We start from the raw sequence: 142757 nt of genomic DNA, 5'->3' as shown, positions 1-142757 counted from the left end.
GATTTCCAACACAAACCCCTTCCTCATCCATCCGTGGTCTCACCCATCCAAGAAAAAGGAAGACGAACGACAGTATTTTTGTCATCAAGGACAGACAGAAAGAGAAATAAATAATACATGAGATAATACATGTTAAAATGTGATGAAAAGAGAAAAAGAAAGCAACAAAAAAGCAATAAAACTAAACAAAGAAATAATGAACAAAGAAAGAACGAGAGAGAGAGAGGGAGAGAGACAAAGAGGAACCGTGTTTCTCAAAACGAGGGCAGTCGGCTAAATACATAATCTCTTCAATAAGTGGAGGTCAGACAAACAGCACCTGTTTGTGTAAAGGCCGACAACGACACAACGAATGGCAAAGAACAGCATGGCATGGCATGGCACAGAATGAGAAAGGGAAAAGAAGAGAGGAACGTGGCTGCTGGAAGGCGATCAGTGGCTGAGCTTTAACCTTGGGGCTCTTCATGTTGGAAAAGCAGAGGGCCCTCAGCCTCCTCTGCTGCGTGAACACACAAAGAGCCAAAGAGTGTCTGAGCCCCCCCCCCCCTCCCTCACACACAGAGACTCCACTCGGCGTCTGTGAGACAAGGAAGGTTCAGTGATGTTCATGTCGACAGAGCCCTGTGAAAGCCTTTTGATGTCCCTCTTCTTTTTGAGGGGACCGCAGAAAGGCTGGAGGACTTTTGGATGTTGTGCCAAGAACAACAAGCGAGGAGGCAGCTGTGTGCACGAGGAGGCGGACCGACCCACAAATCAAAGATGGCCGGCCAAGAAAGGAAAATAGCATATCAACGGATAGGGCCTACGTAATTGGCGTTAGTCGGTGTCTTTAAATAAATTGACTTGGGCGGAGGCCACTAAAGAAAATACACATGAGCAAAACGTGAGCAGAAGTGGTGTCAAACACTTTCACTTATTTAATGACATTCATGTGAGCTTCACTGCTGTAAACAGAACAAATTGGACTTTAGCCTCCCATAAATTAAAAGTTTAGCAGTCATTACAGTCGCTTTATCAAGAATTTTTTGCCCCTAACATTTGATTCAATCACTGTTTGAAACAGGAAAGAGTTGGACGTGATGCCAAATGAAGCAGTTTTTCCCTTTTTTTACATTTCAGACCCACGGATCCATCTCATCAAAAGAAAGAAGAAGAAATAAACAGGAAATCAATAAAAGGATGTAATCACTACAGGTCCTGATTCTTCTTTATTTTTTATTTTTTATTTTTTTTAAATACAAAGACACATTTGCACGAGTGTTTCCAGAAACAGGAGGTCTGTTGAGCCTCCAACGCCCCCTGCAGGAACAGACGGCTGACGTCACTCAGACTTCATCCGTTAATATTTACAGTCTATGATATTACTGTAATTCAAAGTTTGTCAGCATGATATGAACGCCTACCACACAGTGGTTTTTACTTCTTGTTTTTCTTGACCATAATAGCTGCTTTTCCTTCACTTCTTCTCTTATCCTCTTTATCTCTTTGCTCATCTTACGCTGATGGAAAAAGGCGTGCTTTTAAGTGATGGTGGTAAAGTGATGGGAAAATGTGATTTCCAGGCATTAGCAGTACATGTGTACAGTCGGAGTAGCCGCAGGGAAAGAAGAAGCTGTTGCTTGAGCGGCTGATTTTTTTTTTTTTCCTTCTATACGGGCGAAGAGAGGGGAGGCCCTAGGGGCACAAAGCCTCGGGAAACGTCTGGATATCTCTTAAGAGGCTGTTTCCCCCCAGCTGTAATGGAGTGTGGAACATATAAAACTGTGTGTTTGTAGCATAAAGTTCACTTCATGATCACTTAACTGTGCGTGCGGATCAGGAGAGAGAGAGAGAGATACTGGCTTTACACACCATGTAGCTCTTTAGGCTTTTTATGGCATCAGATAGGAAATAAAAGAAGCTTGTAATTATCACAACTGTAATATTTGTATACATTGATTCATTTAATTTAATCATCTTCATAATTATTAGCCTTCCTTATTGTGCTGTGCAGGATATATTATACACATCATCTGTAAATAAATACAGTAAGATGCCAAGTTGGAGCACAGATGGCGTGACGGTTATCTTGTGTTATCTTGTGAACAGAGGCTGTAGTCTTTGTTGTAGCGGTCGTGGGTTCAAATCCGACCTCTGCCCTTTGCTGCACGTCATCCCCCCAGCTCTTTCCTGTCTCTACAGCTGTCCTATCGAATGAAGGCAAAAAGGTCCAAAACGTATATTTGTTGAATGTGCAGTGTGAGCAACCTTAAACGCTAATATCTTAGACTGTAAATATTAACAGATGAAGCCTGAGTGACGTCAGCCGTTTGTTCCTGCAGGGGGCGCTGGAGGCTCAATGCTGTCTCAGCCTCACTTTCAGTCAACCTAGCGACAGGCTGAGCTGGAGCTGAGGCGGGGTTTAAACTTATTGTCACCTGTCAATCACGTCAGCTACTTGCCTGACTGACACACTTCAAAACAGAGCTGTTTTTGAAAAATCCCTCCCTGTACATTGTGTGTGCATGATGACAATAACCAATCACACCTGTTTTTTCTAGCAGGCTGTAAACATGTAAGATATTTTTACTTGTATAGGCGACCCTTTTGAATCGTTTCATAAGGGGGCGCTGGTGGCCTTTAGCGGATGGGTGAGTCCCCATGTGAGGAGGACGTAGTTTTCAAGGTGGGCGATCCTGTTCCAGATTGCTATCTCTCTTTTCCAGATAGATGACTCTATCCACTGTCCTGTCTGTCCAATACGGGAACAAACTGTAATACACGGTTTAAAATGATCCCACAGTATAAATGTTGTTACAGGCCACAGACTCAGTGTATCCTTTCATTTTGTTCACATGTGACACGTGCAAGTTTGTTGTTCTTATTACTGGAGGTGTAGAAAATCTTTCTCTGACAGGCTGATTGAGTGAGAGAGAGAGGAGGTGGTGACAGGTCTGCTGTAGTAAGACGAGTGTGACTGACGGTGCTGTATTATCATGTTTATCTTTAGATTTTATTCTAAACATCACCATTAAGAAAACAAGACAAAATCTGCTCTAACGTTTGAACTTTATAATTACCAATACAACCAAATACATGCAGAACACCATGAAACACAGACATGTCTGTTTGACTACAGCTGTATGGTTTGTTCTGTGCAAGAAATAAGCAGAAATAATTGGCTATTTTAAATTACTAAAAACATTTAAAAAAGAAAAAAAAAAAGTAAAATTCACAACAACCAGAAAATACTCTTCCTCATGTGTTCTTTGCATTGAAAAAGCCTGGCTGTATCTCTGCGTTTAAATCATTAGATCATGCCTTACTATTTGCATTTTCATCTAAAATTACAATAGATTTGCTGGTGTATTTATTTTAAGGATTGTATATTGCTTTTGTTAAATAAGTATTGGAATTTTCAAATTAAGAGTCCTAAAATGTGTAAAAATGTGGCAGTGAGAATAAAATGAACGTGGCCCTCTTGGCAGCGAAAGTCGACAATCCCTGTTCTCCGGTTCTGGATGGAAGTTAGACGCATCTCTTACGGCTACTTTGTACTAAAGACTAAAGTTGCAGACTCGTCTAAATGTCATCATACAGTTGCGATGGTGTGGTGAAAGTGTTGAGAGGTTGAAGGTGCCCATGTGTGAAATACGAATCTGAATAAGCTAAATCAGATTCGGAGACAGAAAGAGGTGTGGAGAGAGGATGCAGATGACTCTTTGAGGGGGGAGAAGATGAAGGAGGACTTGTTGAAGAAGGGATAAAAAGGCAGAAGATGAACAGGACAACACTTGTGCCCTGCAGCCGGCTGTTGTGATCAGCTGTCAACCACTCACCTCGACTGATCTGAGCCGCCTTCTGTTTCAGGTGTTGTCTGTTTTCTTCGCCTTTCTTTCATGTTTACTCTCACCTCCTCTGCTCCTGTTACACCGCTTCCACCCGCTCGTCTCCCCGCCTGAGATCAGCTCATCCACATCATTCACAAATAAAACCCTCCAGTTGGAGTGCCTAATGCTGTTTCTGGTGTCTCATTTGGGAGGATTTTTCTTTCTGATTCACTAAGTGGTTGATGAGCGAAAAAGTATTTAACCACAGAGTGAAAGTTGGTGTGTGTTGTGTGTCTGGCACAACAACAATGTGATCTATTTTTGCTCAGATGCAAAAAACAGAGTTATCACAATCCCAACATGTTGTGGTGTTAAGACATTTGCTTTCAGCAGTTTCGCCACTCGCTCATCACATAAGTAGCTCCTGACTGATTTACAAGTGAGGAGAAACGGGCAACAAAAAAAAAAACAGGAAAAAACTGCTTTAGCACTTTTTGTGCTTACAAAGCCAGATGAAGAATGGAAACGGAGAGAGTATACAAAAGTGATAATGAGTCCCCTTTTCAGTGATGAGAAACTCATTTGAAACTGCCCAGATTTCTCCTACAAAGAGACACCAAGGCTGCGTGTTCGCACTGTCTCCTCTGAATGTGCTTTCACAGCCTCAAAATCATCCACACAGAAAAAAATGAAGTGATTTTCTCCTCTGTGTCTCTCTCTCTCTCTTTGGGTAATTCTTGCTGCCGTGTCCATCCATCAGCGTACGACTCCAACTGAATCGTCTTCAATCGTCTCCTGGATGGCTTCTTGGAGGATCTCTCGGAATTACAAACGCACAGATACAGATGTATGTCTGTTCGTGCAACAGTCAGCAGAGTCGGGGTGTCGGTCTGATGGATTTTCATAAAGAAATCATATTTGAAATGGAATCTGTCGAGGGCTGCTTGTGGTAAACACTGTCATGTCAGTGAGACAGCTAAGCCCTACAAGGCTTTTCCGCCTAAAGGCTCCACTTAAAGCAAATTATCATTTACCTTTCGACGCGTGCCAGATCATTAGGCAGGGACATTAAAACCAGCCACCACAGCACCAGAGGGGGGCCGAGTGAACCGCTGCCCGGTACATAGCTGCATAGGAGCGCGTGTGTGTGTGTGTGTGTCTGAGTAGAAGGGTGAATGCAGAAGTGCTTGTGTGAGGGTTTTTTTTTCAAGAAAGTGTGTGTTTTTTCGAGCATGCTCATTGACATCAAAGGGGCCAGCAGCCCCGGGTTTCGCCATGTGCCCAGAATCATTTGACACAAGCAGATGCATCATTAAAACACTGCCACACTCGCTGGCCAGGCGAGAGAGCAGACAAGTCTCTCATATTCACGCACATTAGCATTGTTTGTTTTTCGCCTCCTTTTCTTTCATGAAAGGATCCCAAATTCCACAAAGACACGAAAATTTAGAAGAGGTTGAGGCCTTTTTTTTCCAATTTTCATATTTTCCCTGCGACTTTCCAGGAGAGCCGTGTGAGTTTCGACAGGCATGTGTGATTTTTGAGTGACGTGGCGGTGAGTAATAAGCTGGGCATGACGAGCTGTGTGTGTGAGTGTGTGTTAAAAGAGACAGAAAGACAGCGCCGACCCAAGCCGTGGCAACCCAGCCCCTCTCATTAAATCAGCCGGAGCAGCTCGTGTCTGGGGTCGACACTGGCCACATAATGCACAAACACACACACACACACACGCACGCACACAGACAGAGGGGCCGACACCGGGCCAACAGCAGGCCTGTGATCTGCGGCCAGAGGAGCGATGTGGACAGACCTCACCTTCTTCTGCTGCTGCTGGGGAACACACAACAGATGGCTGAAGCACAACCGCCTTTCTGCTTACACCCCTTCCTCACTTTCTTCTCTTTTTTTTTTTTCTTCTCAGATGTATCCATCCTGGCATTTTCATTCAGTCTTCTGCTCTCAATCGTCTGTCCTTCATGACACAAAGTGCAGGAAAGGAAATTCTCAACTTCAAAAAAAATATATCAAACATTAAACTGATGATAGGAAGAAAAAAAAGTGCCAGAGCCAACTTGTCAATAAGTACTTTTTTTTTTTTTTTTTTTTTTTAATTTTTACAATTACATAATGTCCCATGTATGTTTCAGTTACTTTTTTTATTTTTTTTTTATTTCATCTAACTTCAATGATTTAGGTTTCAAATTCTCAATCACACATACTCTCAATCACACATACTTCAATCACACAAGATTCAGTAGAAAAACAGCTAGCAGACATAGACACTATGTCAGAGCCTTTTTGATTTTGAAATGGGCTCGGTAAAAATGGTTCATGGACTTGAGCTTGAATAGCTGACGACTCAAAGCGCTTGCACCGCATGTCACACCTACACATTAACACCTCTTTCACACACTGATGTCAGAGGCTGCTATGTAAAGTGGCCATCAGAAGTAACTGTAACATGCACATGCATGCGCCGACGACGAAGCTGCAGGAGCAAACTGGTGTCTTGCCCAAGGACACATCGGACATGTAGCTGTAGGAGCTGGGGATTGAACCCCTGATATTCCAGGTGAGAGCCGACTGACCCACAGCCATCCCTTTACAATGAACTTATTCAGTAAAGAAGAAATTCTTGTGTGAAAAACAACAACGAATGTGTGGACTTCCACCAACTCTGGCTCTACTTTATAATGACTAAACTCAAAACGTGTTTCAACACAACTCCTGTTGAGCTGCACATGTGAACCCGGGGCCGACTGTGCATACGTCCAATCATTCAACACAGGCAAAAGACTGTTACAGAGTCGGACCCATGTCCCCCTTGTGCCGTCTTTGGTTTCTGCAGCAATTTTTTAACATGCTGTGAGTTACACACAGTCTGAGAATATCAGGTTCCTCTGATATGTTCTAGAAACTTTCAGGATTGCACGTGTGAAAACAGCTTTATCAGGAGCATTTCTGCAACCTCCAAGTCAACCAGAGCATACGCTTCACACCTTTTTTTTTTCTTCTTTTTTCCATCTGCGCACCGACTTCTCAGAGACGTCATAACATATCCATCTTAAGATGGCTTCTTCAGCTTTTCCTTCCAAACAGTGAATACAGGCCTGGTGACTCTGTTTCTTATAACCCTTGATTAATGAAAATGCCACGCCATCCAGTGGTATTTTTTATATGTGCTTTAAACTTGATGTCACTTGATTCATTGTGTTAATCAACTGCAGACATTTGTTGATACCGTTTCACAACCCCATCTGATTTTTCAGTTTTCTTCAAATTTCAAACCTGTAGCTACACTTCAAAAGAAACAGCCCATCTTGAAAATTGCAGCTGAAAAGGAAAAATTGGTTTCTCTAATGGCCCTGACAGAGTGGATCACATTTGAGTCTGGCTGATACCTGATCTGCGTAATAAGATCAGTAATCAGCCTCCATTAGTCCCATTTGCTGGATCCAACTGGTGCATGCTTCCCATCAACACAGACGCGTGTAGTTTATTGGTGGGCGGAGTCTGAAATGTATCTGTGATATCTACAATCACTACTTATCAATAAAGACAACAGAAAAAGATTACTGGTAAATCATTTTCCATGGGGGCGGCACAATGTCTCAGAGATGTCTTGGGATGTACAGCTAAGTTTGTTAGCTTGATGCTAACACATAATAGAAATTGTCATTGACAGGCTTCGTAAAATATATATTTTTTTAAGTATAGAAATGAGTGAAGTGACAGTCGGTCAAATGTCAGTGGCCTTTGGTTTGAACGGTCCGCATTGTGCCAAACATTTCGTCCGGCAACGAGCCGATGGCAGCATTAACAGACACCAGAAGCTGCTTTATTAAAACAATCAACCAACCAACAAAATCAACCAACCAACAAAATCATATAGGATTCTTCTGAAATCTTTAACGTCACCATGCACAAACTCCTCAGAGATACCTATAATCTTGTGTCCGAGAAGCTTGAACCAGGAAATGTCCTGAACGATGCTGACATGGACGGCTGCAAAGAACGCTAAATCTTTATGTCAGAAAACGCTTCATTGTGGCTTTCAGCGTCTCCAACATGTAATGTTCAAGTACAGGAACTTATATTGTATCATTTAAAGCAAAATCTGTGTAGGCCTTTAGAAATGCTTCAGTGAACTTAACACCAGAAATGAAGGCCTTTCTGGTTTACTTTCAGTTAAAAATTAATGAAAGGTAACACAAAATATGTTCTGCTAAAAGGAAGCTAGTGGTCGGATAAAAACCAAACGAGAATCACACCAAGCAAAAAGCTGTTTTAAGGAGAGACACGAAACATGTGAGAGTCAACATTTTTCTGTTCCAGTCTCTGCGATTTCCAGAGAGGAAGAGGATGTTTGGTCTTGGGTCTCATGTCTGCTGTCTAAGGAACTATAAATACACACCTAGACACTTCCAGGTGAAAGGACGGGGCAATGCAAACACACAAACACAGCCAGCCAGAGAGAAAGAGTATGGGAGAGTGAGGGAGGGAGGGACGGGTGAAGCAGCCAAATAAAAATCTATTGAGCTTAACAATGGTGTTATAAAAACGTACAGAGGTAGTGTTTAACAATGTGGTAGGAAGAGACGGGGTAAATACCTCTGGGAACGGTGGGGCTTGGCTCAGCTTCAAAGCTCTGGCAAGCACACAGCATTGTCTTTAAATTCACACCATTGTCTGCTTTAAACACAAGCACACACACCTATACATCTAAAATGATGATGTAGAGGGATATTTTGAGGGGGCTAAAATCCTTTTTTGCAGTGAGTTTTAGATCCTGCTGTAAAGCAGATGATAAGCTGGAGAGCCGGGGTTGGATTTATCTAAATTATCAGAGGAAAGTCGGAAGCTTTATATAACCAGATGTTGTCCTTTCATGTAAAGAAAACCACTCTATATACTCACTAGACTTCCAAGAGATGGATGAGATTGATGCCACTTTAATGGCTCAATAAAACATTCCTCTCAAGACAAAAGCAACAAGGGAAACAGCCAGAAAGACATAAACCTTTCAAAACTCACCACCGTGTTTACGCTTTTTTTAGTTTACTCTTCAGTGGCGATTCTACAGTCTCTCTCCAACCAGCGTTTACCTGCAAATTTTCTAATGACACCACCAGCGCTGTCAGTTGAAAATGTGCACATTTTGAACCACTGCTGTGGTGTAAAGTTTGTCAGCCCTTGAGGCCCCCCTGCTGGCCTGGGGTCCCCAAGCAGTTGCCTGCCTTGCCCGTTGACAATAATAATAATAATAATAATAATAATAATAATAATAGTAATAATAATGATAATAATAATCACCTCTGCTACCCCTGCTGTCCTTTTTACCATAAAAGAAACCAGGTGTTTTGTGTTGTTAGCGCTCTCTCACCTCATTAGCCGCTAGCTTAGCCAAACTTTACCTTAAAGTGAAATAAGTGTAAATGATTGTTTCCAAACAAAAGTTGAATAATATTTTTATATTTTGAAACTCTACCTGGGCTTTGCTAATTTATGATTTCTAACTTGTCTCCTTTATTTTAAATGTCTGATAGAAGCTTTCACATCTGTTATCGCTAACTTGAGCAGGAGACTATAGGAGAAACTTTTACACTGCATATTGGGGGTTTTTTCTGACCTGAAGTTTGAGTCGTGTTACTTATATTTTTAGTCGGGTTGATGTTCAGCATGATCGCCATTTCTACATGCGTTCAGGCACGAGGGCCAGTCATCGTCCTCCCACCGGTCCTCTCATCTAAATACAGTCACTTATGGAGCAAGAAAATCAAGATGGTTTAAACCAAAATGAAAATGTAGTGGCAAAAAAATTCTGCAGTAGTCTAAATTACAATGAGTATAACAACACAGTGAACAAGTCCTGAACGCCTCAGAAGGAGCTAAGCTAGCTGTTTAGTTGAAGCTGTAACCTTCTGATGGTTCTTCACACGACGACACACAAATATGATAGTTTCAATCTTTCCATCGTTCTCCAAGCACAAAGTTACACATTCTACAAGATTCATTTAGGAACCACCCTCTGCTGTTTAATGTGACATGCAGGTGATCACATGCAAGAATGCATTCAGTTCAGTCAGTCAGTCAGTCGTCCCCAAGAACACAGGACACGATCCCTTACTGAAAGAGGATTATAGACTAACATCCCGTCTGTGATCCTGCAGCTGACTTACCACCATCACAGTCTGCAGAGATGAGCTTCAAGCTTAAATAGAATTGATAAGTGCACAAATATCCCCTGCATGAAAAGACATTTGGCTGTAAATAAGACACATGAATATTTTCTCTCTGCCTTTCTGCAAACCATACAGAAAATGCTCACAACATACTTACAGAGACTGACGAGGTGTTGCTGCGAATCCTTCAATAGTTCCAGCAATAAAGTGCAGATTTATGGCGAATGTTTTCATCGTTTCGCCTCTATCAGTGCTCCTGCTTCAAAATTAATTATTGATTAATCACTTTGCATTTAAAGCAAAAATGCAGACCAGCAATATCAAACTATCACAAAAAAATGATTATGCCCCCAAATCCTGTTTATCTGGCCCATTCATTACGGCTGTATTGACAAGGAGCAAGTTGCTAATCGGCAAAGCAAAAGAAATAAGAGCTGTCAGCACTTCTGTTGACCGTGCTGGATGCAGATATATACAACAGGATGTAAGTTAATGGATTGATCAGAGCAGGAGGCAGCATGGCCAGGCTAACTATGCAGTGGAAGGTGCATATGCATAATCATCAGTTTGCTTTTGTCTTAAGTCTACAGCAAAACAGCACTGAGACATGATGACACAGATACTGAGTGTGTGTGTGTGTGTGTGTGTGTGGGTGTGTGTGTGCCGACATACTGAAACTGCTGCTCAATTGCCAGTGCAGGCGGCCAGCAGTAAAAGGTCAAGGCAAAGTTTAGATGGCATGTACCAGGGGCCTTAAGATATTCATAGCCAGCATTTTAGCCCAGAACATAATGAGATGGAACTGGTAAATATTTGCTGATGGCCTGAAAAATTCCAACCATGCTGGGAACCTATTTTGAATACAAAAGATGTCGGGGGAGGATGATAAGTGAGGATTGGGGGGTGTGTGAGGGGGGCACCTGATAGCTAATTAGTACATTTGCCCAAATAATTAGAATGAGCGCTCATGGCTGATATCACACAGGAGAGTGGTGTGTGTAGCATTCTGAATGGGGGAATCTGCATTTCATAGGCTGCTGGCTGCGTATAATCCCACCCCTGGGGTCCTTTAATGGACATTTTTACCTTTGCTGCATTTTGGTTATATGTGATTAAGATTGGCAGGTTGATGCACCAATGAGTGTGCACTTTACAGCCCTTCCTATGCTTCCCTTAGTAAGAGAGATCTCCAACAAAACCTGCCAGAGATCTGTTAGAAAGTTATCCTGCGCCCCACTTTTCCTCCAGCCTGAGAGAGAGAGAGAGAGAGAGAAAGAGAGAGAGAGAGAGAGAGAGGTCCACGTGTCTTTAAACGGTGTCTGGACACACACACATTACACTATGCAAATAGATACTCCGTCTCATTATCCTGTCCTTTAAGGAAAAGCTGTCTGTTTGTGGCGCTCCTATTATCATTAGCCCTTCACTGCTGTTGGGAAATAGAGGAAGATGGAGATGTGAGGGTGGAGAGAAGGGGACAGATGAATGAGAAAGAAGAAAAAGGAATCAAAGGGCACTTCATTTGCCAACCACATGGAAAGAAAATGTGACAGGGTTTGTCTTGTTATATAAACACAGATATATGGCGGCCTTCAAATTTTACAGCGCACACAGTCAAATATTTATTATGGAGTGGAAAAGGTTTTCTATTGACCGGTCCATGGAAAGGACAGAGGTCAGAGGTCAAGGCAGTCAGTCAGTGTCTGACTCTGAGACGATGTTGATGGTTGGTAACATCAAGATATATGAGAGGAAATGTTTGAATAAGTGTAAATACTGAGAAAGCAATATCAGAATCAATTTAATCGGCCTTGTATTATCAAGGGATTTGACTGTTTTTAAATGACTCTGAGTGAACGGAGAAACTGATGCATACTCTCCACTTGAAACAAAAGACAGGTTGACAATGGCACAAATGCTGAAAAGACTAAAATATTATTTAGAACTGACTTTTGTTTCTACCCTTTCAGACTTATTAATTCATGTTTCTTTCAGGATGTCCTGTTTTGTGAAAATTAATTGTTAGACTGCAAAGAAACACTTTTACACTTTTAGAAAGGAGACAGTAGAGCCGTGGAGACAGACGCATATTATAATGGTCAGGCAGCTACAGCTGGCGTAGTATCTACAGTATTTACAGGAGATGAAGATTGTCCTCAGAGTGAGATCATCATCAATCATACGTGAAACAGACGGTCAACTTAAACTATTATAAGATATTTCACTTGCACAGCTGATTTCTTGAACCTCTCGTGCACAATGTATTTGTAATTATGCATCAACTTTACCTGACACTCTATTAAGAGGTCACCTGTCACTCTGTTCTGTTGTTTTGGCTTGAAGTGATCAGTTTAAATAGTTTGGTGTCCGGTGTGCGAGGGGTCTGAGCCGTCACATATTTGTTTCTGAAGGTGTGTTTTCAAGCCGTATCAGTCGCCATGTTGGAAATGCTGTCTCAAACTAGCTTTCAGTCCACCTTGGAAAAGGGGTAGAGAGACGTCCTGGTGTATGGAGCTGTGGTTCACACTGTGGTCTGTCAACGCCATGGTTGTGCTCCGTCGAACGGTAACAGGTCCATTTCTGGGACGTTAGCACAACGCCACGAGAGAAGTACAAGATCACGCTGTATCAAGAGAAAAACAACATGCTGCTTCGTCTTTCTGAGGTAGTTTAGTTTTTTTAGTTTGGTGCCTGTTTTCACCTAAAGTGATGGATTATATGTTCATATATTATGGTGTTTTATTTTGAAACTTACCAGATCCTGATTCCTGTCCGGGTTGTTCTATTGTTTGGCATTTGATGCATAACTGCAGCGAGCTCCGTTGAAAAATAGATTCACAGCGTTTTTAAAATGGAGCAGAGCATAGTGGCGCTCGCTGTGGAAACATATAATCATATAGAGTGGCAGAAAAAGGTGGCATATAGGTATCTTGCAAACAGTTACCACTACCTGCCTGCCTGTCAGTCACATCAGTCACACATAATTATACATAACTCTTGGCTTTAATTCATAGCTGACATCACACTTATGGAACTGCCCGTCTGACAGGCAAGAAACACCTTCTGCTTCATGAGATGGAAAAATTATCTCAAGTCTCATTTTCCGACCTGTTTTTATTTATTTATGAACAACAGTCGGAAGCACTAACATACGAGGAGAACGCCGGATCAGGACTAAAAGGAAAAGCCACAAAATAAAACACTTACATGTACGATCTCTAACCAAATTTTACATCTGATGTTTTACTATGAACAGGCATCAATCACTGAATCCCTTATATGCAGGATTCCTGGGATCTTTCTACAAGAAGTTAATCAAGCGATCACATTTTTGAGACCAGGATTACAAATTTAAAGGAAGCTAGTTTTGATATTTATGAACCCAAAGAAAAGAACCAATCAAAGTGCTCAGTACATCCTGATGTTTTGACTGAGCTCTTTGACCTCTCATCACTCACTTTATAAAAAGCTGCTGGTTCAGGGGCCTCATGACCTCTCGGGGCCCCTGAGCCTCTTCCGTCTTAACCCTTTTGAGTAGTTCAGAAGCTTTATGAGTTATATCAGTTAACCTTTAAAAAACAGTCAAGGATTAATAAGCATGAGGACTTGAAGGGACAGAAGCTGCTCTGTGTGTAAAGCTCGGTCATTGTTTCCAAGCTAATCATATTTGATGTTTGAAGGGCCACCAACAGGAATTCTGGGACCCATAAACGAGATGTAACATTTGGTCTGACCACCACAGCGCACACCGACCCTTCACAAGTGCTATAACCACAACTTCTATCTGCAAATGACAAATTATAAGCTTCAAAGTAAGAATGTAATGAATGAGTGGTAATAGAATAATTGAGTGCAGAGTTTATACTTTTAGTTTAACTTATCTCTAACGAGCTCCTGACATGTAGGTAAGTTAACAGGCCTGAAAATACTAATTTAAAGTTGACAAAACACCTTAAAAATGTGTAAAACAATTTATAAACTATACTGCTATTGAAATGAAACGATTAAGATGAATGAAATTATATATTTAAGTATGCACGCACCTTTTTGCAAGTGCAATTGTTTTTTAGAGATTCATTTTACTTTTTTGAAAGATTTTTGAGTTAGAAAGATTTCAGAATCAAATTAATTTTATTTGTCAATTCTAACTTTTCAATGACAGTTATAACTATAATTACTTTTTAATTTCAGGCCCATCAGGAGCCCCGTGCTCCATGGGGGCCCTCGGCGTGCAGCCTGTGATTATTTGGTGCTAAATGCATTTTTGCTTATTCGTTCATCACACAGAGGATCAGAGGGCCGGCATAGCAGAAAAAGACGAAAGATGAATGATGACCTGAATTGTCATTGAGGAGAAGAGCATCATTGAAAGAAATGTCAGTAAAGGAAGGATAAGAGAAGGAGATGAAAGTGGGTAGCAGGAGGAAGAGGAGGCAGCGTTTAGAGTGCTACATAAAAGGGTTCTTATTGGGTTACTGTAACTTAGACCTGAAAGTTTCTCAAGGTTCACTGCAAAGCTAACCTCAGAAGTCTTCAGCACTTTGCACACATCTTTTCTCTGCTTCCTCTCATCTGACCGAGCAAAAGAGGAGAACATGAGGCGGCTACGTAACTGAAATAGAAATCTGAATTGGACGCGAGGATACAGATCAAAATGTAATCCTGCTTATGGCTCGGTCAAGCTCAGGAGAAAGAGAAGGAGGAGAGAGAGAGGAAAAGAGATTATGTGATACTCTGATACCTTCCTCATATCTTTACAATTAGGCTCCTACAGGTGCAGCGCACACTCCAAAATCACATTGAGCAACTTCTGTAACAGGGTCAAGGAAAAGATGATTTAAGCCTCTACTATATTTACGTGCAGGGCTACAACAGCATGCCGCAATTTGTCTCTGTCTCGCTGAGTTTTAGCAACATCTGGCGCCCAGAGATTTAGGTTAGACAGGTAATTAGTGGCACATATTTGTCCTAAAGACAGGTGTATTTTCATTTAAGAAACACTCCATCACTTCTTGCGGAAAGGAGCCTGTTCATTACGCTCCATCTGAAGGATGCGCATACAGTCTGCAGCGGACACAAGAACACATGCACCCTCGCAGCTCTTTGCCACATTTCTATTGAGATGTTTGCATTATTTGTAGTGAGTCTAATGAAGGCAGAGACACTCTGAATGCAATGATGAAATCATGACATGCACACTTGCTCTGGTGAAGCCCTACTTTCATTACACAACCCTTGCATGATTGCAACGTTTGGCACAGGCTGTCCCAAAATGTTTTCCTGCTTAAGTATGAGGCATTACTCTATGTTAACAACTTAACGTAGGATTAAATATCTAATAAACATATTTTTCTCAATATTTAAGTCTTTCACTTTATCTCTTTCTCTCTCTGCGTCACAGCCCTAGCAACACTCTAAAAACTCTTGCCCACCTTTGCCTCCAATATGTTGAATGTGTGTGTTTCTGCTCAAATTAAAAATGACTTTCCTCTTATGCTCATTTCTGTCTCAGTCGTTTGCTTCGCTCTCCTCATCAGCCACTTCCTCTTTAACTCTTTTTCTCCCCTTCAGTCCAGATGAAGCTGTATAGTCTTTGAAAATGGAAATGCACTTCATCATGGTCACTTGGCACATGGTTCTAATAAATCAAGGTCCGTCCACCGTCGCTGCTCCTCTCTGGAAAACAAACTGCCCCTCACACCCCATAACCCCCCCCCCCCCCCCCTCTTCTGGATGGATCTCCTCAGCTGCTCCTAATGGAGGTCACATTCACAGAGACGCATTTACCAACACGCCCATAAAAAAAAATCAAAAAGGATTCAGTCATGTGCCATCCTGACTGAAAGCAATGTCTTTGAGAAAATCTGCTCACATGACGCACGACACAAAAAAAAGCACAGCAACAAGTCTTTCTGCTGTGGACATGATGTGACCCCGAGGTCAGCAAATGCACTGTAAACACAGTATACCACTCATGTTTAACATTGTATCATGAGACCTTGAGTGTACCATCATTATAAGTCAGTCCAAAGAACTGCAGGTGAGACCACAGCCATTCATCCAATCAACAATCTTCAGCTTCTGTCTTCAGGACAAAGATACAGAGAGTCCCCAGTGCAAAGAAAACATTTCATAAAAACAGTAAAAAAACAAAAAAGTCTGAATCCTGACACTTGAAAGTTAGCCTGCTGCCTGAAACTGTACACAGCACTTTAGATGATCATTAATAATAATGAACCTGGTGCTGTGCTTTGACGTAGCTACAATTTAATTCTACAACTCTACAAATCATTTAGCGGGCGCTTTCATCCAAAGCGACGACCATCAGGGAGTAAGAACGACACGGGCAAGGAATCGAGAGAGGAGGAGACAACGTCAGGAAGTGCAAACAAACAGCTTTACGTCTGATTGGACGCACAGTCGCTGACAGGAAGTGACCAGGGGCAGAGGACAACATCGGCAGCTGATCTTCATTTCTGATCAGCATCAGAACCGTCAAAAAAAATCCTCATTAAGAAACAAAACCCTCGTCTTCACTGCTATCATCAGTATCATGAAGTGTATTCATCGCTCTGTCTGCTTTTATTCCCTTTTCATTACAAACATGTGATCATGTGTTTCATGGATGTTAATGTGCCACCTTGTTTGATGTGTATCTTTATTTTCACATTTCAAGTAAAGGACACAAATACATCCACACACTTGTACTCCATGTTGGTCACATGCTGTGTGTGTGTGTGTGTGTGTGTCTGCAGCATCGCACAGGTGAAAGGCTTTGTTTATTGATTTAATGACTGGTTGTGTGAAAAGGCATTTTCATATTTGCAATCTGCATCGTTACCCTGTGTGTAAATGTCTCCACTGTGAGATGAATGAATGTTTTTTTAACACTATACCTGTATACCTGCAAAGGTAGAAATGTCTTCTTTGTCATATGAAAGGGAAACATGTGCATAGATTTACTAACACATTCATACTTTTGCATTTATTTCTTTAGATGCATTTTTATTTTATAGTTGTTGCTTTCCTTAAAAAAAGACCTGAAGCTTGAAAAAACATCATTTTTATGAGATTCTCCATGATTGAGTCACACAGAACATGAATAACACAACGAGATATTAACAACCTGTTGTCCACTCATGAAATGTTCTGATCTTAATAAAGTCAAATCTGATCAGTTTTAGCAAACTGGACTCAAACTTCAACAGTAAAAAATATGAACATAGAACTGACATGTTCCTCAAGTAGAACCAATCAATGATAAACAATTTAAAAAGAAGCTTAGCAGATTTATGATCTGCTTACTGTTCCACCTCTGCCACGTTTTAAAACATGTCTTTATGTTTGTCTTTTTGCCTCAGCTCTTGATCGTCACATTTGGATTGCTGCGACCCTTTTTTGCAAGCGATATGTCAAATGTTTTAATTGTCTAAATGTGGAAAAGCGTCGGATGCCTTCGTTGCAGGTGAACCTTAACTTGAAGCTCACGTGTAGAGCAGCTCAGCACGTGCAACAGTGACAGATCACAATATAAAAGAGCTTATTGCATGGAATTAATTAGAAAGTGCTCCATCACAGTTCTCACCTCCGTGCTGATAAAGGTCATTATGAGGAATTAAAGGTCATTACGGTGATCCCTATGATTCCTTATGGTCCTTATATATCGTGATACAGACGTAGCCGTCGTCACCACAGAGAGCCTTTCTGTCTGAAATCTCAAATCTAAGAAAGTTGGTCCGTCAATATTTAATCAGGAACATTTAATTACACTTCTTTAGAGCCACCTTCACCTGACAGGTCCATTTTAAGGTTTAACTCACATAAAATAAGGCCTGCTGCAGAAGTTGTAATGATTAAAAACCTCCGTCAAGCAGGTAAGGACATTTGACTGAAGTGTCTATTTGATGTGCTCACTAATAAAGGAGATAGAACATCTTACTTCAAGACACACGACATGTCACACACTTGCTCTACTGGCAGATGAAAGCCACGCAGGCCTAAGTTGATGTGATTTAAATCTGGCTTCAGTAAAGTTGAATTTTATATTTTTTAGCAGAAACTGGACGAGTAAGTGTTCTTAGATTGTTTGTTTGGGTTTGGGGTTTTTTTTTGCAGCGTGGTGCAGAAGAGAAAATGTGCCGTCCTGCACAAACCGATCCCGTCTGTGAGCCACTTTCTCCGCAGAAAAATATTCCTCCACATTTAATTGTAAGTGTGTGTGTGTGGGGGGGGGGGGGGGGGGGGGGGAGAAAACACAAGATCAATTGTGATTCAACTCATTCCTCTGAATGGAATTATCTGCACACAAAAAAGAAATTCAAAATGTCTCTGCTGTACAGGCTCAATCAAAATATTCTGATCCTAGTTACAGAAACTGAATATGTATGAACAGCTCAAATATGCTGAATTTATTTTGAATATTTAATGAGATATAAAATATAAGTCTATTTCAGCAACTAATAAAATCAGTCTTGTATGAATGTGCCATAGATTGAAAATGAATGGGGAGAGAGGGCGAGACAGGAGGGAGCGAGCAGGAGGAGGAGGAGGAGGAGGGTGGAGAGACGAGGGAGAAAAACAAAGGGTGTCAGAGCTTCATCAACATGCTATAACTGAGTGGCACGGCCATATTTTCCAGCATCAAGCTCAGTCAAAATACCAATGTGCAAATGGGAGCACCTCCTCCCCTCCATCTCTCCATCTCTCCATATTCTTCCATTCTTTCTGCCTCCCCTCCTCTTCCGCTCCCTCTATCTCTCTGTGTGTCCAATCACACGGCAGTCCTTCTCAATAAAACAAATTAACTGATTAGACATTTTAATCTCAGTTGTCTTTGACCTTGTAGAATATATTACTGATGTCTACATCGCTGAGAGCAGATAATGCGGCAGGCAGCTGCTTTTCTTAAAGACAAAACTGCCCTTTTTAAAGAGGAGCCAGACACACAAGCTAACAGGTTGGGGGCAGAAATCACCCCACTCCTCCTCCTCCTCTTCCTCCTCTGCCTCTCCCCCCCTCCCTTACCCAATGCACACCCCCCTACTTCACCAACACACACACACACACACACACTCACTCTTCCCCTCCCTGCAGGCAGCCAGCGGGGAAGGGGTTAAGGCGGAATGCATTAACAAAAGAAAATTATAGCGTAAACAGTTCATAAAATCTCACAGCCCCTGATGTCGGGGCTAGATCATTAAATTTCTGCAACAATTAGACCTTTTCTCACGGCGGCAAATTGGAGCCGTTGCCATGGCAAATCCGAGCCCTTAAGTCATATATCTTTGATTGCGGAAAGGTCAGGCGCAGACAGCCTAATAACTCAGGGAGCTGTTTGACAGATTTCATCCAAGCATGATCACATAACAGAGCCAAACTATGTCGGCAGTTGTTAAAAGCAAAGGAGGGGTCAGCGGGAAGGTTGGGGTTATGGAATGTTTCTGCTCGGCTGGGCTCGGCCTGATAATGTTCCTGACTGACTTTAAATCCACTGGAATAAAAAAAAAGAGAGAGAGAGAGAGAGAGAGAGAAAGAAAAAAAGCTCATTTCTTTAACTGTGGATCAGTGGGAGTTTTTCACTTGACCAGAGCCGGATTAGGCTGTAAAGAGGGTGATGTTAGGGATGGCTGATTTAATGCCTACATGATGTGAGAAATGTCTTTTTTTTTTTTTTTTTTTTAAAGTAACACAGCAGAGGAGAAGTCAAAAGCAGAGACAAGCAGAGCAGGAGGAAAGAGGGAAACAGTGATGAGCCGGAGTGAGTGACAGCGTTTAGAGACACCGATGATGAACCATGATTTATTTCCCGTTCAAACACATATGTTGAGGGAATTGAGATGGATGTGAGCTGCGGGTTCGGTGTGGGATCGAGCGGCAGGCTGCAGTTGAAATCCCTGCCATCGACTCGCTTAACGACCCTGACACACAGAACTTTGAATAACAATCAGCTTCTCCTGACTCCGTTAAGACTACATGTCTGATACTGTTGCCTTGTTTAGACCCCCCCTCTCTCTCTCTGGCCCCCCCTCGTCTTTCCCTCTGTCTCTGCAGGCAGTGCTGGCATTTCAGCTGTCGATCCCATAAGGCCGCGGCTGACAAACAAGTGCTAATACCACCCCCTGCTGGTTGAAAGGGGCTACTGGCTGAAAGACGATGGGTACAGGAAGTGGACAGCATCTTTGAACAGCCATTATTATATTTCTATTTTGCTTTGTTGTTCTTCTGTTTTGTCTTTTCTTTAGATGTTGAACACATTGAAAATATTTTGAAGTTACAAAATGTCCCCCTCTTCGATCTGCTCGTGACTTATTATCTTTACTTCAGTCCAAAATGTGGTTCTCAGTGTAAGTCTGACACTGTGCTATATTTCTCAGTGAAAAATATTAGGCTAAAACAAAATACTAAACACGCAACAAGAGAAAAAAAAACAATATATTCTCACTGCAGCTCAGCTGTAGACTGCTGCATAAGATGCTTTGGCTTCAAGTTACAAAAAATGTTGCAACCTGCATGTACTTCATACGTGCAGAATCAAATCAAAAACAAAAAGTAGGTGGACCTTTAACCAAATATACCAGCTTCAAATCACAGAGAACTCATCTTGTGTAGACTGCCAAGTAAATCATGGGTGTTAAAAAGAAAAAACACTCCGAACACTTCTACGAGCAGTCTGTTCTTAGACAGGCTCAGAAAATAACGTCTGATCCGTCCCACATTCTTCACTCCGAGTTTTAACTTGTCCCCTCCGGGAGAAGACGCTGGCTCCCTCAGACCAGGCTGAACCGCTGCAAACATTCAGGGTCTGAATAACAGGTAAATGTAGGCTGTGCAGTAACTCAATATGATGCCGCTGTTAGAAGGTCAACAGTTGCAGGAACAAACCATAAAAATGCTGTACTGGGCGAAGCTGAAGAAGCTACAGGCGAAACATGTTGTTCACTCAAAATAAAATCCAGTGAAGATTTCTGTGTGCTACCGAGTTCTGATTTATTTTGCTGTTTGAAGGTGGAAGGAATATTTTAAAACGTGTATATGGAATTGCTGCTGTTATGGGATGAATCAGGATGTGTTTTGTATGGATGATTTTTATTCTCTGTGTGAATGCAGGGCAGAAGCTGGGGCCATAGTCCCGATGTGGACATTATATCTTTTGGTGTCCTGGAGCAAAAAGGAGTTCAATGACCCCCCCATTGACACCTCACTTCTAACACGCTGTATGATATAGTGCTGCATATTTTGCTGCATTCAGGTGCTGCTCTGGGAGGGGGGGGTCCAATTCAATTCAATTCAAAAAACGTTATTATTTCCCCGAGAAGTCGTTTTTCCAACTTCAGTTTGTTCACAGGATTGCAGTTCACAAAGTACATATAATGTGCAGGTAGGTGTTGTTGTTTCTTTAAAAGTCTGATTTTGTGTCTAATTCGTTGGGCCAAGAGCTGGAGGAGGTGTCTGGGGTGAGGGAAGTCTGGGTGTCTCTGCTTAGACTGCTGCCCCCGCAACCCGGCCCCGGATAAGCGGCAGAAAATGGATGGATGGATGGATCGTTGGGCAGCAGTGGTTCAGAAGTGAAATTATATATTTATATATATATATATATATATATATACACACACACCATTATCTAATTTAATTACTTAATGACTGACTCTTCTCGACACCATAAAACTATTTACCATCTCCAATAGCATGAAAAACAAAACCCACAAACTCAATCATTACAAACCGACGACCCCTCCTCATCCCTGAACCTCATAAAAAAAAGTGTGTGACCACAGTTCCTCACCAAACAAACTGTGTCGTGTGGCCACTACATGTTCTGAAGTTTAAGATTCAAACCCCCACCCCCCCATCTCAAAACATTTGCGAGGCAGCAGATGATTCCTGGCTTTAAACAGTATCTGTGTAGTCTGATGTGACACAGGCCTTTCTCAGTACAGTCACATCTATCATCTATCAGGTTCTATACTGATAATCATCACGGCCCTGTGTCAGAGTTTTAGACTCAGAGCAGGAGATGGGGCAACAATGCTAAAATGCCTAAACTGGTAATAAAGCTCCTCTAATTGTTTAATTTCATAAGCTGTGTTTAGGAGGTCAGTGTCCAAATGACAGATAAAGATCCAATCCCTTTCAGATATCATTGATAAAGCCGATTAATACTAAATTAAAATCATGCATTTCTCTTTCTAAACGTCGGTGGACACCCTCCTCGATAAGAGTCAGAGACCTGCGTCAGTGTCACTGAAGGCTTCCTGTCTGTCAGCTCAAACCCTCCCCTTCCCTCTCCCCTCCCTCAGCGGGGACTGGAACAGCAAAGGCCGCTGGGACTTGTAGGACAAAGGGGAGGGGATATGCTGGAGGCTAATGGGAGGAGGGCTCAGCTGCGCCACAGATGTCTCTCTGGCGATGGAGTCTTTAATATCCTCTCCCAGAGTCCCACCATGAGGCAAAGATCTCCTGGAGCGCCTCATAGCTTCTCTCCTCTCTGGATTTCTGCTCCCACTGAGGATACCCAAGACCCCGACCCCTCCCCCGCCTCCCCTGAACAGACCGTAGTGCGCCACATTTACACACAGTGTGAGGCACTTTATCAGACAGTCAAGTTGTAGAATATTATTTTAATTAGTCGACCATTTCTTTGTGTCAATTTTATCTGCAGGTGTCATAAAAAAAAGCAATCTTCCCCTCTATGACCCCCCCCACTCGCAGAGCCTCCTGAGACCCAGATAAAATGTAGTTTTAGAATTTTAGTAATTAAAAGACTTCACACAAATGGGACTTATAGACATGCATTAATGGAGAGACGTGGGACTGCTGCGAAATGCTAACACGTGTGCCGAAGCTGTTGGAGGTTCGGTGCCTTGCTCAAGGTGCACCTTGGCAGTTCTCGGGAAGTGACCTGGCACCTCTATTGCAAGGGTGCAGCAAGACAGACTTTGGTACTTCAGTGTTTGTCCGTACTGGGACTTGAACAGAACGACTAGTCTGCATCAGACCAAAACCAAGCAGTAACATCAGCACCAATAAAAACGATTTCACTCACTTTCATTAGAAATTAAACATTTGCTTCAATGAGTGCTCGTGTCAGTCCCGGACGTTTGAAGCTGGAGTTTCAGTAATTCTATAAAGGACAAAATGAGTTGCTGGGTCTTGTGGGGATCGCTTGTTCTTGATTTTTGGTTGCTTTCCAAAAGATAAATACAAATTTGAGCAAAACTTCTTTCAAGGTCTTAAATACAAATGATCAAACAATACCGACTTTAGAAAAGCAGTTTCTGTTGCGGAGGCAGGAAAAAAAAAAAGGAGTTTTTTTGGCCAAGATATACGCTTCCATTTTCTGGTTGTTGTTTACATTTGAGCAGCAACTCAGATGATGTGACAAACGATTTTGAGTTTTCTCTAAGAATGAATTAGGGCCGCTAAAGCCTTAAAAATGCTGCTTCATAAACTTCTGCTCTGTGCTGTTTAAGTTTCTGCATCCAACCAAACTACGTTCAAAACATCTGTTCGGCCATGTGAATGTTTTCCTCCTCTATCTGACCTGATGTTCAATCATCAAAGATGTGCGTGGTTCTCGATCCGGCATTCGTAAGGTCACACGAGGTGGTAGGTAAATGTTTTCTCCTGAGAAGCCCGTTTAAGTTGGCTGTCACTGAAGTAGGTCAACTTCCTGTCTGCACCCACCGTTTGTGTTTGCTCGTTTTGATATTTTGTATGTCTAAAAAATGGACACTTGCAGTGTGTGCAAAACAACACCCAGTGATTGTCAAAGGAAAAGTGACTGGCTCTCTTGGAGCTCTTTTCCATGGAAAGCACTCGCTTCCTTTTTCTGCACGTCAGCTATTTTACCTGTCGTTATACAGCAGGTCCTGCTCGTGTGATGAGCTAGCGACAAACTCGAGATTGATTGACACATGTACAGACAAATTAAACTTCGACTCGTGATCCATTAGTGATGTTTTTCTTTTGGTAAATACAACAACAGCTTCTGCAACAACACTGACTGACACAAATAGAATTAAATCAGTGATGCAAACATGGTGTATTGATCTGGTAAAACAGGACCATGAACTGTTCATCTTCTTTTCTTACGGCTTTCTTCTTCACATTTATACATTTATACTGTTCCAAGTGCCTTTGTGCAACTTTGAGAAGTTTCACTGAGTAAGATATGTTGGACTAACATGTTAACATGTATTTAAATAGTCCAGTTTGACTAAAACTTAAAATAAATCGACTTTTGTGGCACATATGGCACATCCAAGAAGTCACATCGTTGGCTCTCGAGGAGACGGAGCTCCCACAACCTTCAGCGGGGTGATTCCCTCCTGACGTATCTGGCGGCCAACCACCACAACATCCGCCTGTGTCCTCTCCACCACCACGACATCCTGCTGTGTCCTCTGCACCACCACCACAACATCCGGCTGTGTCCTCTCCACCACCACTACGACATCCGGCTGTGTCCTCTCCACCACCACCACCACAACATCCTGCTGTGTCCTCTGCACCACCACGACATCCTGCTGTGTCCTCTCCACCACCACTACGACATCCGGCTGTGTCCTCTCCACCACCACCACCACGACATCCGGCTGTGTCCTCTCCACCACCACCACCACGACATCCTGCTGTGTCCTCTCCACCACCACGACATCCAGCTGTGTCCTCTCCACCACCACCACGACATCCTGCTGTGTCCTCTGCACCACCACGACATCCAGCTGTGTCCTCTCCACCACCACCACGACATCCTGCTGTGTCCTCTCCACCACCACCACCACGACATCCGGCTGTGTCCTCTCCACCACCACCACCACGACATCCAGCTGTGTCCTCTCCACCACCACCACGACATCCTGCTGTGTCCTCTCCACCACCACGACATCCTGCTGTGTCCTCTCCACCACCACGACATCCTGCTGTGTCCTCTCCACCACCACCACGACATCCTGCTGTGTCCTCTCCACCACCACGACATCCTGCTGTGTCCTCTCCACCACCACGACATCCTGCTGTGTCCTCTCCACCACCACGACATCCGGCTGTGTCCTCTCCACCACCACTACGACATCCGGCTGTGTCCTCTCCACCACCACCATTACGACATCCAGCTGTGTCCTCTCCACCACCACCACGACATCCAGCTGTGTCCTCTCCACCACCACCACGACATCCGGCTGTGTCCTCTCCACCACCACCACGACATCCGGCTGTGTCCTCTCCACCACCACGACATCCTGCTGTGTCCTCTCCACCACCACCACCACGACATCCGGCTGTGTCCTCTCCACCACCACCACCATGACATCCTGCTGTGTCCTCTCCACCACCACCACCACGACATCCGGCTGTGTCCTCTCCACCACCACCACGACATCCTGCTGTGTCCTCTCCACCACCACCACGACATCCTGCTGTGTCCTCTCCACCACCACCACGACATCCTGCTGTGTCCTCTCCACCACCACCACCACGACATCCGGCTGTGTCCTCTCCACCACCACCACCATGACATCCTGCTGTGTCCTCTCCACCACCACCATGACATCCAGCTGTGTCCTCTCCACCACCACGACATCCAGCTGTGTCCTCTCCACCACCACGGCATCCAGCTGTGTCCTCTCCACCACCACCATGACATCAAGCTGTGTCCTCTCCACCACCACCATGACATCCGGCTGTGTCCTCTCCACCACCGTCCTTGTTCATGCACGGCCTGCTGCGACCTCCACCTCAGCAGCGAGGAAGTGTGGACAACAGGATTTCAAGAAATACAAAGGAGAAATCCTTCCTGCATATTATCCCATGGTGCTATACAAATGGTGATTGATTGATTGATTGATTGAACTATTTAGGCACAAGAGATGATCATGAGCCCAGGAGCAGGTGAGAACAGGACTGAGGATGGTGCTCCTGACTCCAGATCATCACTCTGAAAAGAAATACTCACCTTTCATGTTGATCAAAACCAAAAGTGATAAAGATGAAACACGAGACTGACTGCTCTTACGAGGAGGAAGAAACTCATGCTGGAGAAGTGGGTAGTGTGTGTGTGTGTGTGTGTGTGTGTGTGTGGGGGGGGGGGGGGGGTGTCTTGTAATTAATAAGAGAATTTAAAAGCGACTTCATATCACCTCCATGCACTCTAAAACAGCAGGAATCCAAGACAAGCAGCTCATCACACACTTCAGGAGGAGAGGAATGTGTGTGCGTGGGTTTGTGTGAGTGTGTAAGTGAGGAAAAAGAAGGAGAGAGAGGAACGGTCCAGGAGTGTGTTCAGTGTGTGTGTGACTGTGAAAAAGTGTAAAGCAGGATCATGTCGTATGAGAGTAAGAGAAGGAGCAGAAAACGTTTGTGTGTGCGTGTCTGATCTGTGTGTGTGCGTGTGCGTGTCTGATCTGTGTGTGTGCGTGTCTGATCTGTGTGTGTGTGTGCGTGTGTGTGTGCGTGTCTGATCTGTGTGTGTGTGCGTGTCTGATCTGTGTGTGTGTGTGCGTGTCTGATCTCTGTGTGTGTGTGCGTGTTTGTGTGGAAGCAGCTCTCTTCGATGAATGTTGCCTCAGGTTTGCCGGGCCTCCCGCTGCTCCCCGGCACTCCAGGCGACTCTGAGCGGGGAGGTAATTCGCTGACACCGTGTCACTTGTGATAATTGGGGAACGTCAGAGCGCTCGCTCACCTGACTCCGAGCAGGTGCTGGGATGTCATCGCCTGCCGAAGAGGAGCCGCTCCTCTTCCTCCTCCTCCTCCTCCTCCTTCACTTCTTTCACTTGCTGCTGTTTGTGTCACAGAGAGGATCAGGATGGAGAAAAGCTCACTTAAAGTTGCATTAAGTCTCGTGGGAGCTGTGAGGGAGCTGCACGCACCTCTATAAATCTACAATTAGCTGCCAAGGCTTTGACTTCCACGGAGACTTTTCACCTGACGTTTATGTTGTGGGGTAACACTTTGTCTCAGTGCGTTTTCGTCAGCTTTGTCTCTTCCTGGAGGAGATTACGATCATCCACCTATTACACTCCTGTGTTAAACACTGGATTGTGATTGGCCAATTACTCGTCCCTTCAGTCTGCTGTTCCTCTATAGCACAACTGAAGGACTAATGTGATCATATCAATCAGAGCAGAGACGGGTTAATTTGACATCAATTTGTTTACAGTGGGAAGAAGAGAAAGAAGACAAACACAGCGCTGAAAAACCTGTGCACTAAGACGGCTGTTTTAAAGATGTTTACTGACTCCGACAGTGACGAGGCAGACAAAAATCATTTCGGTGACTCTTGAGGAGCTGCTTCTTTAACTTCACCATGAATAGAAATGTTGAGTAAAAACTTAACCAGCGGAGCAGAGAGCAGCCGAGCACGCGTGGTGGAACTTAGAAATCGCAGCAGAGCACACAGCCATCAGAAGATCACATGGGAACTAAAAGATCCCACGTGAATAAAGAAGGCCCCATGCAAACAACACGTCACGTTTCCTTGTTGTTCAATTGGTGTTTTTACGTAATGTCGATCAATGTTGAGCGTCGTTTGTTGTTTTTTTGTTTTTTTTTAATTGACCCGATGCTTTTTACGTTCCCTTGTCTGACTTCCTTTTCCTGGTCCATGTGCTCTGTTCAGCCTCACGCTAACGTGAGCTCAGTCAGAAACAGACTCTGTGTGTGTATGACTCAGCCCTGCAGTGTGTGGCGCACAAATCCAGAGGAATCTGCTCATAATCAAAGCACGAGCCCTTTACAGCGTTATAACAGGTTTGTTAGGTTTGTACTTTATTCTGGTCTCACACAACACTCTCCTGGGACTTCTTTACATTTCATGTGTAGGTTTATTGCCCCTGATGAAATCTCCAACTGAATTTGAAACAGATTCTTTAAACCTCTTAGAAGTTGCCAGTTTTATTAAGTATTTTTTCCAAAGATCTGTGAAGACGTAGGACCACTAAAAATCCTTCAGGAACATCAAACAGAAAGACGAGATGGACTTCATCAGGGTTGGATAAATGATTGCATTGCCATGAATTGATGGCTTTTTTTTGCACTTAGTGTCGAGGGCTGCAGGGTTATTTTGATTTGTCAGGAAAAGAAAAAAATTGGGGGGGGGGGAGCAAAATGTCAGATAAGGCGAGAAGTGAAACAGGAGGTGAGGGGGGCACCTGCAGAACGAGGCAGGAAGGAGCAATAGCCAAACCACTTGGGAGTAATGGTCTGTGAGGCTAATATTTCCTCTGTCTCTGGTGAACCCTGAAGGAGAGGGGGGGGGGGATTACTTGTTGTTGGTGTGATGCTCGGGGGAGGAGAGGGGCAGGAGTGGGTCACCTGTAATGGCGGAGTGCTACATTGTGGCCATTTCACACTCATTACACCATTTACAATTACTGCTACCTATCAACCCCCCCGCACCCACATCCAAACACCCCAAGAGGCCAGTCTCAACCATTAGCGCCATGACTCAAATGAAGTGGATAATTGTGTCTCTCTGTGGCGTATCATGAGACAAGAGAGTCGGGCAAGAGAGGAGGAGGGAGAAGGAGAGAGAGAGAGGAGGAAGCTGCTGAGACAAAGAGATGGATACACTTTAAAAAAGAGACATGTGTTATAGTCACATAAATAAAGCTCTTCTAACTTTAATCTGTGTTTTCTTACTTTGTGTTAAATCGTACTGAAATGTGTAAATCCAGCACAGGCTTTCCCAGGTTTGGGACCCAGGCCCCATACGGGGTCACATGGTATTCAAATGGGGTCTCCTGACATTTCTAATTGTTGATCAATAATAAAAAATATATCGTAGCATTCTTCCTGAATTAAGCTTTACATTGTCACCAGTTTGGCATGGGCTCCTGTGAGCGTGCTAAAGCCTTGTTAATTCAGGCTAACCTGGCAAAAATAAAATCCTCACTAAGTGAGGGCTTTTCTGCCTCTGCCCACAGTCTTCTGTAAATGTATGAATTAAATGTTGCTCTTACAGTTAACGATGTAGCACGTCCTGTGTCTGAACTCGACCAGAACCCAAACACTATTCATCTATCAATCAATCATTATTTGTATAGCGCCAATGCAGAACAAGTGTTGCCTCGAGATGCGTTACAAATGAGCAGATGGGATAACATGCAGGAAGGATTTCTCCTTCGTATTTCTGGCGTTCCTGTTGTCCACGCTTCCTCGCTGCTGAGGTGGAGGTCGGAGCAGGGCGTGCATGTTTGAGGACGGCGGTGGTTTGGAGGATGCTATCAAACCTTCCCTGACGCCTCAGGTCTGATGGGAACAGACAGCTCAGGTATGCACACTCGACCTAAACCTACATATGTCCTGCATGCATTGGAATGCTTCTTGTGAGTACAATGAAATGTAATCCTGGTGACACCACTGCGTACCACCAGTTAACCTGAATGCAGGCGGCAGATCTTCATAGTGCCACTGAGGGAAGGTGTCACATACGTCTCTGAAAACCTCCAGGTCTCTGCAGGGTGTAAGTGTTTAGGACTGATGCGGATCATCATAAGAGCAGCTTCCAGATTCTGACGGGCTAATGACAGTTTCCATCTCCAAAGGGAAAACATACCACAGTGCATTCAAAATAGAACACTTCTTAAATCTCACACTAAGGGTGGGAAAGAAGAATTCATGAATAGGAAAGTGAACAAAAATAGAGATTCATCTCAAGGCGTCTCTTGAATACTAAATATAAGATGAAGGCCAATGATTTTAGAGCAAGCCCAGACAGACTTGTCAAACTTTGTGCCATTACTATCCTTTGTCTTAGCACAGTTGTCATGTACAGCCTGTACCCATATGAAATATTAATTCTGCATAATAACTTTCAAAGGGGAATAAAGCACATGGTTAATTATTAATAGCATGTGTATACAAGGCATCTCTCTTTTTCACACACACCAAAATATTCCCTGACAGTTGCCACTCTAAGGAAGAGAATCCCCACAATGCCGCGCTAAAGCAGAAATGACAACCACTAAACACTGATGCAAGTTCCACGAAACATCTAACCTACATTTCACAGGTAGTGTTTGAAAAAAAAAAAAGAAATCATTTGCACTCTGTATGATCTTTTCCTGAGCTAAGACTCTAAATCTGACCTGCTGTTCACGTTCACAGAGAGCGTGCAGGAACGGAGAAAACATCTTATACTGGTCCTAAAAACATTCAGGATTAACTGCTTCATATGTGAGACAATGATTCACTGAAAGTGCAGAAAAGCTGAAAAGGTTCTTTGAGTTCTTTGGATATTACTATAACTATTTAACGTCTTTTTTTTTCCATCTCCATGACTTCACTGAAAAGCCGCTTTAACATCTGCATTCCTGAAAATATCTAGATCATTTGAGGAGGACTGCTCCAGATGTTCTCCTGACCTGGCTGTTCACAGCAGGAGGGACGGGGGTCTCCGGAGGTAATACATGCAGGAGTAGTGGACACAGCAACAGAGTCCTCTATACTGCATATTAATGCAATGTGAATTTCAACAGAGCCACAACATTAAAAAAGAAAAAAGGAGCTGAGAGCAACATACAGAAACAGAAAATGTAATGCAGCTGTTTTAATTATGTGCACGGAGATGGTCGTGGATGTTGCGTGCAGACACTCGATGCACGTGCAGCAGTCACAGGATGCGTGGAAGTTATTTTTAACAGTGAAAATCTTTTGTTCCTTTTTGGACCTATGAGCCTATTTAGAATACATTTATAATCTATACATTTAAATGTTTAAAAATAAATAAATAGATTAAGATTCACCAAGTTATTGTCTTACACTCTTCAGTGAACACAGCCAGGGCCACACACACACACACACACACACACACACACACACACACACACTATTACTTAAACTTCACAATAACACTTTAACATTGCAATAGGTTTGATCAGCTGGCATCAACCTGAGTCACTGCACCTACATTTATGTCACACACAACTCCAAAAAATCCAAAATCCTTTTAAAGAAATAATCTCAGACTACTTAAGCACATTATTAAATAGCTCTCCACATCCATGACGCAAACATACGCACAAAATAACACTTTCGTTCTCCATCTCCAACCTTTTTACACAAACCACAAGGAAACTATTTACACGTTATTAAACAGTTCTCCAATACTATAGTGTGATGTTAAACTGCATAGATGTGAAAGTGCGCAGCGGCACCATGATCTTACTTTGAGCTGCAGACAGGGTGTCCTGGTTACAGGTGTCCAAATGTCCAGGTGCGCTCTGGGGTCGTGGAAATAAAGTCTTTAATGAGGGGACGAATGTCCAGGGAGTTCATGATGTGTGTGTGGGCATGCATCAGTTAAAGGTCTGTGAGTCTTTTCCGGGTCATGCTGCTGTATAACCATGTCTTCAAAAGACGTAAGGCTGAGAAAGTGCGCTCACATGAGGCCACAGAGATGTGAAGGCACAGACGTAACTCAATCAGTGTTTCTGTCTCTGAAAACATGGCTCTTGTTTGTTACTGGAGCTTATTCCAACATGATGCTACATCTTGGACTGTGACACTGGTAGACCGAGCATGGAGCGAGCAGGGAACCTTTTCACTTCATTCGGCGTCTGCAGCCACGAGCCTACCTGACGTCGACAACGTAACTTCCGTTAACTTGTGTTGATTATGCCTAAAAATAATTAAATCAAAACCAAAAATACATGTAATAGCCGATGTGTGTCAAAATCTTTTCACAAAATATTCATAAGGAATTTTAATTCTGCAAAAATATGTTTAATACATTTTTTTTAAATCTCCCCCTCACCACTTCCCATGACAGGATATGAAAATTATCCTGATTATATTCTGCTGTGATCTCACATCAGTTTACTTTGACTTGCAGGGAGAAAATACGAGGGCTGGAGAAACTCTGGGTGAAGTCTGAGCGAAAAATTCTGCTTTTTGCATTCACACATACAGTTCCTCCTGGAAATATCAGTTTTCTGTAAGTGTGAAAGCTTTATTAGGTGTGGAACAACAAAGACAAAAGAATACTGAGACATCCACTGTATATAGACTTCACAGAAAAAGACAAAAAAAATATGAGATGATAATAGCAAAAAGAATACAAGAAAGAGTCAAGAGTACTTTTGCATGATGGACTTGGGAGGCAAGAGAGAACTGAAGGGTGTTAGTAAAAAACGTGTCACATGTCACAGTGTAAATAGACCAGCCAATAAGACTGTTCGTCATCTCACACCTTTCTGTCATATGCAGAAATAAGGTGTCACAGCCAGGTTAAATGTGATTCCAGGTAGTCACTGTCATTGCATATTAGCAAGCAGCTGTCGAGTTACAAATTCAACAAACGTGGAGCAACTTTAGCGACTTTTTGCAGACGTGAAGTTGGACCCCTGATGGATGGAAGTGCAAAGTTGACTCTATTTTTACTTCTTCTTCTTTCTGGTCTCTAAAAACTGTTCGTCATTCAATGTTACAGAGAAACTAATTGCCAGATTGTGCAGAGCGTAGATATTTACTATGATACCGTGAGTCCGTCTGTGTGTGTACGTGTAGACAGAAAGGCCAAGGTCAGTTAGCTTGGAGAGGCTACGTCATAAACCCATCAGGCGTCGGTAGGGAAGCAAATCAAGCAAGCCGCTCTGATGAGTGGAAATGCTATCTGCCAGACAATGGATATCTCATTTACTGCATTTCTGTCCCATTTCAACACACTTTGTCCAGAGCCTGTTAATATGCACGTTATCCGCCTGCTCAGAGGGGGGCGTATGGAGTCGGGGATGGGGGGGGGGGGGGGGTGAGATGCAGGGCAGCTGAGGCAAGGCGGACCATTTCAGTGTCAATTTACAGCAATTCCCGCCGTCAAAAAATGAGAGGGAAAAAGTGAGAGTACTTCCCATTTTCTTCCCAGATCTTTTAGTTTAATTCAATTGGACCTTTCAATACCTTACTTATGACACACAGGAAGCATTCGCCCTATTGCATTATGGGGAGTGGGGGAGAGATAAAGATGCTGATTCTTTAAAGCTTTTCTGCACAAAGGGAGATATAAGTAGATAAAACGCGGAGTGTGTTTTTTTTCATTGTGTTCTGTTCTGTAAGAAAGGAGAGGATTAAGTCTCTTTATGATGCTGCCTGTCTGTGTTCAGGAGACAAAACACGAGCTAACACATTTAACTTAAGTCCGAGCAGAGCTATATTTGACTCCTCTTCCCCCAGAAGTTATCAGCTCCATCCATCAGGAGATAAAGAGAGATTTAACCCTTTAGCTGAAGAAATACAAAAGCTCCTCCGTACTCATTTTTTTTGTAATCTCAGAGAGTGTGTGGTTTTGATTATCAGGGTGATCATGTCAGTATACGCTGATGACAGGAGAAAGAACAATGTATGTGTAAGGCAAATTAAACCAAGAACTCAAGCCATCCACACATGAATAATAGGTCAGATGTGATCGAACAGCTCCGTCTCCAGCGATGGCGAGCCGGCATATCTCTTCTTTTCCTGGAATCTCGATCAATAAGCAGTCACTAATGTGTTTGACAGAGTGAGACGCCTGAATCCCTATTTAAATAACACGGGGGGAGGGGGGGTCAGTGTTGCACACAAAATCTCCCTCAAGTTACATGTGATTACGTTCACATCTGAACATAGTTTACATTAATTATTCACTTTTATGTCCGTGATTGCTCGAACCTTTAAATCCTCTTTTTTTTTTCTTTCTTATTTCAGGATGGCAGCTTGTGAGCGCAAGAGGCCTTTCACTCAGCAGAGCTCAGAGGGAGGCTGCCAGATAAAACATAATAAAATGACACATCCCCTTACCGAGTAACACCGCCATGATGGCTCCAGGCGCCACCTTTGTCTCCATCACAGCGATGACTAAAATCAAGCATTGTAACGCTACACCCCTGATTTCATGCAGTGTGGTGGATTATGGATATGAATTGAACGCTCAGCTCTTTTTTTTGTGTTCCAATTTCCAAATTAGGATTTTCTGCCTTCATAATGACACAAAGCATTCTCTTAGTCAAATCAATGGCAGCTATTTATATGAGCGGTAATCCCTCACCAAGCACTGAACTGCCAGAAAAGAGAGATGGCTTTTAAAGTAATGCTGCAAAACAAAAGGAGTCACTAAATGAATGCAAATTGGCTTCTCTGTCTTCCTGAATGTCCGTCTCTGAGAACATGGTTCAGCTGGCCAAGAAGAGCAGGCAAACAGCTGTTTAAGAGAGCTGATTTAGTAAGTAACCCATAACGCCGTGTTCACTATCAGTAAAGCTCAGAATAAAATGCTCTAATAACCCCCTCTCCCTCTATGAGCAGAAGCAGCAGCTCATTTCTCTCTGTCTTGCATTTCAACAGAGCAGGGCATGAATGCCTGACAAGTAGGCTATCATCCAAGAGATCATTAAGCACAAGGGTTGAAGTGCCATCTTCAGTGCCATGGCAACAGGGTTGAGAGATGAGATAAAAACAATGCGATGCAGGAGGCAGGAGGCGGGGCGGGCGCTCAACGATCGCCACTGATCGATGGATCTCTCACTCTCTCTCTCTCTCTTTAGAGGCCGGGCACAGGAAGGGGAGGCTGGGACGGGGAGGGCAACGAGGAGGAGGAGGGCGGAGGAGAAAGGCCAAGCGGCTTTAGGGCTTCATAGGTGCACTAACAATAGGAACTGTCTGTCTTCAAAGTGTCGATCGTTTTCTTCACAAGGGTCTAATTGAACGTGTCAAACAGAGCATTTGCATGGAAATGATTATTTTTTTGACTTTGTAGTGAGGCTGAGCCAGAGGCCTCTCGTCTGTACCAAAGAGCAGCCGTGTGGATGTGTGTGAACGCTCCTCAATGAAGTCACAGGCTGAATCAAACCAATTTGGATGATTATTTTACAGCTGTTTCTAAAAATGGCGCGCCAGCTCCTGAATCTGGGTGTATCACGCCGCCTCGGAGTTACAATCCAAACAGATCAGGCACACAGTACTTAAGGTTTGTGAAGCTAAAGCACTTTTTCTCTCGGAGTGAGAGTATGAACACAGTATCTATTTACCGCTTCTCTTCCTACATAACAGCCGTTTGGAGTGTGATAGAGGTGAGCTGAGAGGAGCGAGTGTATTATCTTTTGCAGCTGTCAGCACTGTTCGCCGTTTTGTGCCAAGCTCTGCGGGGCTCCCACTAAATGCCATCAGGTTACGACTGTGGATGTTTGCTTTTTTAATTATGGCAGGAATGCTTTTCGAAGCGTGCGATAAGCACTCCACATCCCACCCTTACTCTCAGGCTGCGTGCACCCACAACCGCAGCACCGCGCACCCACAGACACACATTCGAAATGTACACGAACCCGGTTTGGGTAGCCGTCTGTCTCACAACATGCATTAATCAATCTGTTGAGAGCAATCTGTCAGGAAATCTTTAGCCTTAAACAACCCACGGTGAAAAAGGATGAGGCCTTTCCATGGGGCAGGGCACTGCAGGGACTTAGCAATAGCTGTCTTTACGCATCCCAGAGTGTCAATAAGGATTATGAGAGCGAGCTTTTATCTCTTCAAACACGCCGACCAGTCACTCATTTAAATGGATGAACAATTCAGGTCTGCTCAATAAATAAAAAAAGAATATACTCCCATAAATACATTCAAATCCCAACACCATTCAAATTCCTGCTCCATATGCTTAATTTAAGATCTAATCTCTGTATTTCTATTTCCACCAATTCACGGAAGGCAAATCTTTGTACACATAGTTGTTTAAGACCTCAAAGGATAAACACAGACTACCTATTGTTGACGGCAATGCACCTTTATCCTCAACTTAAGACCCACAGTTCCTTTGAGAGAGCTTCTGGCAGATGCCGTATGCAAAGCAGGTGCACTGAGGGAAACACGCCCGACAAAAGAGACGTTATTGCATTTCACAACCTCCCAAAAAGACGAGCGGAATATTAAAGGTGACACAACTGTATTTACACATCATTTCAATAGGCCCTAAAATAACCTCATTTCTATCTTGCTCTATCAAATAAAAGGAGGCAATACAATCTGCAAAGAGAAGAACAAATAAAAGCAAATTTTGACATTTTGCTGTTTGACGCTTTCCATTTATAGGTCAGAGGAAACACCAGCCGACCTGTCATTGTTTTTAAATGCCATTTTGTAAGGCTGGGAAGCAGGAATTAATTAATGCGTGGGTAGCTGCCACTGTCAAGAGGCAGCACATTAAAATCAATGATTAATAAATTCAAAACACACAACAAACTCAGCTGGGAGATGAAAATAGTATTGTGTGCTCCATAGGAAGCAGCCCCTGTGCGGGTCCTCCCACTGAACGAGGCGTCCACTCAGATGGCTAATGGAAAGTAGCCGGTGCCAGCTGTGTGCCTGTGAATAAAATCACTTTAATTAAAGGAATTACAATGGAAAGGAACCGGGGATGTGTGGAGTATCGACAGGAAACGGCCTCTCATGTGTGTGACACACACACACACACACACACACACACACACACCCACACACATATACACTTACATTCAAATCCATGCACGGCATGCACGCAAACACACTTTATGAAATCCCAGAAAGACTTACAAGAACTGAGTGCTTTTGTGCTGCCGTTATTAAATAGGACTAATCCACACATGCTCCATTGTAGCAGACAGCTCTAAGATCGACTCTAAATATGTCACTCTCAGTCTGAATGATGAGGGGAGATACAGATACTTTATCAGACATAAAACAACCTCCGGGTCTGTCAGAGATCTACTCCAACATCTAAAAGAAACTCACACATGAAGAATTGCTAGAACATTTGATGTACCTGTAACAAACAAGGGAAGGATCCAACTTAAAATGATCTCGTTATAGTCGTAGTTATGTTTGAAATGCCGCTCATTATTGGAATCATTTTAATTTTCTTGAACATATTTTAGGCGGACTCGGGGCTTAGAATAATTTGCACTGTGATGCATTAAAACAAATAAAAGAAAACAGCTTTCAAAAAAAATCTAGAAACTTATACGCGCCTCCTGTTAACACAATCTATATGTTCAAGAAACCCAAAGTTTTTACTTTGTTGTGGCCCGGTGGGAAAAGTCGGTCGTCTCTCGACTAAAAGGTCTGGGGTTCAATTCCCGGCTCCTACAGTCACATGTTGATGAGTGTCCTTTGAGACACTAAAGTCTAATAGCTCGTGCTGCTGCGTCACTTGTGATTTGTTTAGCTTTAGCATGGCTGCTAGCATCTTACATGTTAATTTACTAACTATTCAACCATGTTTCAGCCTTTTCACAACTTTCATGCAGAGCCAGTGTGTGAATGAAGCAGATAACATCCCGGTACATTCCCTGAGAAGTGAACATCCTGTGACTACTACGTGACTTATTCCATCTTTACGCGAGTAATGAAGCCGCTTCAATCTCTCTCTTTTTGCACGCACGTTATCTTCACCCATTTGTCTATAAATTTTTTAAAAAAAGGCCTTTTAAAAGAAGAATTGTTGGAAAGGCTCCTGTGATAGCGTGGCCTCTGTGGCTTCCTCGGATATCGTGGATTTTGTTTTTACATCATGTCTTTCCTCCTGAGACACTCGACTTGTCCAACGTGGAAACTCTCGTCCTCGTTTGAAAGAGAAACTCAGTAATTCAACAACACATGAAATGTTTTCAAAATGTGTCGGGACAACATTGCCGTACTTTTCTTACATGCAACACATGCACAGCCACACGCTCTGCCTGTAAACTACTTCTAGCAGACCCATGTACGGCCTTCTGAAAGTGTGATACTTCCTGTTACGTCTCGTGTGCAGTGTGTAATGCACAGAGACAGAAAGTTGATCTGTCATCGGAGATAGTGACAGAGGTGAGATGAGGGAAATGAGCTCGCCAAACGTCACGTTGGAACAGCGATGTTCTGGCTGAATATTTCACCCTCACTTTTACCCAGAATGATTCCTTCCATGATCCTCATAGGAAATGTTCCAGGTGAATTCGAACGCAGCTTATTGGGAATTTTTAAAACACAAATTTATTTTCTCACGACTTAAAAATCTAAGACCCTCTGTAATAGACAGAACGGACACTCAGGACATTAAATGTACTCGGCCTTTGAGGAAATAGAGATCTTGAGTTGTATAGTGTGGAAAGCTCAGGTGTTGTACCTATAATCAATTTCAGTGTCTGGTTTCAGTTTAGTAAAGGACACTGGTGCATGGCTCACTGTGAAAATAGAACAACACCATCAATAATTTTATTAGCCACACATCTGCTTTTTTGCTATGCCGAGTCTAAATATCCCTAATGATGTGAGTCCCATCTTTTAATCCCGATTAGTAAAATAAAGACACCTCAGAACGCGACGCCACAAATGATCAAAGCCTAACAGCTCAGTCAGGGTCAGATGAAAACGTCCTCCGTGGTATGATTTGAGGACAAACAGACCAGGAGCAGATACTTGAAGAGGTGTGTGTGTGTGTGTGTGTGTGTGTGTGTGTGTGTGTGTGGAACAGTGGCAGAGTCTGTTAAACTGGAAGGTGGGAGGTTCGATCCCCAGCCCCCTCGACCTTGGACAAGAGACACCCCTCGTTGCTCCTCCTGTTTCCTGGGTGGCGTGTGAATGTGTGAGAATGGGATTAGTTAATATTGATGGTGACTTTACCCAGCAGCCTTGGCCCTCAGTGTGTGAATGTGTAGGTGTGACCTGCAGTGTTAAAAGAGCTTTAAATAAAAGGCCAGAACAGCACACCACAAACTCAAGTCCGTTTATCATTTACTATTTGGCATCCCAACAGAAGATGAAGCATGGAGAAAACACAGAAACACATGTTTTAAAACAGCAAGACTTCCTCAAGCTTGTGAAAGAAAACTTGGGAATCAGTCGGCTGTCGGCGCCAACAGGTCCGGTGTGTCCTTTGACAGCTCGTCACGTGTCTGGGGTTACAACAATGCTCCACATTTATTCCAAACAACAAATGAACTTTACAAAGCCTGGCTGTACGGATCCTTCTTCGTCACATATGAACAACATAGTTTCTATGAACGCTCTCGATGAGTTGAGAGGCAAAAAGGAAAGGTCAGGAGCTCAGGTATCCATCCATGGCAGAAGCGCTGCTCAAGCTAACGTCAAGGCTAGAAACAAGACAGAACGTCTTAGATCAAATCTCTATGTGAAGCAACATGAGCTGCACAGCATCTAAACGGGACTTTCTCTGCTTCAGCTTTTCAGCCAATCGACACCTAAAGATAAACAATATTTCATTAGTTCTCAGACCATTTCATTTTTCTGATTGCGATTGGGTTTTGCAACTCCTTCAGTGATTAAAAAGAGTATCCAAACTGAATGGCCCACCGTGTCTTTAAGTGTGTGTGTTGAAAAGATTTGCACGTTTTTCAGACTTTCAAACGGCTGCTTTTCGTCACCCGGGGTGATGTCAGGCGAGGGACCGTGCGGCCGCTGTGAGTGAATCTGTTGCTCATCAGGCGCTGCTGCATTTAATTGAAGTAGCCACAAGAGGGAGGCAGACACACATTTAAAACAGCACAAATGTACATCGAGTGTCCCTGAGCATTTAACTTTAACACACACGTGTATAAATTTCAGTGGAAGGGCACTTCAGGGTTTCTAGTGGCCCCAAAACAATCACCAAACCTTCGTAAACATCAAGAGATGGACTGGAAATTACAAACTTTTTAATGTACCGTTGAACTTGTACAGTTGAGTGTGTGTGTGTGTGTGTGTGTGTGTGTGTGTGTCTGTGTGTGTGTGTGTGTGTGTGTGTGTGTGTGTCTTTGGGCATGCAAGAGTCAATATTACACTTCACAAATAAGTCAATAAAATATTAATGAGTAAGAGAGGAGAAACTAAGTCAGACTGTGACATTCAAGTGTCTGCTGATATACACTGGAGCAGCTTGTTTACATGTGATTGTGGCACGGCCCTGAGGGAGCTCTGGCCTGGTTCTGACTGCGCTCTGCTCGAGCAAACAACCCCACTGGCAGCGTCAACATACACACAAGAGACCAACCTCCAGAGGCAAACAAGTCCAGATCTAGGACTGCTGGTTAACAAGAACTCCATCACAGAGCCGGTTTCATCCTGATTTAGTTTGAAAAAAAAGACCAAATGAATGTTTCATAAAAGTGTCTCAAAGAGCAGGGATTATTGTGAAAAGCCTGTCTTAGATTAACAAAACAAAGTAAACCATGATTGATCTGTTTGATAAAGTAAACTCTAATGAGCTGATGTGACTTAATGTGAGCAGACAAAGCCGAGTCTGATTTATCTGATAGCTTAAAAACAAATCAGTCAAACTGGTTTTTTTTTTTGTTGGTTTTTTTTGCATTCTGCTCAATCAGTACACAGGTCGTCACAGGACACTTAAAGACAGCGTGTGTGTAGAGAGATCATCCATTCAGCAGCCGAAAAGAAAGGTAGAACCGGACGCATGGTGAACAGACATCTGTCACAACTTGAGCCAAAGAGAGTGTGATTATGAGAGGAAGAGGCAGAGCGAGGGAAGCATCGAGTCAAAAATAACAGAGAGAGAGAGAGAGAGAAGACCTTCAGCGAGTATCACGTTCATTTTACAGAGAAGGAAACTGACACGGACAGACAAACCTGGAGTCCGCCTCAATCAAAGCAAGCATGGTATTTGGTTATGGGCTGGTGTTTTAATATCTGTGTTTGGAGAGGCCTAATAATGTGCGTAGCTGTGCTCACTTTCAAATGTTCCCATCAACAGGGACGATGGGGGTCTCCAGTCTGTAGCACCCTATACTGAGGCTATATCCTCTCCAGTCTGTAGCACCCTATACTGAGGCTATATCCTCTCCAGTCTGTAGCACCTTATACTGAGGCTATATCCTCTCCAGTCTGTAGCACCCTATACTGAGGCTATATCCTCTCCAGTCTGTAGCACCCTATACTGAGGCTATATCCTCTCCAGTCTGTAGCACCCTATACTGAGGCTATATCCTCCCCAGTCTGTAGCACCCTATACTGAGGCTATATCCTCCCCAGTCTGTAGCACCCTATACTGAGGCTATATCCTCCCCAGTCTGTAGCACCCTATACTGAGGCTATATCCTCTCCAGTCTGTAGCACCCTATACTGAGGCTATATCCTCTCCAGTCTGTAGCACCCTATACTGAGGCTATATCCTCTCCAGTCTGTAGCACCCTATACTGAGGCTATATCCTCCCCAGTCTGTAGCACCCTATACTGAGGCTATATCCTCCCCAGTCTGTAGCACCCTATACTGAGGCTATATCCTCTCCAGTCTGTAGCACCCTATACTGAGGCTATATCCTCTCCAGTCTGTAGCACCCTATACTGAGGCTATATCCTCTCCAGTCTGTAGCACCTTATACTGAGGCTATATCCTCTCCAGTCTGTAGCACCCTATACTGAGGCTATATCCTCTCCAGTCTGTAGCACCCTATACTGAGGCTATATCCTCTCCAGTCTGTAGCACCCTATACTGAGGCTATATCCTCCCCAGTCTGTAGCACCCTATACTGAGGCTATATCCTCCCCAGTCTGTAGCACCCTATACTGAGGCTATATCCTCCCCAGTCTGTAGCACCCTATACTGAGGCTATATCCTCTCCAGTCTGTAGCACCCTATACTGAGGCTATATCCTCTCCAGTCTGTAGCACCCTATACTGAGGCTATATCCTCTCCAGTCTGTAGCACCCTATACTGAGGCTATATCCTCTCCAGTCTGTAGCACCCTATACTGAGGCTATATCCTCTCCAGTCTGTAGCACCCTATACTGAGGCTATATCCTCTCCAGTCTGTAGCACCCTATACTGAGGCTATATCCTCCCCAGTCTGTAGCACCCTATACTGAGGCTATATCCTCTCCAGTCTGTAGCACCCTATACTGAGGCTATATCCTCCCCAGTCTGTAGCACCCTATACTGAGGCTATATCCTCTCCAGTCTGTAGCACCCTATACTGAGGCTATATCCGTCCAAGCAGGCGACGGGTTCAAGTCCGACCTGCGACCCTATTCCTGCTCATCACTCCCGAGTTCCTTCTCTATCCAATGTCCTTTCAAATGATTGTTTCCGATGGAAGGACCAGGAGCATTCTTCTGTTTCTGTTGAAGTCATAATAATCCAGAAAGATTAACAGGATTTGTCTGGATTGAGTTTAGAATACTCAAACAGACGTCTGCACATCTTCATCCGCAGTCTCAACCTGACAGTCCAAATCGAGGATACTACAACACATTTGCTGTCATTTTTTTTTTTACATTTGAATGTCTTATCTTCTCTGAGTCAAACGTCTTTGAATGCTGTCATGACTGTTTGGTGCTCTTTGCATTGCGTCATGTATGAACGGTGCTGTGTACAGAAACTTGCTAAACGTACCCGTTAGGTCACTTTGAGGCTTGAAGTCGTATTTAATGAAGAACAATATTCTTACTCTACTCTCATCGAACATCTTTACACTTTGAACTCACAATGATTTTCTCCCATTTAGTTTGTGAAAGGAGATCTTCATGTGCTGTGTTCGGGTGTTTTGCGGTGCAGATAAAAAAAACAGTTATCATTTTGATTAATAGTCTAGATAAATAATATGGATGGTTTTTGCCGCTTTGAGTTTTAGTCAAAGTTTTAATTTGGGAAAACAATTTGATAGGCGTGGAGAGCTTTTAAAGTTGAAGCATGCGTTCCTTACATCTCTTTAGATGTAGTCACTTACAGAACTCTCTTAATTCATAGTGACAGCATCACACTGACATCTAGTGGACAAAAGCCAGAATGCAGCAGTGATTTCCTGAAACTGTGAGAAGTCACACTCCTGCAATACATTTAAACACTAACAGGACAATTAAAGTAGGTCAGCTGTAAAATCTGTAACACACACACACACACACACACGCCTCACACATTTGACTTCAGGAGTAACCGGCTCGATCACTGAGCCACAGCCTCACACACACAAAGCTAAAATAAGATCGTGCACATTTTAAAGAAAGTTCTCGGAGTCGTCTTTAATTGAAAATATGTAGCAGCATTTTATTTTTAAAAGTCCATAAATTTCATACATTTTGGCGAAGGAGAAAAAAAAAAAAACGGGGGATAAAAATCAAAGTTAAATACAATCCACATGTTAGCTTCAGAAGCCTGGCTGGTTCACTCGTCCATTCAGGTAGCAAAGCTACTGGTCCCTAAGCGAAACAAAGCCATGCTTTCTCTAACACAATGCTAAGAGTAGAACGAGCATCAACACACACACACACGCACACACACACGTGTCCCCCCTCCATCATCATACAAAGCCCACTTTATAGCAGCACATAGAGTCACATTTGACCCTAGGAATAGTTTTTGGGCAAAGAAGGCCACTCAAAGGTAAATCAGCAACCCTCCCTGTTTCATCACACGCACACACTTTAAAAAAATTAAATACAGAGACTCACGCCTGTTTGGCCTCTGCATAGAAAACAACTAAATCAAAAACAACCACTTGAAGAAGGTCTGGTTGGTAATTCATGCACGCGTTTCAAACCGCGATGCCATTCAGAAACAAAAAATCTCCACGAGCCGTCCAATCCCAAACGACGTGTTTCATCCACATGAAGGTTAAATAGGAGACATTCCTGCAGAGACATTTCCTCACTGTGTGGAAGCTTTAAAAAGGAGCCAGAGTCATTGTTTGCTTCCACCTCAGCGACTTTTAAAAGCACCTGGATCCTCGTAATCAGAGCAACTTTAAAAGAAGAACATAGAGTTTCCGTGGAGCAGGCGTCCCGGCACTGTGCTCCGTCAGCTGAGATGAAGATGTGTCGTCTTCTTGTTCCTGCCAAGTGGGCGTCTCTACTGTGGAACCAAACGCTGCGGTGATGGCGTGCGCATCCTGGGCTTTATTTTCAGCGCCGCAGCGTCCACTCTGAGCGACTCGTCCGTTTTCTCGCTGCTGAGGGGCGGAGTCAGGACTCCTGACGGGACAGGGCAGCTGCTGTGCCGCTCCAGCTCCTCATCCTGATAAGAGTTGGCCTTTTCCTGTGAGCAGCAGAAAGAAACGCGCTGGTTACACATGTTCAATCAACAACAGTCAGTCAGTGCTGCTCGCCCTGAGTTAGAGACCAAAGCCCCGTTTCCACCGAGCGGCTCGTCACGGCGCTCATTTTGCAGCGTTTCCATAGACTAATCCCGGGAAAGATTCCCAAATAACCAACCGTCTGTATTTGTCCTCGCCGCACACAGCCTTCTCTGAAAAAAAGCTTGATTGAGTTCTTGTAATAAAGAGTCACATGTCAGTGACAGAGTGGATGACGCGCTGGATGTCTCCGTGTTTCCGTCACGTTTTTCTCCTTTGTTGAATTTATTAGTTAGCGGTTAGCTGTTAGCTGCTATCATGTGATGCTATTACTTAGCGGCTATCGTCATCCGGCTTACATGCGTGTCTGTGGAAACACAAACGGGATCAGACTTTATCAAACCAAACTGCTGTGTGGAAACAGGGCTGAAGATCTCTGAGGATTTTTCAGCAGCTTATTAAACACTTAACGCCGTCCGCTTTACAGGTGGTCAAAATGTTCCACACCTTCTGTTTCCAGATGTTTAAAGACGTTATATTCACCGTTATTTTCATGACCTTTGGTTTTGCAAAGTCATATCTGTAACCAAAAGCTGCTGCGATGTTTAACAAAAACGTATGAAATGTGTCAAGTAGAAATCGATTTGTCGCCGAGGTATCGAAACAGCCGAGGTATATGAAAACTGACATCTTTCCATGTTTTAGTACATCAAACGTTCACGGTATCGTTGACAACCCTCCTCCACATGAAGCTCAACAATTTGAACTTTCAGTAGAGAACCTGACTGACCCAACCTGACTGTCGATTGGTTGCACTTTGGTGTTTTTAGCAGCGTCGTCGTGAACAGAGGCTGGAAACTAAATCCTCCCAAACACACGGACCAAGAAGGATCAGTGAATGAATCCCTGTCAGGGTGCAGATGGCCTAACGGTGAGGTCACTCCACATGGACGAAGGCTAAAGTCCCAAACACCGGACACCGTTTCCTAGGTGAAGTTGTCTCACCAGCCATGTCATGTAGGAGGCGTGGATCTGGATGTTGTGCAAGCTGTCTGCGGCGATTCCCGGGAACGTTTTCATCGTCGACCCACCGACCTCCCGCAGAGCTTTGGCAAACGGCACCATCCACCGGACGCATTCTTCCAACTCCGCCCTCTTCAGAGCTGCACGAGCACAACGATGCATGATGAGATCAGTTTGATAGAACTTATGACACCGAGAGCGTTATTTATTTTGATCTTGTTTTTACCCGAGACGTTCTCCACCACCTCCAGGGAGGAGAAGTGAAACAAGGCGGACGCAGCGAGCACGCCGTTAGAGAACTCAAGGCAACGCACGTCGAGCATACACAGGTCCAACAACTGCAAAAAAACACAAAACTTTATTAATCATCAGAACAGGTAAAATCAACCACTCAACCGATATAATACTTAAACCTGAGACCTTGAAAGGTGCAATAAAATCGCTCAAGATCTCACAGAACGTCTCCGACATTAGAAAATGATGTGACTTTTCTCAGCTCTGATGGATGAATGCACCTTCTGAGTCTGATTATCTGATTATAACAGGTTGTAATGCACCTTTACCGTATAATCCAGAGTATCACACACAACTAAAGAAAATTCAGAATGACAGAAAATGTTGTGCGATGAAAATCTGATTTTTATCCACCATTACACGTATACATCTATTTTTTATGCTTTACCATCAAAACATTCGTCTTCTTTCCTTCTCTCTACATTTTTACGCCCACCCTGAAACCAGCCGCTCTGTACCGTACTGTAGCTGGTAGGAGTGCAAACACAGACAGTACTGAAAGAACTACAAATCTGCACGTTGCTGAGCGCAGGGGAAGTCATGGAGCAGGAAGACGTATTGTCTGCTGGTGTGTAATGACTCAGTCTTACTGACTGCATTTCTCCGTTTAAACGTTCAGAATCCTCCCATTTCGTCGTCTTTCTTTGAGGTTAGGAAACGTTCCAGACGAAAGACAGGAAGTGATGACAAACCTCTGCGATCTGGACGAAGGTCTTCTGAGGGTACCTGGGGATGAGCAGCTCGTCGCTCTCTTTCAGGTAGGCCACCTGCATGTAAACGTTGAGCCAGGAGATGGGAGTCTGAGGGCTGAGACTCCACTTCAGCTCCTGAGGAGACAAGGAGACAGACGAGGGACGGTCAGGACACACCAAACAGCAAGAAGAGCTTTTATCGAATCAACTCTCTCCACACTTTCTGACACCGTGTGTTCAGAGACGACATGAAAAAGAAGCAAAGCAGATCTTTGGTCATGTTTCTAATCTGAGGTCGCCTCCAGGAAGAGTAATGATGGACTGTCGGTAAAAACTCAAACACTGATAATTCTCGTGTGCCTCTCGACTCGACTAAACATGAAAAAGACCAGAGAAGTGATGAGACCGTCGGCAACATCTCTGTACCAGACCACTGCCCATGTGTTGTGCAGTTTGGACAGTGCGCATGAGCTCGTCTCCATTTCTGGTGATTAAAAAAACAACATAAAACTACCCGACATCGAGTGTCTCAGCCTTCTGGTATTGTTGCCGTGGTAACTAAAAAGGCGTAAATGTTGGATGGTCTCATTTTATTAGAAACATGTCGACGTTTAAAATGTGGGTATACTGTGAACTCTATTATGTCACGGATAAACAAGCTGTGTGTGTGCGTGTGTGTGTGATCTTCACCTTCATGATTATGACTTCCATACTGATGATCTCGTCTTCAGTGCAGGCTTCGTCTGTGACGTAAGCAAACTGGTAGATCTTAGGTGGATACATCTCCTGTGAGAGGTGAAAAGCCGACACGATCATTCACGTTGCACGAAGACGCGGCGCTTAGCATGGCGTGTACGCAGCTTCGATTCCACGCTTACCTCGACTTTAGCAGCGATGAAGAGGCAGGTGATGCCGATGAGCTGCAGCGTGGATTTGAAGACGTTTCTCTGCGTGGCCATGAAGCGGTCGAAGTAGTCCTGAGCCAGGTGGTACGTCTCTCTGTGCAGTTTGTACACCTCGCTGACCTACAGCATGCGCACAGACGGGACATCACTGCATCAATGTGACGGCAAACAAGAGGGAGCAAATCAAAGCGGAAACAGAAGCAAATCAGGGAGGAGGAGCTTCACGGCTCGAGATCGGAACAAAAGCAGCGGCTGCTAACACGTGAAGGAGTCATAAACCTCCAACAGACGAACACGCTCTCCTCTCACCTGGGAGTCGGACTTATAAAGCCGAGTCATATGTCAAGTTTCAGAGACTGAGCAGCTGGCCAACACTGTTCTGAGAATTTATTTCTCTGTCCACTGGTGTACCGCTGCACCCGGCTTTGATCAGCGTCCTCGGGAGACTGAGCCCGTTTTCAAAAGAAGTTACTTTTTAAGAACTGATATCACAGGTGGCGCCGATAGCGCAGCGGCAGCGCGCGCACCATGTTGCGAGGCTTTGCTCCTCGCGCGGGCGGCCCGGGTTCGCGTCCGGCCTGTGGCCACTTTCCCGCATGTCTCTCCCTACTCTCTCCCTGTTTCCGACTCTATCCACTGTCCTATCAATAAAGGCAAAAGGCCAAAAATAAAAAACCTTATAAAAAAAAAAGAACTGATATCACACAGAAGGCTAAACGTCACAGGGGGCGGAGCTATCACGGAGTCCACCTTAAAAGAAGCGCTGGAGAGACTAACACTGATTTCCTGACGGCGTCTGTTTTTGGCTCATGTGTTAAAGCAATGACACATCACGTTTGACTTCTCTCTACAATCTGAAGCTTTCTGTTGCCTGAAACTCACAGCTACACGAGTCGAGCAATGTCACTGCGTGCTTTGTGATTTTGATGAAAAAATAAATAAATGACAGTTTGAAAGTGAGACACACCTCCATGAGCCAGTCCAGGAGGATGGCCCTCATCTTTGGTTGCAGATGAGGATGTTTGTCCATCATGTGGACGTCCCTGCTGTACGTCTTGTCCTTCTCCAACATGTTGCTCCACACCACGTCTTTACTGGCCCAGCTGATAAAACACACAAGACACAGAGGTGACTCCTCTCATCGCACAAACAGAGGAAAGACTTTCAACACTGGGTGGAGAGAAGGAAGACTGAGGACAACAGAGTCATTACCGTACGTAGTAAGAAACCAGAGTTTCACATCATTAAAATATAATATAGGATAATAGGTCTAAAAGTGTGTTTCCAGCGTTTAAGCTCAGCTGTCATGGCGTCAGGACTCACCACAGCGCAGGAAGCGGGGCACAGTGCACGGGGGTTTGAAAGATGTTGTTGAAGTTGTAGTGAGGGAATCCAGCGTTGATCAGGACGACTGGCTGGTCTTTCTCCTGATCAGGTGTGGGGATCCACCTGTGTGGACTCGTGTGTCCGGCCTCAGGACTCCAGTCCACCTTCACGGGTCAGAGAGAGGACACTTAAGTCTTGAGGGAAATTCGTGTAAAAATGCAACAACAGTGGTATCTGTTTCGATCCCATGCCAACCAAAATAAAAGTCCTACACAGCTGATGTGGGTCTATTTCATGTTTTAAAGAACCAAAGACAAAAAGGAACTCCGGCCCATGTTTTGGATCTGATTCAGAGACGGTGTTTTCCATCTTCTGCTCGCAGCAGAGTTATAACATGTGTGACGATCTGATAAATGTTCCGTGTCTTTCATTTATGTGACGGACCATCTAAAGTCAGACTATTGCAAACTTCTAACACGATCAGAGTGTTCAGGCACACACCAGGACTGCTCAGATTTACTTTGCGGTTTACGCACACTGAAGTGTTTTGCACTTCACATTTTTGAGCTTTTTACGCCTTCGCTAGAGAGACAGGACAGAATTTAGTAAAGAGGGATGATGGGGAATGAGCCTCAGGTCGGACCCGAACCCAGGCCACCCGCCTAGAGGACCTCAGCCCCGAGTCATGGGGGTGCGTACAGCGACCACCGGCGCCCTATCCCTTAAACTTTGAAGTCATTTTATCCTCGAGCGTGCTGGATCACTCCAGCTGCACCCATCTGTTCGAAAACAATATTCTTAAATTAAGCTCTAAGCTCTGATTCGAGAGACGTGTAACCTTTTCACCGTTACATTTTTGCTTCAGTGATTTCTTTAACTTGTGTGAAGGTTTTGTGAACACTCGAGCCGTCAGTCTTAATAACTGAAGTTCAGTTTTCATGGTATAAACCGGGTGACGTCAAACAAAACCTACCTCACAGTCCCGCTGCTTCTTCTTGGTCATCTCTGCTACCTCCTCGTCCACATCTTGTAGGTACTGATAGAAAGAAGAAGGTGTGTCAGGATTATTGCATGAGAGTCACTTCACTGAAGGTGCAGACGACCTGATAAAACCCGTCTCCTTACAGGCTTCACAAGAGAGAGTTCAAAAACCTTAAAACATACAAGTCAATGTGCGCAATGTCACGATATCATTTAATGAACGCACACAATGAAAAAAGTATTTTAGTAAGGAAGGGCTTCATTGCTCTTACTGTCATCTGTGAAGGTTCAACATTTGTGATCGTTTTCAAACTAAATATTCTCAAAGTGCTGCTGATGAAGGTGTGCGATGTAGAACGTGTGCAGGAGTTAGCACGCCGCTGTTTGTGCTAATCAAAACCAAGAAACCCGCCTCACGCTGGGTCCCTGGGACTTCTCCTCCACTCGCTCTGGTATCAAAGGTGATTGATTTTCTCTGCCAGTTTAAGTTCTGCTATCATGTTGATAATCGTATTATCAATGACTCACTCCCCCGATCTGAATACTTATTTGAAGTTTCATTTTCTCTTCTGTTACTTTGACTATGAATACACCGGATTACATGCTGTGATCTGATTTATACGTTTTATACCAAAATCCACAGTCAATAAACCTGTTCCACATGTTGCTGACTACAGCATGTTAGTTTCCTTAGTTTCACTCTCAACTCATTCAGTGATTCCTTGCGTCCTACAGATGGAGCTGTTTGTCGCCATGTCTGTGAGAAGACAAGTTTTTAGATTTATTTTTGGGCTGCTTTGTGCCTTTATTGTAGAGACAGGACAGTGGATAGAATCAGAAATCAGGAAGAGAGAGAGGAATGACATGCAGGAAAGGAGCCACAGACCGGTTTTGAATCTGGGCTGCCCGGTCAGAGGACTTTAGCCTCCGTACATGGGCCGCACACACTGACCACTAGGCTACCTGCGCCCCAGAATAGATGTTTTATTAAAATATATATTTACATGAGCGTGACTCTGTCCTTTATGTGTACCCAAAACCACGCAGACAAAAATCCCTCCCCACAAACACATGCTCCTCCAGTCCAGTTTTTAAAGCAGGTGTTTTCTTTAAACTTGACAGTCCACCCAGGAACACAGACCTTATCGTTTGCTTAATCATCCAGGCATACATTAGAAACTTCACATGAACATGAGGTCAGTTTCAGGCTGGTGTGTGTGTGTGTGTGAGAGCCTTTCACACTACTTACAATAGCAACATCTGCCTTCCTCTTCCTCGGTCTTACTGGATTTTCTTTGGTCGCTTCGGGAGCTACAGACTTTGCTTCTGTTTCTTCCCTGGAGCAACAAACACAGAATAAAAGGCATGCCTGTGAGTCTCAATTAGACACCATATGAAAGCGTGTAGAGAAGAGTAAATGTGGTCAAAATAAGGTTATGTAGCAACGAGCTAACTCGTTTGGCTACGGCTCCATCAGCTCAACTTTGGCACACTTTGACGCGCAGTGAGGAGCCAGAACTTTCACTTTTAACCAAAGCTCCAGCTTACCTTTTTCCTGGCATTATACTCAGGGGTTAGACGTGTGATTCAGAGTAAACCTGCGAATAAAAAACACTTTATTTAAGGGTTGAAAGAAAAAGACATCCACACAGTCCCAACCCCCACTCTGAACTCCCTCCTTCTGACAAAGCCCAGCTCGATCTGGCGCGGGGAAATGGAAACAGTACGCGATGTTACAAGTCGCCAACAAGTAGCTAATCCTGCAAATACATTCACGAAACTAAAGGACGACACTCTGAACACCACACATTACTCACCGCCGGCTGCTACTTGTTACATTTAAAGCGGCATCGGTCTCATTTTCATTATAAACCCGGGACAGCTGGCTTGCCACATAATGGCCGAACAACAGGCGAAACTAGGACACCCATTTCCTCTCTCAACTCATCATTAAACACTTTCAAAATACAAAAACACAACCTGACCAACAGAAGCGACATTTAATCAAGACCATCTCTGCAAAAAAATAAAAAATAAATAAATTCATTATCCGATTTGAAAGTAGTTTGCAGTCAGCCTTTAGCTGCACAAGTTGCAGCTTTAAAGTGAAATAACTCAAAAAGGATCCTCTTTGGTCGCGTGCACTCACCTCAAGGTTGTTCGCTTGAAGTTTACTCACAGGTAATTTAATAAATGGATACTGTGGAGCTTCTCCCGCCTGTTGTTCCGACCTGTAGCTGCTCTTTATAAAGTGTGAGTGTGTTTCCAGGCCGGGCTAGCTGGTTCCTCTGAGCTGGCGCCTTGCAGAGAACAGATGACTGCAGGCATCAACGTCAGGGAGGAGTGCGTCTCATTTGGCGCTAACTCGCTCCGCTTTGACTCGTCTTTCCGGTCTAATATCACTTTTTATCACCACATTATCGCACGTTGAATGTTAACTCAACCACAGTTTGCCATGCGCTATGTTTAATTTGAGTAAAAGTAAAGGAAAAATGAAGTTTATAAACTTGGAGGCGTGCCCGCGCGTGGTGACAGCTGCTGGGGGCGGGGCTTCGGAACAGGAAGCGTCCCGGCACCGCGTGGCTAGTCTGTCAGATGTAAACAAAGCAGTATTGCCGTGAAATAAGGCTGAAATTAAACACGTAACAAGGGAATTATTGGGAGGAAACGGAGCCAAGTTGTTCTTTTAATCACACATGAAGTCATCACTCACTGCCACCTTAGGCGCGTCCATTATTTAGCAATAAATAATAAAAAATGTTAGCTGCGGTGGCTTCTGCCCGGCGCCCATTTCTCACGCGGGTTGCCAGGTCTAACCTTATCCCTCTATTACAAACACCAAACCTTGGCATGCATAGGCAAAGCAAGCTGTAAGCTCGTCTGTTTACGTGGATGTTTTAGGCTTATAAATGACAAAAAAAAAATAGCATACAACTAATTTGAAACATACTTGAAGGACAGATGTGTGTGTGTGTGTGTGTGTGTGTGTGTGTGTGTGTGTGTGTGTGTGTGTGTGTGTGTGTGTGTGTGTGTGTGTGTGTTGTTTAACAGGGTTGAACTTTGGCCATCCATGTGATCCATACAATTTGGAGGACAAAAAGCTACATTTTGCTCACTGCTTCTTGGTTCCTGCACTCCACAGAAACGACATCATGAAATTTGTGGACCTTTTTGGGCGTCTTAAATCTGTGGTTATTGGAATGATTCATGTGAAAGCCTTACCAGGTAAAGTAAACCTGCACCTACTGTACCTGAGTCTTTTACCAAACTAACAGTAAGTGATAACACTGCCAGGACTTCATTAAACCGTCCCATTTATTGAAAATGTTACCTCGAGGAAAATATAGAAAACCATTTATTCCAAAGATAAAATGTAGAAGTAGGCCGATTTAAAGCCCCTGTGAGTGTGCCCCTTAAGAGCAGGCTTTAAAATCAGCCTGAACTTACTCTATAACCTAAAGAAAGAGACAGAAAATAAAGACAATATTGATTAATTGTTGTAATTTTAAGGACTGTAACCTTTACTGCAGGATGAGGCAATTACCATCACATTAAAGAAACATTTTTACTCTGTAAAAACATGGACGTATAGTCTCAGTGGGGTTAACCACTGGTTTTTGAAGCTGAATTTTGAAACCATCCATGGCAGTTGCCATTTTGGAAATGTTATCTCAAACTAACTTTTGGTCAACCTAACAACAGGTAGATGGTTGGAGTTTAGGCGGGCCTTAAGCCACCTGACAAACAACATGCCAGGCTATCAGTCAACATGTTTATTTCTGCTGTAAAAATGAACTTTTTGGAATGAGTGTGTGACCTGCTTCAGCTCCAGCTCTTAACCTGTCATTAGCTAAATTGAAAGTTAAAGCCCTGACACACAATGCAGACGACAAAGAACTAGTAGTGATGGATGCCGACTGGTGCATTGCCTCATGACGCCTCACGCCACCTCACACCGCCTCATGACGCCTCACGCCGCCTCACGACGCCTCACGCCACTTCACGACGCCTCACGCCACCTCACGACACCTCACAATGTCTTTCTTTGCCAAAAAGTTGCATGAACACACCGCAAAGACTTCAGCTGACGGCCAATCACAACTTACGCTCTGTACATGCGTGAGAGGAAATAACTCTCTATGCCAGCAGGTGGCAATAGTTGTTATGCTACGAGAAGTCCATTTTCACACCGCTGTCGGTCACTATTCGTAATATAGGTACTTCTATTGGAGAGTGATGTTTGATAAAAAGTTGGAAAAGGCACTGGCGTTATCAGCCCATGGTCTTATAGTGGAAAAAAAAGAGGCGACGAATAAGGGGAAAGCACACTAAATGAAAAACGAACTTGTGTTGGGAGCTGGAGATCAATGAAACCTCCCAACAGCCAATCAGAGTGATTCTTCTCACCATCCAGGCCAACGGCAATTCAACACGTCGAATCAGCCTGAGTAAGGCAGACGGGTGTCGCCGGGTAGAACAGAGCAGGACACATTGTAAAAACTAGGGGATCGCACCGATGGCCGACGAGCTCCTTGGTTTTAGCTGAGACAGCATTTCCACCATTGATGGGACTCCAGCGCCCCCTACAGTTATAGACAGCTCAGCACATATTCATGGTGAGGGATACTGTTGACTTTTAAAACACTGCAGAATGAGATTTTCTGTTAGAAAAAAAACATGACTTAGACATGCAGGACAAGATCAGCAAAAATGTAAGAGGTAGGTGTTTGTCCATAGGGGGCGCCAAATAGCACACAACAAATGTTCTTCACAGGAGACGTAATGCAGGAAATAGGCCTCTATAAATGTAGGACTGTTATATACAACTTTATTAGATATTTTTTCACCTGGATTTAAGTGGAAATAGACATTTGCTGACGCAGCAGGTCTAGGTAAACGCATTGTTAACTATGTTACTACCGGGTGGCGTAATTGCACAAATGGTAAGGATATTACAAATGTTGTCTGAATGCAGTTCTCTGTTATTGTTATGTAACATACTATTGCATAATGTTAAATATTCATTCTAAACTGGAGAAGAGTCGAGGTGTAAGTGGAATTAAACGTTAAATAAAGATGCACAGGAAAGGATTTTAGTTCCATGGCACCTCTACAAACGTAGGAGCCATAATTGTGATGCATTATTGTCTATTCTAATGTGTTGTGATGACGTTCCTCGTCCCACTCAGGCACTCCCCTGGGTTGTATGAGAATGTCCCAAATCACAGAGGAAGCGTGCAGGGAGGCAGAAATCTACCGTGACGCGGGGATTGTAAGTCATCCAACGTTTTCTGAACCTCTGTCATATTCGACGTCTTGTCCAGGCAAACCAGTAAGACCATCTTTAAACCTGCTCTTTCAGGATGGTTTGATCATTGAGAACATGCACGACATCCCATACTCTTTCTGTGTGGGGCCCGAGGTGTGTGCCTGCATGACTGCAGTGTGCTCTGCTGTGAGGAGGATCGTTCCATCGCTGCCGATCGGAGTCCAGATACTGTCCTCTGCTAACCAGCCGGCCCTGGCTGTAGCTCTGGCTTCAGGTACGCATGTGCGCTGTAATCTAAGCTTTAAGGACAGAACCACATAGGCCTTCAATCAGGTTTCATCCAAAGCAGGTCTTACTACCAAACAGCAAAGCAGCTGGTCAGAAGTACTTATCAGTGAAACAAGCAGCTGTGTTTTTCTGCAGTAACCCACACACCGTTGTTCAAAGGTCACAGGTTCACTTGTGTGTGACACAGAGTCACACAGGTCAGTCCACCTTGGTGTTACAGTGTTTCTGTTTGGTCACAGGTCTGGATTTCATCAGAGCTGAGGGTTTCATTTTTTCCCACGTGGCCGACGAGGGCCTCCTGAACGCCTGCGCCGGAGACTTACTGAGATATCGAAAGCAGATCGGAGCGGAGCATGTGCAGATCTTCACCGACATCAAAAAGAAACACAGGTGAACCTGACGAGCCACTGCTAATCCTTGACTATGCTTCACACAGAAGAACTCCTATTAAACTCAGATTATGACAAGTGACGGGCGTACTGCTAATGCATCAGTAATCATTTAGGGAAACAAGAGCTCTTTTAATATGTCAGTTGCCTCAAAATTAATTACCTTGAGCTTGTTTTCCAACTCAGCTTTTCCAAGTTTGGGAATTTTGAATGGTATAAGTTTAGCAAATCAAAATCGTGGCGTCACAGCGTGTATTCAACATACTGCTAAAAGTGAAATCATCCTGGTTGAGTCCTTTCAGTACACAGCCCGTCTCGACTGTATTACTGAGGCTGGCTGCTGCGTTTCACTGCAGTGTGCAATCAATAAACAACCAGCAGCAGGACCAGACTGCATTTACAAACAGATCACTTGGGGGCTCTGATACCACCCCTCATAACATCGCAGTCAAAAACTGTTCGCACTTGACCGACACAATGATGTTCCTGTCTTTAAAATCTGGACCGAAGCAGAACAGGGAGACCCACAATATACTCAACACACAACACAAAAACACAAACGTTGTTTGGCTCTCAACTTTTGAACAGTTAGCTGAGTTTCATGGTGCCAGTTTACTCACTGTTTCAACTTTACAGCCCACAAGATGTGCTCTCTGTTCTGTCCCACTCGTTATTATACTCAGCCTTTGCATGCTCCGAGTATGTCATTGTGTGTGTGTGTGTGTGTGTGTGTGTGTGTGTGTGTATGTCTTCTCAGCTCCCATGCGCTGACGTCTGACGTGAGTATTGAAGAAACGGCGCGGGCCGCAGAGTTCTTCCTCTCAGATGGACTCATCATCACCGGGACGGCGACAGGAGTGCAGGCTGACCCGAGGGAGCTCCGAGGTAACGCCACAAAGACGACACACACACACACACACGTGATACTATCCACTGTCACATGGTGCTGCAGTGATGGCTGGCTCTGATCACGCATTGGGCACCTCAGAAGCTGTCTTTAAAATCTTTCACGCCTTGAAGTACTTCATTTACAATAAACAAAAGAAATGAGAACATGAAGTCACTCCCCAGATTTTTAGAAGTATCTCAGAGTTTTGCTCCTTTTTGTCCACTGGAGGGCGCCTTCACCAGTGGAGGTATCGATTGTTTATATAAATATGGACAATGTCTTTCCATCTTCTTTCATTATCCACAAAAAATGAAGCCAAACTACTCACATGACACGTATTGACACCTTGTATTGGAGGGTAGGTAACTAAATCAGTAGCCAGATGTTCTACTGTTGTTTCGGTCACTGATTTCGCGTCCTGCTTGATCTTTTCTGTGGTTAATTGATGCGCCGTGCTCCAGAGCTGAGCCCACACATTCACTATATTAAAAACGGATCAGCTCTGCTGCTGTAACGGAGACGAACCGAACACGGGTCTGTTGGAATTCAGACTTTAGACAGTACTCCTTCTTTTCGCTCATTACAGACTTTGATTGAAAACATGAATATTTAAATCTTTCTTGTTGAAGACTGTGAACACACTGTTCCTCTTTGTGTGTGCGGTTGCAGAGGTTTCCCAGTCTGTGAAAATCCCAGTTCTTATCGGCTCCGGAGTGACATATGAAAACATCGAACATTACATGGGATCAAACGGCATGATCGTCGGCTCTCATTTCAAGGAGGGGGGCCGATGGGCCAATGCAGTCGACCCGGAGAAAGTGAAGAGGTTCATGGGAAAGATACGAGAGCTCCGAAAATGAGAGCGAGGTTTTCTGCCATCACAGATTTGAACGACCGCTTCATGTGTGTCGTTCCTCAACCACCGCCGTCCTCATTCATGCACGCCATGCTCCGACCTCCACTTCAGCGGCGAGGAAGTCTGGACAGCAGGAACGCCAGGAACACGACGGAGAAATCCTTTCTTATAATGATTGATGGATTGAGTTTGGACACCTTAAATAAACACTATCAACCACAATATTAGAAAAGAAGATTTATTTACCTTTTTTTTTTTTACATTTGATAAATAAACAATAAAAAAAAAAAACATTGCATTAAACTTTATTTACACTTTGGTTCTATGATGAACAATTTGTGTAACATGGTGAGCACCACAGAAACAAACATAGAAAATGTTAACAGTGCTTTTGTCATCATTCCTCTAAAGCCATTTAGGAGAAAAAAAACACATTTATCTTTAGGAAATTCACATTCAGTTTTTATGTTTTCACTCATAAATCAAATCATCATAAATGTACAGTAATACAGGTCAACGTGGTGTGAGAGTAACTCGAGACAAAAAAAATGTGAAAAGCAATCAAACACATCCTGAAGAAAACTAAAGAAACTCAAAATGTGCCAAAGAACAACAATCGACACCAAAAACAAAAACAAATCTTTACACAACCCCAACTGCTGAAGAGCTTAACCCAAAAACAATCCAACAAATCAAACAAGTTCTGGTTAATGTACACAGGCTTGAGTATGGATGGAACTGTGTCTGTCCTGATGCTGTAAACCCAGAGGGAACAAACATCAGTGGTGAAGGTAGCAGTGCACGGTGCTTCATTTAAAAATAGAAGAATCACTTGTGTGGCTTTGATTCATTTCGTCAGATTTTTGATCACATGACACTCAAACGTTTGTGGATGTGCAGAAGTGACTGAGACACTGATGGTGGAGGAAGACCTGAGTGACTGAAGGCACTGTGCTGCACACTCATCCATCAGATCTGCTCAGTAGTTGTAGAGGCGCTGGCCGGGCTGCTTGAAGTGGCCGTAGCGTTTTTCCGCAGGAGAGAATCGTGTTTTAACCAGGTTCTGTCTGTGGATGGCGCTGCGACTCAGCTTCCTGCCCTCGTGCTGGGCTCTGGCTCTCTGGACGGCCAGCAGCTGGATGTTGCAGGGCAGAGGGATCCCCCAGGCGGCCAGACGCCAGGAAACGTGCCGCCTCACTGCCACGGGCCTGGACAGACACAGGGGACGGGTTATCGCGTGTCATGGTTGGTTAAATGCTAAATAAACACATGAAAAGTTCCTGAACGATGGATGTCAAAACCAAATCTGATACTTTTTAAAACCACGTTTAAAACAATATGTTCTCACGTTCTGTTTTTGAAACCGCCTCCTGTACTCGTAGAATGACTGAGGGTCAAGTTACTGTTAACACGCAGGTTTATCATAGGTGAATAACAAATAATCCCTTTCTGGTGAGCAATTAATGCAGCACCCAAAACACGTAAGTACCATTTCCCATAATTCACAGCGACAGGTCAGAGATCAAAACGTGGGTTTTGAAATACGTTTTTTCACTAACATAATTTCCTCTCAGCTTTTCTCTGTTGACTGTTTTTCAAGTTTCTGCTCCGTGAAGTTTAAGTATTAATCGTTTCTCTGATACTCTGAATAGATCAACAATTAAATCCTGGAGCACACAGGGATGGCATGATAACAACGGATGAGCTTCCCATCCTGAGCAGGACGTCAAAGGGAAATGGCTGCTGTGTAAAAACAGCCAATAGAAAAAGTGGAGAACAGTGCGAGGCAGAGTAAGGTGACTTGAATCTGTTCCCTGCTTTAGTTGGATCCTACACCCGTAGAGCTCTTCAGTCTGTAATGTGCCGTGAGTCTTATCCTTAGTCTTGATAAAATGAGCTCTTCTCACCTGCCTCCACCTCTGCACCGTGAGCGGCCTGTTTTATTTTGAAAGTCTCTGCGGGGGTGCTGTCAGTGCAGGAGCTTTTAGAGATCTATTTTGGGGCTTTTTGGGCCGATATTGTAAAGACAGGATGGTGGATAGAGTCAAGAACATGGATATCTGCACTTATTTCACAAATATCCGATTATGATGGGGTTTTTTTAAAGTGTTAATTGAGGTCAAGATCCAAGACTCCTGTGATGAGCTGGAGGTGTAAATGGAAAGCTACCTCGGAGAATCGTCTTCGTCTCCATCAGAGCCGTCCTCCTCTGCTCCACTCATGCTCCGCCTCATCTGGTAGACAGACATGCTGGGATGCTCGATCAGCAGGTTCTCCAGGGGGTCCACCTCAGGGGCCGACAGCAGCCTGGTCTCTGTGTGACAAAACACCCCGGGTCAAACAGATCTGTTTTAGAACCTCTTAAATTCGACTGATGAGAAAAACACTGACGTTATGAAGTTCCTCTGGTCAAGAGCGAGCTCTTACCTGGGAGATTCACAATGACCCATTCCCCCTCCTCAAACTCCATCAGCTCGTCAAAAGTGTCATCTGCGAACCCGAAGTCCTCGTCAGAGTTCCCGAGCAGGTGAGAGAGAATCTTTCCAATCATGGTTAAACCTCTGTGGAGATCTGTATCACAGACAGGGTGGAGGGAAGTTTAAGGCCATGACTTTAAATAAATATCCCTATTTTTAGATAAAACCTTATCTAACCTCATCCACTTGAACCTTCTCCCTGCTTGTGTTATTTGCAAATAGATGTTGGCAATTGCTCCCTCTAGTGGCTGTTCCTAAAAATATAACACGCCTAAGACCTGTCCCATATCAACAACTGCTTCATTACCCCTCCTCAGAAACCTGATCTGAGGACTCACTGGGTTATTACGTGGCTGGGACGGAAAGATCTGGGGTCAATGTAGAAGTGAAATGGGTGATCACAAGAGGATGAAATTACAGATTTCAGAGACACTGGTAAAGATTCCTTCCATGAGGGAGAGAAATAACTTTCATTAGTGACATCAGCCCGCAGCTGACTGACCTTTGGTGTCAGTCTGACTCATCCTCATGTCTGCCACCCGTATTCTTTGCATTTTGTCATTTTCTTATTAACTTACATGACATTCAATTCTCTTCCTGTTTGTGACATACATTTGTAATGCAGCGTTGTCTAAGTGACACTAAAACTGACCAGACAAGTCGTCGAAGTAGTCTTCATAAGATACTGAGCCCTTCCTGTCTATGTCACACAAAAACTGAAGGTCAAACGAAAATAAAAGGTCAGAAGTCAAAAACTTTTGTCTGATTGTAGTTTGCATAGGACTATTTTTCAATCAATTATTGGAAATACACTTGGCAAATACATGTATTATATTGTTTGATAAAAGTGCAAATAGGCTCTATTACATCTGTTATTACACACATGATGATATCAGGAGGCTCCTCCACTAGAGCTGAGCTTTAACAGACAAACACAGACCCATAAATAGATCCGTGTTTTCCCCGAGTGTCTGCATGTCTTCATGCCTGCTTGTTGAATCTACAGTAACCAGAACCCTCCCAGTGAAACCTACAGTACTGCAGGACACTGTCCCGTCAATCAGAGCAAAGCAACACATTCCCCGTCTGTGACATAACATCAGCTGGGCTGTTGCAACATGTTCACAGATACATGTAAAAAAGAGGGGACGTTGTTTCCTTTTTTCTAATGGTCTTTGTTTACATATGGTCATTGACTACTTCCACGGAGATTGTTAGTGTTTCAATAAATCACAATATACACGCAAAGGCTGCAGAAGCTTCACAAAGCCAAACAGTTTCTGCAGCTGAAGAACAAAAGAAGTTAAATCCACACTCATAAAATATCAGTGTTTCCTATAATCACACACACACACATACACACACACAAGCAAACTGTACTAATAGTTCTCACCTGAGTGGATCAAGGTGTGTTTTCTTCGGATGTGGTCGTGCTTCAGTTCTGGCTCTTCGCTGCTCTTCTTTACAGATTGTTTTGATCGCAGTTGTTTATCACTCACCGTTTTAAACTGCGTCCTGAAACGTCACTGAACTCCGCCCAAAGAGGCGGGGCATATGCACGTCTCTGCGACGTCACAATGTAAACAAACATGCAGCAAAACCCCACTGTCACGAGATCTATGAGCACCTTTTTGTGTTTACGTAGAGATTAAACTCCAAAACACATTTTGACTGTATCATGTCAATTCGATTATTTCTCTCAGATAAAACACGAAAACATACCACTGAATAAGAACAAATGAAGACAGATAAAACCTGTATTTTTTCTTTTTATTGTGCAATTGTGAAGTCAGTACAAGTGCTAGAGGGGAAAAGGTAGTAGGAGGACACCAAAGACAAATAATAATAGTAATAACAATAATATTGTTATTATTATTATTATTACAAATGTAAATACTAAGGCATAAACTGACTAAAACCAGCAAAGACATACAAAGGGATACAAAATGGTACAAGAAGGGAAAGAAGTGACAGAAAGAGAGAGAGAGAAAAGGAGGGAAGCAGAGGAAACTTATTTCACGAAAAGTGTAATAAAATCTGCCAACTTGTTGGAAAGATTTCATTGTAAATAAAGGGACAGACAGTGAAACATGTTTTAAGAAACTTATGTAAAACTTATTTTTACAGTCTAAGCTCCAAATACAGACTTTGCTTGATGTGGTGCGCCTGCGCAGAAAGCATTGTTTGGCATTATAAGTCATGTTTTACTTTTTATGAGACTTGCACATCCTTGATATTCATATAGTTGGAAACATGATTTAGAGTAAATCTGAGCTTTTACTAATGAAGTACAGAAATGTCAGCAGACTTTGTTTTTCTTGTGTACGTGTTGAACTTTGTCCTCACGAAGACAGGAAGTGTCTTGGATTTAAATAAGTGTCCTTGTGTCATAAAAGACTGTCAACTTTAACTCTCAACGATTTATGTCTCCGTCTCGATCTTATTTTTACAGTTTGTTGAAATGAATTATCTTGTCCCAACATAAACTCTTTGTTGCTCTCTGACGTATGATGAAACCCGGAAGTAGTGCGAGAAGCATTAATGTTACAGTCCATGGTGGAGAAACGAGCAGAGAAGACGTATTAAATAAGAGTGAAGGTAAGACTGAAACACTCAATAAATTATTATTTTCATATCTTAAATAGACACATTAAAGTGAACTCCACGTGTTTGAAGTCAATTAGAAGTTCGTTAAGAAGTTTTTATTCCATTAAATAAATAATCAAAACAACATTACGTTAATTACTTTTAACCAACTCGGTTTTTTGTTCTTTACAAACTTTCTGTATTTATTTACATTAATTTATTTTGTGTTGTATTGAAAACAGACATGGCCTTAGAAAAATGTGTTTTTATAACTCGTGCAAAACATAAAAACATAGGACATATACGTACTTTAAAAAACTAGGACATATTTATGTGTACTTTAAAAACTAGGACATGTTTATGTAAAACTAGGACATATTTATGTAAAACTAGGACATATTTATGTAAAACTAGGACACTTCTTCTCATTTGATCTGGTGAATAAAAACGTGTGTTCATTGCACACAGTGAGAACACGTTTCTTACATTTTGCTGATTCTGATCATGTTTTGTCAGGTGAAAGTGAAACTGATTAAATCAGTTACGTGATGCACTTTTTGTTTCACCTGCAAACTAAACACTTTTTAAATAACACTCAGTGTGTGATGATCAATCATAAATAGGTGAAATGAATCTGAAGTACAGTTAGTTTGCTGTTTGACCTGTCAAGTCAACTTGAGTCATTTTCACATTTATCATGCTTCACACTCTTTCTTGTTATTCTGATGAAGTGTGCAGAATCTGCAATTTCTGATATGAACTCAAACTATTGATCGATCTAACACTAACCGTATTTATCATCTTTTTCAATTCTCAACACAGGGAAATAATTTTGTGCCCAACATGCAGAAAAAATATGGTGGCTTTTTTTAAATAGGGCTTAAAAATGTGTTTTTGTTAAGCGTAACATCAGAAACCTCAGGAGATTTCACTAAGTATTTTAACTAATAAACATTTTCAAGGTTCAAGTTCAAGGTTCAAGGTTCTTTATTTGTCAAATATGCCACATGTTAAACATACAGCACAGATGAAATTGCATTCCCCCCCCCAGTGCAAACCTGCAGTGCATAAAAGAGCACTAAAGAAAAAAACTAGCAATACTGTACAACAAATAACTTAACTGAAGACATTTGGACAACAAATAACGAACAACAGACAACAAATAACTTAACTAAAGACATTTGGACAACAAATAACGAACAACAGACAATCGACAGACAAGGCACTTGTGAGTGTTTCGCTTTGAGGTCGAATGTGGATAAGTTACTATGAGGTAGATAAATTACAGTATTAACAATATAAACAGAGTGCAGATTAAAATACGAAGTTAAAAGTGAGGTAGTGTGCAATAGTGCAAATAGCAAATTACTATGAGGTAGATAAATTACAGTATTAACAATATAGACAGAGTGCAGATTAAAAATACAAAGTTAAAGTGAGGTAGTGTGCAATAGTGCAAGTAGCAAATTAGCAAGTAGCAAAATTACTATGAGCTGTTGAACACCACGTTTATTTTACATTTTTTTACGATCCAATCGATATCTTGTTAAGGATGCATCATATTGGAAAGTAGCCGACCAAACCTTTAAAAAAAATCCTTTATTTTATTTTTTTTAGCTAAAAGCTTCTGTCAGTGAAAGGTAGAGTCGGGTTCATGTTCACATGTCAGCATGTCAAGTTTCAGTTCCTTTAATGTCTCCTAAACCGGGACCAGAGGAGAAGACTCGGTCTAAGTCAGGGCTGGAAACGAGTACTCGAATACTGGACCGCAATCTCCACAGAGTCCTGGTACCATCACTTGTCATTTCATTCAGACATCCCACAGACACACAGTAGGCCACTAAGTATCGACACAGGCGGTCCGGCTGATGGAGACTGTAAATGTCCATCCCTGGTGTTTTTGGCTGTTTGTGATCCATGGATTGAACACGGCGTCAAAACAAATCCATCGTGCTGAAATGTTGCCAACCCTCGACTTACTGTCCCGACTTTCCCGTCCATGTCAGGGTCTCGATGCAGGAATGGCTCCTCGAGTGGACGACATCATGCGTCTGTGCTGTAAAATATCAGCCGATGAGCAGATCAAGGTGGCGGTGAAAAACTCTGTCAAAGGAGCAGCGGTGGCAGGAGGAGCTGCGTTTGTATGCGGGATGCTGGCCGGACCTCCGGGGATCGCTGTGGGTAAGAAAAACAAAGTGATTGTATCATCTGTGTGTCTGAAGTTTACTTTCAAACTTTCTGATGAAACCTCCAGGACAGGCACCACCACAGCTTCCAGTGGGTGTTCGTGCTGGGACCACCGTGGTCCAAGTCTCACGCTCATGTGACATCGACATGACAGGGAAGATTTTAAAGGGCTGTGAAATCCTGCCCTGAATAGGAGATATAAATTGAGCTTCTGTCAACAGCAAGAAGATTCTGTAAACTCTAAAGCCCTGCTTCCACCAAGCGCTCCGGCTCAGTTTGGTTCGGTTCCCTTTTATTGGTGATTCCACCATCAAAAGTTGGGAATGGATTCGTACCATCCTACTTTTTTAGGACCCTCCTGTTGGGGTAAGGATCCAGCCCTAAAGGGTTCCTCCTGTTCTTCTTCGTTGACCTTAAATTAGTAGCGTGCCACACTGTATTGGGCTGTTGTGATGTCACACTATTTCTCGGCTATCTCCATCTGTCTTACGCTCCTCTTATCAAATAAAGTTACAGTCGGCTGTGGAAACACAAGCAAGATCAGAGTTTAGAGCAGGGGTGTCCAAAGTGCGGCCCGGGGGCCATTTGTGGCCCTTGAGTGGATTTTTTGTGGCCCTTGACTTCAAATCAAAGAATCAGAAGATTTTGGCCCCAGGCCTCATCAGATGGCATCTTTCGTTCTTTTTTTCTTTTTCATGTTAGCGAGGGAGACCTATAAAAGCCTGACTATTCTTTCCAAAAAATTAGAACACAACAGTTTCCCACTGCAATTAGTTATTGTGTATTTACATAATTTTTTGAAGAGGTCAAAATACAAAAAGTTCCTTCCAATATTTAAAAAAAACAAACAAAAAAACCCTGTGGCCCGTGAGCGATTCTAACACGACAATTTTGGCCCGCAAGAAAAAAAGTTTGGACACCACTGGTTTAGAGGATCAAGCCGGACTGCTTGGAGGGAGCGTCGCTTTAACATCCTGAGGAGTGTGAATCAGCTCTGTGATCGACTGGTTTCTCCTCCAGGTCTACAGAAAGATTTCAGACTCCACTCGACCTCTTTTAGTCCGGTGCTCAGAAGCGTTTTCAGGGTTCGGACTGAACCTGACCTCGTCCTCTGTCTCCTCCAGGTGGAGCTGTCGGCGGTCTGCTGGGCAGCTGGCTCACCAGCGGGCAGTTCAGACCTCTACCTCAGATCCTGATGGAGCTGCCTCCCAACCAGCAGCAGAAGCTCTACGACGACGTCGTAGCCGTGATAGGAAGCCTGAACTGGACCGATGCAGCGCAGCTCATCGCCCTGGTGACGGGCAACGCAACGCTCCAGCAGCAGGTCGTCGCTGCCTTACTAAACTACGTCACCAAGGAGCTCAGGGCGGAGGTGCGCTATCAAGACTGAGGCACCGACGCTCATAGACTTTACTGCCAAACATAAGCACAGTGCTTCAGACACATTTTTATAATCAATCCGAAGAAAGACTGTGAATCATGAATGTTTATTTGAGGGCTGAGCCAATCAGAGCGTCTGAAGTCACACAAAGAAGGGAATCACCTCCTCTCTCCTTTTTTTAAAACAAGTACCAAAAAAAGTGCCTGGGAAATAATTTCTTCTACATCTCTTTTTCCCACGCTCTGAATCAGGGTGTCTTTATTGTACCTCCATTATATATTTTCTGAATCATTAAATTAAATGGTGAATCTTATGTGCTTTTGAGTCTTTATTTGCTCGTGTAAAGTTGTTAAGGTCAAATTCAGAAAACACATCTTGTGAAAGTGAAAATAAATAAGTGCAGCCACATTTTGGAGCTTTGAGTCTTTTGCATTTTCACACTTCAGACTTTTTAGGGAGATTGATTGTGATGAACTGAAACTTATTGTGGTATTTCAGTGAGTGTTTTTGCACGGCCCCTGCACCAAAGTGAACGTTTAACTATCTCCTTTTTCTTGTGGTTTCTACCGTGAAAGCGCTGTATCAAAATGATTCAAGTTGAAGACATTTCCCATGAGCCTCGATGTTTCACAACCTCCCTGAGAGGTTGTGGCAGAGCGTCTCAATACAAACCAAACAAGACATCAATAGTTCTGACAAACTTTTTATAAAACAGAAAATACAACATGTAGTAAGATCAGACACAGTTTGGCAGTGTTGTGAAGGAAAGAGTTGTGGGGAGGGTTAGTGTCAGAGTGCGGATTCCTCTCAACCTTTCTGTTTCTGGCAGAGTAGTGAAGTGTCACAGGCACGAGTGTGTTTGCTATGAACATGAACAAAAAGTCAATACAGGAAACCACCTGTTGAGCTTTTTGAACAAAATGGCTCTCAAATGTAGACTGGACACAAACAGTGGACAAAGCCAGGTAACCTCGAGCTTTGACCGTGGGAGCCAAAAATGTGCGTTCTTGGATGAAACATATCTTTAAACCTTTTCATCTTCTCAAGTCTGGATGCAGCTGAAAGAGTGACACAGACGCTCCATCAACCATCAGTGAGGTGATCTGACATTTCTACAAGCCGGCGTCCCCGACGCTCAGCCTCCACCATCAGACTGTGTCGTCCCCACAACCACCGTCCTGATCGATGCACGGCCTGCTCCGACCTCCGGTCTTTATCAAAGCGTCTGGAGATAGTGCGTCTCGCTTTCTTAACCAGCACTGTGCAGGTGAAGCTGAGGGCGAGATATGATGCCTCATATTGTTTGTCTTTGATTTAGTAGTTGGGACATCTGGTGAAGACTCATCGACTGTCTTACATTAACCTTGACATCCTGTCAAAATGAACCTGTCATACCCCACACGTCCAAACGTTCAAACCCCCTCTGTACTAGTAGAACGGTATGTACCGACATGGCAGCAAACAAATGAAAGATCTACAGAACGCCAAAAGTACCAGGATGTTGTACTGTTTCAAAAGAAAATGACAGTAAGCATCAAACCAGTTTAGCTCGCGTACCGTTTCCAACAGTTCAAAGCGGCAGGTTAGAGATCAAAATGATGGCTGTGACGGGCCGGGCAGTCGAACATATCAGCAATCAATACATCTTCATTTGTAAAGCACCTATTCATCTCGATAGTAGTATGTAGTGAGGCACTTTCAGAGTGTACTCTTTGTAGACTTTAAAAACCCAATCGTGTGGTATTGAAGACTTGAGGAGAGCGGTGCTCGTCTGCTCACATCACTCACAGTGAGTTTGAACTTTCACCATCAGGTGGTCGTTTAAAAACGGTAAGACTCCGGCTCGCATTTGTTCCTGTTGCAATAAATAAATGAAACAGCAGTTAGCCCTTTGGTTGCTGCACTTTCACGGCACACCTCGACTTTTCACTTTAATAACTTGGTAAGAATTCCCATTTAGGTACGAGCTCTCCGGTGTTTTATATTTTGTTGTCCGATTTTTTAATTGAGATTTTGCGGTGATCTTTGTTCCTGTGTGCTCCAAATCAAATTCCCCCTCGTGGGACAATAAAGAATCTGAATCTACTTTGTCATCTGTTTCCATACAGAAGGACTTTTGCTTCACGCCCCCTGCTGGTCATTAAAAAGAATGCAGCTCGCGGTCGTTCTTTATTTGCTTGGCTTTGGAAACCTAGAGGCTAACCCACTCTTTATGTACAGTCTTTGTAACTCTCCCAACAGAGGCACATTTGAAGCATAAAAAGTGGAGTTCATGAAATACCACAGTGCAAAACTGTGCTCTTCCTCCTGAGGTCACAAGAGTCTCAATCTGTTGAAATAAGTAAAAAAAATACTTGCGTGACAATCGACATGTTCTTACTAAATCTATTTGATCTCCGTTTGTGATTAAATTTATTACCTAAAGTGCAAAATGAACGAGAGATCAGGAAAGCTGAAATCCTCCGTTCTGTGCAAGAGTTTTGTGAAACACTACGAGAAGAAATGTTTGGATAAAAAAACTCGATGGCCTGTGGAGATCATTGGTAAGCTTGATTTTTAACTGACTCAATCTCATTAATGCCTCCTGACAGTTTCATTAAAAATGTTTGCATAAATCCTGAGGCTGTGGAAAACAGCTCTCAGCTGTTCAGGACAGGAGCAGCGTTCAGCGTCCCCTGTCTGCAGAGGACAAGGCCGCTTCAAAGCAGTAACATACGAGTAAAGCTCTTTTACATGTAGAGTCAAGACAAATTAAAAAAACAAACAAATTTACACTGTACAAACTCATTTCAATCTACAGTGAGGCTAGGTGACAACAGGGGTATAAAATGCTGGTGCTGAGCGTTCAGTCTAAAACTGTTCAAAGACGAGATCACACAGTCTCTGAGACACCGACTCCCTGCTGGTCCGAAGCGTCAGACGGTACATCTGAAAGGAAAACACACAGTTACACATACATGTGATTAAAGACAGGGCTCCGTCAGCATGTGTGTGTGTGTGTGTGTATTTACCCCTGCCTGTGTGTTGGGCTCCAGTCGGAGCAGGCAGCCCACCTGAGTGCTTTTAGTGTGAATGACTCCCGCTCCGACAAAGTTTGTAGGGTTGGGATCCACATTCTCCAGCAGAGCCACACCGAAACCAATAATCTGTAAAAAAGGGTTTAGGGTTAGAAAGAGGCGAAGTTGAGGCCTGAAGCCTCCTGATTATACTCCAATCATTATTTATAACTCAATACTTTGTTGGATCCAAACAGATATGGTTTATAATATGTAAGCTGTTGCTGTGACATTTGTCAAACATGGTTTTTTTTTACCTTGGCCTTGGTGACCTCTGTGTCCATGGGGTGCTGGGCTTTGAAGATTTTCTGGACCTCTTGCTCAGGACTGAGAACACAGAGGATGACAGGATATCAAACTGAAATGATTGCACTCATGAAGAACCGTCTTTGCTGCTGTGAAGTCGACTCCTGATGAGGCCGTGGTGCAGAGAGAGACTTACGCTCCCAGCTGTTTCCAGCGTTGGAAGAAGTCCTGGGACGTCATCTCTGTGGGCTGGAAGAATTTGTTGAGCATCACAGGAAGTTTCACTCCGATGTTCTGAAGAGTTCCACCATATCTGTTCACACACACAAACACATCAGCATGCACACAAAGGCTCCACACATTAAAAGCTCCACGCGCATTCAGACCCCGACCTGAAGGTGATGTCCAGCACTGGTGCGTGTGTGAAATCTGACAGGCACTCGATGTTGATGATCTGCTGGACCTGAGCCCCTCCTTCTATTACAGGGTCCACGGCCTTCGAGTGCACGTTCAGCTGTGGAGGCTTACGTCAAGGATGGTGGCGTTCATCGTAACACATGAGGCTTCACGTGCAGGCACAAAGGAAGCTGCAGCGCTGACATGAAAGCTATCTTGGTGACACTGTGGACGCCCCCAAAACACTTGGAAGCATGCAAGTAAAGAAGGTTCCGGTAACAGAAAGGTAAACAGGTGAGGATTAAGTATCTGTTACTTTGCAGACGATCTGCAGCAGAGGTGAAAGACAGAAGCTGACACTCAAAGAGCAGAAGAATGAGACATCATGTTAGACTAAAGATCGACCCCAACGTTTAAATCTGTGATAAAAACATAAATCTCTATCGTCTCTGTTCGCCGAGTGTTTTTTACCTCAGACTCGTCGAGTCGTTTGAATTTAAATTAAAGTTAGAAGTGAACCTTGGATCATGCTAAAGCAGAAGGTCTACTTAAAGATTATCAAACTGCTTCTCTTTAGGTTCACAGTTTGGTCAGCTCAGAGACAACCGAGCGATAACGTCATCACTGTATGTTTCGCAGGACGTAAAGGTGATCATGGTGAAGTGTGGAGGAAAGGATATGAGCTGGGAGCGGTTCCTGACTGGTCACAGAGGAGGAGAAGCTGACGAACTGAGTGGACGTCTTGTTGCCGTAGAACACATATATGCGACCTGTTAGGACGACAAGCAGTGAAGTCATCAGATCACCCATCGTCTCCCACTCGCTGCACACGAGTGCATCACATCATTAGAAACAGACGTAAAGACGCTGCTCACCCAGGTTCTGTCTGTACTCAGACTTGAGTCCAATCTGCAAGAGCTGGTTCTCGTAGATCACACCATTGTTCTTACAAACAAACCTGGAAATTGCAAACACAATTACAAATTCAGCCAACAAAGAACTTCCTCTTTCAAATTAAAGATGATCTCAAAACATGACGCCAAATCTGAGCATTTTAGTGACTTCATTCAAACACAGGGCTCAATATACATAACTCCATATTTAAACATTGTGTACACATTAAAAGGACGAGTGCATCAGAAATGTTCGATCAGGAGTTTTGATTATTTTTTTTTCCATCTGTGTCACATTTAGACGGGTGGAGAAACTTTATTGGAATCAATGAGCAGTTCAACCATTACGGACACCGAGTCGTCTGTGACTTTACAACTATTCACCGACGGCTTTAAACTCTATTTCTCAGCTCATTTCATCCTCCAAGCTTCCACCTTTATCCCACCTGGAGAAGTTTTCCTCACACACTTCCACCGCTGCAGGTGTGGAGAAGTCAGAAAACACATCGACGAGCAGGCTGTTTGTCACCGGAGGGGCGGAGCTTACATTCAGCAGGTCCGTGAAGGGATGACTGGAACCCTTGGGAGAAAAAACATAATTAACACCAAGGATCTCAATAAAACACAAACATATGAAGATTTAAATATTTTAAAATGTACCATGACTTGTCTGTGAACAATAAAACATTTTAACTATGGACCTTAAAGGGAGAGTTTCATATTTCTGACGTATGAGCTTCTTCATCTGTTTAAGCCCCAGTAGGAAGCTGCAGACTGGGCTCTTTGTACGTAATTTGGATCCATTTAAGAAAAACCCACCAAAAAAATGAGGATGGATGTAAGTGAACTCTATATTTAGATTTTACAGTTTGAGGGAGCACTGTATCTCAGGAACTATATCATCTACAGACATGTTCATTTCAGAGATGGACCTGAGATGTCAGGTGAGGCAGATTTCTTAACTCAGACCACTTGGTATGGAATGACCCTCGTGTTAACGTCACTGCTGTTTTGCAGCTGCATTAATACAACATGAGCGAGTCATCAGCAGCTCCAGGTGTGTTTGCACCTCTGTTTGAAGAGGTGAGTATCGAGCTAATGTTAGCTGCCCAGCTTTCAAGGTAGCAGAATCAGGAAGGGAGAAAGACTGGACACGGCGTCTCTAACAGGCTCTCACTCTGCTTTGTAAAAACACTCAGCTTGTTATTGATATCTGAACAGAACAGTGACAACCAGAACAGACTTCATACATTCAATGATATTAAAAAAAAAGGACTGCATGAAATAATGCAGTCATTAAAAGAAGCAGCAGTGGCAGAAGTAAAGAATAATTAAAGATGATGTCTCATGCTACTTTATACCATGGTCACAGCAGAGAGCATGATGGGACTAGCTGAGGCAGGGCGGGGTCTGTTGGTAGGGAGAAGGTCTGCCATCAGTGAAGGAGAAGACTGATGGAGAGAAAGAGAAGAAGGACGGAGGGGTGAAGACAAAGACAGGAGGAGACAAGGCAAGTGGAGAGAAGGGTTAGGAAAGGTTAGGAGAAAATAAAGACCACGAGGCTGAAACCTTCAAAGAACAACAACAACGAGACTTTCAGAACAAGAGCTGAATCTGACATTGACTTCTTTAAAACATTTTCCTTCACAGAGTTTCATAAACTAAAGTTGAAAAGAAAAACGTCATCGTTTACCTTCTTTGAGGCTTCAGCGTTCTCGCTGTTCTCCGTGCTGCCGTTGACGTTCCTGCGGGCGTCGTCGATGTCAGGCAGATGTCCGGGGCCCTTCTTCTTCTTCAGCTTGGCCAGGATTGAAGACTCTCTCTCTGGGAATGGAGGCATCTCTTCTAACACTGTGGCCTGTGAAGGGAGAAAGAGGCTTTAAGGTGCAGTCCACACGTCGGCGGGTCGTCTTTCTAAACTGACGTTTTTCCTTCCGTTTAAAAAAAATAAATCACACTCAGTTCTGAAACATCGTCGTCCACATGAAAATGCAAAAATGGACTCTTAGGTCTGTCATGTTAATGACAGGCAGATATTTTATCCACATGTGTCTGCCAGGACCAAAGTTCTCCCACCAAGCAGAAACCTGACCGGGTCTCGTCCACAAGCGGCAGCATTGGTGGAGGGTTCAGGCGTCTCTGCTCGTCAACACACTGCATGTGTGTGTAAGCATGTTAAAAGTCCAGACAGCAGCGTTACCACCAGCACGAGTTCAGTTACGTCTGCTAAGTAAAATACTGTTTCCTTGCAGCTCAGTCCCTGCGTGCATCACTCACCAGTATGTCAGTGCTGGCGATGCAGCTCAGCCTCAGGTACTCCACGGCTCTCTGTTGGAGCTCCACGTCAGCGTTGCGTAGCTGACTGTCGGAGCGCAGGACGTCTTGGATCGTGGTCTTTATTTCTGGAAACAAGTTGATGAACTTGATGTAGGCCGACAGCAGCAGAGCCCGAGTTGGCACCGAGCACAGGTGGAACTTCGAGTGGAGAAGGTTAAACTGGACCAGGGGGCTGATGGGAAAGAAAAACAGAAAACCAGCACACGTATGAAGCAATAATAGGTTTCAGCAGTGAGCCACTTCCTCGTCTTTAACTTTTAGACATCAGCCTGGTGAATGAGTCCATAACCACAAACATCAACATGACGAATTTAAAACGAGGCGTTTATCAGAAGACAGCTGAAACCTCTGCTCATGTCAGACTCAGTTAAACATTGAAGAATTCACAGCAGAGCAGAGTTTATGGAAGCTGTTCGTACCTGGAGCGTGAATCCCCAGCAATGAGGTTTCCAAACTCTCCCAGGATGTACCCCCCCACCTTAACCAGGTTCTCATGGCAGGCCGGGGCCTGGAGCGCCTGCCAGAGTGTGACAGAGCGAGGTCAGGGACAACACAGAGGAAACCCTTCACAAACATCTACTCGAAAGATTGAAAACATGCTTTAGGCTGTATCAACTTCTTCCCCACCTCAAAGACTGTCTTGGCAGCATAGCCTTGGACTTCATCGCGGTTGATGACGATCTGGATGACACGATACCACACCTCCTCACTGACGTAGTCCCCCGCCATGCGGATGAGGTTTAGGATGGTATCCACGTACCAGGTGTAGTCCACGGCGTATTTCTCTGCCAGGATAGCCACTTTGAGCACCTGAGGGAGACAATGAAGGGGCTGAATGGGAGAGCAGCCCACATGGGAACGAAATGTGCTCCACCTATGAACTGCAAACGCACTATCTCCTCCCTGATGGAGTAGTCGGCCGTCTCCAGGTAGCTCAGCATCTCTGCCACAATCTGCTTGGCGTTGCTGCGGTCACACATGGCGTAGAGCAGATCCACGGCTCGCTGGCGAACGCTTACATCTCGCTCCGTCTGCGTGAGAAAACGTAAGATGATTTATGTAAAAACTAATTCCTCTGCTAATGTGTGCTGAACAAACACGAGTGGAAGTGACTGACCTTTAGAGCATTAATCACAGTGTCTATGTGCGTCTTCACCGCCTCGTGAGAAAACTCAGAGCTGGCCAGTGTGCACATGCTCTCTAAAGCCAAATAACGGAGATTGGTTTCTCTGTGCTGCAGAAACTGGCCCAGCTGGTTGCAGGCTCGTACTAACAGAGTGGGTTCACTGGAAGAGACAATACAACAGCCGTGTCAGATGGGTTCACTTTCTCAGACTCAAACACACGTTATGGCATCAACAAACACAGAGGAGAAGGTTTGACATTATTAACCTAAACACAGCACGGTAAGGTGGATTTCCCAGCAGCTTTGATGTTAATCAAAAATAAATAAAGCAAACATATCTGACTTTAGCATTGTGTTCTTATCGTTTTTCAGCCTCTGCAATATCATGATAAAATCCCCCAAACCAAACGTGTATTTCTGTTACTCCACACATCCACTGCAAGCAGGACTGTGGGAGTGAACCTGACCCACCTGTCGTGGAGGATGATGAGGGAGATGGCTTCAAACAGAATAGCGTTCTTTGCATTCGAGTGCTGGACCTTCTTGGACTTGGGCGGCTCCTGGGATTTATTGAGGATGGTCTCTAGACACTCAGTGAGACGACTGCGCAGCGCTGCATCTTCTGCAACAACAGAGGACATGTTGTGAGCACCTCGCCGCCGTTTCTTAAACCCTCGTCGACATCGTTTTAATCACTACTTTGTATTTAGAATATGTGGAGGGAAACTCTGCTGCCATCAAGTGTTCAAAAACTCTTCATTTGGGTAGTGTAATAATGCTGTCAAACTGTCGATACTGTTGACATTAAGTTGATTAATGACTTTACACAAGGAAGATTCTAGAGTCTCAGATGGCTTAAAGGGATACTTCAGCCATTTGCATGAAGCTTTGCATCATTAGAAACATGGTAGTAGTGTTCAATGGTCGTGAATCCAGCCCTCACTTTGCCCTTAGACGAGAAAAATATGTTTTTCTTTGCCTGGAAGTGCAAAAAGCGTCATATTGCATCACATGAAGAAAACTTTCAAACAAAGAAAAACATATTTTTCTCGTCTCAGGGCAAAATGAGGGTTGCATTCACGACCATTCAACACTACTACCATGTTTCTAATGATGCAAAGCTTCATGCAAATGGGTGAAGTATCCCTTTAAGTTAAAACAACACCATCTCTGTTCAATTAATGATTAATATCTATCCAAAGTACTGAAGCTGGGAAAACTTTTTAAGTTGTACTTTTTACCAACAGCTCATGAAAGACAGAGAGAGAGAGCGACAACTACAATGGCAAAGTTTGTTCAATGAAATGTTGTCCACTGAGATCTTATGCAGGCAAGTCAATATAAACATGTCTGTCTCTCCCTGTAGCAACTTATTACAACAGATTTCAAACATTTGACTGAGTTTTTTTTTCTTATGAATGATGTTAATTAAAAAATGAACTATGTTAAGATATAATGAAAGGAAAAAAATCAATGAACATGATGTGACTCAATGCGGTAAAAAACGAGCCTGGAAGTCCATCTGTGTCATCTCATATTTAAATTCAAAAGCCACTGAATTTCCAGCACTGAATACCAAACTGAAATCATGTATTAGAATCTGTTGCCTCTGAATTAAACTCAACAATGTTCACAAGTTCAGAATGAAAAATGTAATGGTTAAAAATCCAACAGACCAAATTGTGATGAAAAATAGGAAGTTTCAAATGTCAGATTAAACATCCGGGGATGTGAGAGATAGTGATGGATTCTAGTTCCAGTCAAACCGACATCCAGCCAATCACCTTACACTTCATTGATCACATGACACCTGCTTTCTCGTTCCAAACGCTTAATGCTAAGCTAGGCTGCACACCATCTTGAATTAAAAAACAAACATCTCGATGGAAGCCGTCACGGAGGACACGTGAACGCTGCGCTCCTCTGGAGACATGCACAGAAGGGTGTTATGGGTAATTGTAGAGATGGAGAGAGCTGCAGACGGAGCAATGAGTTGAACTCCTGTCATGATGCGGGTCCTAACAGAGACTAAAAGAACAAACTACAGGCTACAAACACAACCTAAGTGCTACCCTAGAGGGATGGTAATGGACTGACAAGGTCAATAATTTCATCTGATGATGGAGCGATCATTTATTACCTTGTGCAGAAAGCTGATTATTTGACCTGGCAATAGAAGAAAGGGCAATTACAAGAATCAAAATAATAATATTAATACTGGGAATGCTATTCTGGAGACCACAAAAATAGTAATAAATGCTGATGTCGTTAATATGCTGTTCACTTAGATGAGGCAGACTCTTTGCTCTTGAATGAAAATCAATGAAATCAGTCCTGGACACATGCAGTATCTGAAGTTAAAGTGGGTTTTACACACCAAGACAAATTCCTTGTATGTGTAAATGCACTTGGCAATACAACCCGATTCTGATCCTGATCAAACAATGCATGCATTCATGGTGGTTATCATTTTTAGTAATGGACTAACAAGCTTGCAGCATGATCCAGACTTCACAGATCAGTATTAGACATGTCATCTCTTTCATTATTATGTTAGCATACCAGGGGGAGGGTAGCACTGTAGCAGGCGCAGCAGCTTCACAGAGAGCCAGGGTGCAGCGACAAAATAGTAGGTGTAGTCCTGGAGGTCGATGGACGCTGAAGTCACGATCTGTACAAAATAAAAACATGCATTGAGAAGTGATCCTTGGATTTAATGAGGGACATGTTTGGTGAAACCTTTCAGGAGGACACGCACCCTGCTGAGCCGGGCCACAGACAGTGAGACGGCTGTTTTAAAGTCGTCAGGACTCTTCTGGGCCAGATTGGTGATGAGGCTGGTGGCTGCTGTCACGACGCCCTGAAAACACATGGACGAAAACAGAAAAACATCTGAACACAACGTAACGCCATCCTGGTTCAGCTTCAGGAGCGCAGATCCGATACACTGATGTGACAGGCAGTAGTGTGCACTGAATAGTAATCATCATGGTGAACTGCTTTAGCTGCTGATATTCTCCTAAATCAACAGGCTTCAATCTCACTTTGGACATCTCATGCATGTTAAATATTTTAACTGGTGGGGATCGAACCCTCAATCTGGGAGGGGGAGAGATGTCCGACTACCGCTGAGCCACAGCCGCCTTACATTTGTACTTTCATCTTTGTAATGTTAGTATCTTCAAATGCTTCACTTCTCAACACAGTCTAAATGTTATGTTGGTGTTTAAAGTCATGCTGCAGCTTTTCTTATTTTAGACACATTTAAAAATAATTATCCAATGAATGATCCGTCACGAGGTTAATCTTGACAAAGATGCCATGAATGCCTGTCCTTAGATTTGTTTTCAAACGATGGTACACCGCCGACAGGTTTGAATCTACTTTGAAGTGAAAAGAAGGGGAAACAATGAAAGCTTCATCACAGCTGGTTGAACATCCTTATAAACCGTTCTGTGGCACATCTCTCTACTCAAACCTCACTCTCTGTTTCAGTGCACAGCACAAACCTGGGACACAGCATCTTCTTACCAGGTGTTGATCATTTAGTAGGTGGACTACTCGTGCTGTCCATTCCCCCATGGGAACCAGGTCAGGACACATCCTGTTGAGTCTCAGCAGACACAGAGCTGCACTCTGCTTCACACTGTCCATGGTGTCCCTGATGGAGGCAGAACGACTTCTTTAAACCCCATAAAAGAGACTTCCAAAAAGAAATCTTACGAAGTCAAATGTCATAAAAAAAATACTTCAGATTTCAGTTTTGTGCTTGTTGAGATTTCTGACTGAACACGGGAAAAACAACCCTGAGAGCAGCTACTCTGTCAGCTATTTAACTTTTAAAAAACACAACAAAGAAACTTCATGTTCTCTCTACGAATCATAGACAGACAACATATTTTGTGCGTCTCCTTGTAACAAATATAAAAACAATGATGACCAGTAAAACAAATCTATCTCCACGTTATGAGCCAGTGTGTTACGTTACTTTGACGCTTGTAAGCTAACATGCAGTGAGGCCTAAAGAACCAACCCTGCAACCAGGATGCTGGGAATCTGAGACGCAAAGGCCTCGGCCATCTCTCTGCTGCCCACGTTAGCGATGCAGTGCAGAGCCAGGTTCATGAAGGTGGGGTTACGACTGGCCAGGTCGTTCTTGATGCCATTGTTGATGAGACGGATCAGGTCACTGTTGGAGTTCACCAGCACTGAGATGAACAGGTAACCCTGACGGGGGGGGGGGGGGGAACGACACACACGTCATCAGGACAGCTCTATTTTATAGCACACATGATTTCTACACTCTTCACACAGACATCTCTGCCAGCTGACAACGAGCACACACTCACGATCTGCTTCTCTGTGTACTTGTTGGAGCTGAGCAGGTTAACAGCCTCCATGTGTCCAAAGTCGATGTCATGGCCGAGCAGGAAGATGAAGAGCAGCTTGCAGACGTACTTCTTTTTACTGTAGCCATCTAGAGCCTTGTCTCCTGTCCAAACACACAAACACAACACACGGACAAAGAAGGATTTCAATGTCAATACAGAAATACAACACTGAGTACAGCAGGGACTTCAGAAGTCGGGTGTTTAATAACCAACAGTGACGAGAAAAAGGCAGACTGGAGTTCAGAATAAATCTGTTTAGCCTCATAAGAATGAATGAGTGGGGTGGCTGCAGCTCTTTAGGGACTTAGGTTGGGAACCAAAGAGTCACCACTTCAGGGAGCAAGTCTGGAAACTGGTCTGGTAGCTGTTCAGCACCAACCCCAACCCCCCCCCCCCCCCCTTATTTCTTTGTTAGTGCATAGGATCCCGTTTGTGTGTGTGTGTGGGGAGAACGTCAACACCAGAGTATGAAGTCAAATTTCTCCTTGCAGGAGTAAAAAGTACGATAAGCTGTTCTATAGAGTAATGGTGATCACAGCTAAAGATAATTAAAAATATAAATCATCTCACAGAAACCCTCTCTTGTTTCAGTCGCTGTACTTTTCTGGACTAATCTTTTGTGTCAAAAGCAAAGCGAATGGAATAACAGAGGTTTCATCTCATTTCTGTGAGATGATTTAACTTTTAAAATATCAAGTGGGAGCAGAAACTGTTCAAACAACTTCAGTTATTATAAACACGGTTCAACAAGAGGAGGAAGCTGTTCAGGAGTCTCCTTTGTTACGAGAGCTCCTGTTTATGTCGACTCCAGCCCCCCGTGTCTGTGCAGCCAGTTAGAAAGGAAGTCGAGCGTCCTCCATGTCTCCCCCTTCATGCTGAGGTCGACAGTTTTGGGAAAATAATCACGAGTAAGCTCGACTTCTCAACATAACACCAGAGAAATGCTTAAAAACATGCACATATTTCATCAAAACTTAAATGCATCCTTCAAACTACAATGTAAACCAATGTTCACTGCAGTTGACATTTTATTGACGATTACTTTGTGACACCAAAAAATCCTTAAAAAGGATCTCCAACACAAAGTAAAGACTAAATACAGATGCCAGCCTGCTGCTGGGCAGTGCAGAGAGGCCACTTGTTCAGGCTCACTAATAATAGTCAGTGAGTGAAGAACAGGTGGCTGCGAGGAGAAACCACATCAACAGCAGGGTGAGACGGAGACTTTCACAGAGAGGTGTGGAGCAGTCCCTGAGAGAGCACAAAGCCAGTCCAGGAATAACCAACACACCAGGTGTTACAGATCAGGTCTTGGATTTAAGTGGTCCATCTTTACTCAGCCCGGTTTGTCTGAGTTGATCACTTACCTTTAAACTTTGAGCGGATATTGGCCAGTTCTTTGTTTATCCTCTTGATCTCTGCCTCTTTACTTTTACCTGCAAAATAATTTGATATATTACACGTTAATGATGAATCATTAATCACTCTTATCGTTGACACTGCTGTTTCCTCTTAAGATGTATTAGCTACAGATAAGGGTCAAGTCTGAGGCAGATTTGTATTAAATAGATCAATTAGCTGAACAGATAACATTATCTGATCTGTTCAGAAGGAATATTTAAGGGAGTCTAATAGCCTAGCGCTTATATTGCGCTCCCCATGTACGGAGGCTGGAGACGTCATGACAGCGGCTGTGGATTCCAACCCGACCCGGGCCCTTTGCTGCAGCTCACCCTCTGTCTTTTTACAGCTTTCTTATCTATCGATGGCAAAGAAGGCCAGAAAATCGTGTTCTTAAATACTGTATGAACACACTCTGTCAGAGATCAAGTGTAGCTCATGATGTTTGTCCCATACTTTTGATAAATATCCTCGTACATCCTTGTATTTATTCCACACCATGTAAAGTGACCATCAGAAGTAACTGATCACATTCATACACCGCCGACAAAGCAGCAGGAGCATTTCAGGGTTAAGTGTCTTGCCCAAGGACACATCGAACATACAGCTGCAGGAGCTGGGGATCGAACCCTTGACCCGCTGGTTGAGAGATGACCGACTCTACCGCCTGGGCCGCAGCCGCTCAGCCTGCTTTGTCCTGAGGTTTAACAATTAGAGCGATGCACATAAAGAAAAACATCACAGAACCACTTCTTAAACGTAGACCCGCTTGTTCGGAAAAAAAAAAAAAAGTTGCATTGCTTTCAGCAGGAACTGTTCAAGCCCATCTCATCTGACGTCTCCCAATACAAAAGTATCTTTTCTGCTGCATCTCTGCCTCCGTGGTTGTTTCTCTGCACGTGCTCACAGCTGCTCACGTCAGACTCGAAACATAAAAGTAGCTCAAAACTGTTAAATTGACTGCAGGAACAGGAGTAAGTGGACTGAAAAGAAAACATGAAGATCAGTGTGAGATGTGTGTGTGGTTGTGTCAGGACTTTACAAACTAACTACAGTGTTTGAGTGATGTTGACATTGCTGTGTCATCACATTAGTCCATGAAATCAGTGTATTACAAAAGCTCACACCAAACAAAAAAATAGTTATGAGTCACTGCCTTTGTCCATTTTTCAATAGATGAGAATTGTCACCATTCGCGCTAAAACTCACAACATGTAATCATTGTCACAGGTTGTAGATGAGCTTAAACCCTAATCTGTAAATACATAATGTTTGTATCATAAAGACGATAAACGTTTGTCCTGATAGTTGAGGATTAAAAATCAGCCAGTTCTCAGAAACAGTATAATTGTCAATGAAAAGGGTTTTACTACCATTATGTTCTTCCTGCATTTAATTATGTATTTTAGCATTTATTTGTGCATGTTTTTATTTCCAATTTTCTTGATCCTTATTTAAACTTTCTCTATTACAATAAGGTTAAAGAAATATAAAAATAAATACATGTGGTAATGTAAAAGTCGAGGGATATACAACTGCAGAAACAATAAATGAATAAATGCATAAATAACTATAAAAATATAGGCAAATCAGTGTCAAGTTATAAATACAGACATGAATGTATAAATTACCTAGATTTAAATACAATTACAAAAACAACAGTAACAACAAGGAAAATAGAAAAGAAAACAGTAGCAACACTATCTCTGCAAACCTTCTTCGTCCCTGCACCTTGTGAATAGATTTCTCTTGTACATGGTTGCACTTGTATATAATATAATATATATATATATATATATATATATATATATATATATATATATATATAAATAAGTGCTTCATGTTTGTATTTTCTTTAAATTTCGTTTAAAATGTAAGTTGTTCTTTATAGCTGTGAATAAATGTACCGAAAGATTAAACTGTCCTTTACGTCCCACACAAGTTGTGAAAGATGCTTTTAAGGACTTTCCTCCAAAGAAGACATTTATAATCAATTCTTTAAAACAAAACGACGTGAACGCCCCACTGATATGTGACAGTTTGGCTTTTATCGGATCTTGTCGACGGTCCACGCCCTTCAAAATAACGTTAGCAAGCGAAGCTAACAGCTAACGCTAATTAGCCAGTGTTAGCTGTGCAAGTTGTCGTTGTGAACTCACTTTGATGAGTTGAAGATGTCCAGGTGTTTAATGAAAGCAAAAGGGGAGAAACTGTTGATCATATTCAGACCCCTTTACTCATGTTACCCCCAGCTAGTTTGTTTTCTGTCCTGACCATGAACTGTCTGTGAATGTGATAAACAAACTTACAGTTCCTGATGTCGGAGATGAAGACCGCCAGGCCCCGCATCCCATCCCCTTTAGAGACCGCAGGCATCTTGTTTACTCCCCTGTTAACGGGCCGCTGTCACTTCCGTCTATTAAAATAGCCTGACCGTAAAAAAAGGGCGACTTTGTTTGAAGTTCGCTGATCAACTTGCTGAGCTGTGTGAGGAGGGAGCCGTCCGGTCATATGTCTGAGACAGGAACTAGACAAGCTGCGGCCACGTCCCATTTACCCCCGCAAGGCACCTTGTACCTAAAAGAGGGCTGCGTTCCATTCATGTGGCGTTGCACGTTTCTCAAACTTTTTTAGACTACATGGTCCCCTTTCAGGTGAGACATTTTCCCAAGGACCCCTCCTTATTGTAATGTTGATAAGCATATGTTAATACAGTAATATGGAGTACTTTGCAACTCTATTTATCCCTGTGGTGCGATTCACGCACCAGCAGTCGACTACAGGAGCAGCGACCTGCATACACCCTGATGGAGCAGGGGGAGCAATTTGGGGTCAAGTGTCTTGCCTAATCACACATCAGACATGTTGCTCGCAGGAGCTGGGTGGGTAAAGGAATACTCTTCTTCAGCCAATTCACAGAGTCAGTGCCTACCGCAAAGAGGGCTGGGCCTATACTCATAGAATCTGGCGTTACAGTGTAGTAAAACATTTCTGCTCGTGTTTTCATTCCTGACTGTGTTTCCCTCATGTTTTGATTGCCCTTATTTTCCTCACCTGTGTCTGATTGGTCTTACCTGTGTTTGAGACTAAATGTTTCTTCCCCTCCGACCAGATCATTGTTAGTTTTTAGATGTAGTCTTTGTCTGTAATCTCCCTGCGTTCCTGTGGTTTACCTTATTTTTCAGGAACCACAAAGAAAGTCGATTTTATAAAAATCGACATCCTTTATTTATGATCACCATCATCTGCTGTTGGAAGGAAAGGGGTTTTCCCCCTCTTTGTAAAATATTTGACCTCTTCTGCATTAGCAATATTGCAAACAGCAATTTAATTTTGTATGTGCTTAACAGTGATTTCACAGTCATTAATAAGATATAGAAAAATTAACAATTAATTAACACCAAAACGCAAACCACCACAAAACTGATCATACACAGGAAAAGTATCTATTCATATGCTTAGGGGAACAGATGCATTGCATTTTGCAGCATTAGAAGATGGAAGCTAAGGAGTGGTAGTAAATGTTTTTAGAAACTGGCTCTATTAAGCAGTGGGGTTTCCCCAAGTGATGACACTGCAGCCCTGGTTGTGAGGTCTGCAGCTCTCAGCGAGTCTCCCTGTAGTAAACAAATGTTGCCACTAAAACTATTGATGCTACTATGGCTACTGTCCTCCAACGAGAAATCCCTCGGCTCACCACATCCTGGAAAGGTAGAGAGAGCAGGATTAGAGCTTTGGATCCTAATGACTGGTTAATATGTGAGACATGAATTAAGCACACGACTGAAAGGTCTTTAGACCCTCCATAACTCACCCAGCTTCTCTGTACGATCCAGGCGTAGAGCTGCTCTCTGACGACCTGAAGAACCCAGCTGTTGATGACTCTGATTCTCTCTCGATCGTTGCTGGTTATCGCCTTTAAAACCAAAACAAATTAATATTATCATTTATCAACCTTTATTCACCTTTTCCATCCATGCTCATGACTCTGACTCAGAACCAAAAAAAGTGACCACATTACGTCTGCTTCAACCTCTTTGCATTTACTATTAGTTTCTTTAAAATCAAATTTAGGAATGTACTGCTGACCTTTAAGGCTATCGATATCCTCTCTGCACCCTATATCAGACCTCTTTGACAACCGTTATCCAAAGGCAGAGGTGTTAAATCAGACGAGGGTGATACATCTTCAACTACCAGTAACAGTTTGCTGGTCAGTTATCTAGTCACCATGGGACAGCAGTAAAAAGGGTTGTCTTCAGAGAACTTTATGATTACCGCAACGTGCAGCATTAACAGTTCAGACAGCGGGTGCGTGTGGTTTTCTGTAACCAAAAAATAAGTACATGAAAGGACATAAATAGCAAAGAATATCTCCCAAAACTGCAACCCTACGCCACAAAATATGTGTTGTATACAAAATATACACAACTAATATTACAAACAGCAAAGTAAGTTATAGTATGAAGACTAGATTTATATGACTTTCCTATTTACAAATATTATTTAACACAGAAGATGGCCAGAATCTTCTTTTTTGCCACCCCCACATATGGTGTGCCATATTTGCTATGGGAGAAGATTCCTTCAGTCAATGTATTCTTCTGAAATTACAGGGGAGAGTTCTGGGGGACGGCCGGGAGGCCGAGCAGACACAGGGAGAGCTCAGGTGGGCGGTCCTGTGACCGACCAGTAAAGGGCAGGACCTTTTCCGAGGGCCCAGGAGCCAGCCAGAAGATGTCAGGTGTCGGCCGGACCACAGAGAAGGAGACATCAGGCGTCGGGAGGACATCAGGCATCGACTGGGCCGCCGAGGAAACGTCGTTGGACGTCGTCCGGACCGCAGCAGAAACGTCGTCAGGTGTCGGCCGGACCGCAGAGGAGACGCCGACAGCGCTCAGCAGGCACGGGAACAGGAAGCTGACAGCATTCTGCCGAAGCTGGTGGCAGACTGTGTTCAGCAGGCACGTGGACAGGAAGCTGACAACGCTCTGCATTAGCTGGTGGCAGACGGCGTTCAGCAGGCACGGGGACAGGAAGCAGACGGCGCTCTGCCGAAGCTGGTGGCAGACGGCGTTCAGCCGGAACGGGGACAGGAAGCAGACGGCGCTCTGCCGGAACGGGGACAGGAAGCAGACGGCGCTCTGCCGGAACGGGGACGGGAAGCAGACGGCGCTCTGCCGGAACGGGGACGGGAAGCAGACGGCGCTCTGCCAGAACGGGGACAGGAAGCAGACAACGCTCTGCCGAGACTGGTGGCAGACAGCGTTCTGCAGGAACAGGGACAGGTGGCAGACGGCGCTCTGCCGGAACAGGGACAGGAGGCAGAGACTTTAGCTGAGGCTCAAGGGAGCACAAAGGCAGAGTTACTGGGCTGTTGGGCAACCGGGAGCCACGGCGGCCACCTCTCCTTTTGGGGCCTCCACGGTTCCCAGGGAAAATGGCCAGGCGGGTGCCAGTCCATGGAGACTGCCCAGAAGTAGCAGTGCTCCGGGCCAAATGAAAAGTATTTTGAAAATAAAGAATCTTAGAAAAACCGTCCATGGAATTGAAATCTTCTGCTGGGTCTATGAATGGTTGGTTCATTCTGTCACGTTCCGGGTAGGAAGTAGGAAACAGGAGAGGAGGACCCAAGTGCAGAAATATTTATTAAACAAAAAGGCAAAACAAAACTTACTCAAAAAAACCAAGTCCATCAAAAACAAAGAAAATCCAAAACCCACAAGGAAAATCCAGGGAGACACAGAGAAGAAAACGACAGGCTACAACTACTCAAGACAGACTGGGAAAGACAAAGGACAATGAACCAACAAGAGACCCAGGGAAAACACACAGACTAAATAGACATGGGGTAATCAGACACAGGCGAGACTAACGAGACAGGTGAGGACAATCAGGGTCATCAGAAAGGAGGGAAACAAGGAACAAAGAACACAAGTACAAAGTAAAACTCAACACTGACAACACAACCAAAACCAGATATACAAAATAAAACAGGAAACACCAAAGACTAGACTTAAAAACACAAGACAGGAAATAAACTAACAGGTAACATAGAAGGACACAGGGAAACACACTGAAGACTAAATTAAATACAAGGCTATGAAACAATCAACACAGGAGGGAAACCAGAGAGACAGGGAAACACAGTAACACGGAAAAACACGAGGGAATAAATAAAACCGAACTCAAAACTCTGAAATACAACCTAAACCAAACCAAACCATGACAGGACCCCAGGAAGACTAGCTGTCGTCTTGGCATCAGCTAATGGGGATCCTTTTAAATAAACAAATCAACAGTATAGATTGCCTAGTGTGTTAACAGGGTACATTTAAGAAAATCTGAGACTTAGCACATTAAAAGTAAAACTTTAACTGAGCTGATATTCATATAAATACAGGCTATATGTTATGATATATTTGGAGAAAACAGACAAATATATGTATAGCACCCCTACATGAATATGTGATGCTCTGCTGTGTTTGGTATTTGTTGTTCTGTATCACCTTGTCGACGAGTCTGTAGGCCAGATGGAAGAGAGCCAACACACGAGCCCAGTTGATGCCATCAGCAAAGATGCTTCTGGACACCTTCATGAAGATCCCGTGAGCACAGTCTCCTGGAACCTGGTTGATGAGTCTGACAGAACAGCAAGAAAAGACTTTCATGTCACAATGGATTCATTTTAGTGCTGTTAACCGCCTTGAGTGGGCACAGGTAATACTGGGTCTGCGCGCACTGCTAATGCCGTCATAAGGAAGCGTGAAGCTTACTTGGAGTAAACATGCTTGAGGGACACTTGCAGCTGGGTGTTTGAGGCAACATTGACCGCCGAATGGAGGAAAAATGAGTGACGTTCTCATCATCTTATCTTTGGAGTGTGATCACATGAGGCTGGGGGGAAAGGCTCTAGTCTCAAGTCAAGTCTCAAGTCACATTTTTCTGCAACTTGAGTGCGACTTGAGTTCGAGTCTCCAATTCCAGTTCCCATCTCCATTGTGTATGAAAGTTTTAGACATATTATTCATGCTGCAGCTTTGACTGTATTAAACAGACTCGTGCAGAAAATAAAACATAAATGATAGCATCATTCTAAGCGACACGACACACTTTTATATCTTTAAGTATAAAAAATGTTTTTATCAGTCTATGCTGAAGAATGATATCAGTAGAAAGCTCAAAGATATGTTTCATAGTAACAATCTTATTCTAGTACAGGCCTCTGCTGACTGAGCTGATCCTTGAGTCGTTTTTCAACCAATCCAATCCAATCCAACTTTATTTAATTAAGCACTTTAAAACAACCACAGCTGACCAAAGTGCTTGACAATAAACATGACAACATGTCAACATGACACTCCACTTACTGTTGGAGCTCAGCGTTCTTGTTAAGCTCATCCAGGATCTTTATCAGTATCACCAATTCTTTGACATATGGATCCTGTTGTTCACCTGGCTTTCCTCCCAGATCCTCCAACGACACGTGTTGAGTAGGATCCTCAGCGTTTATATGTTCAATCACATACCTAAGTCGTGTACAAAAAGAGGGTCATGGACTCATGTCTCCTTTATCACCTGATTTTCAATCGGGAAAGGGAAAACAACTCTGTAGCAGATAAGGACAGAAGAAACAATTACACCATAGAAAATACTCTCAGCCTACATACAAACAGATAACCATATCTCCCTGTGTTATATTTCATATAATGTGATGAGGTGCTGAACCTCATCCCAGCCGCTTTCAACCCGGCTTCGCACTTTGCAGCTCAGTGTGACGTCCTTCTCATTGACTATTATTAATATTATTCAGTCATCTTTATTTTACAGAAACATCTTGACCTCCTCTGTGATTTGAACAAACCTGCCAATGATCAAGTCACTGGGTGTTTTCTCCCTCGGGGAAAATATCCAAAACTTGAGTTTATAAGAGCTCAATGACCCATGAATAATAACTTTTCTTTTTTAAAGGAAATCTGTGAATCTGAATTAACAATTTTTATTTGGACTATTTTTCTATAGATGAACTTACCCTCTGAAGATTGCTCCCCACCTCTGCACAATGGGATCATCAACGACATCTGAAGCAATGAGAATATTGATAATAGTGTAGAGTTAGATTAGAAAAGTGTGAAAAAAATATTCATACAAAAGTATTAATTTAAACTCTTCATTAAGGCACATTTTACTGATTCCGAGCTTGAGTATGAGATGAAGAACACTATATCACTGTTGACTTGAGCTGTTTAAAATGTTGTTTCAGTTTGACAGTTTCCTGAGTTTGAAGGTTAAACTATGTGACTACGCATTAATGGTACGAGAGAACAATTGAGAGATATGGGAAAAAGATTTTTATTTTAATTTTTTTTAAATAGGGCTGTGCTCAGAAAATCTATAAACAGTTAGAAAGGGAAAAATATAGATGTTTTTAAAAAATTGAGGTCCACATGGCAACCTGCAAGCACATCGACTCTCGGGAGGAGGGGACAGATCTCTTTAAGAGATTTGCATTTCCCATCTTTAAAGCTAGATGTCAGTGTTACATATTGACAATCATAACATTGTCATTATCATGAATTCATTTGGTCACAATATGCTCTCAGAAAATAAAGTGACCAAAAGGCCCCACATTATTTTGGAAAATCAAACCTGTACAAAAAGTTAATGTCTGATTCTCCTTGTTTTGTCTCACCTCAACGGGAAGATTTCAAAACCTATCAGTGGCTCTCCTTTGTGACTCAGTGTCCTGACTCTTTTATTTCCTTGTTTATCACCTGGAGACATTTAGTGACAGGACAGTTAGACATAAGGCCTCACTGGTTCATTATAAGGCTCTGATTAAATAAACATACACATTAAGATTGGAGGAAAATCTCTTCTAGCAAGTTGAAGATAAACCAAAAGCATGAGGAAGAATAACATCCTGCTGGTATTTGAGACTTTTGAGTTTTGTTCCCTTTGTATAACTTGAAGTTTCACTTTCATCAGAGCAGAACAACAAATGTGTCTCGATCGTTAATGATATTGTTACCTAAGGAAAAGTACTTTTAAAAGTAGTGTTTATGTTGTTGAATTAAGAGCCACACAGTTTGACTGTGGAGCAGACATGTCTTCACATACCTTTCCCACCAACGGCGCCCTGAATCTCCTGCTCTTCTCTCTTCTTTTCTTCTCGTCCATCAGCCATGGCTCCAAACTTTCTGTCAGCTCAGGGGGGGAAGTGAGAACCTCCAGATTTGAACCGAAGGTGAAATATGAAACAAATGTGCAAGTGCATCAAACTTTAGTTCCTCATGCCTCAACCTTCTGGCCTGACTCCAAAAGCCCAGAGGCCATATTCACAAAGCCAGAGGAAGATCTCAGTGTTGTCACAACCCGGCTCATAGAAAGTGACAAACAACGGATGACAATCAGTTTTGCCACAGAAAATGAATAATTTATTAACAAAAACGTGCTAATTAACCAAATGACCAAAGTTACGAGGTGTGTTAGTCTGTATAATCAGTAATGAGAATGTGGTTGTGTGAAAGCGTTATGTGGTGGGAGATGTTGAAGTGTACTAACAAAGAGAATTAAATCATGAACACACATCGGTCCAGCTGAGAGATCAGAGAGAGACTGAATGAAGGCTGAAGCAGCTCTTTGTAGGCCAGAGTGCACCAGACCCAGGTGCCTCTGATCCTGCTGCTGAGGACAGCCAGGACACACCTCCTGCAACAGACAGACAGCAGCCTGACAGAGACCAGTGGCCATGGCCGCAGGGTCGTCACAGTGTCCTGATTCAGGCCACAGAGTGACTAAGAGTTACTGCAAGAGATAAAATTATACACCTCTAAATATACATATCTCTTCACCTTTATACTGTAGAATTAAAACATGTTTACAAAATTCAACACCTGTTCATTATGAGCAACTAAAAATGATCTATTTATTTTAGCAGGCAATCAACATCTTTATTTGTGCTTTAACAATGAGCTTTTGAATATGGTCGACAACTTCTAGGGCTTTTGCAGCCAGCCAGATGGAGAAGATCATTCACAAAGCGAGATGTGTGGTATAACATATTTATTCACAGAACATGAGTCCAATCACATCATTTTACTGACAATAAAATAAGCAGGTCACAGTTTTAGAAAACTCCTGAAGACCACAGATAAATAGTAAATATCCCTTTAACATTGCAAAATCATTTTGATTAAAAATATTTAAAAGCTCAGATGGCACCAGATAAAAGTTTGCTAGAAGCCAAATTAAACCATACAACAAATAATACCCTTACAAGCTGAAATAACATTAAAACATTTACACCTTTAACCACAGAACAACTCTTTTCATTTCTAAAGCTGGTCATTTTTCTCATGTTTAATAGAGATTATTACAAATAAAAAACTAGAACAAATGAATGCTTTTCGCAGTGATAGAACATATTTTTTTCTATACAGATCTATAAAACTCTACCAGCATCCATCCTCAATAATGTTGTGTGAGAATGACGTTGAAATACAACACAGAGCAACCAAGCCGAGAGTGATGACGAGGTTCAGATGGAGAGTCGGGCTCTTCTCTGATACTTTATGTTATTGAAGCTCTTACAATGTTTAAACCATGTGTAGACCAATATGACGTCTTAAAATCACAACCTGAGGAGTCATATCAGGCTAAAATGAAGTCATGAATATTTGGAAGACGGGCAGCAGGATCCTCCTGACAGAGCTTCACAACCCCGTCTGCACAGCTCCAGTGTCCTGTCTCCAATGCTCCAGAAGAATTAGCCTGTTAGCAAAGCAGGCTATAGTAGTGCTAAAATGAATCTACTGGTGAGGTTCAGTTGAGCCAGTTTTAAAAGCCATCGTGTTCACAGTACAGAGACGGTCAGCGGACCACATTCAACTAACAGACTGACTCTTTAAATGATTCAACAGCGGTAAAAGATTTCGCCTTCTAAAAAAACATAAACAGCAACGTGTCTTATATGTTGTGCATAGATGCGTGATGCTCTGTTTTTACAGTCAAGTGAGCACAGACACACTTTGTCTGTGGTTTAAAGTAATTCAGCAGAAAAGTACGACTACATTCACATTGCTGGCCAAAGTTATCCGTGTTTTTTGGGGGGAGGTTTTTTGCATGTGACTCAAATCTGATTTGTTTATATCAGTTGGAATAGCTCAGTTGACATTTTAATTTAGATCTGGACCCGTATGTGGTCTTGAATCTGATACTGGTTGGATCTTTTGCAATGCGTCCTCAGTGTGAACAGCCAGGTGGGAAACGGATGTGACTTCGACGTCACTGCACGGTGGCTACAGGCAGGAGCTGGAGTCACTGTCACACCAGCTTCTGCTGCACGTTAGTGTCATCATGACTGTAAACGACACTTGCTGCACCAGTCAGCGTGTGACCTCTTGTGTTTGTGTTCTTTTGCTCAAGGGCGACATCTACTGGTTTAAAAAGTTGCATACTCTTCCTGCAAGGCTTCCAGTGTGAATGTAGCCTTAGTTTATTGAACAAGGTGTTGGAAAATCGTGAAGGACCAGACATTGTGTTTATGTTTGTCTAAGAGGAAATTAAAATTGCTGTTGTGTATAGTTTAAATACATTCAAAAAAACTCTAATAGATCAACACAGTACATAAGATGAACGCATCAGATGACGATGAGTTTGAATTTGTGAGTTTCGTTTTCTGTGCCTTTTGTTCAGTGAACGACTGAGTAAACATGATCTCTTAAAAATGAAGCTGTTCAATGTTTTAAAGCAAACTTGCTTTGTAATTTTATAATCCTGATTATCAAACTTAGGTTGCAGCATATTTTGTCATCAGACATTTTTTCAGACCGTTTCTTGTCGTTTTAGGTAATCCACATAGAACCAGGACCGCCTTAAATTTAGGTTGGACCACAAAAAAAAATAATTAAAAAAAATAATGGTGAGACCTGTGGTTCAGATGGGGTTTGGTCCTCCAGTCTGTTTTGAAAAAAATCGACATCCTTTGTTCATGATGACCGTCATCTGCTGGAAACCCTCCAACATGGCTGCTGTAGGTGGTGATGCAGCTGAACGTGTCATTCCGTTAAATCAGGTGAAAGGTGCTGCTGGAGATGTCTAACAGCAGACTATAAAAGCTTTTTTTTTTGGTTCTTGAAATCCTTAGAAGGAAAGAGGTTTTTCCCCTCTACAGTAAAGTACAGTCAGTGACCTCCTCTGCGTAAGAAGATGGAAGCTAAGGAGTGGTAGTAAATGTTTTTAGAAACTGGCTCTATTAAGCAGTGGGGTTTCCCTAAGTGATGACACTGCAGCCCTGGTTGTGAGGTCTGCAGCTCTCAGCGAGTCTTCCTGTAGTAAACAAGAGTTGTCACTAAAACTATTGATGCTACTATGGCTACTGTCCTCCAACGAGAAATCCCTCGGATCACCCCCTCCTGGAAAGGTAGAGAGAGCAGGATTAGAGCTGTGGATCCTAATGACTGGTCAATATGTGAGACATGAATTAAGCAAATGACTGACTGGTCTTTATAGACCCTCCATAACTCACCCAGCCTCCCTGCTGTACGATCCAGGTGTAGAGCTGCTCTCTGACGACCTGAAGAAACCAGCTGATGATGACTCTGATGTTCTCTAGATGATTGCTGGTTATCGCCTTTAAAACAAAAATAAAATTCATATTTTCCAACCTACATTTTCACACATTTTCCATCCATGCTCATGACTCTAACTCATAACCAAGAAAAGTGACCACATTACACCTGCTTCAGCCTCTTTGCATTGAATACTAGTGTGTTTAGAATCGATTTTAGGAAAGTACTGCTGACCTTTAAGGCTATCGATATACTCTCTCCACGCTATACATCTGACCTCTGGTGGTGAATGGACGTTTTTTCCTTTTGTTTATTTTTCCTGGTGTGCTTTTGGTTTGGTCTTGTGTTTTTTTTCTTTCATAGGCTGGGGGCGGGGCTTATGGGGTCCTGGAGCTCTCTGCAACCAAACACCTGATGGTCATTACAGCTCACCTGCTGCTGTACTTACACTTCACCTCTCCTAAACTGCCACATTATTTCCACCTGCACCGTTTGCCTCTTACTATCGTGCTCTAACTTCCCCCTGATTTCAGCCTGAAGTCTACCAGCATCCTTTGCTGCCATTACAATAAATATCCCTCACACCCACCACCCTGTCTCCAGGTCTTTCTTTTGAGTCTACTTAAAAACCTTCAGAAGGTCTAACTCCTCTTTGACTGCCGTTATCCTAAGGCAGAGAAATTTTTTGTGTTCCTCAGGCTGACAAGCTCAGTCACAGTCGGAGGCCTGAGGCTCTGAGAAGAGCTGCACAAAGAATTCCAGTCAGCAGACCGTTTTCACACTGGTAGGAATCTCCTGAGATAACCTGGAGCGGCTGTATGTCTGAACGCAAACTCCCTCGTAAGAGTTTCTCCTGCCAGACCCCCCCCCCCCCCCCCCCCCCCGAGTATTTCTTTCGCAGTAAGTCAACGTGGGCTGATTTAGGAACGCAGCAAGAAATTATCTGGAAAATTCACTTTTCACCAACGGCAGGTTGGAGGGATGTTTCTCTCCTGTGTCTGCTGCTCGGTGCATAGAGAGTCTTGCACCCCTACATGAATATGTGATGCTCTGTTGTGTTTGGTATTTGTTGTTCTGTATCACCTTGTAGATGAGTCTGTAGGCCAGATGGAAGAGAGCCACCACACGACCCCAGTTGATGCCATCAGCAAAGATGCTTCTGGCCACCTTCATGAAGATCCCGCGAGCACAGTCTCCTGGAACCTGGTTGATGAGTCTGACAGAACAGCAAGAAAAGACTTTCATGTCACAATGGATTCATTTTAGCACTGTCGACCAATTTAATGACTCCACTCACTGTTGGAGCTCAGCGTTCCTGTTCAGCTCATCTGCGATTTTTAACAGCTGTTCCACCACTTCTTTGACTTGAGGATCCTGTTGTTCACTCGACCTTCCTCCCAGATCCTCTGATGACACGCGTCGATCTGGCTCCTCCGCGTGTATACGTTCAATCACATACCTAGGACATGTACACAGAAAGAGGGTCATGGACTGTCTCCTTTATTGTCCGATTTTCAATCTGGAAAGGAAAACGTTTTAATGCTAAATGTTTAGTAAAATCGACAAACGTCAAATGTCCTGGTACAAATTACAGATTTTTGACTTTTTGACCCAGCACACTTAATGTTGTAAATGTCTGGAGGGGCGGGGCATGAAGCGGCATGATACGAGAGGGCAGGAGACCAGAGGGTTTCACACTTTACAGCTCAGTGTGATAGTCCCTATCATTTATTATTAACATTCTTCATTAAACCTTATTTTACAGCTCGTGACCTCTAGTCTGATTTGATTAAACCAGCCGATGATCAAATCACTACCTCAGGCCAAACTTGTGTTTATAAAAGCTAATTAGCTCATAGATAATAACTTTTTTTTATTGGGAATCTGTGAATCGTTTTGTTTGGATTAATTTTCAATGTGTTATGATGAACTTACCCTCTGAGGACCACTGCTCCCTGCTCCATGATGGGATCATCAACGACATCTGCAGCAATGAGAAGATCGATTATCGTGTACAGTTTGATTAGTGTGTGTAACATATTCATACAAAAGTATTAATATAAACTCTTCATAATGAGCTGCACCATTTAAAACAACTGGGCAACTCTCATGATTGGGCATGGGACACAAGCTTAGGTTTGATCACCCTGTAGCCGGCCACCTTCGATGAGGGTGTCGAGTGTGAAAAGGCAGAAACACCCACTCAAAGGTAAACTACTGGTGACGTGTCCCGTGTTTCAGGATTCTGAGGAGTCCCTGACTCTTTCTTATGGGTCCAAGTCCATAACATACTTTATATTATAAGAATGGTTGTTTCCTACCCTTTTGAGGATTTGAATACACAAAAAAAAAACATAGTCATAATATGCTCCTTGCGAAGTGGAGGTGGCCTACATGATCTCAGATTAATACCACAGGTAGGCGGTCGGAAAGCACCCACACACAGTTTTGCAGGCCGCTCAGTTTGTCTAGAAAACCCCAAACCAACAGGTGTCAAAGCGGTCACTGGTTCTTTTGAAAAATAGAGACATGTTTAAACACAGAAAACTGGCTAAACACTGAAGCTTCAGGGGGAGGAGGGGACAGCTCTCTGCAGTGTTTTGCAGTTCCCATCTTTAAAGTTAGCTGTCTGTGTCACACATTGCTCCTTTAACACTGTCATTATCATGAATTCATTTGGTCACTCTATTCTCTAAACAAAGATGAAGTTACTCACATTCAAATGTTCCATTATACAGTTATAGGCTATACGGGATTACATTACAACCTTTTCCTTCTTATTCTTCCTTTAAAAGTGTTGGCTCTATTCAATCTCTGCAGCCTTAATGTTGTCTGATTCTCCTTGTTTTGTCTCACCTAAAGGGAACACAGTCACAGTGCCTGTGTGACTCAGTGTCCTGACTCTTTTATTACCTTGTTTATCACCAGGAGACATTTAGTGACAGGACAGTTAGACATAAGGCCTCACTGCTTCATTATAAGGCTCTGATTAAATAAGCATACACATTAAGATTGGAGGAAAATCTCTTCTAGCAAGTTTAGGATAAAACAAAAGCATGAGGAAGAATAACATCCTGCTGGTATTTGAGACTTTTGTCCCCTTTGTGTGACTTGAAGTTTCACTTTCATGGCGGCAGAGGGAAACTTTCAAAGTGTAAATGCGTCTCGTTAATGTTAGGCTAATAATACTGTTACGTAAAGTACTTTTGAAACTTTTTGTGTGTTATGTTGGAGTATTAGGAGCCACACAGTTTGACTGTGGAGCAGACATGTCTTCACATACCTTCCCCACCCACGGCGCCCTGAAGCTCCTGCTCTTCTTCTCTCTTCTTCTCTTCTCGTCCGTCAGCCATGGCTCCAAACTTTCTGTTAGCTCAGGGGGGGAAAGTGAGCTGGGGCGATGCACTGAGGATTAGACGATTAGTAGAACCATTTGATGCAGGAAGCCCTATATAAAAAAAAAAAGTAACTTGCACCCGGCCGTTTCAGAGCCGAGAAAAGTTTTTGCCCCTCCGCCGAAAAACCCGGAAGTGACACGGAAATGCACAGGCCGGCACGCCTCTTTCCTTCCGTGCAGACTGAGAGGCAAGCTGCAGGATTAAAGCACAGCTGAAATATGAAACCAACGCGGAAATGCACAAAGATGCAGTACCCCGAGTGTCCACTTGCAAAAGCCTAGAAATCTCCATCAGCTCCTATGATAAAATGCCCAGTTATTCAGCATGAATAAAAAAGTTTACAACCTGGTACACAACACAGTTTTGGTGTCAATAGGTTATTGGTTTATTGGTTTAAGCAGGGGTAAGAAAACGTTTTGCATAGGCTGCATTTAAAAGAAAGTCAACCATTTATAGAGTTTAAAATATGTAGCTAATGCGGAAGTGCAAAGAACTTCATTTCCTTCAGCATTCACTTGAGGTTGGATAAAGCACAAGGCGTCATGTTTAGATGGTGATTTTTAGAGCAATGATCGACATGCATCATATAGGCTAAATGGTAAATGGATAGGACTTTAAGCAGGGTGCGAAATACCTGGTGGCACTCGGGGGCCCCCTCCAACACAGGGCTTAAAGTTTGAAAAAAAATTGTATGGGAAGATTTCTTGTAGCGCTAATCACATCTGCAGCATGCAGCACAAAATGGGAAATACGTTTTCCTTCAGAGACCTAACTGTGGACATTGCTCTTTCTCTTTCTTTCTGGTCCACTGCACAGTATAAAGTCAATTGCAGGTGATTTTTTTTTCTCGCAGAGACCCCCCCGAAAAGTTGCTGTTGAGGCTTTCAGGGAGGTTCAAGTATCAATCAGAACCCCCACTTTTCCCACCCTGGCTCCGAGCTTCTATTGCGCTTCATAGGTCACTTTACACCAATGGTCACACCTACCCTTTACCCATTCACAAACTGATGGCAGAGGCAGCCGTGTGAAGTGTCCGTCAGTATATCAACCAATCCATCCATTCACTTCCACACACCACTGACCAAGCAGTGGCAGCAAGCTGGGGTGAACTGTTCCTTCAGGGGCCGGGGTTCTAATGCTGAGATCCATTTGATCTTAAATTCTGATTTGCTGTTCTGATACGTCATCAGGAGCACCCCCCGTTGTCCGAATCCCACTTGGACACACAAAGAACCTTCAGTAGGCCAAGTTAAAATCCAACATGGCTGCTACATGCATCAACCATAACAAATCAATCACACCGTATCGTACAAGTTCTACCTGTAGACATGTTGGCATGTTATTTTCACACACAAACTATCACATGGTGTGTTGTTATTGTCTGGTATCAGCGAACAAAACAAAGGTACTCCTGGAGGCGTGCATGTTGCTTGTCAAACACAGCCAACACAGGTGAAATGCCATTCCAAGCTCTGACTTCCAAGATAAATGGAATGCAGCATAACAAGAGACAACCAACTCTACCACTGAGGCACAGCCTGCGGACTCTTTTTTTTTTACATTTAGTTCCTCCATGGAAAATGTCTATAGTCCCCAAAAAGCCGCACAAGAAAAGAAAGCTGGAGATGTCCAAAGTTTGAGGTTAAGCTCCTCCTACCATCTAACCAGACTCCATCTTTTGTAATTTAGTGACGGCTTGTTTTGTTTTAGGGCAGGGGTGTCCAAAGTGCGGCCCGGGGGCCATTTGTGGCCCTTGAGTGGATTTTTTGTGGCCCTTGACTTCAAATTGAAGAATCAGAAAATTTTGGCCCCAGGCCTCATCAGATGGCATATTTTGTTCTTTTTTCTTTTTCATGTTAGCGAGGGAGACCTATAAAAGCCTGACTATTCTTTCCAAAAAATTAGAACACAACAGTTTCCCACTGCAGTTAGTTATTAGTGTATTTACATTATTTTTTGAAGAGGTCAAAATACAAAAAGTTCCTTCCAATATTTAAAAAAAACAAACAAAAAAACCCTGTGGCCCGTGAGCGATTCTAACGCGACAATTTTGGCCCGCAAGAAAAAATGTTTGGACACCACTGTTTTAGGGCCTTCTTTGAGTGTGAGGCTGTTTTCACTGGCTGTCTGCTAGAACAGAGCCTCTCAGCTTTACTGTGATGGTAGTGGTATTTTTAGCTTGGGTTGATGTACCTAATGTCAGTTACCAATAAGGGATCCATGAGATGCCTTCAAATAAAATAATACAAATGTTAAATAATTAAAAAAGGGCATATTTTACCCATTATTGTAACAAATGCAACATCTGTTTAATTTCAAATAAAACCACATCTGTAAGTGAAGAAAAGAATAAAACAAAAGTGTAAAAATACTTCAAATATAAGTTTGCACATGACATCAACAATGTAGGTGTCTGCTGCTATTTAAATAAGCAGATAATTGTGTGTCCATTTGTTGAACTTTGTACATCAACTCTGAGCTAACAAGATAATTGAAATAACTGGTGTTCTGCGTCTATCCTTTCTTAAATTGACTATATTACATATGTTTATGGTTTTTAGACCCTTGCATCCTTTTGAGCTAACAGCGCCTGCAGGGCAATAAGTGCACGGCTGTGTGCACACCATAACCATCTCCACGGACGGTGGGGGAACTCCCGTCTCTTGCACCCTTGTTTTTGTGGTTGCGACCTGAATCGTTTGAAAACCCATGGTAGGCCATTTTGACATTTGAAAGTGTCTATGTCACGGTTTTTACTCCGAGTAAAATATTGTAGTATTATTGTATTTGAATATTAAGAAGGCTTGTTTGTTCATTCCTTTAGTGTATATCATACAAATACTTAATCATCGGCCTGCACAGATTGAACTTAGAACAAAACCAGATGGCACAGCCGAATCTGCTTCAACTATTACTCCTGTTGGGACACCTAAATGCAACCTAATGCCACCATAATGTGTCTTCTCTGGCAAAAAATCTAAATAAGAAGTCTGTTTGTGCACCTGTATGTTCAAGCCCAAAGCACCTGTTTGCAGGAAACTGGCTCTTGTGTTGTTCATTTAGACATCATAAGGCTGTCCTACTGCATGTAGAGCTGTCGTGTGTGTTTCACATGTGAGGAGAGGGAAGATCACACTGTTCACTGTCAATGTTTTTTTCTTGTGATTATAAAACAGGCTCAACCTCCTGTTTCTCCCTCACGTTTGTTTACCATTGGTGCCTCTGTCAGCCTTGGGCCAGGTGTCACCTGAGCTCCGAGATATATTCAGATTGTGTGTCCATTGGTCTATGCTGATCTATGTCCATTGTGTCAGTGCAATTGGACGCAAAGTCTGTCAAACCTACAGAGTTTACCCCAAAGTTAACACAGCAGTAAAGAAGACTGCAGCTCACATTAAACAACATCGGTAGTTCTGCGAAAATTAAAAGTGCAAGTTACAAATTCTTATATCACATCATTTTATTGCACTTAAGTATTGCATTTAAGTGCAATATTAATATTAATAACCTCTCTGCTACCCTGTGTTCATGCTTATGTGTATGTTGTTATGCATTTTTTTAAATTACTTTTGGGGCCATTTCTTGGATAGGACAGCTGAAGAGGGTCAGGACAGGTTAGGGTTAAGGTTAAGGTCGTGATTCAAACGTACTTCCCCTCAGACGATGACATGCCCCCCTATACATGGGCATGCAACATAATCATAAGGCTATATCTGACACCAATGCGTGTGCATGTTTGGTTTTAACTTTAAGACATATTTTTATTGTTCTATTTCAGCTCCTCTCAGTGCAGCCCAACATTACTTTAATTATTGTAAATTTACAAAAATGTTCTATTATTTTGTATTCCTTGCTTTGTTTTAAACTAACATAAATACATCCTGGATGTTTCTGGATGTTTTGTTAATTTTCTTGTGCTTTGGCCATTTGCATGTGTTCACCTAATTTGCTGTGTGCCGAGTTCCCACAGCCATGCTGTGTAGGCAGCCAAATGTTGTTTACTGCAACATGCAGAGCTGGGCCAATCAGGAACATGATAACTTACAGTGAGACAGACTGAAATTAATACTGATGTCTCTTCATGACCTACAAAAGCAGAGATGAGTCCAATCAGGGGGGTGTCAGAGCTTAATGGCCTGATGACTGGAGGTGTACAGGGTGAAGAGCAGAACAATGATGAATGCAGCCTTGAAGGGAGACGACAGTGGCCATTTAAGAGTTTGTATTGGGCCCAGGGCAAAAATAAATGGGGGCCCTGAGGTGATGTGAAGCTCTTTAAAAATGTTCTCAGGAAGTTTCTGTTTAGAGGAAACAGCAAAAAAAAAGTTAATTCCTCAAAAAGTCAACATTAGAGTCTGTGACATGTGAGACAGGTGAGACTCTGAGCACAGTGTGTAGAATCAGTAGCAAAAGCTCAATAAAACAATTGTTATTTTAAAACTGGCTTTGGTAACATTCAGATACACCCATGCTTCCACAGACCAGAATAATCACAACTTTGATGTTGAATAAGTTAATGTCTCTTCGAGGTGAATCTCTACAACCACAGACCAACTACTTACTCATGCACAGGACAGCATCAGCAAAGATGCTTGTCCATAGAGGTTGACGTATGCTTTAAATCAAAGTTCCCCAAAATAGATTTAAGCAAGTCTTCTGGGGTTTTTTTTGTTTTGTTTTTTTTAAGTTCTTTTGAATCACCTTGCCGGCTCTATGAGTGACAAGTCAGGTCATCAAGGCCTCCAGAACCACAGTAATCCACTTCAGGTCTGCTGTTCTCTCTCAATCTACCACCGAAGGAAAATATGAGACAATTAAACCTGAACTGCTAAATCTGTCTGTCTGCATTCTGGCATTTAGCATGTCGAGCATCATGGTTGTATCAGAGATGTGTCATCAAAATCAGCTGCTGTGGAAAAGTTGATTTCCTCTCAATTGGGGGTTTGGCAGACTTCCTGACCTCCTGTCTTGCAGGAGGCAGCAGGTAAAGCTTGGGAAACATGTTTCTGGCTGCAGGATCATCAGCATTAGGTTACTCGGGATCGTTGGTGGAAGGCCTGCCTGAACGACCCCCCCCCCCCTGTTCCCTATCCCTCTTCCTGCATCTTATCCCATCTCCCAATATCCCTTTTTTTGAAGCCCGGTGCAGCCTTGGCTGTGAGGGCTGTTTCGTCTTGAGCCTGGGATCCTGCTGAAGTCTGAAGGTTTTTTTTTCTTCTTACAAATGTAACTTTTGCTCATGATGGATTCTAGCTTTCAGCTTAGCTCCTTCTTCACCACGACGTACCGATACCGAAGCTCTTGATTTACCGGTCAATCTTTGTTCCTACCCTCACCTATGGTGTTGAGCTTTCGGTCATGACCGAAAGAACAAGATCTCGGATGCAAACGGCTGAAATGGGCTTCCTCCGTAGGTTGGCTGGGCGCACCCTTAGAGATAGGGTGAGGCGCCACCAGGGAGGAGCTCAGAGAAGAGCTGGAGGAAGTGTCTGGGGCGAGGGAAGTCTGGGAATCTGCTTAGACTGCTGCGGAGGAAAATGCATAGATGGATGGATTCTAGCTTCTGCTGTTCATCTGTCAAGTGTCACAGGGCAAAGCGCTGAACGCTTGTGAATGTGTGTGAATGCATATAAATGGGATAAGTTAAAGCTGATGGACACTTAAAACAGCATTCTCTGCTTTCATATGAATGTGTGTGTGGATGGCTAAATGTAGTCTAAAATCACTTTGATTAGTTGTCAAATGCATTTGATTTACATTTGTACAAATGTACTGTACATTTCAGTACATTTGATTTACCATGTACATCTTTGATGATCAGAAGACCTGAACCAAAGCAGTTCAGTTATAGATTGTTAAACCAACAGACTCTGTAAAACATTATAATCAATGACCCTGTATTATAATCAGTCATAAGGCACTGCGTCTGCGTGCAGACCCAGACATAAATATAATGTTAATTATTGCAGTTTTTATGACTACATCCACCAGTGGGGCACTCGAAGTGTGCTGCTGGTAAGTGTGTCGGTCCAAGCAAACACTGCAGCTCTTACAGAAGGGAGAAATGATGTGATACTTTATGTCTGGTTGTAAGTCATTCCTCCTCTAAAAGCTGAACTGTGACAGTACACAGCCACAGCTGCAGCTGCTCTGTGGCTGTGGTTAATTCTCACACGATAACTGCAGTTGTTGTCAAATCAATAATGATAATGTGAAGCTGGAAGCTGAACCGCACATCATAACTTGAACTATTAGGCTTAATATTAATGCTCATCCTGCACATGTATACCATGTTACTGCATAACCTCCGTAGCATGTGGTTTGTTAGTTTAACTCAGTCAGAGCAGGCACCCCAAGTACAGAGGCCGTGGTTCCTGATGCATTAGGTTTGAATCCCAGCCACAGCCTCCCTCTCATCCCCGCATGTCCTGCACTGTATGTCTTCAGCTGTCCTTTCAGAGCCAAGCTTGAATATAAAACCAAAAAACCTTTACATATGTTAGACATGGTGATTTTACCTGCTCGTTTGTAATGTTGAGTTAAGGTAGGCTTTTTGTATAGTGTCTTTAAAATAACACTTGTTATGAACTGATGTTTACAAATAAAGATTGATGACACACACACACACACACACACACACACACACCATAGCCTGTAAATATTACGAAACACACACACACACACACACACACACACACACACACACACACACACACACACTGTCCCCAGGTGTGAATGCAGAATCTGGTTGAAAATTCACAAAATGCCGGTGCCCATATATTATACAGATATTCTGGCTTCGTCCTGATCAACAGGAGGAGGGTGAGGCACGTCCATTTGTATATCTTTGTACAGACCTTTATTCTCTTCTCTCTTGCATGTCTGGCAGGAGGAACCATGATGAAAGGGAAAACACGCTAATAAGGGAAGCATGCATGCAATTTAAAATAACTGAAATGTACATTTATCTATACCAGCTCACAGCTTTAGTTCCTCGGGTTGGGCTTTATTAGTAGTTACAAAGTTGAGACTTAAAACTGAAGAAGACTGTACTTTTTGGCATCTGGGCCCCTCAGCTTTGGAAGAAGAGATGAGGCTTGAAAAACTCAAGGACAACATCTTTAAAATCACTTCTTTAAACTAATTTAAGACTTGCTTGTTTGATGTTATGTAATTTATTTATTTTCGCCTGTTTTTTTTTTTAATAATTACATTTCATCAGTATACTTGTGTCTTGCTGTCTGTCCATATTTTTCTTCTGTTCGGCCACCTATCCTGCAATTTCAAAAACCAGCACACGATGGCGACAATGAATCACATGTGAATCACATCTCTTCTGCTGCCTTTCTACAGACTGCAGCCTGTTTGTTTCCCCCTCTCAGATAGTGAGTGTGTGAGAACTAGTCAGTGTGATTTGATGTGTTAAAGATCCTCTCCGCCTCACCACGCCCAGCAAACACTGCCACCTGAACAGCACAATAAAAAACCCGCCAGTCCGGTTTGTGCTCAGGCACCTCCCTGTGATCAGACTGAATGTGGTCGTGTGATCTGACACGCCTGTACTTTTCCACTACCACTAGTCTGATAGTGGACCAAACTCAAAAAGAGATTCTATCACTTTTAATCTAATCTGGATAAAACAGGGAACTAAATCTGTCAACCACGGTGGTCATCAACACATCAGCTCCAGTTAGTTCAGCTAGTATTGCTGTAGAGCAGTGGGGGCCCACTACAAAGAGGAGGGGGCAGGCCTAATATATAAAGAGGTAATTAGTTTAAATATAACCAACTGAGATCTATAAAGGAAGGTGACCCCACTCAGACGATGAGCTCTGTAGGTGGGCTGAACATTTTGAAGACCCTTGATGTGTTTAAAAAGTGTTGTCTCTGTTTGTTTCATCTGTAAATGTACTTTATTTATACCGCCCTCTACAACAATCCTTTCGGTGAACCAAAGTGCTTTACAAGTCAAATAAAAAAATAAAATCCAATAAAAACAAAATTGAATAAAAGTAATAAAATACAGCAAAGTAAAACAAGGTAAAAGATAAAAGTGTCACCATGCTAATGGGTATTAAAAGCCATACAAAATAAATACGATTTCAGCCTGGATTTAAAAACGCTTTGCTCAGAAATGAGGCGCATTTCAGCTGGAAGCCGATTCCAGAGCCTGGGAGCAGCAACAGAGAAAGCTCGGTCACCCCGGTGCTTATATTTTGACCTGGGTACCTCCAGCAGGAGATGGCCAGTTGTCCACAATGATCTACCCGGATCACGGACAGTTAAAAGCTCTGATGAATAGGATGGGGCGAGGCCATTAAGAGCTTTAAAAACAAACATTAAAAGTTTAATATCAATTCTATCAGGGACGGGGAGCCAGCAGAAGGACTTCAGAACAGGAGTGATGTGCTCTCGCCTATTAGTGTTGGTTAAAAGACGGGCAGCAGCGTTCTGTAGTAAGTTGAAGGCGGCTAACAACAGACTGGGAGACACCTACATACAGTGCATTGCAGTAGTCTAATCTTGAGCATGGATGGCTTTCTCAAGGTCATGATGGGTTAAAAACATTTTAACTTTGGTTAAGAGACGCAACTGATACAAACTAGTCCTGACGACATTGTTAATTTGTTTGTCACACATTAAACAGTCTTTTCAACATTTTCGTGACATAAATTGATCCATTAAAACTTCAAAATGGAATTTGAACAATGCTGGCATCACATTTATCCATAAACTTGTAACTAGCGGCTAGCTGCTGCCATAAAATGGATTTCAAAGATTGAATGTCCCAATATTCAAGTTATTAATCACATATTTATAATCTCATGTTGTCCCTTCGTTTGCTACCAATCACCAGACGTTCAGGTGTTCTTCACTTTTGAACTGTCTCCCTCTAAACGCTGAAGTTTACAGTGATGCTTAAAAAAAAAAAAAACAATAAGTCACAATCTGGAATTTGTCTAGTTTGAATTTTTCTGTCTTTTATTATGATATGTTAAAGCGCTGTGCAACACAGGTTTGTGAAAGGTGCTATACTGTCCAAAGACATGCTCGTTAGGTTAAAGGAAGAATTTGTGTTTTACACATAAATACAGCAGAACTGAAGTTTGTCCTCTGTCACTGTCTCTCTGAGTCACGACTGTCTAAGATGAGTGAGAAGCTCAAGGCCCGCCAGCTTGACGTGTCAGTGTGAGAGTGGCTGGTTGTCTGTCTCTATTTGTCAGACTGTGATTTATTAGCCAACAGTCCAGGGTTCTCACCCAATGACAGCTGGGATTGGCTCCAGGCCCCCCTGTGACCCGAATGGGAAAAGTGGTATAGATACTGGATGGATAGAAATAAAATAGAACAGGTGATTTGTAAACTTACAACTTGTTTTTTGTATATGTGTAAATGTTAGACAACGCCACTAAAAAGGTCACAAAACTGTGGCCATGATTGCACTAGTGTCAGGCCCTGACACACTCTCACACACACACAAAGACACACACAGGATTAAGAGTGTGTTTTATCTGCAGACATAAACCGTGCCTTAAGGGCCTAAGTTGTTTGTCTGGTTGACATAGAAAAACAAAATCATCAATCGGGCCGTCATGATCGCGTAGGATTTGTTTCCTTTAGTTTTACATGAAAGAAAACAGAAGCTGCTGCGAGAGTTTCCCTTTAAAGTCATGATATCTTGATCCCCATCAGTTTCAGTTTCACACACACACACACAAGCAGACACGCACACTCAAACACACACACTGTTGTATACCATCACTCCGCTGCTCTTCTGTCTATCTTTATAAGACTGTGAGAAAATGCCCCTAATCTTTGTCGGCTGCGGAGGGGTCCAAACTAACAGCCTGTTTTAATTTCAGCCTTGTCATGACAGGAAGTGTGTTTATGTGTGTGTGCATGTGTGTGTGTTTGAGAGAGAGAGATAGAGTGTGTGTTTAGAGGAGTGGGGGGACAACAGGAAGTGGAAAGGATGGTGCATGGGAAACGGTTAACAGAGTTATTTTTGCTGGGGACGCTGGTGTGAGGAGGGCTGCTTGACCTCGGTCCTGTTCACACTGATGCTAAATTTGGAAACGAGGACTAATATTAGTGTAAGCTGTCATCTGTCAGTGGACGGACGCAGATCAGTCGGAGCAGGAAATTAAAAAATAAAGCAAAGTTAAGACAAAAGAAGAACAAATGTAAGGAGTTTATTTGATCTTTTAAATGTCAATAAACGTGTGTGTGACCCGACATCTAAATGTGTTTGCAGGAACTGTGATGAATAAAGTGGAACTATCCCAAGTACAATGTTGCTGTCAATTCTCCACAATGCACAGAAAAGCAAAGGGGAAACTGTCCTCGCCTAATGACAGCTTATGTTCATGACATTTCCTGCAGAGTCACTGTAGTTTGGTGTCAATGATAAAAAGAAGGAAGACTGGAGCCGAGATGAATTCATGTGAGTTTTACATGGCTGGAGCAGAAGTTCAGTACAGACCTGATCCGTGCTCTTCTTCTTCCTCTTCTTGTCTACAAACAAAGGTTTTGCTTTTTTTTTTAGCCATTATGTAACTTTGATAGAGACTGATCACATTTCTTACACATTCAGTTGCAGATTTATTTTTTTTAGATTAATGAGGCTGCTTTTAAACCTTGAGTGAAACTGTTCACATAATTGACTAATAATAATAAAAATAACTCATTACTGTGTATTTCTGAATACTGAAAAGAGGTTTATTGAAGAATAATAAAAGACAAAAGAAAATATCCTAAGAGAAGAATGATGAAAACAGAGTTTGTTAGTAGTTGTAGACTACTAGACGTTGAAGAGGTTCGATTTTAGGGATTTAGTGATAACATTAATCAACTATTATCAACATTATCCAGTGTAAAATATGACAAAACATTATGATTTCTAAATAACAAAATCCTCCTCTCTTCACCTACAGCTGCCGTGAAATCAGTCCATCAATCATTATCTGTATAGAGCCAAATCAAATCTCGAGATGCTTTACGAAAGAGCAAATGGGAAGATGTTTCTCCTTTTTATTCCTCGTGTTCCTGTAGTCCACTTCCTTTCCGCTGAAGTGGAGGACGGAGCAGGCGGCGCATGAATAAAGGACGTCGGTGGTTGTGGGACGACACAGTCCGATGGTAATAATAATATCAAGTGGTGAAATAATGAAACGTTTCACATCTTCTCCAACTCGTGGAAAACGAAAGCAGGAGTCGCTAAACAAGGGGAAAGTTATTGATCCTGTAGGATGCACTGCTCCTCCTCCAACTGATTTAACAGAGGACTTTACAGGTACCCTGTGTAAGTCTGTAACGCAGATTCAAAGCACAGTCCTCACACATGCATGTCATCTTCTTGGAAAGGACACAACAAGCGCAGATACGAGTGTCAGAAGAAGAAGAAGAAGAACCAGTCACTGATTTAAGGGAACACAGTGAGAGGTGTGAGACGTTAGTGTTCCTGCTCTTCAAACCCTGCCACTTATCTTCAGGTGACATCTCGTCTGAAGCTGTAAGACGCATGCATGGGTAGATAAATGTTGGAGGAGACAGTAAGCTCGACCTGCTTATAAGAATAATAAAAAACCCTTAACAGTAAACAGTCTGATCCTGTCTTTCCCCATTTGACCTGAGTCTTACACCACACATGGCAGCCGATATAATCCCTGGATATCTTGCAACATCTGAAAAAGCTTGTTCTATGCCAAGATGATTAGAGTGCAAACACACAGGAGAACAACATGCCAGCTATAAGATAGTTTGCACATTACAGTCACTACAGTACATGGTACAGAAGCAAGGTGAGCCTCTCTGCTGTCTGCCATTGGATGATCGGCTTCCCCCTTTAGTGATTGAGAGTATTTCTTTGTCTTCAGCCTGTGACAGCTCGTTCACTTTAAACTGTTCACCGCTGTGCTTTAAAATGCTCTGTGGAGTCATTCTTTCATTTAGGCTCAAATAAAAGTTGAAACACCTTCACAGAAATGGTTTTGTCAACGATTATGTTAAATTTTCTTTTTTGCATTCATCAATATGGGGCTTTTTTGTTTTTTGCACAGATTTTTGGGCTTCATTTACCCTCAAAGATTCACTTACAGCCACTGAGAGTGTGTCTGATAGTGTTGTATTCAAGACCACACAAAAGTGAGACCAAGACATATACGGAGACCAGAGTGCTCTTTGACTGCGACACGCAGGATGAGTCAGAGTCAAAACCAAGAGCATAAAAGCTAATCATCCCATATTTATAGAAAGAGGCGTTTTCCGTTCTCATCACAGTAAAAATGTAGAAAAAATAGTATTTCAGTGGTCAAGACCGGCCTTGATTTAAAAATTTAGAGTCTGCACAATCTGAGACCAAGACAAGTCCGACTTAAAAAACCTTTTGATTCAAAGACGAGACTTTAAAAAAGTGTTCTCGTTGAGATCGGTCTATGTGAGTACTCAAACAGCAGCGTCTGATTTGCATTTCTGTACCTGCAGATTTCAGGCTGTCGTGTTGTGCAAACACCATTTATGTAAACACTCCAAGAACATGAGCTTCAGTGAAAAAACTTTCTGTGCACGTTACCTCTTACCTCACAGGAACTTCAGAGACAATCATGATGGATGTTTATTCATCTGTTAATGCAGGCACAGCGAGCCATCTGCTTCACACTGATTTGAATTTTCTCCAAGCAGAAATGCTGCGAATGGACAGCTGCAGACGAAACTGCTTTCAGCATATTTACATTTTGGTTTATCTTTAAATAACTGGATAAAAGGATTTTGAAAAAAAAAACATATTAATAAACACACTCCAAAGTCCACTATTTTGTCTTGTCTTTTTTCTCATGGTCCAAGAATATAATATATATTAATCACTGTATTAGACCCTCATAAATGAGCATGAACATTTTTCATACTTTGCTTAAAAACAACTGAAATGCAGGATAGTAAGTTTTGATAACTAGCATGATTATAAAAGTAGCATCCATCTTCACCCACCCCTCCCTTCTGTTCTCCCTCTGAAGCCACGCCCCTCACTTACATGCACGAGTACTATTGGTCCAGACGCGGACCTCAGCTCATGCTTTAAGTGAGCGAGCAGGGAGACATTGATCAAAGTTTTTATATCTTTAAAACTGCTGGGATTTACAACTGCAGATGACAGATTTTCTTTGTCGATGACAGAAATTAATAACTCATGTGCTCTGAACAAGAAACAATTTCAATCACAATCTCAGAAAAGTGTATCTGGAGAAAAGTACCAACCTTTAAAAAGATCAATTTTATTCTTCCCTGAAAAAAAAACAGAAAAAAAATTATAAATACATTTAAAAAGCTAACGCGGTAACTGAAGATATAGAATCAAGTGCTTAGTCAATGAACGTTCCTTCTTTTAATAATAACCAAAATATTTGCTTTATTTTCCTTCCTATCGTTTGTGAAAGTTGTCCAGCCATAACCTCATCACAACCTGTCAATCTGTCTAAACCAGAATCCTGACCTGAATCATATCATTGTGTCATTTGTGTAGAAAATATTGAAAATCTTTCCATAGGATAAAACTAAAGCATGTTGTAACTGCAGGAGTTTTACATCATATGTTTTTAGTGATTAAATGGTCTCAGCACATGGTGATTGTCTCTTAAACTTCTCTTTTTTTTCACTTCAGGTTCATCCAACCTCAGGTACTCGCCAGGATCTTCTGAAGGAATTTAGATGTTTTTTTTGCCAACTGAGAAAAAAAGTCCAAACTGTGTGCAGAGTGCAGTAAAACTGACAGAGGAATTGTTTGCTTTGCTGTAGTTGAAGTTTCAGGCTGAGCATACTGCACACACCCAATCACCCCGAAAGAGCTTAAAACTTGAGCAGTAGGGTCCAGGTGTCTTTTCACTGTGTTATCAACACAGCACAGACAAAGACCTTGTGTTGAAGTGTTTGACAGCTGAGGTGTGTGAGCGCAGAGGTCATAAATAGAGATGAATGAAAACCCATTTGATTAAAAAGTTACCTCTGAGATTCTAAAATATGCTTGCAGCATCACAGCAAACACAGCGTTTAGTTCAGAAGAAGCACAATGCTGCAGTGTTTGTGGTCCAAGTATTCCTCTTCACATTTCCTCCAAAGGTCCAGACCTCAATCTGCTCTGCGGTGTGACGATGTGAGTGCACAGAGGTGAGAGAGAGAAACAAATGTGTCCATGTGCACACCCATATAATACATTAAGAGCGGCTGTGGCTCAGTGGTGGAGTTGATTGTCTCTCAACTGGAAGTTTGGGAGTTTCACATGCTAAAGTATGTCCTTAATTGAACCCTAAATTGATCCGCTGCATGTGCTACTGTAATGTGTCTGAATGGATTAGTATTGATCGATAGAGTTGGGCACTTTACATATTAGTGAATTGGTGAATTGACTCACAGTGTAAATGTGCTTTGAGTAGTCTGAAGTTCAAGTCCTCTGACAAGTTACATTTCCGCCACTCAAACCTCTTTACAAGCACAAACACTGTGAGGAGTTTAATATTTGCAGATTTAATGATAACATTTGTAAAGCCTTTGACTTCCAGAGGTTTGGTTTCCGCATCCATCTGTTGACCCGCTTGTTAGGTTCTGAAACAGGATTTCTGGGAGGCCAACCAGCTGTGGAGCACTTGTACATATCGAACAAGAAAAACTTTCACTGGCTCACAACAGAGATTTGAGAAATGTTTGGATTCCTGCTTTGTGTTGTGTGCCTGAAAGACTGACATTATAACAGGTTTTAATGGTTTAGAACCAGGAAAACCTCCCAACACAAAATCATGCAAAGCCTTGGCTTAACTTAAAATAATTCAATTTAATGGGAGGTAGAAAACAAGGTTATATTATGAACTATGATGGTGGGTTATGGAAACCAACATTAAATATTTACAAGGTGAATTAAAAAAGAGAAAGTCAAGATAACATGGCATCCTTACACAGAATCATCCAGGGACAATTTACAGTCAGGTTTAAAATAAACTGATGCTGAGAGGAAACAACAAACACCAACTGTGGTCGACAGTTGGTGTTTGTCCTGACAGGTTTTATAGCGCCAAAGGGTCGAGTAACTTTGATTATTATCACAACCACAACAGCTTGCTTGTCAGGTCTCCATGAAACAGGTTGATCTGAAGGAATAGTTTGGTGTTTTTGAAGTGTTATTGAATCAGGTACTTGTCAATGGGAATTTTACAACTATGAAAAATAAAAACAACGCTGGGGTAAATGTACACCATACTTGTTTGATCTAATCAAAAGTTACGTTACATTTTATAATCAAGTCTCAGTCCAGCTCTCTGCTGGGATCAAGATCATTTTATAAAGACTTTTAAAAATGTGTCCCAATTCTTAAAAGTCCGACCCAGCATGTTTCACTCATTGTAACCTGATGACTGTGGGATCTTTTCTTCTTCTGTATCAAACACTGAAAACATGGACAACTTTACAGAATACTGAATTTACTGAATATTTTGAGGATACTCCACACTTTTTTTTTTTTTTTTTTTTGCACATGCACTCAATCTCTACAGCCTACAGTGGTTTACAAAGATCTTCTACTATGTTATGCCTATATGCTGCTCAACTTCCTGGTCAAAGCCCATCACAGGGACTGTGGAGATGCACACGCCTGGTCCGGTTTGTATACATGATCGACGTAAGCATGCAAATGTAAATCAACTCCCAGCAGCTTTTTGTTTGTGTGTATTTGAGAAATTTGACCTTTCACAATTTCTGTCCAATCAGGTTATCAGAAACACAACCGATTGATTTGTTTAACTGCAGTCTGAGTGTCTCCAGTCCACAGGGTCTATGCAGACAACCTTCGGTGACAAAAAAGTCCAAGCGTCAAAGACCTGATGTCGAGCCATATCATCATGATGTCATGTCATTAGTTCAGTATCTGTTGTCATATGACAAGCAACCATGACTTTTTTCTGTGGAAACTGTGACGTTCATTAATAACACAGTTTCCTCTTTCTTCCACCTGAAGTGCTTTGAATTCTTCAACTCTTGCCTAAATTCCAGCAGAGACTCTTGGATGTATCAGCATCAGTTCGCATGTAAAGAGCTCTGACTCATAGGGTGGGATTTACTTTACGTACCTGTAGTGACAAGAGCAGAAATGCATGTGTGGGATGATGTATACACTCACAGGTAAGCCTGAGAGTCCTCGTGTGGGTGAAGAGCTGTAAAGAGATGTGACCTGATCTCAGCATGCTAATGGCTGAACCAGTGACAGCCGCATACAGAAGTAGATGATAATGATATGCTCTTTGAAAAGTTTACTTCAGCTTTTCTTGCTTCTCTTTTATTTCTGTTGTTTGGTTGCATTCTTAATTTGAATAAACTGAATTTAACCAAATGTTGGTTTTTAGGTCGTTCAGCGCTACACAGAGATGACAAAAGAGAGAAGCTGCAGCCAAAAAATGTCTCTTATTTCAGTGATGGCAGCCATCTGGTGAGTGTTCTGCAAGGTTTTGGGTGTGGCGTGTAAAACAACACCCAGGGCTATGAAAGTCTCGGCGTTTGCTTGAAACACAATGGGTGAACTAAGCTGATGCAAATGACTCCCTTCCCTCGGACTGCACCCTGCTCTTACCTGCAGCACTGGTAAGGTTTGAATTTCAGCTCCGCTGTCCACCCTGAGACCCATTTGGTAAATATTTAGCAACCAGCACTCCCTGGTTTTGATTTGCTGCTCTGTGTGTGTGTGTGAAGAAGCCAGCAGAGCAAACAGGTTACAATACACACAGAAGCTGCAGCCTGACAGCAGACCTTTCATGGTTGACTGAAGCAGCACTGATAGCGTTGGTCAGGTTTGGTGACTTTCTGCAATGCACTCTTGTGAATTATGGAGTGACCAAGACAATATATAGGAAGTGTGTCGACAAGATGTAGTTTAGACTCCTTCGACAAGTCAGCAGATAAAAATAAACAGAGTACAGAAAATAAGTCTGTAAGCATACGAGCCTATAGTGTTGAGTAGTTCGTAAACGTTGTTTCTTAAGGGGCAAAAACTCTGACACATAGTGTGTATTGGTCTGTAAGGCTTTCTGCATTCTAACCTCTCTCCATGTTTCAAAAGCATCTCCAACATTGATCCTAGTTTGAGCAGCTTTCTGCTGCTGGAGCTTATTAGAAACATGCAGATCACTTCTATCTGAAGCAGTTCCACTGCCCGCTTCCATCGCTGCAACACCTGTTCACCTGATAACTGCTCTCATATCTGGCAAACCCAGGGGCGTCCAAAACGGCCTTCAAAGCCCCGCCTACCTTCTCTGGTCCAATCAAATCCAGAGCATTCAGGAGCAGAATCTAAAGTTAGAAGGAGGACATACTGGCTGCTGCATTGTTGTCAGAGAAGCTTCAACACAGCATGTTTCCTTCATGTCTGATCAAACAGTGAGGTCATTTTATGATTTAAACGTGTTTCATATTGCTCCTTCAAAGGAGCGGATCCATACATGCTGGTCCATATTTAAACATCAGTGCTATGATGTTGGATGTCCATACTAAACCTCTGCAACGTTTCTTTCAACACAAGTTATTAAGTAATCTCTGGCCGTTGCTTCCTGCTGCTCTCAATGAGATGATAAAAGAACTTGAGACTTGGCAAGAACCTGATGTCAAGTCAGCAGATATACATTTCAAAGGTTCTGCCAACATATATGGGCAAAACATGGAGCAAGGTTAAAAGACAAGCCGACCCCTGCAGCTTTTTACTACAAGCCCACCTGGAAGCTCACTCAGATTCTGCTGTGACTGCTAACAGAGCTGGCCAATCAGAGGACGGTGGGCACGTAGGGAGGGGAGCCTCGAAGAGACAGCAGCTGAAATTTAATGTTCCAGTCAGAGACTGAAATTAGGGATGACGCCAGGATACAATAAACGAGGACGTCTTTGAGCAACACATCTACAAATAAACAACTTTAAGCTGAACACACTTGGCGTTCACGGGCTGCCATTTGAGGTCGGAAAACGTATGTCCCTGTTAAGACTTGCAGTCAGAATGTAACGCATTGTTGGGGAGAGCCATACTTCCTCGATCTCATTATGGTAACACTTCCTCTAGACCAGTGGTGTCCAAACTTTTTTTCTTGCGGGCCAAAATTGTCGCGTTAGAATCACTCACGGGCCACAGGGTTTTTTTGTTTGTTTTTTTAAAATATTGAAAGGAAGTTTTTGTATTTTGACCTCTTCAAAATACATGTGTTCTAATTTTTTAGAAAGAATAGTCAGGCTTTTATAGGTCTCCGTAGCCAACATGAAAAAGAAAAAAAGAACGAAATATGCGATCTGATGAGGCCTGGGGCCAAAATCTTCTGATTCTTCGATTTGAAGTTAAGGGCCACAAAAAATCCACTCAAGGGCCACAAATGGCCCCCGGGCCGCACTTTGGACACCCCTGCTCTAGACTATACTTGTGAGTTCATCTTTTCCACTTCTCCGGCCTTTTACCAGAGGTTCAAAGCAAATCTGAATAAAGAGTGAAAACACACAAATTGCATTTAGGCTCGTATGTTTTTCAGTAAAAAAGTTGGTACTTGAGATGTGACCAATGAAAAGGAGATTCTAACACTGGTGGGCAGCAGCCTCATCATTCACTTGTACAGGAAATGTCAGGAGCTGTTTGATGACGCTGATATGAAGAGCTTCTTTTGCATAGATATTTATAATGTCACCTGTGCAAGAGGAAGCATGAAGATAGAAACGAGGTTGATTACTGTGAACTCCGATGATTTATAATTGGTAGTAAGTAATCCATATCTTGGTCTAGTTCTCCAGGCGGTCTCACACACTTTTCTAACCTGCTGAGCAATACACTGCAGCGTCGGCTGTGTCAGTGCAGCCCACACATTAAGATGAACGTGATTCATGTTTTAAAAAGTGCCGTGTCTGAGCTGCGGTGGAGACAAAACACTCTGGAAAGAAGAAGAACATTTATTTTCAGAAAAGGAAAAGAATCAAGTCCCGTCTTTGATCGTCCTGTAGTTATGTATGCTATACCAGATAAGACTGAAAGTTAAGTAACTGTGGTCTTCATGGCTTTGGAAGTCAATCTGATAAAAGCTGTTGACTATCTGTAGCTCATCGAATGGTATGCAGTTAAAGCGTCTTTAAAAAGCTTGTAGGCAGCGTGGCAGGCGGCAGCGTGGCAGGCGGCAGCGAGTAGGCTAAAGGCTTCAGACAATTTTTATGTCATGGTTGCGTAATAAAGGGGAGTGAAAATGTGTCAAATTATCTAGAGAAAGCTTCTGCGGAGGCACAGGTGCCACATAAGCATTCTCTCAAAATGAGCCACAGACGGCCTAATGTAACTTTGTGGAGATTCAGAGTGACTGACGCTGAGTGTCACTCTGTCAGTGACAGGTAGGAAGGTTGGTGCATCGGTGTCATTTTTATGATTAATCACAGAGAAAAGGTCCCTTTTATGTCCAAGTTATAGAAGCAAACAGTCTGTACAAATATACAGATTTTTTTTGTTTGTTTCCACTTTAATTCAGCTTTTATACACTGCTTTTTTAAGACTTGTTCACCTTCCTCCTTGTTAGATTTTTATTAGCAGACAAAACGTTTTTATTCATCGGCTCAAAAGAAAATTGAAAATAATTTCAAAGCTGAAACTGTCTAAAAATGAAACTGAAGGCAGAGCTGTCACGGGTATAAAACCTTGGGTATTTTATTTTGCTGTCACTTATCTCTAGTTTTAATAATGACGACATTTGCAGAGAGGATTTATAGTGTTTCCACACTAACTCAAAACTCACATCTGTGTAAACCACAGATTTTATTAAACAAGGATGAGTCTCAGTGATGTCAGCAATCTGTTTCTGAAGCAGACTTTTGAAGCCCACTGGTGGCGTTTTAAGAGCTCTGACAAACTCCAGTTTAGTCACCCCAGTAACAGGGAAAGGGCCACAATCCTCCGGACAAACGACTCCAAAGCACCTGCTCACAGTCCGATCATCCACGCCACATGTTGGGATGAACTCTTCGCCTTAATGTGACCAAAATGGACCAGTTCTAAGAAAAGTGACCCCTGTACAGTATGTGCAGATGAAGACGTGAGCTACACAGAAGTGTTTCGGTTTCGGTGTGGATGTGACTTCCTAGGTTTTATCAGCCAGCCTCAGGTGACCACAAGAAGAACTGCAGAGTTTTTGCACTTCTGCAATGGCTTCATTTTTCAACTTCTGAGGTTGCCACTTGGTGTGAATGATGATGTGAGAATGAAGCAGGAAATATATTCAGCAAAAAATTCCCAGCCGGAGAACAAACATGTTGATGATGTTTATCAAGCAACATGTGACAAACCACACCGGCCGCTCTGTCTCCATGAGACAGGATTTATCCAAGATGTCTGCCTCTTAAAAAGAAGAATTTTCTCGCCGCACTGTAACTTTTGTCTTTGTTCGATAGCATTGAGTAAGGCCTTTTACCTGCTCTTTTGTAAAGTGTCTCGAGCTAACGCTTTTTTGAATTGGCGTTATTTGAAAAAAAGATTGATTGATTAGAAATTGGGAAATATTCAGGAGTGCATGTGTGAAAAGATGAAAATAATTTACCATTACTGCAACAGATACTGCTGAGCTTCAACCATTTCTACTAATAATATATCATGATAATTATAGTTCAAACACCCCGATAATAATGCTGATCCTGTGTTGTTTCCCCTCTGAGGAACACGGACGACTCCTTCCAGACAAACACGCCTCAGAGGTCTTTCGAGGAGTTCATTTTCCCTCCTGCGGCCGGGTCAAAGAAACTTCTGCCATGATTTATCATGCCAGCCTGCTTTCTGCCATCACTTCAGTCCTACATTTCTGCAGGAAAAGAACAGGACGATGTGTCCTCGGATGACAGCACAGAGAGACAGCCCCACTTTGAACATACAAATATGAATGCTGCTGACATTTTGTGAGGAATACTATAAAACAGGCCTTTTGTTGTTTGATGGCTTTGACCAGTCATATTACAGCCTGTCCTGTCTTATGCGTTGGATGTTTTTTTTCTCTCAGTCTCTATACACTATTTCTTTGTTTGCTGTGAATTCTGCACCACTTTTCTTTCTCAGTTCAGATGTGGGGGCGTGTTTAGGAACTGCAAAACATCCCTCCTGTCTACTGCAAGTCCACACACGTCTGGGAATGTCCGCTTCACCTGAGCAGACTCCCTGTAAGCCTGGCTCAAATCCTGTAGCCATTGCCCTTAAACACTGGGGGGGGGGGGGGGGGGGGGGGGGGGGGGGGGGGGCATATTAGATCACCTACTGAATTAAAAGAAGGATCTATAGATGTATTTCTGCATATGTTCCCTTAAGGCTTCTGGCCTATCAGCAGTCCCATGCCTTCAGTTGTCACGTTGCATAATCCACCAATGACTTCATGTTCTCCCTGCGCCGCTGTGTGGGAGGAGAGACTCTACCTGAGGAGCCCAGAAGCACTTCCTCCTCCTCCCTGTCTGCACACAGGTGAGTGGGAAGTGTTACCTGTCCAATACCTGCACCTATTCCTTCTTTTCGTCCAAGCAAGCGGACTCTCTCAGTCTCTTTTAATCCAAGAGAAAAGGTAAATATTGATTTACTTTTCAACACATGTTTTTTCTATAAATTCATTTGTATTTTTTTTACGCGTCTCGGGTTCATTTGCTGAGCGCGTAAATTGCTGCTGGGTAATTTTTCCTCCCCATTAAGCTATGTCTTAGGATGTTTTTCTTCTTTTATATGAATGTGCCGAATTAATTGGGCGGTTCTTTAGACCGAGCCAAGTATTGTGATTCCCTTTACACACTCGCGTAAATCTAACTGACGTGTCCTGGGGCGCGTTTGTTGAGCCAGAGGCTTCCCCGAGTGTTTGCTTATGCCATGATGTCTGCTCAATTTTGAATCTGTGAATGTGAATGCTGTTTGGGAAACACTGTCACAGATGCTGTTGCATATGTTTCGTGGCACCATACAGTCTCCTGTGTCCGGAGGAAAGCTGTTTGGTGAATGTTTGTGCTGCCCATGTGTTTCCCCGTGAGCTCCGGGTCTCGCTCAGAGAGGAGCGCGAACGCACATCAGGTAGTCCAGACAGGATTAGAAAGTGAAGTGCACCGATGACTCAGGAAAACGTTTCTATTGTTTCGTCATCGGGTTCATGGAACTTTTGCTGCAGATATTTTGGACATCTCCGTTTTATCCATTAAATCCGTCCACCAAAGACACTGAGTCTGAATCTCGACAACCGCTTCATCTTTTGCATTTCATGTTTCTCAAGTGATGCGTTGACTATGATAAAATATGTTTCTATTGGTGGTCACGCGCGCGGTGTCCCCGTATTGTAGATTTCTGTGATATGGTCCGTCTTTACGCGAGACCACTACATCATTCGCTCGTGCGCTCTGATCACCTCGCGCCTACTGGAAGACCCCAGCGCGAGTGGGCGGCACCAGCTGGTGCAGTGATGCTCGAGCTGGAGAACAATGCTGCATTCAATTCCCATAGGAAATAACATTGCCTACAAGTTAATTAAAGCTACTGGAAGACTGTGTTTCCCGAGTGCCCCTTAATCTCTCATCAGCAGCGCGCGCTGTTTACCAGCTTTATTCTGATCTCTAATGTCTGGATTGTATTAGACTCTAACATGTCAGCTGTTTATATTCTGCAGAAAAACAACAGCTCTCCTCAGGTTATTTCTCTCATTTACTATCACGTTGAATGACCACAGCTAGATATGTGAAGGAAGTCCTTTATAAATGTGCAGATGGATGAAAAAAACAATTGTGCTGCACAACAAACCAGAAATGACACGTTCCTGTTTCCTTTCCTGTGAAATGAGGATGCAGTGTTGATATGGGAATGACATGTATGGGAAAGAATGAAAACTGGTTGAGTGGTCATCTTTTGAGGGGGAACACTGTTCTCTCATCTTGACCTTGTTTAGGTTAAATAGTTTCATCTGGTTCTGGAGTGAAAGAGACATCAGTTTATGATGTGCAGAAGGAGAATGTCCGATTGGCTGATCATAGTGGTGGTTGTTGTTTGCAATAACTTGTCAGTAGGTCATTTTATTATCCAAATTAACTGTGCTTGGGGTTTTTTTCTCACCATTCTGTGAACCCATTAGATGAAGTCAAGCACGATGTACACCCTAACCATTGAGTATGACTGTGTCGCTAGATTTAGTGGAAAACAAGAATGGTTTTAGTTTATTACCAAAAAAGTGTTGGGTAAGACAGGAAAACCACATTTCCGTGTTTTCCTCAGGGAATTGAATGCAACATATTTCTAGCCCGTTTTGACACGATTTTCACCGAGTTTCCCTGCGCGTTATCACTCTGCTGTTTGTGAGTGGGTAATCTCATTTAGACAGAGAGCGTGCTCACACACAGACGAGCATGCAATAGTCTCATTCTGACAGATAATGTCATGTTTGCTGCGTTTGTTCTGCCCTAAAGCATTTTCTTAAATACTCTTAAGTACTCTTTTTAGTCTCTTCATTTGGACAAGAAAAAATCTTATTTTGGATCAATTCGACAGCATCTCTCATCATGTGTAAGTGGTAGCTCTCTGTCCAGCGTTTCCATGCAACAGCGCAGGCGGCTGTGAAGCCACGAAGCACGCGGAGGGATAGATGCTGACGGCTTAGTGGATCTGTTTTGGGTTTGTGAAGGAACCCCGTGCGTCTTTTTAAACCCAATGGAGCGTCAAGCTGATGGAGATAAACCGATTGGGAGCGTAAAGCAGTGCGATAGCGGAGAGGAGCCCGGTAAGAGCTCTTTTATTGCTGCAGAAATTCCTTTCAAATGTGGTCTCAAACGCAGGAATGTGATGGTGGTAGGGATGGTTTGCGCGCGCGCTGAGTGAGACGTGGACTGATAATAACGCTGTGTGCGTTTACACTTAATTTTCTGTTTTTAGGGGATTAATATCCCTTGGTTTTGTAAACAGGATTGGATTTATAGTAACACATGTGCGCACCACAGGTGTGTGTGTATGCAGGGAGCATCAGATCAGTGTACCTGGAGTTCACAGCTTCGGTAGGCTGCGTGTATTGTGAGAGATTCCTCTGTTATAGACGTGCTGCCCACATCACAAGAGGTAATGTGGTAACCATAAACAGAATCTCTTTAACTTTAACTTTACTGGGTTCAACCTGACCTGACAATTTGTACATGAAGTCATTGTAGATGCTGTGTCCAGACTCAGTCTGCATCCCAATATTTACAGCATACTGATGACTCTTTAATACTTGCAAAACTTCAGTTATTTATTTTTTTGTGTGTGAACATTTAGTAATAACGTTTAAGCTGCATTGTTTTTTCTATAGGGGGCAGTAGAACAGGATTTAACTCATAGACTACATGTACAAATGGACAGCGTGCAGTGACCTCCTCCCTCGTACAAAAGGTGAAGCCAAAACACCCATTTGACAGGTGTTGCCAGTTTGAAATCAGAGTCTCTGCAGTATGGATTGGCTGGGTAGAGATGTGGTATTGACTTTCTCTACCGGAAACACACATTTAACTTACCAATGAAACTGCAAATATCCCTCACTTGGGTACAGTCCGCAGCAGAACAGATCCTTGTGTGGGTTTGAAGCAAACACTCACTGTGCTGGAAGTTCAATGACTCTTGTGTTGGTGTATGTTATGTTTCCTCTTGTAGTTTCTGCTGCTCTCTGCTCTCCCAGTGCCCACAGCAGCACAGGAGGCACCTTCGTCAACAGAGAAGTTAATCTTGGCTTTTTATTGCATCAAATAATTTTCAAAAATAAATGAAAAAAAACAGGATAACTTGATGAAAAATCAGTGTGATTATAATTATTATACCAAAACCTGATTTGAGAAAAATCTAACTGATGTCCATTTAGATTTTACACTTTCTGATAAGATGGAAGAGTCTGGCATACTGCTGCAGGTCAGAGCTTGATACTTCTTTTGGCTTCACTTGAGGTTAGGTATTTTGCTGACAATTATTTGATCAATGATGAGAACATCATTGCAAACCTCATCATATATATATATATATATATATACACATTGGCAGTTTTTATGAATGCAGGACACCTGGCCATTGCACTCCCGTTAGATGTTATGTTAACGTGATAGATGTGTCAAAAACCAACTTAAAGTAGCAATCTAAAAGACTCTGTTCTGCTGCATGGATGACTGTAGCTGTGTTTGCAGGTGTGTATTTGCACCTCCTTACGTCAACTGAAATTGTACTTAGTCAAATTTCTCGAGACAGATTGACCCTTCTTTATTTGCTGTTGGGGATTGTTTATTCTTGCATGTGTGCACCTCAATCGCACTCAGTCGTTCTGAGCACGCTCCAAAGTTTTGTGACCTGGAAGTCCAACAGCAGAAATGTGCAGCAAAGCAGCTGTGACTTTGTCGCCTGCTTTCGAACATCAAGAATAAGCATGAGGGATATCATGCAACTCATTTCTCTCAAAAGATGAAAGAGATGAAAAGTTGTCCATGTCTGCACTGTTCCACATACAGCTAGTTTGCTGCTTGATAACTTCTATGTTAATTGCTTAGTATGTGATTTATAGGTCAACCAGATGAAGGTCCAATAGTAGCTAGACTGTAAATATTAATTAATGAATACTGAGTGTTCTGCAGGGGCTCCAGAGGCTCGTTGGCAGCAGCCGCCCTGCTGGAAATGCTGTCTCAGCCTAACTTTCAGTCCACCTAACATCAGACTTAAAGCCGAATGCAGAGGCGGGTTGTAATCTACCGTTACATCGTGCCATACTGTCGAGGATGTCAGCTACGTGTCTCACTATGGATAACACATTTGACATACACATGTCATGTGTATGTAACTATACCAGTGTTCCTGCAGCCAGCCTCAAGCAGACACTCATCAAACTGCAGGATTTTGCACTCCCGCATTGGCTTCATTTTTCAAGACCGGAGGTTTCCGCCTGATCGCCACCTACCGTGCAAGAGTCAGAAATACTACAGTCAATAAAAGGATTTTCCCTCAGTGCTTGTATACTGGAACCAGAAGAAGGTCCATACTGACTGTTTTCCAGTCACAAAATGTCCATGTTTGCAGCATTATCATACCATCTCTTGTTGTGGGAATGTTTTCAGAATGACAGAAAAGAATGGATTTCCTGATGAACAGGTATAAATGATGGATGGACGTTATTGCAATAGCTGGTATAACTGGAGAGACCTGGACATTTCCTGCTGGAAACAAGAAGTATGAAAACAAAGAACCTAAACCAAAAAATACCAAAACAAGTTGCTGAAATATCCTTAAAAATGACACAGACAAAAGATAATTTTTTTGTTTTCTGAAGTGACGATTTTAATGAGTACGATGGAAAAAAAAAAACATAGAATAGGAACACAGAGACTCAGCATCGTCTGTTTTGTGGGACCAGTAGCTTAGTTGTTATTGCAGGTGTGTTCTTGCACATTGTGTCCAACATCCAATTTGTTTGCTTTAGATTGCAATTTGCTTTCAGAGTGAGGTCGCCTGCAGTGATCAATCTTCTTTTCTTTGTACGTTAAGTCATGTTAACCAAGTATTCGAGAGGAAAACAGTGCGCCTCTTCTGTGTACTCTTTCTACGAAATCAATTGTTCCTGGATAATGGAGTTATTTCTTCCCTAGAAAAGTCAACCTGACACCCAGTTCTCATGCCAAAGAGTAAGGCATCCTGCCAGTCAATGAGCGTTCATCAAGGTGCCATAATCCGATAATTAATGTGTTGACTCAACTGGCACAAGCAAGTGTTTGAGTTATTACTGTTCACTTTGGAGTAAAAAAAAACATTACAAAAAAACAAACAAACATGTCTGTTTGTTTCAACCATACATCATTGTGACCCTCATTAGTCTGACTCACCTGCTCCCAACTCTGTAAATGTCTCTCATATGATATGTGGCCGTTCTCCTGCTGAAGGCAATGCAGCCTGAGACACTGTGCGGTTCTCTGCTGTAAAACTGTAAACGACCACTTATTGTGTAGGGAGTAAGGACGGGCATTCAAAGACTAGATACTGTTCGAAAGTCTCTGGGAACCATTCGAATAAAATTCAAACCCCTCCGCTGTCTGTGACAACATACATAGACTAGACCTGACATACCAATATATTACCTCTACATTATGTTTAGTGATTAAAAGTTACAGGATATCATACCAGATAATGTAACGTGCTCAGCCCTGACAGTGCTGTGCTTTATTTCTCCATGAGGCTTCATTGTTAACCCTTTGTTTACAGCAGAAAGATTAAAGTCCGGAGGTCAGTTGAGTATTTCAGCAGGTGTTGAGATTCATTGTTAGCAAACATTACGTTTAAGTAAAAGTAAAAGCTCATCTTGAGTCAAAAGCAAAAGAGATGTGCTGATGTGCTAAATGGATTTGTCTGTTTATTCTCTGCTCTAGTGAGACTGTGCATTAAAATTGGCCGATAAAGAAATTAAACATGATAATTAGAATGATGATAATAATACATTTGAACATTTAATAAAACAACAAACAAAACAAATGACGGTTTAAAATCAGCATACAAACAGATAAATGAGTTGTAATTTTCAGTGACTGATGAGCCGTGCCAACACATTTACTTTGTAAATGAAGGTAGATGCAAATAGCAACGGATAGCCTTTGTTTGCACAATGCCAAATTTCAGACAGATGGACCAGTGCTGGTGGTAAATGTTGATTTACACTGAAAACATTTCATGTTGTGAAAGTACATCTAGGTCCCATGCTGGGTGCCGCCTGTCTAGGCTCTCTGCCAAAACATTTGGCAGATGAAATCAAGCCCTGGGCAAGGTTGTGTTGCTTTCGAATACCTGTAACTACACAAAATAAACAGCCAAATACTATACTAATACTACTAGCCAAATAATATTCTAAATACAGGTTTTGTGAAAATGTTGAGGATTTCCTGTAGATGTCCCAATTAGCCTTTACATCAGCATCATTAACCTGCAGCCCTCAGCGCCGTTGTCATGCAATGAAAGATGAGTTAAACACAGAAGGTGGGAGGTTAATGCACAAAACGAGCTCAAACCTGCCACGCCAGACAAGTCACTTCAAGTTCACTCCAGGTGCTTCAGTTTGCAAACATTGAACAAGCCTGTTCCGTTTCGTCAACCTCCGAAAGACGGCGTCTTGTCTGAACCAGTGTTACACAGCTCTTGGGATGAATCACAACTCGAAGCAGAGGGGTGTCAGTGTCAGTGGTTAAGGGTCAGATTCCCTGCTGTTTGATTGCTACATAGTCCAGAAACTGCAATTTCATCCAGTCATTGCATCTGTTATTCGTTGACCTAACTGGCGACTTCTTCAGTGCAAAAGTTCACAGAGCGATATGACAATATACGCAGTTTTAACACAACTGAGCCTATGACAATAAAAAGTCAGTTTTTAGATGTGACCGTTACGACAACTTAAAGGTCTTGGGTGAGGTGGGGATACACTTTAAGCGCCAACCGACACAAAGTACTTCCTGGTGAGGGTGTAACATTCGCACGCTTTTCTTCCGCCTTCAATTCTGAGGAAGACAATCATGACATGCATCATGACAAAAGGCTGCTGTTTGGAAAACAGAAGCAAAGGTCGTTTTGTGTTTGGAGTAACCACAGGTTCATTTAAGGTGTTTTAGGTTGAGTAATTAGACTCTCCTACATTAGGGTGAACATTTTGTCAACGTTAATAAACTCACACTTGATAACTATTCACTGAGTGCATCGAATACAATACACAACACATTTCACAAATGCCTTTGTTCTGATCTTGTCAATCCACTTTCACTTCCCACCATTATCCTCGCATGGCAGCAGCTCCAACCGCACTCGAGCTTAGCAAAGACGAGTGTGGACATTTACTATGAAATAAAACACGAACGTGGCCACGGCAGCAAAAACAAGCCTTGTGTGCGTTAAAGTGTCTTTGTGTTTGGTGTTAAAGGCAGACAGGTTTGAAAGGTGTCCTTAAATGACTTCAGTTGTGATCTGGTGCGATATTGAAAATTAAATTAAATGTAATTAACTTGGTGTGCAGTGGTTCGTGGTCCTGGCTTTTGGAGCGAGCCTCGAGTGAACATTAGAGGAACTACATTATTTTGCACTTCTGCATTGGTTTCACATTTCAGTATCAAAGGTTGCCACTTGTTGTATTTCCTCTAGCTTGATGTTTTTCAGTGCAGGTGATATCAGAAGACTTGGTAGAAAAGGTCATGCATGGCAACCCAACTCATGCACGGGCGTTGGCCTTCTGTTGAGGTTTGCAATGGTTGCTAATCGTCTTAAAACCAATGATCAATGTTGGCTTCTATTAAAGTGAGTTTACACCTTTAAGTTCAGGTACAATAGCTAATTAGTTAGTAAAGTTGTTATTGAACATTTTTAACAAATTGTCCATATGAGGCTTTTTAGTTAGTGAGTTTGCTCGGTGTAATTTTTGTGGTGTTGATCACTTTCACCTGAACAGTTTCTCTGACAGAGAAGTGAAACTTTTTGCTTTTTCTGTTTGAGGAGTTTTTGTACCATAACCACTCACACTTAACCAGATTAAAATAAAGCTGCTTGGTACATGGTCGATTATAACAGACAGCACAGCTAATGCCTGATCCATCTCTCTGCTCCTCCTCAGCTTCTCCTCCCCTGGCTTGTGAGCTCGAAGGCAGCCCGCAGGAGGAGGAGCACACCATGATGAAGAGGAACGACCACTACCTGCCAGTTCCTGGAGAGGAGAAAAACCCGGGTGGAGACTTTGCCCACACCAATGCCGGAAGCAACGTGTCCATAGTAAGACAAAACATCCATGTGGTCTTCCCAGTAATGTGTTTTTATTTATGGCAGGTGGTGCAAACAGAGAAATGCTGATGTCAAGAAGGTGGTGAAATATCATTGAAACATTTAATCCAATTGGCACCTTCTAACTGATGAGCGAAGATGAGCCGATGAGAAAAAAGTCAAACGCCAGCGTAGAAAACTAAGTCAATATGAAATTGGAAAAACAATTCCTCATGTTCTTCATGTGTCCACTTGAAGCTGAATCCAAAAGCCAAAGAATCTCCATTAGCTCTCAAATTAAAATGCCAATTTTCACAGCAGAAATTGACATGTTGATGACCGAGTGAAAAACGGATTGGGTTTCGAAAGGTTAACATTTATTGTCCGTCTGACTTTTCAAAGCACTTTCACATCGCAGGTCTCAGTGACACATTCACATGCTGATGGTAGAGGCTGCTTTGTGAAGTGTCCATCAGAGGTAACTAATCCCATTCACACACTGCTTGAGGTTACGTGTCTTCCCCGAGGACACATCTGACATGTAGCTGCAGGAGCTGGGGATCGAACCCCCAACCTTCTGATTAAGACAAATTTTACCAACTGATCCACAGAAAGATGTTCATAACACATTTTTGAGTTTGTAAGCTGTGGTTTAGGTGATGTTGAAACTTGGAATAAACCACGAAAATGTGCTTGAACACAAAGACAGGCATGCATTGTGTCTGCAGTAAGGTTGTGGCTAATTCAACTACAAGTCCCCTCAAACTGACACATGTTTGGCTCTTTGGTGTGACTTCTCTCAGTTCAGGTTAAGATGCAGCAGAACAGTGAAGGTGTAAGGTGTTTGGCAGTGGCTGTCATGGGACGCTGGGGGGAGACGCTGACAGACTGTAACCGTGTACGCCTCAGTGTGTAGACATGGGTAGCTGCCCCGGGCCAGACCCCTCGATACTCACTACAAGACATATGTGCCCCTGTGTGAGTAGCTACACAAGCATCTGCTGTTTATCGAGGTTCGGGTAAGGTAACTGTGCTCAGACTCTGAATATGTAGTGATGCCCTGACTATAAAAGAGGAGTTGTTTGTTTACTGCCAAGAAGAAATAAATCTGTTGTTTATGTAAAGTGGTGCAACGCTGCCAGCATCTGTGAAGGTGTGTTAATGTGAGCAGCTTTGTTACTATTAGGAGGCCACGTCTAGACGTTGGTTCAGAGTAAAGACTGTTTTTAACATGAGCCTCAGTTTCTTTCTGAAGCACACTTTGAAGCCCATTGATGGTGGTTGCCATTATGGAAAATGCTATCTCATTATAACTTTTGGTCAACTAGGGAGCCTTGTTTATATTTCATTGCGGTTAAAGATGCAATGATGTCTTCGGTCCAAGAGATGCTGTTTTCAGTTCTGTATAATAACAGAAGTGATTTATTCATAATCACACAGTGGAGGGAGAAGAGGAGGTTGTTTCGTTTCTCATCTTTTCATGGCTTAAATGCAACAGCGCTCTTGAAGAGCGAGAAAAAAAAACGACTGACAAGAGAGCAACACTTCAAGAAGCTCCCGAGCTGAAGCATATACTTTCAGCTCCTCTATTAATATGAAAGATTTTATATTACCATGAGAACAAAAACATCGAAATAATATGGGAGGAAAAAGATCTAAATGAAACTGGACTTATAGTGTGTCTTCAGTCTTTTTGTATCTGCGGTGATCATTACACCTCCAGGAAACAAAGAGCAGAGCTGTGAAATGAAGCCTATTGATTAATGTTGTTTTTTTTTTTACAGCTTTTCCATTAGAATACAATTGGCTCTATCTGTATTGCCAATCAGGATGGAAATGACTCTACCGCTCAGCAAACACAAGAAAAAGCAGCAACATCAATCTATAGACTAACCTCCATGTACGTTTGAACGACAAGCTCATTGTATGTTTTCTTCTCACGCTGCGTCCTGCAGAGTGAAGCAGGATTGAGTTTTCTTCATGGATAGAAACTGTTTACCAAAAGGTAACACCACCCTTCACTTTAAAACTTCATGGGCAATTATTATGCGTCTTTATAGAAGGAATCATCGATCTGTTTGTTCTCGACATGAAGAAATTAGTGATTTGTAATTATTCAAATGAAGAGTAGAATCTTTAAAAACATGGGACCTTAAAGATACATAATCAGTGTGTCAAATTGGTCATTAAAGGATCAATATGTGAGACATTTACTGGATGAAGTGATAAAATGACCTCACTGTTTGATCAGACATGAAGGAAACCTGCTGTGTTGAAGCTTCTCTGACAACAATGCAGCAGCCAGTATGTCCTCCTTCTAACTTTAGATTCTGCTCCTGAATGCTCTGGATTTGATTGGACCAGAGAAGGTAGGCGGGGCTTTGAAGGCCGTTTTGGACGCCCCTGGGTTTGCCAGATATGAGAGCAGTTATCAGGTCAACAGGTGTTGCAGCGATGGAAGCGGGCAGTGGAACTGCTTCAGATAGAAGTGATTGTACCCGAGCTAAAAAGCCTCTGCATGTTTCTAATAAGCTCCAGCAGCAGAAAGCTGCTCAAACTAGGATCAATGTTGGAGATGAAACATGGAGAGAGGTTAGAACGCAGAGCTGGCTAAACACTGAAGCTTCATTTCCCACCACATGGCAACCTGTGTGAGCATCCAATCAATAGAGGAGGGGGGGGGAGAAAGCTCTCTGTGATGATTAGAGTTTGGACTGCTGTACCCATTTTAAACGCAGTATGTTCGTATGTAGTTTGAGTTCAGTCTATGTTTGACAGGAGTGTGCCAATCATCCTTAAATACGTATCTCACAGGAACATTTTATTATGTGCGATTTGAAGCTTCAATGTGCAAAGACTCCACGCATCATACAGCTTACTGCTGCAGCTGAACACATTATTGACTTGAAATCTGCTGGGTTGTCTCAGCCCTGAGCTTATAATGGCTCACCACAAATGTGTGTGTGCGTGTGTGTGTATCAGTGTGTGTTTGTGTGGGTGGCTGCGTGCATGTGGAAGCCCGGAGGAGAGGAGAACCTCATTTCCCGGTGGCTCGGTGAGAAAAGAGTTCCTATTGGTGAACGATGCACACAGCACCACATCCTCATGCGCCCTCTGAGGAACCACCTCTGACCTCTGCTGCGATGACTGTTTCCTGTTGAGGGAGGGCTGCAAATGATGAACATGTGTGTGTGCGTGTGTGTGCTTGTGTGTGTGTGGTGGGGGCGAGGCTTAGGGCGACGTACAGTATAATCACAGGCGTAAATACACACACACACACACACACACACACACACACCAGCAGCCCCTTGTGTGATTCTTTCTATCACAATCACTAAGACTGCCACGGTATCAAATTTTGGATACCAGCAAAAAACAACTATATCAACACCTGTAATCACACTACAGCAACAAAAACAGAAGTCCGAGGAAACCAATATTTGTAAAGTGAAACACACTAGAAGATAATCATGTCAAGGTTTTCTACCATCCGACAGCAAAAGCAAAGTGAAGAATGCTCGATTTTTCTCGTGGTGTGAGGTTTGCTAAGAGTGATCTGAAGAACGTCACCGTACTGATGGTTAAACACGCTCAGTATTTAATCTCCTGCTGTGTGTGGCGGGGAAACCCCGAGGACAGCCGAGCACACTCGTGAAATGTCACTCATGAACTGTCAACAGGATAGAACAACCGAAACGACAGCTGGGGAGTGAGCTATCTTTGGGGGGGGGGACAAAACGATCCCACTCAAATCAATATTAACTCAGCTCAAGCTCAAGCTGCTGACATGTACGACCCACGCTCAGGCCGTCTTCACGTCTTCATCCACAGTTTCTGCATGAATATTTAAAAAGCCCATCATGAGAGATTCAGTGAGATCTTCACTTGTAAGAGTCGGGACTCTGATTGTTGGTCCACACACACTGGAGGAACAGATACCTTCAAACTTTTTATGGTCATGTGTGAGGTCGCTCATGTTTACAACATCCGTTAAGATTTTAAGAATCGTTGGGCTTGCAAACTTGTTTCTGGTTTTTATTAACCAAAAATATCAGGCACACTCCTACACACTGTCTAAATAGCACAGATTCGTTGGCAACATCTCAGTTGCCTATTCCAACATTGCCAACGTGTGTGTGCCATTTAGATTGTGTTCTCTCTCTCTCTCTCAGCTCATGATGAAAAATATGACTTCAAATCTGAAGGTCTTTGTAGAGGTTTGAGACCTTTAAAGACTGCATTATTAAAATAACAGAGATCGATCAATTTAAATGAAATGGTTTTGTGAGTATTGAATAAGTGAAAAGGTTGACGTCCTTATCTCACACACACACACACACACACACACACACACACAGTTCTGTACACAGGGTGAGTGGCTGTAAAGAGGAGAAGAGCTTTGCCGTTTCCGCGCTGTGTCAATATTAGCTTTGTGATTTACTGTTGATCTGCGACCATGGAGCTAATTTAGCTGAGTTTATGACTCTTTTATTGACCGCAGCCTGTGTCAACTTGAACAGCATTTCCCTGTAATTACTTTTCTATCACCATGTAAACATGGCTGCTTGTTATCAGCTGCTTTGGATGCTGTCATTCCCATACAGTCTACTCTGTCTTCACTCCGCTTCCTCAGCCAGCAAACATTACATAAACTGTCAGCGGTCACTTTGTCAGGTACACCTGAGCAGCGCTCCACAGTAAACAGTCTGATTGATTGATTCCTGTTAAAAGGTAATGACAGAAATAATGAAAATATGATCTGCTTCAGTGAGAGTACACATTGATGTTCATGAATAGGAGAATTTAGTGTCAAACAGTTTGCCCCCAAAATCAATAGAGCTCACTTTTCCACTGGACCACAACCCCTAAGTCAAACAATGGGAAAAAATGTTTAAATTAATTATCTGTCTTCTCCGACGTATTCGCCGTATTCGTATTCGGACGTAATCCTGTTGAGCAGAACAAATCCTTTGGACCTGTCGTGTTTGAATGCTGATGCAAGTTTGCAAATCCACGAGCAATACTTGAAACGACACGCCGTAGACCTCAATCGTTGTTGTGATTGGAGACGACACGCAAGTGCTGCTGGGAAATCCGAGACATATTTAGTTGCGTATGCGGTGATTTAATAAAGTGGCTGTTCTGTGGCTCTTGCCCAAGCTGGTTCCCAGACGGTTCGCCCATCGGACCTGGCTCTGCACCAGCACTACTCTCTGGTTCACGTTAGTGGAAAAGGGCTTGTCAATACTTGACTCTTTTCCCTGAATCCCCTCGTCCCCTTAATCAATCCCTTCCTGAGACGTACTCGCAGTGTATTTGAAACGGAGCAGACTGTATAGTGGCTCTTTTGACTCGCTCCAGAGACGGAGTAGAGCTCACTGTGGAACCACAATTATGGACTTGAGTGGCACCAAACTACAGCAAAGTGCGGGCAGTGACGGACTGCAGCAAGCACGGAGTACAGTATGTGGAAGATCAAGAGTATCATAAAGGCTTTTCAATTCAACAGGGATCCGTGTGAGCAGAAATCATGTTTTTATACATCTATATGTTCCTGATTTCAAACCCTGGATACGCCACGATCAGTTGTCTTTCAAAACTGTCATCACAGCTCTGCAGCCAGATTCATTCTGTAACATCTGCATCACATGTAATTTCAAGGAGCACATGACGATATTTTTTCATATAGATTATTAGAGCATAACGCTCGTCCATTCCCTCTATCGAGGCACCACTCATTCTGCACTCATGTCAAATTAGCCTGTTGCCTCCAAAAGTTTAATATATGAAGGAAAAAGAGACCTTGGAGTTCAAACATGCCATGATGGCTTTGCTCTTTCGGGAGCATCATTTTTTAAAAGAGCAAGATAATTAGGCAGGCTGTTAAAAGCCTTCAATCAGTCGACTTGTTCATGCTTAAAATGCTAAAAGTACAAACAATTCATGTTCAAATCCAGCCGAGTAAAAGCCCCACTTACTGTAGCACGATAAGCTTTCTAAGGAAACACTCTTGTGTCCTGCCTGTCTGTATACTGCTACTGGATGCCTTGAATTTCCCTCGGGAGCAATAAAGTATCTATCTATCTCTCTGGTTCACTGGAAAATTGGTGTTGTTTTAATTTTCATGGAAATGTTAGTCGTTCACGTTAAGAAGTAAACATTATAAGATGTTTTTCTTTATTTAAATCCAAAGTTGTTTATTCTCTGTTTTGTTGTGTTCTTTAGCTTTTTTTGTTTTTTTTTACATTTCTTACAATATTTCCCTTAAGCACCATTAATGTTCATGTAATGTAATCAAAGCAGTGATTTATCTGCTACAGTGAAATAAACAGCCAGACGTGTTTGACCGCTGTGTGCTCATGGTTTGTTCTGATGGCCTGCAGGAGTGTGTCACTATAACCTCTGCCAGCACACACACGCACAAACGCACAACCAGGGGTAAACAGCCTATGGACATGGTGGGAAAAAAAACCTCCGCTGTAATCCGATGAATAAGACTGGACAAGGTCAGACAGCGGGATTTTTCTTTTAGAATTACACCAGATCACATCGGAGAATAAATCCGGAAAATGATCTCTGAACATCAGCGCTTGTGCTGCAGTGTGTGCGCGCTGAAGTGACAGGAATGAGAATATTAAATGTGATCCAGTCTCTCTGTTTTGTGTTCATCAGGTGTTACCTGTAATTAAATTACTTTCTCAATCATGTCGTCTGTCTTCAGTGTAATTGTGCAGGACTTCTCAGTCCATCCCTCACATAGCGGCAACTCTCCATTCAGTAAACGGAGAAAGAAGTGAAGCAGAGCACTGATGGATGAAAATAATGAACCAGGGCCAAAAATGTCACCTCGAGTATCTGAAGCGAAACAAGAGCACATCTCCCCATTGGTGCACAATATTAGGAGTTTTAATCAGCTGTTTGTTGACTTCTCCCAATCATGTGTACCATTATCAACATCTTTACGTTGGTCGTCCCAAAGCACAGAAGGGATACTTTTAGAGATAATATATTTTACATTTTTTAGATCTTATAATTTTGTCCCTGAGACATAGTTATTGATTTTTTTTTCTTGACTGCTCTGTAATGCATGTGGCTGGATCGAAGAGAATCAGCTCTAGAAGAGGCCATAAAGGAACTACCAGTTCACATGTAAATCTACTTTTGTTTACAGCCTGCACAAAGAAAGAAAAGGGTGGGCAATGTTTACCTGAAACAACAAGGGAGAGGAAAGCAAAGGGTTATGGGAATGGCAGTGTTTCTTGAAGATTGACAACACAGACTCAGTAAATGAGTCGAGTTTGTTTAATGAAGGGCAGTAACAGGTTGAGAGTTTGGGCAGGCAAAGAGTGGCTGACAGCATGATCCAGTGTGTTGGACTGTTGGCAGGTTGATCCTCATGCATGCAGTAGGACTTACACACGAGTGAATCAGCTGGCCTTGAAACACATTGGTAGACGTAAGACCTCGGGGTGAATGAGTAAAGAATAGATGTATTTAATCAGTGTAGGTTTTGTGACTTGATGACATGTGAGCGGGCTGATCCAATCAGGAGGTGGTTATTGGAGGAGCAGGTGAGAAGCGCTGAGCGTGCCACACACAGTGACAAACAGAGTGACAACCTCGAACACAAGGGGGAGATGAACACAGGAGAAAAGTGTCAAACTTGTTGTCTCGTCCTTGGCCATGACACGAAACCCTATAAAACTGATCCTCGCCTATAAGACACAAAGGAACAAGTTGTGTGGACTAATTGGACCAACCATTAAAAGATGGACAGGAGGCCCAGTCCAGGCTCATTGAAGCAGTACCTGCCAACATTTAGGGTTTATAATGGGACCGTGGGGATGGGGGTGTCGTCAGGCTTTCATCAATCAAATAAATGACTCGAGTATCCACAAAATGAAAACGGGGCATTCTTCATCATAGCCGTTTGGAGTTTCATTTGTCTTTCTTTTAATTAAAGGCTGATATTGATGGTGTGCCGTTCCAGTGCCTTGACGCTGCTCTTGGGCTGTTTGATATTATTCTGCAGCAATATCGAAATTCAGCTTGCAGAATGCATGGCTAGTTTACAGGTGATCTGGGGGTTAATAACTCAACATTTTCAGTCAGGCTCTGCTTGAATATGGAGCCACATACGTCTTTTTATTTTTTTGGTGGAAAACTGTCCCGTCTTGAAATGATTCGATAGCTTGAACCTTCATCCAGCTTTCACTTTTCCTCTTGCACAGACTGAAGATGTTCACGCGGACCTTACATGAAGTTGTCAGTTGCCAGTTCGATTCATAGATCATTGTGTAGATGTAGTTTCGTCCGACGAATGGGAACAAAATAGGAGGGAGGCTGAATGCTGTGCATGCAGGGTCATGTATTCGGTTGGTGAAATGCTTGACTCAGTATATTTCTGTTATCTTTAGGACGCTTCCTGCTTTTAATTAACGCTGTTGCTATGTATATGTGGGTTGTTAATGGAGCAGACCTGCAGCCAATGTTCACTTTAAGTGGCTTCACCTGCAGGGCATCTACAGTGTTGTGTTGTGTGAGTCAGTAGAGGAACATAACAACTGCGACACACGCCCATAATGCGTTTAAGAAATATGTGGCTCCACAGTTCTCTCTCATTTTAGCCTCTATGCCCAGACAGAGCTGCTGCAGTGTAAGAGATGAAGCAGCTGAGAATTAGGAGCAGCGTTTGTTTTGTTAGCAGAGGAACATTTTAAGATGAAAACAACACAAAAGTGTAAATTATGAGAATAAAAAAAGAAAAGATATGGCAGATATGTCCGAGCTCTGTCAGTTTGTGTTGACAGGATATCACGTTGTTGGCTCTTCTCTTGAGGGAATTTGGTATCAGTAAGAGATGCATCATCAGGCACTTCCTTTAAACTGGACTCGAGAAGGTCAAAGGTTATTTAGGGCTTATGTTCCACAGCATGACATTTTTAGCTTCTCCTTGAGAGCTGCTTCTTCTTCTTCTTCTTCTCGGAGTGCGAGAAGATGTGTGTTGAAGTATAAGGTGACATGTGTGGAGGGATACTACATACTGCATCGCTCCACTGCAGGTCTCCACATCCTTATTGGAGGAGGGACATCGCAGCCTTTCGTTTAATGCAGTTGGGAATTTGTTTGGGGAATTGCACAATATAAATAGACAGTGTGAGATGCATATCACTCTGGAGACACTTCTTGCTATGTGAGTTAAATATTTCATGGTTTAGCAAACAACATGGTTCAGCTGTAGAAGCACATGTTTGTTTCATGTAGCTGTTGAACGAGATGTTGTGTACAATGGACTCTATGTTGTCCTGACACACCGTCTCATGGGTCAGTAGATGTTGTATCATCATATGTGTGAAAGTGTATCTTGTCCATGAGTGCATTAGTCCACTGAGCTGTCAGGTAGAGCAGAGAGACCACTGTATGTTATCTCCTTCACCCTGCAGCGCGCTCTCTCTCTCTGCACACCAGTCTCCAACTTACTTTGTGTTTTATTTTCTCCAGAGCAAGGTTTCTCCTCAAACTTCATGCCCAGTTCTGTTTGACTTCAGTGAAGGAAGTCTTGCTCCTCTGAGGCCAAACTCGAGATCCTTTAATATACCTGCAGCCTTTTTTATGCACCACCATCTAAAATGTCTTGCCATGCTCAAAATATATGTACACATACGATGTTGACCATTTCTGTGTATAAAATTCACATCCAGCTGTGACAGTGTTGTCACAATACCTGACTTTAAAGGAAGCAACTTTTTCATGTCTTCACTGCTGTCTCACCACACCTCCTCCATACTGAAGCGTCCGCGCTCCTGCAGTCACAGCTCCAACCCATCTCCACTCGAGTTGCATGAAGGAGTTCTGAATTAGAAAGCACCATTAAACAAACGCAAGCGGCAAAAACAATTTTCCTCAGCTCGAGCTGCAAGAGCCTGTGGCCTGCATTGTTGTGTGTCTCTGTTTCGAGACCACTGCAACAAAATAAAACATTGGAATCCACTGATATTATTTGACAATTTATTATTATTAGTTTATTTAAAAGGGGACAGTGCGGGGGCGCCGATAGCTCAGCGGCAGCGACTGCGCGCGTACCATGTTGCGAGGCTTTACTCCTCGCGCGGGCGGTCCGGGTTCGCGTCTGGCCTGTGGCCACCTTCCCGCATGTCTCTCCCCACTCTCTCCCCCTTTCCGACTCTATCTGTCCTATCAATAAAGGCAAAAAGGCCAAAAATAATCCTTTTAAAAAAAAAAAGGGGACAGTGCAATGTCATAAAACATAAAAATGATTAGACATGGTTAAACAATATGTTTTTACTTAAACGTTGCCGGAGTGCCCTCACAGTGCTCTGTCTCTTTTCTTTTTCTTTCTTTTAAACTGATTCTGTCATGGGCTAAATCCCTGCGCATCACTTTGAATGTCTTTGAGGAGATTAAAAGTTGTCTTCCTTTTTTATAATGGCTGGCATTGTTACATAACTTCAGACTACATGATCATCGGTACCCGTTTCCTCTGAGCGTACACTGTGCCCTGCAGTGCGCTCCCTTAGGTACACGCTCGGGGTGAAACAGAACACAGTTGACCCATAATCTCCAAGGTGTAAAAGTTTCATCGCTGTTTAGTGTGTGTCGTCTCCATGGAGATTAGCTGTACAAACAGGAACTGGAATTCGATTCACTCTTTTCAAATATATTTATAGAAACGATTTTCACAAACTTTCCTACAGATGTTAGTTGCGGCAACTTTGTGTCAAACGCTGCTCCTACGTCAATCTGTTGTGTCTGCATCATGCATGCTCTGTATGTACGATAGGATACGTTACACTTGGACTGAAAGTGCTGCCAAACACTGAGCTGCTTCTTTGAATTCATTCAAATAAAGAAAATGTAAACAGAAAGGCCCATACAACACAAACACAAGATCTGTGAAAACACAGGCCTTTATCAGCCATTTGCTGCATATGTCTTCATTTAGAAACTTCACATTAGTAATGTAACAGGCTGCTGTAGTCTGCAGCTGTAACAGCTGTAACCCGAAAAAAAAAAAAAATTCTGTTGTTGACATGGTGCAGCTTTTATTAGACTGTGTTATACGATTTGATTTTTAAAAGCACTTTTAAAAAAAGCACAAAATGGACAGTTTGAGTCACTGCTAGATGGGGAGTCGAAAAGTGATATCATATATATATTTTTTTTTTGCTTTTTGCTTTTTCAAATACAATAAAATCTGTGACAAAAATCTGTGATCCAATCTGAATTGAGATATTTGAGATCTGTTGCACCATGAGTACACAACATTAGTACAGGTACATGGTGCACGACAACAGGACCAAATTGCCCACACGTGTATTTCACCTGTGGTTTAGGATTCAGATGAACTCTGGTTAAATCTATTGAAGACCCTGTTTTTACAAGCAGGTACATACACTCCCAGTAATCTGTTTCTAGATTTAGATTTTCTATATCTGAGATATCTTTTTTCTCTTCTCTCTGGTGTGAAGTGATGAAATATAACTCAGTCCATCATCCAGGGTTTGGCATTACTGGAGTCCGAGTCTGGGCACAGTTTAAATGTTTTTGGTCCCTGTCAATCAAAAAGTGATGATCAACCACGTCCACAGAGAGAGAGGATAAAAGCTGAGTGTCTGAGTCACCAACTTGAAGTTGGATATCGACTATTTCAAATATTTTCTGTGAATTTTGGAGAAGGATTATTATAAAAGTTATTATCGATTATAAAAGTGATCAGGTTCTGATCCAATGTTATTATTTCAAAACATGTAATCACAAATGTTCCTTAACCTTGACTCACCTTGACTCGGCTCTTATAAGACAGTAGCAACAGTGACAAAGAAGGGTATCACACAAGATACCACTTAAATAAGATAATACCTGATTAACTCAGGTGTATACAGTGAACTGACGTAAATGGACTTGAGCTCTTGTCGTCTGACTACTCAAAGCTCTTTTACACCGCAGGTCACACCGTCACATTCACACACTGATGGCCGAGGCTGCTGTGTAGTGAGTCCATCAGGAGTCACTAATCCCACTTACACACATTGATGAGCTGCCTCCAATGCAGCGGGAGCAATTTGGGCTCAAGTGTTTTGCCCATGGACTCATCGGACATGTGGCTTCAGACGACCGACCCCGCCGACTGAACCACTGTACTTTCCGAGTCTGCCTATTGGCTGCTGGAAGTTAGACCAAACCAACCACACACAGGCTGAGAGAAAAACAGGATATTGTGGAAAAGAATGTATAAATATCACACTGAGAGTTTTGTAGACGCATGAAGATATTTTCATTTCAAAGTATTTTGTAAGTCAGAGTGGAGCTTTGCAGGCTTGGGCATGGATGAATATGATTAATATGATTATCAGTGGCGTTTCTAAAGTGTGATGGGGCCTTAAACAAAATAGATCAACCGTCCAAACAGCGTTCAGCAGGGTAACAAGAGTGACTTCTGTCCCCCTTTGGGAGGCTCCCTGCTGTCATTGCAAAATGGCCCCAGGAAGTTGCCTGCTTGCCTGTTGACAAGCAGCGCCTCAGATGAATATAAACTCATTTCTTTTATTGTATATATCTGTATGTTGTTGCATTGGACACATAAAGACTGTAAAAACAAATCTTCCTCTGGGACATTAAAGCCTTCCTATATTTCAAAGCATATTTGCTCAGGCACATAAAGGATACTGCAGCTGTGTAAACACTTGAGGATGTCTTTCGACAGCGATGAAATCAGATATAAGATAAATGTTATCAAACTTATACAATAGTGTAAGAAAGGACAGATAGATTTTAAGTCCGTGCATCCATTTTAAAAGAGGCCATTGTTTTCCTTTTTTAAACTGGTTTTAAACTGGTTTATCACATTTGTTCTCTATGTGTCATACAAATAGCAAATGCATCTATTGAGTTCTGATCCTTAAAGTGATTGATTGCTGACATTTACAGAAAAAATAAAAAATCCTTTTATGATCCGATATCTCTGCAGCGGGAGGTCACCTATAGATTCTGTCATGGTTTGGTTTTGTGTTATATTTCAGAGTTTTGAGTTCTGTTTTATTTATTTCCCAGTGTTGTGTTACTTTGTGTCCTTCTATGTTGTCTTTGATATTGTTGCCTGTTTGACTTGTGTGTTAATGTTTCATAATTCAGTCTTGAGTGTTTCCTGAGTTTTAAGTTCTAGTTCTGGTCTTCAGTGTTTCCTGCCTCTCTGTGTTTTCCCTTCTGTCTTGATGACCCTGATTGTCCTCACCTGTCTCATTAGTCTCACCTGTGTCTGATTACCCCAGTCTATTTAGTCTCTGTGTTTTCTTGCCCTCTGGTTGGTTCATTGTCTTTCGTCTGTGTTAGACGTTGGATGTTTCCCCATGTTCTCTGCTCCCTGGATTTACTTTGATTTTGTGCTCATAGTTTTTTCGGATGTTTTGGATTTAGTTTTTGTACTTGTAAGTTTTTTTTTTTTTTTTTTTTTCCTTTTCAGTGAAAAAAATATTTTTTGTTTTATTCTGCAATTGGGTCCTTCCTCCTTGTTTTCTACCCGTGATCGTGACAGATTCCAGGCGATGATTTTCATGAATCAGAATCATAATCTGATTTATTGCCAAGTACATTTAGATATACAAGGAATGTGTCATGGTGTGAGTGAAAAAACAAGGCTAAAATAACGAGTGCTTCAATAAAATAAAATATGAAAAGTAATTACCAACATATAAAATATAATTTAAAAAATGTCAAATATAAAGAACACCAAATGTACAAAGTGTGCATGAAAGAAAGTAAATTTATGTACTGATGAAACTGCCCAAATTGCCAAGTTTAAGATAGCCTGTGTAATTTCTAAATGACAGTGGAACAGCATTGTGGAGAGTTATAGGATGTCCTGCTTGTCATTGTGTTTGAGTTAATAATGCTTGTATAATGCTGGATTATACAAGAGCTGATGCATGTCTGTCCAACAGTTAAACATCTGCTTAAAGGTTGAAAGCCAACCAGTGCATAGACTCGATAAAAGCATGTTAATGCTGGCTCACTGACCACGCTCTGAACGCAGAATATGGACTGGTACCATCAAACCAGAGACCAACGTTTTAAGAACTGAACCACTTGTTTAAAGACTCTGAATGTCTGATTGGTTTTTGAATGTTGTCAAATGTTTCCGTCTTTGTATTTTTTCTTCATTCTTGTGTTTCAAATGGAGCCGCTGTGATGCAAGACAAATTTCAGACCACGTCTGAAAGTTCAATCAATCAATCGATCGATTGGATCCCTTTGAAAGTCAATGCTGGTGATGCGAGTGATTGTACTTGACAGCAAAGCTGTGAATATTCTGACCTTTCGCTCCACCTACCACATGAAATCTGAAGAGCTTGTTGAATTATTCTTCTGTCAAGGTGAAGACCAAAAACATGTTTCTATACGCACAAACCGCTCTAACATATTCTTATTGTATTTTTTTTTTCAGCCATTGAAAAATCTTCATGCAGATAATGGCTCGCCTCTGCATCGCCTGGGCCCGTACTTCTCTGACGGCCAGCGGCGGGTGGATTATGTGCTGGTGTACAACATCCAGAAGCCAGGCAGCGTCCGGCGGCGGTCCATCAGGTTTGGAGAAAACAACTTTGTGAGACGGCTTCGGCGCAGCCTCAGCATGAGAAGCAGCAGAGCGCCGCTACAGCCAAAGGAGGACCCAGAGATCGCTGCCACGGACCTTCGGCCTGATAACACCGAGTATGACAATCGCTCCAAGAGGGAGGAGTTTGAGGAAAATCTCTTGGAGACGGGGCTGGAGCTGGAAAAAGATGAAGGGGTAAGAAAGGGGGAAAGATTTATATTTTGGAAATTTTAGAGGTGAATGTAATTTGAGTATTTTTCACTACTTTCTGTTTCTAGGCCTGTGGGGTCATCGATCCTCGTAAAAGCTGTTTACATTCGTAACAGTGGCAAATGTGTCCTTTGAATTTTCAGTCAGTTTTACCTTTTGTTGAAAATAAAATAAATTATTCGATTTTAAAGGAGAACCGTTTCTTTATCTGATAAGCCTTTGTCTGAGAGTGAGCTGACAGTGTTCACAAGCTCTATTTTATTGTCCTTATGTGCCTGGAGTCCTTTCTCCTCTGCTATTGTTTTGACCAATTTGGTATCAATAGTCTTGGTTCTCGATTTAGTAAAATGTAAGTGTCAGAAAAAGAGCAGATATCTTGTGTTGCCCTGTTACACACTTGTTTCTGAGGGAGTGGGCAGTTTGAACATTTAGGGGAAAACACTTTGGATGAACCCGAGTGTTGGACAAATGTGATGTTACCTAGTATGCTGGAGTGTAATGTCCTCAAATTAATAAATCAGAGCAAGGCTGCTACACTCACATGTTTGTGTTTGAACTGAATCCTGGCTTAAAAAAAAGACACCACTCCCCAATCTCATTCAATGCCACGTGTCACTATGAATACAGCGCCATGTGCCACACATGGATGAACTCCAAAGCTTGTTAAGTTATAGTTGCACACAAACATCAAGCGCCACGTGGTTCAGTCTGTTAGCTGTCAGCTTTGTAGTAGTAGACTTTCAGTAACTCCTGAAGCGGCCCAACACGTCCTTCGAGGGAGAGGCAGAGTTTAAGAAAGCCTCACCTCACATCGTCCTGTCAAAGTCTTTTTACTGTCGGTAGCTAAAAAGCTGCCGTCACCAACGTGTTACACTGCTCAGCCTCAGAGCTGTGTGGATTCAGCCTTGTTTTTCTTAATAGTGGAGGGTTGCACAGTTGTTTCGGTGTCTTTGATTTGTTTTTTGTGAACTTCAGGAAGGACCCTGATGGATGATATAAATGGGCTCGCAGCTCCCTTTAAGTACGTGAACATAGTCACAAGAAAAAAAACGTGCAATATCTCCTAATGGGCTTATTTCTGCAGCTAAAGCACTTTGACATTCACTTCTTTAGTGTAACTGATGGACATGTTTCATGGCGCGCCCACTTGCAACACATCTGTAACACTGCAACACTGCGTTACAGACTGGAGGTGCTAAGAAACCAACTTAGTTTTAGTTTATCTCACTTGAATAGTCGAATTTTACGAAACACTGTTATAGAAAAGACCTTTTTGTAGGATAAAGATCTCTATCCTCATTAATTGAGCCAGTTAAGGGCAAATAAGTGTTAGCATTAAGCTAACCAACTAAGATGTGCATCTCTGTCCATCTGTGAGAAATTTCAGCCGCCTGTGGTCAATAATGCACCAGCCAGCACGACTGCCTATGACTGTTTCCCCCTAGGAAGTCCTTTTTGTGGGGGAGGGAGTTAGAGATATCTTTGTCTTCTCTACAAGCCATCCAGTCATCACATAACTGGTATGAGAGTTGGGTATTTATTCTTGGCACAAAAATCAAACAATTTCTCCAGTTTTTGTTTTTTTTTCTGACTCTGCCAAGTTTGTCAGCTGTTACCCACCCTGTTCTCGGTTTGCATTAAAACAATTCTTAGGCAAAGCTAGGAGGAGCATGAAATATGTCTTTTAACACATCATCAAAATGAGTCTTCAGCACTTTAAAGGGAGATAGAGTGATGCAGGGGTTTCTACCCACACTGTTTCCCCCTGAGACCAGACTCCGGTGGTGGAGACGTTGGTCGATGGCGTTGTCTAAAGCTGATGAGATGAAGACAGCGATGTAACTAAGTAAACCGGGGTTGACACGGCGATGGATGATGATGTGGTTTGAGGCTGATGAAACGGTGAAGCAGATGAGATTGCAACGACGTGGAGGAGATGGGGAGGTGGAGGCTCGCACGTAACAACGGCGTGAAGAAGAGAAAGCTGTATTAAAAAAGACGGCAGCGTAATGACAGGCGAACAGTGAAGGAGTGAAGATAGTGATAGATGTGACCAGGTGAGGATAACAGCTGATGACTGCAGGAAAATCAATGAGTATGTGTGGAGGAGTGAATGCAACATAGTCTGAGAATGAGCAACACAATTCACATACATGATAAAGTGTTCCTGACTGAACTTTAGCTTGAGCTGCATTTAATGGCAGACATGCAATTTGCTACTTTATGCTGATTTAGACCTGATTTTAGAGCTAATTCTGGAGTCAGGCTGGTTTTCCTGTACAGCACATGAGGCGATCTGCTGCTCCTGACTGGTTGGATGAATTTCTGGCGAATTTGAAGTATTGATCATCCGACTGCATCAGTCACGCTGTGAGAGCAGAGCCACAAGTCGATTCCCAAAACCTCAAGGCTTTTTACCCCGCTCAGTGCACCTTAGCAAACTGGAAGGAAGAATTTCAGGCTCCATCACAGGCATGACTGTGTGATCTGTCTCACTGCACCGTCACGAAATAGATGAACGGGATAAAGATTGGCAGGAAATAGCTGCAGACCTCCAGCTGACAGGGACTATTTGTTATGATTAGGCTCACTAGTTGGCTTGTTTGTTGCTGAGTGTATGTGGGAGCTCGCGAGCGACAGCTATTTTGACAGTTTTGGTATTTGAGCTGTGGACATGAAACAACAGTAAGGCTGTATACATAGATCTGAGTTCACCCTCTTTCTGTGGGCGGTTTAGAAAAATAAATTTTACAGTGGATTAAGGGTTCACGACGGGCTGCCCGGGTTCAAACCAACCTGAGGCTTCATGGCTGCAAGTCACTTCTTGCGCTCTCTCTCA

General features: G+C 42.7%; 8 protein-coding genes across 14 annotated transcripts in view; 3 read left to right on the top strand and 5 right to left on the bottom strand.

The window, feature by feature from the left end:
- Nucleotides 1–42933: 42933 nt before the first annotated feature.
- ccne1 (cyclin E1) lies at nt 42934–51635 on the bottom strand. 2 transcript variants are annotated; one of them, XM_079339908.1, is made up of 12 exons: nt 51354–51635; nt 50753–50802; nt 50454–50541; nt 49197–49259; nt 48221–48387; nt 47865–48000; nt 46871–47017; nt 46683–46778; nt 45993–46127; nt 45233–45344; nt 44989–45146; nt 42934–43946 (listed from the first exon to the last, which is right to left on the bottom strand). In XM_079339908.1, the coding sequence occupies exons 2-12, from the start codon at nt 50764–50766 to the stop codon at nt 43761–43763; spliced, it is 1302 nt and encodes a 433-aa protein (XP_079196034.1). In that variant the 5' UTR covers nt 50767–50802; nt 51354–51635; the 3' UTR covers nt 42934–43760. The 2 variants fall into 2 exon arrangements, with proteins under 2 accessions (XP_079196034.1, XP_079196035.1); XM_079339909.1 differs by lacking the exon at nt 51354–51635 and adding an exon at nt 51022–51132.
- A 129-nt stretch (nt 51636–51764) lies between these two features.
- LOC306821462 (uncharacterized protein F13E9.13, mitochondrial) lies at nt 51765–57551 on the top strand. Of its 2 annotated transcripts, none has more exons than XM_079339910.1 (7): nt 51765–52074; nt 52347–52429; nt 54394–54476; nt 54567–54747; nt 55001–55151; nt 55908–56035; nt 56709–57551. In XM_079339910.1, exons 1-7 carry the CDS (start codon nt 51962–51964, stop codon nt 56897–56899), a joined length of 930 nt encoding a protein of 309 aa, XP_079196036.1. In that variant the 5' UTR covers nt 51765–51961; the 3' UTR covers nt 56900–57551. The 2 variants fall into 2 exon arrangements, with proteins under 2 accessions (XP_079196036.1, XP_079196037.1); XM_079339911.1 differs by having other exon boundaries at nt 52256–52429.
- Nucleotides 57120–60898, bottom strand: LOC306821463 (tumor protein p53-inducible nuclear protein 2). The gene is made up of 4 exons (XM_079339912.1): nt 60766–60898; nt 59323–59466; nt 59065–59209; nt 57120–58103 (listed from the first exon to the last, which is right to left on the bottom strand). The coding sequence occupies exons 2-4, from the start codon at nt 59444–59446 to the stop codon at nt 57875–57877; spliced, it is 498 nt and encodes a 165-aa protein (XP_079196038.1). The 5' UTR covers nt 59447–59466; nt 60766–60898; the 3' UTR covers nt 57120–57874.
- Nucleotides 60899–61882: 984 nt separating this feature from the next.
- On the top strand, nt 61883–65838 carry LOC306821053 (protein C19orf12 homolog). Its single transcript, XM_079339225.1, has 3 exons — nt 61883–61970; nt 63965–64139; nt 65270–65838. Exons 2-3 carry the CDS (start codon nt 63980–63982, stop codon nt 65533–65535), a joined length of 426 nt encoding a protein of 141 aa, XP_079195351.1. The 5' UTR covers nt 61883–61970; nt 63965–63979; the 3' UTR covers nt 65536–65838.
- Nucleotides 65839–66213: 375 nt separating this feature from the next.
- Nucleotides 66214–82106, bottom strand: LOC306821452 (AP-2 complex subunit alpha-2-like). 3 transcript variants are annotated; one of them, XM_079339885.1, is made up of 23 exons: nt 81682–82106; nt 79339–79407; nt 77930–78072; nt 77614–77807; nt 77112–77241; nt 76339–76440; nt 76143–76251; nt 74052–74202; nt 73572–73740; nt 73348–73485; nt 73082–73264; nt 72874–72971; nt 72395–72626; nt 71811–71975; nt 71479–71568; nt 70564–70697; nt 70100–70182; nt 69906–69994; nt 69221–69345; nt 69025–69141; nt 68840–68909; nt 68538–68672; nt 66214–68454 (listed from the first exon to the last, which is right to left on the bottom strand). In XM_079339885.1, the coding sequence occupies exons 1-23, from the start codon at nt 81746–81748 to the stop codon at nt 68377–68379; spliced, it is 2871 nt and encodes a 956-aa protein (XP_079196011.1). In that variant the 5' UTR covers nt 81749–82106; the 3' UTR covers nt 66214–68376. The 3 variants fall into 3 exon arrangements, with proteins under 3 accessions (XP_079196011.1, XP_079196012.1, XP_079196013.1); XM_079339886.1 differs by lacking the exon at nt 71479–71568; XM_079339887.1 differs by lacking the exons at nt 66214–68454; nt 68538–68672; nt 68840–68909; nt 69025–69141; nt 69221–69345 and adding an exon at nt 69433–69787 and having other exon boundaries at nt 69867–69994.
- A 524-nt stretch (nt 82107–82630) lies between these two features.
- Nucleotides 82631–88567, bottom strand: LOC306821410 (apoptosis regulator BAX-like). The gene is made up of 6 exons (XM_079339808.1): nt 88493–88567; nt 87405–87453; nt 86743–86901; nt 85882–86014; nt 83187–83288; nt 82631–83075 (listed from the first exon to the last, which is right to left on the bottom strand). Exons 1-6 carry the CDS (start codon nt 88557–88559, stop codon nt 82977–82979), a joined length of 609 nt encoding a protein of 202 aa, XP_079195934.1. The 5' UTR covers nt 88560–88567; the 3' UTR covers nt 82631–82976.
- Nucleotides 88568–89420: 853 nt separating this feature from the next.
- Nucleotides 89421–95537, bottom strand: LOC306821270 (apoptosis regulator BAX). Its single transcript, XM_079339588.1, has 6 exons — nt 95228–95537; nt 93880–93928; nt 93242–93403; nt 93028–93160; nt 91902–92006; nt 89421–91788 (listed from the first exon to the last, which is right to left on the bottom strand). The coding sequence occupies exons 1-6, from the start codon at nt 95295–95297 to the stop codon at nt 91690–91692; spliced, it is 618 nt and encodes a 205-aa protein (XP_079195714.1). The 5' UTR covers nt 95298–95537; the 3' UTR covers nt 89421–91689.
- Nucleotides 95538–116806: 21269 nt separating this feature from the next.
- LOC306821374 (anoctamin-1-like) overlaps nt 116807–142757 on the top strand; it is a 74495-nt gene continuing 48544 nt past the window's right edge. The window contains exons 1-3 of one of the 3 annotated variants that reach the window (XM_079339765.1): nt 116807–116917; nt 124955–125109; nt 139559–139903. In XM_079339765.1, coding sequence (XP_079195891.1) covers nt 125011–125109; nt 139559–139903 — 444 coding nt within the window. In that variant the 5' untranslated portion in view covers nt 116807–116917; nt 124955–125010. Of the gene's footprint in view, nt 116918–118825; nt 119099–124954; nt 125110–138350; nt 138733–139558; nt 139904–142757 lie in introns of those variants that run through there. The other 2 variants (XM_079339764.1, XM_079339766.1) reach the window with 2 other exon arrangements.

This window comes from Symphodus melops (assembly GCF_947650265.1).
Source record: "Symphodus melops genome assembly, chromosome: 3".
NCBI lineage: Eukaryota > Metazoa > Chordata > Actinopteri > Labriformes > Labridae > Symphodus > Symphodus melops.
This window is presented reverse-complemented; position numbering and strand designations above follow the sequence as displayed.

What these genes read in the sequence shown, in the direction of transcription:
- ccne1 (XM_079339908.1), bottom strand. An exon ending in TCCTGGACTGGCTCATGGAG is followed by an intron (nt 47,018 to 47,864) that starts GTGTGTCTCACT and finishes CGCATGCTGTAG; the next exon opens with GTCAGCGAGGTGTACAAACT. An exon ending in CCTCCTACATGACATGGCTG is followed by an intron (nt 43,947 to 44,988) that starts GTGAGACAACTT and finishes TGCTGCTCACAG; the next exon opens with GAAAAGGCCAACTCTTATCA.
- LOC306821462 (XM_079339910.1), top strand. Translation starts at nt 51,962, where the DNA reads ATGTTAGCTGCGGTGGCTTCTGCCCGGCGCCCATTTCTCACGCGGGTT. An exon ending in TCATGTGAAAGCCTTACCAG is followed by an intron (nt 52,430 to 54,393) that starts GTAAAGTAAACC and finishes CGTCCCACTCAG; the next exon opens with GCACTCCCCTGGGTTGTATG. An exon ending in GGCTGTAGCTCTGGCTTCAG is followed by an intron (nt 54,748 to 55,000) that starts GTACGCATGTGC and finishes GTTTGGTCACAG; the next exon opens with GTCTGGATTTCATCAGAGCT.
- LOC306821463 (XM_079339912.1), bottom strand. Translation starts at nt 59,446, where the DNA reads ATGATTGGAAAGATTCTCTCTCACCTGCTCGGGAACTCTGACGAGGAC. An exon ending in GGTCATTGTGAATCTCCCAG is followed by an intron (nt 59,210 to 59,322) that starts GTAAGAGCTCGC and finishes TTTGTCACACAG; the next exon opens with AGACCAGGCTGCTGTCGGCC. An exon ending in GACGAAGACGATTCTCCGAG is followed by an intron (nt 58,104 to 59,064) that starts GTAGCTTTCCAT and finishes GTGTCTGTCCAG; the next exon opens with GCCCGTGGCAGTGAGGCGGC.
- LOC306821053 (XM_079339225.1), top strand. Translation starts at nt 63,980, where the DNA reads ATGGCTCCTCGAGTGGACGACATCATGCGTCTGTGCTGTAAAATATCA. An exon ending in ACCTCCGGGGATCGCTGTGG is followed by an intron (nt 64,140 to 65,269) that starts GTAAGAAAAACA and finishes TGTCTCCTCCAG; the next exon opens with GTGGAGCTGTCGGCGGTCTG.
- LOC306821452 (XM_079339885.1), bottom strand. Translation starts at nt 81,748, where the DNA reads ATGCCTGCGGTCTCTAAAGGGGATGGGATGCGGGGCCTGGCGGTCTTC. An exon ending in TGAGTACAGACAGAACCTGG is followed by an intron (nt 69,995 to 70,099) that starts GTGAGCAGCGTC and finishes TCGTCCTAACAG; the next exon opens with GTCGCATATATGTGTTCTAC. An exon ending in GTCAGGAACCGCTCCCAGCT is followed by an intron (nt 69,346 to 69,905) that starts CATATCCTTTCC and finishes CGTAAGCCTCCA; the next exon opens with CAGCTGAACGTGCACTCGAA.
- LOC306821410 (XM_079339808.1), bottom strand. Translation starts at nt 88,559, where the DNA reads ATGGCTGATGGACGAGAAGAAAAGAAGAGAGAAGAGCAGGAGATTCAG. An exon ending in GGGCGCCGTTGGTGGGAAAG is followed by an intron (nt 87,454 to 88,492) that starts GTATGTGAAGAC and finishes TCATTGCTTCAG; the next exon opens with ATGTCGTTGATGATCCCATT. An exon ending in TGGGGAGCAATCTTCAGAGG is followed by an intron (nt 86,902 to 87,404) that starts GTAAGTTCATCT and finishes TACACGACTTAG; the next exon opens with GTATGTGATTGAACATATAA.
- LOC306821270 (XM_079339588.1), bottom strand. Translation starts at nt 95,297, where the DNA reads ATGGCTGACGGACGAGAAGAGAAGAAGAGAGAAGAAGAGCAGGAGCTT. An exon ending in GGGCGCCGTGGGTGGGGAAG is followed by an intron (nt 93,929 to 95,227) that starts GTATGTGAAGAC and finishes TCATTGCTGCAG; the next exon opens with ATGTCGTTGATGATCCCATC. An exon ending in GGAGCAGTGGTCCTCAGAGG is followed by an intron (nt 93,404 to 93,879) that starts GTAAGTTCATCA and finishes TACATGTCCTAG; the next exon opens with GTATGTGATTGAACGTATAC.